We start from the raw sequence: 140569 nt of genomic DNA, 5'->3' as shown, positions 1-140569 counted from the left end.
GCGTGCGGAGGACTGCCTGGGCCGCAGTTTGACATCTTTGCAAAGTTTCGTGAGGTTAAGCTTTCCTCTGAGAGCCGGCAGGGACCAAGGATCTCCGAGGATCGGGGTGGGCGGCCGTCTCCCGTGAAGAGCCGCGCAGATCTGGGGTTCGGCGTGGTCTGAGGAGATGTGCTGGCCAGACGTTGGTGCAGCGGTGTAGATTTCCTCGCGTTGCTGTAGACAGGCTAAATCTAGACCTCGGGAGTGGTGAAAGCAGGGAGGCATCTGAGCAGGGCTGTAGCTCGAGGGGCTGGGAGAGCCGCTGACCCCGTGCCTGTCCTCCCCTCAGCTGGCTCGGTGCCCTTCTCCCCGGACCCCGAGGCTCTTCGCAGTATCCTGCGCAACGAGGGGCTGAAAGCCAGGGGGCCCCTGGGGGAGCAGAGCAGAGCCTCTGTCAGGGGCAGCTCCATCTGCATGGTGAGTCTGTGTGCCCCCTGCAGGGCGGGGCCCGTCTTGCTCTGGGAAGGGGGGGCGGGGCTCACTCTGGGAGGGGTGAGTCGCTCTGGGAGGGGAGGGGGGCGGGGCTCGCTCTGGGAAGGGTGAGTCGCTCTGGGAGGGGAGGGGGGCGGGGCTCGCTCTGGGAAGGGGAGGGTGGGGGTACTGGTTCTTGTCTGTTTGTTGGAGTCTTGTCTGGCCTGGTGCTACACTGTGTTTCTGTGTTTCAGCCCCGCAGGATCCCGAAGGCGAAGTCTCGGAAGGCAGCAGCGTTAGGCCCAGGTCCGTCTCGTCTCTGTCTCCCTGCCGCTGTTCTGCTTCAGCCTAGTTCTGGGTCTGTGCCTGACTGTCCCCTGGTCTGTCCCCACAGGCGATGAGCAGGTTGTGACCACAGCTCAGCTGTCGATGCCCCGCAGAGTCCCCAACACACGGCCGAGCTCCATGGTCAGTGCACAGGGGTTCAGGGGTCCACAGTTTTCTTGTAGCACCAGAGCTGTAGCTGGGAACTGGACCTTAAGGCAGTAGTTGGTTCCAGATTAAGAAGCACCGATAATGATGAAAGCCGACTCTCTTTATGAATTTCTAACTTGATGTTAACTCATAGAACAGAGCCAGTTACAGACATAACATGACCCCTCTGAAATCTAGCCCCTGTGAAGCCCAGCCTGGACTGAGGAATTTTCTTCTAGGGAGTTGCGGTATGTGCTCGGAGCCCGGGATCGAATCCTGGCAGGGGCAGGCGGAGCTTCTCTTGTCACGTTTGCGTGTGTTAAAAACAAGTTTTCTAGACACTGTGGGGGAGCAAAAAAATAAGGCAAAATTTTTTTGTGTGTAAGGTGTTCCATGTAAGCCATTTTAGAATTGTATTGTACGATATTAAGTCCTCATATAGCTCTGTGATCCATGTAGGTGTTCATTTAGTTCCTACAAACAGTACAAAGTAACTCACCGCATTCCTTATTGCTCGGTTTGTGCTGTTGAAAGTAGTGTTTGTACTACTTTCGTTCCTGAGATATAGCACCTTTTTTTGGGGTGTAAGGTCACTTAGCCCCCCCTAAAACAGCATAGGAGAACCACACTGGTCTTATTCATTACTGCCAGTTTACACTGTTCAAAGTATTGTCTAAGCTGCTTTTGTTCCCGAGATACTTGAGTCTTGGTCTGGAGAGAATATCCTGCACTGACAGGCTGAGGGAATTGAATCTCTTTAGTCTGAAGGGAGTGTCCTGCACTGACAGGCTGAAGGAGCAGAGTCTCTTTACTCTTGAAGAGAGGACTTTGAAAGAACCTAATAAAAGTATTTAGAGTCACAAAAGCACTGCACTGAGGGCCAGTCTGTGTGTCTGTTCCAGAAAAAATTGGGACAGTCCGTCTTCCGGACTCCTGTCTTCAGGACCACCCCCAGAATTGAGGGTTACACCAAAGACCCTGGACTGCACAAAGAGGTGAGGGGAAGGGCGTGTCTGGGCACAGGTGTGTGTGTGTTTGTGTTTGTATGAAGGTACTGCTGTGTTTGTGAAGGCTGGGTGGGAGGAAGAGTCTTTGCAAGGACTTGAACTCCTGAGACACGGGCACTGTGGAGGTTCTCGCATGGCAAAGCACAGTCTTTTTAAACCAGTCTTCCAGCTCCTGGTTTCCTGTGGGCGGAGCAGAGAACAGGAAGTAGAAAGGGCACGAGAGCCAAAGGGACGTCTTCACGAGTACAGACTTGCATCCGAGTGTCGGCGCACACCTGTTCTTCCTGCCCTTTCACGTCCCGATTACAGAACCACACAAACGTCTCTGCTCCTCTGTAAACGATAATGGCAGGAGTTCTTGAGTCAAAGGGTTTCAAATTGCCGACTTTTTTGAGGTCAGGCAAGTCCTAGTAGCTCCTATTTCTGTGCTGTAATCTGGCTCTGCCAGCGCCGACTGTGGATTCCTCTCTTAACCCTGAGGAAGGCTAATTGGGCTTTAGAGGCTTAACGGGGGTAGGGTTGGGGGAAGCGATTACTGCAATCACCTGAACCAGTCGTCCATTCCCACAACCCCACGGGGTCTAGTACGAAGCACTTCGGGCCGATGCTGGCAAAGAGCGGAAAGTGTCGAGGTCCTCCTCTGTCTGATGGAGGAACAGGGTAAATGTCACCCCCACCAAGTCTGAATTTCTGTGTTCTGTCCCCCCCTCCCTCCCCGTGGCAGCAGGACAGCGTGGTCCAGGAGCTCCGGTTCGAGGAGCAGGAGCAGCGTGCCGCGGACGGGAGCGGGACGGGCTCGCGGTCTGACGCGCGGTCCGAGGTGAGTCCGACGAGTCCTGCGCTGCTCCGGTCCTCCCTGATCCCCGTCGTGGGTCCGTCAGGGGAGTGACACTGGGTTTTCACAAGCAGGGTTACCCAGCGGGTTCTGGGGGACCCCCCTGCTGCACCGCTTATCAAGGGGGTTGATTGGAGCTCTTCCGTGTGTTCGCTCCCTTGACCTGTTCTGCAGGTTGCTGTGCTGGTGCCCTTTCAGCGGGGAGGGGAAACTTTGTCAAGCGACTTGTTCAATTAAACAACTGGTGCAGAATGCCCGCAGGTGTGGGGGTCCCCGGGACCAGGCTTGGGGACCCCTGCTCTACTGGACACCAGTTTGATTTTCTGACTGGGAACACTGGGACTGGGGCATGAGGCTCCAGCTTCAGCAGGTTAGAAGACGGCTGACGTTTGCCCCAGTTAAGCTGGTAATCGGCTCCATTTGGCCGTCAAGAGCAGGATGGCGGCTCTGACAGAGTGGCCCACAGGCCTGGAGCTGAGAGTTGCTGTGCAATTGTCTGGAGAGTAGTCCGCCCCCTGGTGTCCTACCTGTGGCAGATGTCTAACAAGCTGGGGAAACACATGAGGCATCTCGAAATCCAAATTTCCCTTCCAGTTAGCAGGGAGGCAAAAATAGTTCTGTAAGCAAGCCTTAGCTGCCACCTACAGCCTTACATGATTGTGGAGAATTTTCAGAAATGTATTGCCTGTAAACGGACTCCTTAGTGCAGTCTCTTTCAGCCCTTTCACTACATGCTTTCCTTTTCACTAGAGCCAATTTAACAATCCCAAAGTTTACAGGGCTTACAGACCTCAAAGGCACCAGCTCATCCCTGACAGCATTCTGGAGAATGCGGTTCAGGCATAAGATCTGCCCTCCCGCCATGCTGTCTAAAGATAATTCATTTAGAAGGCAAGAAGGATGGCTTCTTTCTACCTCCCTCGACAGCACAGGGCTGGGCCTTTGATTCTGCGAGTCAGGCTTTCCTGCTAATTAGCCAATTTTTGGAACGCGTAACAGAGGGAGTGGGTTGGATGAGTAAGAAAGCTGTAGTCAAGAATAGGCTGTATAGACTCGCGTCCTCTAAATGTCGGCAAAAACCAAACGTCGCAGTTAGCAGTCCCCCAGGGGTATGGGGGCTCGGTGGTATTAGTTTGCTCTGTGTTGAGTGTCCTCCTGCTGTGACGGGTGGCGCTGGGAGTTTTATCAGTGTGCTGCTGCGTGTCTCATGTTCGCAGATTGCTGCCCCCTCTCCTGTCCTGGAGAGAGAAGATCAGGGGCCCAGGGAGGAGGAGACGGGGTGTCGGCGGCTGCTGGAACGTGATGGGGCCGGGGTCCCCCAGCCCTTCCTGCAGGCCCCCCACCGGGCGTCTGTTATAGTGTTCTCCCAGGGTTCCAGGGTGTATAGAGACGACACTGCTCAGGAGAGTGTCCTGGCTCCACGGGCTGGGCCCGGGAGCGGGCGAGAGGTGCGGGTCCAGGCCGGGCATCCAGGCCTCCTCCTCTCCGGAGGGCCTCCCGACGTGGAGCAGAGCATTCCGGAGACGGGGGCATGTCCCCAAGGGAAAGTGCCACCTACGGCGCCCACCCTTGCAGGTACAGTACGCAGTGTGATGCCACTAGGGGTGAGGCATTAGACCCTTTCCTTTCCCTCTCTCCTGTGACTGCTGTCGAGAAATGTAGAGCGTGCTCCAGCAGGCAGCCCAGGTGACTCCGAGGCTCGCAGTTAGGCGGGTACCAACGAGCCACCCCTTTACTATTAATTAATAATAATTCCTTACACTTACATAGCACTTTTCTGGACCCTCCACTCAAAGTGCTTTACAGGTAATGGGGACTCCCCTCCACCACCACTACTAATTGAAGAGCACACGGTGTATGTATAAACCATGCTCAGAAGGTTTTAGCCTTTTTTTCTTTCACTTTACAATCGGCACCTTTCAGAGGTATTTACATTGTGCCAGCAGAGAGAGGGCAATAAATACAGAAATACACTTTTTCAAAACTACATAAGTTTGGGCATTACAGGTTTAGGACTTTGTTTCATTCCCAAATTAGAGGATTCTGGTCTTAATGGGGGGGCATAAACACTTCCCAGGTTAGCCAGTATTTACTAAACCTTTCTGACAGTAGAGTGTTCTCCTGTTGATTATATGAATCAGTCCGCTGTTCAGCCTGGAGGTTCTTCAGTTAGCCCTTGCCCTGTCTCTTACTGGCAGCTAGTTCGTAGTACAGATCCGTCTCTGGGTTCAACGTGAAGTGACCCTTTTAAAGGGACTTGCAGACAACTCCTGCAGCAGCTTCCGGGGAGGAATTCCCTGGTGTCGGCAAACCTCACCGGTGAGCCTGCATTTCTGATTTTGGTCCGGTCTGCTCCGCAGGCAGCACGCCGGCGCCTCCTACAGGCACCAGACCGCGATGGCGCCGCCCCCTAGTCCCGTCTCTCCAGGAGGCCCTGCTGGACGAGGAGTGCGCCTTCTACACTTCCTGCGGCCCCGCCCTGCCGCACCCCGCCCCCATCCGCCGCTGCGCCAACCCGCTGGCTCGCACCTTCGACTTCGAGGACTCGCTCGTGAGTGGCAGTGTGGGGGAAGGGGGGCGGTTTGTCTTCCCATTTAAACCCATTGTTAGTGACTGGCTCACAGCATGGCTGCACCTTCAAGGTATTCAGTTCACCGATGCTCTTGCACTTTTATTGGCCCACCCCTCTCTCCATCTGGAGCTCTGTGTGCTCCAGAGGCCTCAGAGCTGATGGTTATCTACCCCTGACATCCCTCTAGCAGTGCGTACTGGGAGAGGCTTTCTGAGCGTAGCCTGCCTTACTGGTGATCGACCACTAGGGGTCCCCAGTCACCCTGCGTACTGTGCATGGCATACTGTGTGACTCTGGCTTGCTGCTCCAATTGGATCTGCAGGAGCATGGAGGCTGTGCTGGGAACCCCTGGCCTGTAAGACCTGCAGATCCACAGTCCTAATGGCAGTGATGAGTTAACACCCCTCTCTTTCTCTCCTCAGCAGTTCGAGCCAATCTCCCTGCCCTCATCGGCTGAAGAGCGGAGTTTTATGTAAATTATTCTATGTTGATGAATAAAAAGAAGCTGTATCATGTCGACGTTGGTGTGTCATGAATTGTGTACATGTGCTGTGCAGTCCTGTGTGAGACCAGGGTGTGTGTTTTGACTTGTCTGCAGGGTGTAGGCCAGTCCTGGTCCTGGGGGGATCAGTGTGTCTGCAGGGTGTCCAGTCCTGGGGGGATCAGTGTGTCTGCAGGGTGTCCAGTCCTGGTCCTGGTCCTGGGGGGTCAGTGTGTCTGCAGGGTGTCCAGTCCTGGTCCTGGTCCTGGGGGGGGTCAGTGTGTCTGCAGGGTGTCCAGTCCTGGTCCTGGTCCTGGGGGGGTCAGCGTGTCTGCAGGGTGTCCAGTCCTGGGGGGGGTCAGTGTGTCCTCTAGGGTGTCGTCCAGTCCTGGTCCTGGGGGGGTCAGTGTGTCTGCAGGGTGTCGTCCAGTCCTGGTCCTGGGGGGGTCAGTGTGTCTGCAGGGTGTCGTCCAGTCCTGGTCCTGGGGTGGTCAGTGTGTCTGCAGGGTGTCCAGTCTTGGTCCTGGGGGGGTCAGTGTGTCTGCAGGGTGTCCAGTCCTGGTCCTGGGGGGGTCAGTGTGTCTGCAGGGTGTCGTCCAGTCCTGGTTCTGGGGGGGTCAGTGTGTCTTATGTGCATGTATCTGTGGGGTCCTGCTCCTCTCCCTCTCTGAGAAGTCTGTCTGCTGCACATGGCTGCAGCTGTCTGTCCTGTCACTCGCACCTGAGTGGGACCCTGCTGGGCAGGAGAGGGGAGGGGTGGTTAATACCAGCCCAGCCCTCCAACAGACAGCAGGACTCCGAGAGCTTCCCCAGGGCTGATGGGACACTGCACCTCTCTTCCCCTCTCACCTTGACCCTCTCCTGTCTCCCTCCTATCACCCTGTCCCTCTCTCGCCCTGTCCCTCTCCTCTTTCCTCTCCCCTCGCCCTATCCCTCTCTTGCTCTGTCCCTCTCTCCTCTTTCCTCTCCCCTTGCCCTGTCCTCTCTCCTCTCTTCTCCCTCGCCCTGTCTTTCTCCTCTCCCCTTGCTCTGTCTCTCTCTTGCCCTGTCCTTCTCCTCTCTCTCCTCGTCCTGTCCCTCTCCTCTCTGCTGTCTCTCTTCCTGCTTCTGTTTTGTTTCCCTCCCACACCCAGGCAGCTGTTGTTGTCGGATGGCCTGAGTTAGCGCTTCAGGGGAGGCGTGAGGCCAGGCCCTGCTGGGGTGGGAGGCTGTGTTGTCCTGCCGTCAGCAGTCCGGCCGCCGGGGTGGGGGGCGGGAAAGTGCCCACACAGCGGGTTTGAACAGAGCCTGTGCCCGGGAGCGTGGGGCACTGCCTTCCAGAGAGGCCTCGCTGCCACAAAAGAGGGGTTTAGGGGTCCCAGGGCAGCAGCAGGAGGGGACTAATCCCCTCGGACAATGGGGCACAAAGCACTCGTTCTGGACTCATCCTGGAGCTGCCTGGGCTGTTCTCCACAGTGAGTCCCCTCTGCTTGTTCCTGTCCCAGCACTTACTCTGCTGCTGCCCTGATTTCACTGGCTTTTACTGTGCTTTTACCCCAACCCCACTGGGTATGACTACTCCATACTGGACATTAGCCATAATTTCTCTGGTCCTTGCTGTACTCTTCACATTATTTCATGGGTTTATACTATATTGTAATTTTATCACAGTTTCACTGGGCATGACTACTCTTTTCTGTGTTTTACCATGATTCCACTTATCTTTATTGTGCTTTTACCATGGTTTTACTGTGCTTTAGTGCACTTTGACACCAGTTTCACAGTTTTGGCCCTGGTCTCTTGCTTGTGCTGTTTAAATAAGCTGCTCCTGTCGGAGTGTGGGGTGTGAGTATTTTAGGATATGGAGTACTGGACAGAGCGTCGGAACTGGCCAATTCCAGATGTGTCGGCAGTATCCTGTTACTGCAGAGGTGTAAGATGGGGGTGAGCCAGCTCTTGGGTACGTGCACTGTTACTGGTGGGCTGCTGTCCACTCCAGGCGGAGACTGACGTCGGCAGAAGCAGTGAATCTGTCGGGACAGCTCAGCCGTGCTCTCGGTCCTAGGTGTCTGCTGTTACTTGTGCTCTTTCATCTGGGGGCCTCTCTCTGGGATGAAGGACATCACAATTGTCCCCATGGCAACGGCGATGCAGGAGGGGCTCTCTAGTTCAGAGGGAGGCTGTTCCCGTGGCAACTCACACTGCACTGCACAAGGAGGGTGAAGGGGGGGGGCTCGGGGAGTGCGAGTGCAGGGACTTGTTATAGAAGAATCTGATGCAAAAAAGAGCTTTTGGCTTCTTTTACTGCCTAAAGGCGTCGATTGGTGAATCGATCTGTTGTGAGCTTGTTATCTCACACAGGCTGCATACGTGGATTTAAAATTCAGTCCCAGCTTCCCTTTCTCTTTTCCCTTGTTAGAAGTCTGAATATTCCGGTTGTTTTCCTGTCTTTTGATCCAAAAGGAAAGAGGCTCTGGATAATGGGGAAAGCACACGGGCTGCACACCTCGAGACCAGTGTTGACACTCGGGAGCACACGCACACGCGTGTATGCGGACACGCAGACCTGCCAGGCGCGCTCTGTGCAGTGCTCACAGCCCTGTCTGTACACGTGACAGGAATTCAGAGTCCGCTGGCCCGCAGACGGTGCACCACACAGCCCTCCACGGATCCTGGAGAAGCTCATCCGGGAATCGTTTCCCTTCCCTGTGACAGGCTGCCCGGGACTCTGTCCCTGTGGCATTCCTGAAGGAGCTCTGCGGGACGGTGGTGTCGGGACTTTGAGTTCAAGAAGCCGAACAAGGTGCTAGTCCGGGATTCAGAAGGCAAGTGTGCCCCCACCCCCTGCGCAGCTCCGCCTGGGGTGCCCCCCCACACACACACACACACACACATATATATATATAAAATAACATTACTGGTTTAAAGTGGTCTCCTGCAATTAAGAATTGCTATGATCTCACAGGGCAGTTTTGCTGCTGCATTACCACCACCTGGCTTGAGGGGAGACCTCTAAGGAAAATCATGTTGCTGCTGTAACTGGGGATGGTGGACCAGTAGGTGGCACTCTTCCCTCTTGACTGGGACTGGCAAGTGGAAGCACCGCGCTGTCTTTCAGACCAGGCACCCAGCTGAGTCAAGCTCACCGAGGAAAAGGGAGGAGCCGGGGCCAGCAGGGTTATTAGCTGGACACCCTGGTCTTGTGCCAGAAAAGGTGTTGAAGTGAGATGGACCCATTTTCCTGGAGAAAAAGAAGCCTGGCCTTGTCTTTTTTAACCTATGTTTCAAGTGGTGCTATATGGCTGGTGTGGACTACCTTGTCTCTTCTACTTCAGTGGGGAGAGAAGTCTGGGATCTCCCCAGGAGGCACTGGATGGAGAAGCGTACTCAAGGAGAGAGATCACTGGGATCTCCTTGGGGGAGAGTCTGGATGAAGAAGCGTACTTACGGAGAGAGATCTCGGGGATCTCCCCAGGAGCACTGAATGGAGACGCTTACAGAAGGAGAGTGATCTCCCCAAGAGGCCCTCTGCTGCATGCAGAGGACTTGAGAGGAGTGATTCGCACTCTGTGGAAGATTCCTCACAGCCTGAGTCCGGTCAGACCGCCGTCCTGTTTTGTACCATTATTGCTGAGAAATGGCTGTGAGCCGAGAGGGGAGGGGAGGAGGTTAAGTGGAGGATCGGTTCAGGTCTGGAGTGGGAGGGTGGGCTTTTATCTTTGAAGACTGAAAGGCGGGAGGGGAGTCTGGGGGGGGTTGCTATGGGTAGTAGGACCTCCTAGAAGCTCTTGAAATGAGAGCGGAGAGCTCTGTGTTCCTCTGTACCCAGCGCCGCAGAGGCACGGACGCGGACAGGGAGAGACACTCTGGACAGATCATGGCTCTGCGAGAGGTAGGACCGGACTCGGAGAACTGAACCCAATTTGCAAAACTAGATGAATGAGACAGGTCGGATTGTGTCAGGGCTCCTTTGTTCAGTTATCCTGCTTCAGGCGAGTTTAATCTGATGTTGTGAGCAACTGTCTATCATGGGATTAAACAGATTGAAACACACAAGATTTACATTAAGGGTGGTGGGAGCAGGGAACAAGCTACACAGCCATGTTGTTGAATACGATGCTCTGGATTCTTTCAAGGAAATGGCTAGATGACATCCTGGACTCAGTTACTTCTTTGTGATTGATTCTTCAGATAACTGTGATTGAGATTTTCTAGAACAGGGATTCCTAAATTACTTGGGGATAGGAGCCCCTCACTCCTGCTTGTGTCTATTTCTATTTAGCTGTCAGTTACATAACTGAACCATAATCTCTCTGATTAAATTACGTTCAGATGTTATGCCTGTTGGAGGTCTCCTGGTAACTGTCCTTCCATTCATTTTCTAAACACTTTATCCAGTTCAAGGTTCCAGAAACATCAGAGCCTATCCTGGCAAGCAACGGGTACAAGGCAGGGTACACCCTGGTCAGGGCGCCAGTCCATCTCGGAGCACACACCACACAAATACAGGGAGAACATGCAAACTCCACACAGATAGGACCCCAGGTCCAGAATCGAAACAGGGGTCACAGTGATACAAGGCAGCAATGCTAACTGCTGCACCATGTGAAACTGTCAATACATGCAATTCAAGCAAAAAAAAAAGTTTTTTGTTCTAGTTTGCTGAATGTTTGGGTAGTTTGGTACAAAACAAATGAGGTTCAGTTACCAGAAAATGCAGCTGCAATTCAGCAGAAAGAAAGACAATGTCTGTACATCTTCTCTGATCCCTGTGCTTTGGAGAGGTGGAGAGAGCACTTATGTGTCTCAGCATATTAATTTAGTCAAAGAGATGGTGTTGACTTAATTAGCCCTCTATTGATAATGACAGCTGGCCCATAGAAACAGCTCCACCTGGTCTTGTGTGCAACAAAGTACTTCATTCGGCTCGCCAGGCCTGGAAACAGTGAGGTCACTTCCTTAGTGACAAGCAGGACTACAGCTGTGTCCAGTGCTGTCTGCTCATGTTTCAGATTCATTTATAAACTCACAAACTGCAAAACAGCCCGCGAGTCCTGGGTGATTCTAGGTTATATTTCAAAACTCAAAGCCATTGAACAGAGAGACAATAACAATACTCTCCATTTGCATAGCTGATGTTAGCTCACAGTGTTCTGCAGGTGAGAGGGGAGTCGTTTCATCCTCCTCTGAAGCGCAGCATCCTTTAATCTCTCCTTGTTCAATAGATTTGCTCTCATTCTTCCTCCGTCCCAACCTCTCTTCCTATAATATTTTCCCCCTCCCTTGCTCTCTCCCTATTGCTCTCTGCTCTCCCTCTCTCCTCTCTCTCCTTCCCTCTCTCTCTTTCCATGTCTCCCTCTACCTCTGTCAATTCAATTCAATTCAAGGTGCTTTATTAGCATGACCGATGGGTACAATCAGTGTTGCCAAAGCAAATAAAAATAATGAAATTCACATGAAACAAAACAAAAAATAAAAGTAATATAAAATCTACAGACATTTACAACAAAGACATATTATAAAATATTGACATATACTGTAGACAGAAGGAGCATTGTTGGGAGACAGACTCACTGTTCCTCAGGCTGTGACAGGAGATCACATACTGGGCTGCCAGTTCCACTGAGTTCCCTCCTCCCTCTGCCAGTAGGATTGGGACCCGTTGTGATTCTGGCAGATGTGGGAATTCTGGGATTAGATTTCTGAATTTCGGGAAGAATGTTTCTCTAATCCCAGAGTATCTGTCACAGTACAGTAGGAAGTGCACTGTGACAGATACTCTGGGATTAGAGAAACATTCTGTCTCCCTTCCTCAATTCAGTTCAAATTAATCTAGCTATACTGGCATGACCAATGAGTTACAGTCTTGCCAAAGCAATAGAATCAACACGGCATTTACAGTATTAATATATCATTGGATATTTTCCACACACCACATAATACATAAAACAGTATTGTGAGACATGTTTGCGCTCTGTTCCTCAGGCTGTGACAGGAGATCACACTATGAGCTGCAGCTCTGTTGAGTTTCTTCCACATGAATTGGATTGGAAGCTGTTCTGATACTGGAAAGATAAAGAATTCTGGGTTTATATTTAATTTTAGAGAAGAATGTTTGTCTAATCCTAGAATGTTTCTTACACCACAACAGAAAGAGCATCTCTGTCTCTGCTTTTCCCTACTGTCAGTGGTCACTGAGCCTGTCCTCTCTGGACAGCCAGGTCTGTCTGTGTCCAGTTTCTATGTCTAGGCTGTGGTCACTGAGCCTGCCCTCTGTTGTGTAAGATAGTGTTGTTCAGTGTGCATTGTGTTTGTGTGTGGGTCCCAGTGGGTGAGATAGTGTTGCTCAATGTGTGTGTGTGGGTCCCAGTGGGTGAGATAGTGTTGTTCAGTGTATGTGTCCCAGTGCATGAGATAGTGTTGTTCAGTATGTGTTGTGTTGTGTGTGAGACAGTGTTGTTCAGTATGTGTTGTGTTGTGTGTGAGACAGTGTTGTTCAGTGTGTGTTATGTTTTGTGTGTGTGTCCCAGTGGGTGAAATAGTGTTGTTCAGTGTGTGTTGTGTCTGTGTGTGTCCCAGTGGGTGAGATAGTGTTGTTCAGTGTGTGTTGTGTGTGTGTGTCCCAGTGGGTGAGATAGTGTTGCTCTGTGTGTGTCCCAGTGGGTGAGATGGTGTTGTTCAGTATGTGTTGTGTTGTGTGTGAGACAGTGTTGTTCAGTGTGTGTGTGTCCCAGTGTGTGAGACAGTGTTGCTCAGTGTGTGTTGTGTCTGTGTGTGTCCCTGTGGGTGAGATGGTGTTGTTCAGTATGTGTTGTGTTGTGTGTGAGACAGTGTTGTTCAGTGTGTGTTGTGTTGCGTGTGTGTGTCCCAGTGTGTGAGACAGTGTTGCTCAGTGTGTGTTGTGTCTGTGTGTGTCGCAGTGGGTGAGACAGTGTTGTTCAGTGTGTTGTGTTGTGGGTGAGATCTTGCTGTGTGATCTGTTCACTCTGATGGGTGTTGCTCTAGCAGTGCTGTCCTGAGGCTGGCTGCTGTCAGTGAGCTTCAGGACCAGCTGGCTGAGGGGCTCTTCTCTCTCTGCCTGCTTCTCTCCGAGGAGCTGCGGAGCCGGCAGTTCTGGCGCGCGGTGCTGGCGGAGGTCCTGGGGTCCCTGATCTTCGTGTCGGCCGTGCTGGGCTCCTCGGTGCCGGGCCCCGGCGAGGTGGGGCCCATCCAGCCGGCCCTCGCGGCCGGGTTTGTGGCCATGGGGCTGGGCCAGTGTTTCGGGGACATCAGCGGGGCTCAGGTGAACCCTGCCGTCACGCTGGCCTTCCTGGCCACCCGCAAGCTCGACCTGCTGAGAGCGGCTGGCTACGTCCTGGGCCAGTGTCTGGGGGCCACGCTGGGGGCCGGCGTCCTCTTCCTGGCCCTTCCTGTGAAGTCTGCAGCGGAGTGCTACGTCAGCAAGGTCAGGGAGAAAGAGGTGTGAAAGGAGGCAGGGTGGGAGTAGGAGAGGTGAATGGAGGCAGAGGACTCAGAAGAGGCCAGAAGCTTTACTTCTGTACACAGAGAGTGGTGGGTGTATGGAAGAAAATGCCTGTCAAACCTGTGTCAAGCGATTCCCTGGGATCTCTGTGTCACTGGCTAGGTGTGCTCTGGCGCGCTCACAAGTAAGAACAGCAGATCAGAGGTCATTAACCCCGGCCATACAGAGCTAAGAGGTCATGACCCGAGCACACTAACCCCAGCACACTGACCACAGCACACTGCTGATCAGGTGAGTTAGGAGAGAGGGCCTCTTCTGCTCTGCCCCTGTGTGCTCATGAGTGAGAACAGCACACTGGTCCCCCGCACAGTGACTACAGCACACTGACCCCAGCACACTGCTGATCAGGTGAGTTAGGAGAAAGGGCCTCTTCTGCTCTGTCCCTTTGTGCTCATGAGTGACAACAGCACACTGACCCCAGCACACTGCTGATCAGGTGAGTTAGGAGAGAGGGTCTCCTCTGCTCTGTCCCTGTGTGCTCGTGAGTGAGAGCAGCACACTGACCCCAGCACACTGCTGATCAGGTGAGTTAAGAGAGAGGGTCTCCTCTGCTCTGTCCCTGTGTGCTCACTAGTGGGTCCTGTGCTCTCCAGGTGTCCACTGAGGCCAACGCAGGCCAGGCACTGGCCATGGAGGTCCTGGCCACCTTCCAGCTGGTCTTCACCATCTTCTCAGCCGAGGAGCGGCGGCAGCGGGATGGGGGCGACCCGGGCGGCTGGGCCGTGGGGTTCTCGCTGAGCGCCGGCGTGCTGACCGCGGTGAGGAGCGGAGAGACGCACGGCGACACACCACACTTAACACACGCATGTTCTAGCACTGCTGACATCTTCATCAACAGCAGCCCGGGGCCACAGGAGAGTGAGCACAGGCGCCATTCCAGAACAGACCATGTACATGTGTTCCGGAGGTGCACCGTGGGCATTACAGTGTTTAAGGAAAACTAAATGAGCACATACAGAGATGTACAGAGCAGACAGGTCATGAGGAGATCAGAGATCACTACCCCAGACATACAGAGCTGACAGGTCATGAGGAGATCAGAGATCACTACCCCAGACATACTGTACAGAGCTGACAGGTCATGAGGAGATCAGAGGTCACTACCCCAGACATACAGAGCTGACAGGCCATGAGGAGATCGGAGGTCATTAACCCCAGACATACAGAACTGTCAGGCCATGAGGAGATCAGAGGTCATTAACCCCAGACATACAGAGCTCACAGGTCATGAGCAGATCGGAGGTCATTAACTCTAGACATACAGAGCTGACAGGTCATGAGGAGATCAGAGGTCATTAACCCCAGACATACAGAGCTGACAGGTCATTAGGAGATCGGAGGTCATTAACCCCAGACATACAGAGCTGACAGGTCATGAGGAGATCGGAGGTCATTAACCCCAGACATACAGAGCTGACAGGTCATGAGGAGATCAGAGGTCATTAACCCCAGACATACAGAGCTGACAGGTCATGAGGAGATCAGATGCCACTACCCCAGACATACAGAGCTGAAAGGTCATGAGGCGATCAGATGCCACTACCCCAGACATACAGAGCTGACAGGTCATGAGGAGATCAGATGCCACTACCCCAGACATACAGAGCTGACAGGTCGCCACAGCGTGTGACCTCAGAGTGTGTCTCTCTGTCCTCTAAGGCCCGTTTCTCTGGTGGCAGTATGAACCCCGCTCGTTCCCTGGGGCCAGCAATCATCACCGGGATCTGGGAGCATCACTGGGTGAGTCGCATTGGGAACACTGGGGAAGTGAGGGGTCTGAGCTCATCTCAATATTATTTCAGACCGAGCACCAGTTCATCAACTTCTCTGTTGCAGTCTGTTGATGAGGTGTACTGATTGGATATACTCCCCTCTCCAGGTGTACTGATCGGATATACTCTCCTATCCAGGTGTACTGATAGGGTGTACTCTCCTCTCCAATTGTATGGATCGGATATACTCTCCAGGTGAACTGATCAGATATACTCTCCTCTCCTCTCCAGGTGTACTGATCAGGTGTACTCTCCTCTCCAGGTGTACTGATCAGATATACTCTCCTCTCCAGGTGAACTGATCAGATATACTCTCCTCTCCAGGTATACTGATCAGGTGTACTCTCCTCTCCAGGTGTACTTATCAGATATACTCCCCTCTCCAGGTGAACTGATCAGATATACTCTCCTCTCCTCTCCAGGTGTACTGATCAGGTGTACTCTCCTCTCCAGGTGAACTGATCAGATATACTCTCCTCTCCAGGTATACTGATCAGGTGTACTCTCCTCTCCAGGTGTACTGATCAGATATACTCCCCTCTCCAGGTGAACTGATCAGGTGTAATCTCCTCTCCAGGTGTACTGATCAGATATATTCCCCTCTCCAGGTGTATTGATCAGATATACTCTCCTCTCCAGGTGAACTGATCAGGTGTACTCTCCTCTCCAGGTGTATTGATCAGATATACTCTCCTCTCCAGGTGAACTGATCAGGTGTACTCTCCTCTCCAGGTGAACTGATCAGATATACTCCCCTCTCCAGGTGAACTGATCAGGTGTACTCTCCTCTCCAGGTGTACTTATCGGATATACTCCCCTCTCCAGGTGTACTGATCAGATATACTCTCCTCCCCTCTCCAGGTGAACTGATCAGGTGTACTCTCCTCTCCAGGTGTACTGATCAGATATACTGTCTTCTCCAGGTGAAATGATCAGGTGTACTCTCCTCTCCAGGTGTACTGGATTGGGCCGATGATGGGTTCGGTTCTGGCAGGGGTGTCCCATGAGTTCTTCTTTGCAGCCAGCGCCTCTCGACAGAAGCTGATCGCTTGCCTGACTTGCAAGGACATCGAGATCGTGGAAACGGCCAGCCTGTCGCGCTCTTCGCTGTCCACCGTCACCCAGAACGCCATGAGGGCCAAACAGGCCAACAAGCATGACCACAACTGACCGCTGGGACTGCCCGTCCGTGTGCTGCCCTGCTACACTCAGCACGTGGGACTCAGAATGACAGCGGGAGGCCTGACGCAGACTGCCCACGAGCTCTCAGTGACGGCAAGCGCTTAGAACATAGCTTCTCAATCAGTCCACTGCAGGGTTTTAGCAAAGCCAGCTCTTCAGTTGTTGTATTGGTTGATAATGAATGAAATGTTGTCGTATAGGGATGGCTGAACCAAAGACCTGCACTGGATCGAGTGGAAGGTGTGTTATTTGGTTACTTCTTCCTTGCCCAAAGACCCAGGGTCTCAGTTCCTGGGGAGACCTGTCTCACTGGGGTTTTGTTCCAACCGCATTCTCAAGTTCTTTTTCTGCTCTAACCGTTTAATTAGCTGCATGATTGTAATACTTCTACCCAGTCTCTGACTTTTAGTCCAGTGACTTTCATGTGTAATCGACAGTAAAAGACTGTGAAAAAAATCCTATGTCTAATTTAAAAAAAATAATCTTCATTGTTTCACTATTCAGGTTGTATCAAAAACCAGAAGACTCATTGACTTCCAGGAATGGAGTCTGAGAGTCCTGGCTGCAAACACACGCGGACTGTCTAGATGACCACAGGCTGACACATGACCACTCGCAGCCCAACTTGGGTCTGATTTTCTTTAGTGATGTCAGTGAGAGCCCAGTGACTCACCTGTCAGGCGCTGTGGAGCTCAAAGATGGCCGGCACCCTTTTTCATTCAGGGGCCGTTGCTGTTAGCGCAGACATGAAGAATGGAGTGTGTGGGTATAAAATGAAAGAGATTAACTGTTGAGAGCATTTTTGTTTTCACAGCTGCACATTTCTTTTCATCAGATGTTCATGGTTGCATAATGGCAAATATTCCTTCCAACAGAATGGAGGTGTTTGCCATGTAGAACAACCCACAAGTGCAATATTTCTAAGTATTATACATTATGTGATCTGGTTATATTAAATAATATTATAATTATATTATATATTATTATACAGCAGCATCTTATAAGATTGAATAGTAAATTGGTATGGAAGATTTTTCATGAATCTAGCAAAGACTGATGAACGAATGATCAATTTATTCACATTCTTACTGACCAGTCCTGTCCTGTTCTTTACTGACCTCTCTAGTTACACCCTGACAATCAACCAGTCCTGTTCTTTACTGACCAGCACAGTCCTGTCCCTTACTGACCAGTCCAGTCTCATATTGATACGAACACTGACCAGATTGCTATTTTGGTGCCATTCAACCCCTCCAGCCCATTAACTAGTTATCAATCAATAGTTAGTAGACCAGTTAGCAGTTATTAGATGAGAGGATCACATCCTCTTCTTTCAAGAAGCCAGGGTATAAGCTTCAGTTCCACTACTTGTTCCACATTCTGGGAACTACAAGGAAATAGTTTACACCTGTGACATTTGTTTTTAATTCAGGGTGAAACTACAACCGAGAAATGACTGCACTCTTCTCCATTTTCAAATAATTCAGGATGGGCTCTGTGTAGCTTTGTTCTTAGTCTTAGTTTTTCTACTTTGTACACATTAATGTACGCTCAGCTAATATATTGGCAAGAATGTCATGCCTGAATCCATCGAGGACCTTGTTGTTGTATTTGGTCTGAAGAACTTACAGTAAAATAAAAATAAACAAATACCTTATTACTGTATTTCCATTTCTTGTGCCGTACGGGCTGACCCACATTAAAGTCAGTCCCAGCTAGCTTGATTTCCTGCGTCTTTCCGAATGCATAGTAAATACACAGCATTTATACTGCACTTGGTTTAGCTGCATCTCTGCCAGATTTTGAGTTCATCTTGAGGAGGCAAGCCTGTTCTTCCAGCACCGAACGATCTGAATACTGAAGGAAGTGCATTAAGAATAAGTCCGCAGGAAGCAGGTCAAGAGCGAACATAGGAGACGATGCTAAACGGCGACATCTGCTGGTGGATATGGGGAAAGTCGAAACGTTTTTTAAGCCTAAGGAGGCAAATTTGGGCGGCACGGTGGTGCAGTTGTTAGATTTGCTGCCTCAAAGCGCTGGTGCCCCGGGTTTGATTCTGAACCCGGGGTGCTGTCTGTGTGGAGTTTGCATGTTCACCCCGTGTTTGTGCTTGTTTTCTCCCACAGTCCAGAGGCATGCTGGTGGGTGAACTGTCTTCTGGGAAAACTGGCCCTGGTGTGAGTGAGAGTGTGCACCGCGCCTTGTGCTGGGATAGGCTCCGACTCCTCAACGACCCTGCTTGGGAAGAAGTGGATTCGGAAATGGATGGATGGATGAATGAAGGTCAATTCTTTCCATGTCCTCCAGTCTTCCGTCCTTCTGTAGACGTCTTACAGTAAGAGTCGCCCCGGGCTTGCTGAGGCAGATGTGCTGAACACCCTCTGCTTGGTCACACCAGAGTATGGCCACTGCAGCTGAGCTTAACTGCCTAACTGAAGCCTTAATTGAACTCGCAGTTTGCTTGATTGGTAAGTTTTTTATTACTCTAAAGTTTGGAATTTTATGTTACATATTAAGATGCAATTGCTGGAAAGCGACTTTGAACACGTTCCACGTGTCCAAGAGCTGTACACAGCCAGACGCTTTCAACACATCCTACTCATGAGTCAATTAAGTCTTCGGCCAGGCAGCGGAGCTCCGCCGCGATGAAGCCCGGCAGGAGTGGGACTCTTGCTGTGAGCGCGTGTGCAGGACCCCGCGAGTCTCTCCAGCCCTCCAAACACATCGCCACAGGGGAGGACGGAGGAGAGACTGGATACTGATCACTTCTCCGCCGCCGTGTGTTGAAAATCAGTGGGTTTTAAGCACCCCGGGAAAGATATACACGCTGCAGAACTGTTGACAGTTCCCCTGTAGAGGACAAGGCTTTTCGCGTTGGGTAATGGACATTGTGGAACCTGCTCGGGTGGGTTAAGGATCGGCGCGCTGTTTTCCTCCTCCTTCGCGTCTCGGGGGGGGGACCACGCAATTAAAATCTGCCCCGGACCTCATAAACCCCGCTTCATCACTAGGACCCTTCCCGTTAACGAGGGGCGCTGTTCCCTCCCCTCTCCCCCCCCCACCCCCCGGCAGTCCGGCCGTTACCTCCGCCACCCCCCGCTTCACAACGCCGCACGCGCAAGCAAAACCGCAGAACAATGCCGAAGCACAAAAGCCCGCGCTGCCAGCGGCCGTGTTGTTCGGCGCTTTGCAAAAAGAAATCCAGGACGCAGCAGTATCCTTTGAGCGACCGCGAGGCCCCGGTGACACAGCCTGTTAGTCAGGTGGCCACCGTGCCCCCCCGGTATCGCCGCAAACAGGGATTTTCGAGGGCTTTATCTAGGCTCGAGCTGCGCGGCAGAAACAACGGAACACAAAGCAAACCTCTGGCTAATCAGTTCTGGGCAGAAGCAGCGCGCCCCCCCGCAGCAGGGCCGAGGACGCCGGAGAGAAAGAGCGCGAGGTGCGCTCTGGATTACTGGGGCTTAAAACCCGGGGGCGCGAGGGAGGGGTGCGCGCCTAGCGAGAAAGAGATCTCATCCTGCCTGAGGGCAATCCAACGTCACTCGCTAGTAAGGATCGCCGAGTGCGTGTGACGGTAAATTTAACCGGATTAAGTATTACGCAGGGAATTTAAGACACGTTTCCCACAAATACAACCGCAGAGCCCGCGGGTAATTCATTCACGCTGTCATTTGGCTTTGTTGACAAGCTGCTCGAAGGTGCACGCTGGTTCGCCTCTGCTCGGGTACCGACGTCATCAGAGCCAGCCCGCCTGGCCAGCAGCGTTAACCTGCAGCTCACTGGCTCATCTCCTGAACCCACGCGCCACTGCTGGAGCCACTGGACTGTCCTCCCCTGGGCACCCCTGACTGGGAACTGCTGGTGCCACTGGTCTCCCCTGGGCACCCCTGACTGTGGGCACTGCTGGTGCCACTGTACTGTTCTCCCCTGGGCACCCCTGACTGGGAACTGCTGGTGCCACTGGTCTCCCCTGGACACCCCTGACTGTGGGCACTGCTGATGCCACTGTCCTCCCCTGGACACCCCTGACTGTGGGCACTGCTGATGCCACTGTCCTCCCCTGGACACCCCTGACTGTGGGCACTGCTGGTGCCACTGGTCTCCCCTGGGCAACCCTGACTGTGGGCACTGCTGGTGCCACTGGTCTCCCCTGGGCACCCCTGACTGTGGGCACTGCTGATGCCACTGTCCTCCCCTGGGCACCCCTGACTGGGAACTGCTGGTGCCACTGGTCTCCCCTGGGCAACCCTGACTGTGGGCACTGCTGGTGCCACTGGTCTCCCCTGGGCACCCCTGACTGTGGGCACTGCTGATGCCACTGTCCTCCCCTGGACACCCCTGACTGTGGGCACTGCTAGTGTCACTGCAGTATCTGACTGTACCTCATTTTCAGCTTTTGAAACAACGTGGCGTGCCTCCATACTGTTGAAAATGACCATCAGTGCATTGTGAAAGCTCTGGCACCCCAGCCAGCCCCTTCGCGATCTGAGAGGGTGTTTCCAGAGGTTTGTGCGGGTCTGTTAGCCGGTCTTCTCCGTTCATCAAGTAGAGGGCTGTTAGTTCCATCCTGCAGCACTGTGCACATGGCACGGCGGTCTAATCATGTTTCTGTCACGCCCCGAGTCCACTTCACCTGCCTCTCTGACACTGGCCTCCATAAAATGCTTAAGGAAATAAAACTGGGCAGAAATTTAAATTTGGAATTTGCCTTTTCTTACTGTGTTATTTGAGAATTAGAAATTAGAACATAACTTTTAAATTGTGAGCTCTTAAATCAAGGTTAAACAAAAGGCAGTGGAGTAGGATTTGTGCAGCGCAGTTAACACTCCCGTTCATTAATGATGTGTCCTGGCTAAATTCCAGTCCTGACTGCACGTTCTGGACTCCCTATAGTTCCCCCCAATTCAGTTCTGGACTGCTGGATTGAGCGAGAAGTTGCGTTGTGCTGAGTGCAGACAGTACCTCTCTCATTATAACAGCTCAGCTCAGTGAGTGTCTGTGTTTCAGCCAGATCAGGTGAAGTAATTTTCCCTCCTGCCCCTGGTCTGCTGTGCAGTGGGCCCCCACCTGTATGTAAACCACTTTAAGATCAATTAAACTTGAACTTAAACTCTATCCATTTTCGAACCGCTTCTTTCAGTTGGGGGTCTCAGGGGAGCCTATCTCAGCAATCCCAGCAAGCAACGGACTGACTGCAGGATAAGCCAGGAATGGGACATCAGTCCATCATAGGGCACACAGACACACACACAGTGCTAATTTTCCCAGAAGCCCATTAACCTACCAGCATGTCTTTGCATTGTGGGAGGAAACTGGAGCACCCAGCAGAAACGCACACGAACACAAGGTGAACATACAAACTCCACACAGACAGCACCCCAGGAGGAGGCAGCAACGCTAACCACTGGTCTGCTCCACCATGCCATCATCCCTCAGTTGAGCTTGTAACTGGTTCAATTAGGTAACTGACTGCTCAGGACTGAAAACCAGCAACCCTGTGACTCTCCTTGTCTTGGATCTGGAACACACTACATACTGAGCAGGGCACTTGAACTCTAAAGCTACTCCCCCCCCCACAGGCTGGAGTCCATTCCCTGCCCCAGAACCAATCAAAACATCAGCCTATCTGCCCATGGAAAACCACAAACCCAGAGCATTTCTTTTCTTGTTCACCAGGGGCTCCTGAAACACTGGCAGTACATGAGCTCCTCTGAGCTCCTCATGAATAATTTTGGTTACACAAACTATAAAAGATACTGCTGTTTCATTACTGAAGTAGTTCAATTCGCCAAGCAAGAGCCTTCCACCTGAGGCACGATGAGACTGAACACAGGGTGTTGAGATGCAGATTGCACACACACTGTATACTGGAAATATATTGGCCATTTAGAACTGAGAACATAGATATGGAAGATACGGAGCCATGTTTTTGACAGACTTCTTGCACGAGAGCTTCAGATCAATTAGCTACTATCAGACTAGCTAGATGGCATGAAGGATCTCCACTCCTTTCTGATGTTCTTATGTGCAGTGATCTTCCCACCAGCTGGGTCAGTACCTGGGTACTGCAGGTCTTAGTCTCCAGTAGGGATAAAGCCCCAGACTGTTATTTAGGTTAATTAAGTGAATAACAGATTCAGTTAAGCCATTAGGTGCTCTGTTATAATGGCAAGAGGAGGAGGAGTTGTTGTGCAAATCATGGGAGCTTCATAGTTTCGGACATTATACACTGGACTGGCTAAGTTTGGAGAATGTTCCATGAGTGTGAGCTGTCCTATTTATGTCGTGTAATGACCAGCTACAGCTCAGGTCTGTTCCTCAGCTGTGCTGTGGGAAAGTGGGACAATATAAAGTATGTGATCTCACAGGACCTGTGATTGTTTGGGCACGCGGTGTCTCTGGTACATTGCTGAAGGCAGCATCAGACCTGGCTAATGTGCCAAATTTAGACTCTCCTCCAAGGTTTTCAGGAAAAAGATGGGGGTGAAAACCCATCAACAGTAAGCACATATCCAGCTGCCTGAGGCTATTGAACGCATACTCAACATCTCAAGAAAGCTGAGTAGTGACACTGTGTGAATGTCACAGCAGCATGCAGGCGATGGGCATGGATTAGGCTGTAGTTAGGCATGTTCTATTATACATGGTGGGCATTACATAGCAATGTGAGCCCTGCATGTCACCTGCCTTTTAAAACTCTCACCTGCGGGTATCCACAGCAGTGTTCTAAGCATTGGAATGTATGTTTCTGGACGATCCCAGTATGTGGTGTTTAATTTATACAACACTATTAAATGTGTTCCTTCGTTCTCTTTGTTTGTTTTAATTGCAGTAAGAAATTACACATGCCTTAGTCTGAGATTATAGCATCCCAACCCAGTGAATCCCCAGCTCGGCTCCCTGCTTAATTCATGAAGTGACGGATGAAATTTGGGATTTTAAAGGCAACCTGCCATGTGATTAGGGACTGAAAGCAACCACAGAGCTCCAATGCATCTTATTACAAAGTCCATTATGGATGAAATGAAGTAATGCGCTGAGCTGGAATGAAAAGTGGTCCCCAGAACCCCCGACTTCACTCTGAGCTTGTGAAAAGCTGTCATCAGTAGAACTCGGAGGTGTGAGACAGCAGCTGCTCCAGTCAGTTTTATTGGGGTGCCGGGGGAGTGAGGTTCAGAAAGTCACAGGGCCAGATCTTGCCCCCTGTGTCCCTCTGTGTGGGTGAGAGTTCAGGGATGGTGGGTGGTTGTGGGGGGCAGGGGGGCATTGACATTTTGGGCCGGCGAGGTGCCGAGGAGGGTGAAGGAAAGGGTTAAGTTTTTTTTTCATTATTTTGGAGGTTGTCGAGCCCCCTCCCACTAACCCCCTCACCCCCGCCCCCTGATGTGGAGGGGGGCGATCGCGTCGGTTTTCACCCGGGGCCGTTATAAATCCCCCTCTGGCCCTGCTCCGCTCTGACAGAGAGGCTGACGGTCTGCAGGGCTCAGCGATTGTCCACTTGCCGGGTTATTTTCTAGCAACAACTTAGACACACTTAGATGCACAGATCCTGGTGACACAACACGTCCTCTGTGTCTCTATGACAAGACCTGGACGCAGCTGACAGCCGCACATCAGTCCATCTGTCCAGTCCCGGTCCTCGGCACGGGCAGCTACTCGAACTGGCCCCATCGTCCGCTTAGGCTCAGATCCCGACGGCGTTCCTGTGCTTTTTCAGAACTCATTTTTTCCGGTGTTTTTCCCAAACACGCCGAGCGGAAAAGAAAGCTCTCCGACAGCCAAAGCAAGCTGGATTTGAGGACGAAGCTCTAGCCGTGAGAAAATCCTCTTTCGGGGTCTGACTGTTCCCTAGTTTTCGCCTACCGAGGGATCCCCGTCCCCCCTCCTGCCAAGCACGTGCGCCCACAGATTGGCTCCTTCCTCTTTCCTGCCCTGAATATCCTCCCCGCGGCTGTGCCTGCGTGCTGACCTCCGACCGACCATGTGGGAGTTCCGGTCCATGTTGTTCTGGCGGGCGGTGTTCGCCGAGTTCTTCGGCACCATGTTCTTCGTGTTCTTCGGGCTGGGCGCCACCCTGCGCTGGACCTCCGGCCCCTACAACGTGCTGCACATCGCCTTCTGCTTCGGGCTGGCGGCCGCCACGCTCATCCAGTCCATCGGCCACATCAGCGGCGGCCACATCAACCCGGCCGTCACCTTCGCCTACCTGATCGGCTCCCAGATGTCCCTGTTTCGCGCCGTCTTCTACATCGCCGCGCAGCTGCTGGGTGCCGTGTCCGGAGCCGCCGTGCTCTATGGGGTCACGCCCACCAACGTGCGGGGAAATCTGGCGCTCAACACGGTAAGTCCTCTGGCGTCCTACAGCAGGGTAATACCTGGCGTCCTACCTGGCTGTGATGTGGTGTTGCGGTCTCCATGTCATTTTCTTGATATTAGATCTAGATCTCAAATTTGGTCCTGCTCTCACCCCTGTGATGCCTTCCTAGCCCATAATCCATCATCTGGCTGCTTGGGCAAAAATGCTACATATGTCAGTAATCAGTAATTATGAGAGCACTCTGTGGCAGTGGGGGCAATTGTGCAGTGACAGTAGAGCTGTCCTGCTCTAATGTGTGGTACGGGGTCTTGGTTATTGGTCGTAGATGTGTTCTTATTTCCCATCAGAATAAACTTTTATTAAGAGGGATACTAAGTCTTTTTTTAATACCAGGGATTACCATGCCATGAGCAACAGTGGAATAGGGGTGGGTAATGTTCTACATTGTCATCGTATATGAGCAATACAGTACATTCACATCGCTTCACGTGTCTGATGGCTAGAATATGCGTGCGTACAGCAACACTAAAAACACCCTCGGTTCTTGGACACATTTCCGCCTGTTCTTCAAACATTTGGCACGCGCGCGCTGTATTGCTCTCTCTGAAACGCCACGAGGACCGCGGGCGGTTTTTGGCGATCCCCCGCCCCTGGGCCTTTCGCAGGAAGAAAGGACTCCAGCTCTAAACTATTCAGATGAACAAATACGGAACACCATTCCCTGCTGACGGAGACAAACTGGATCAGCCACAGGCGTCAGCACCCTCTGCCTTCTAGGGCAGTATTTTAGAGTGCAGTCGTGACCGCCCACCGACAGGGTCTGGGGCGACTTGGCCGTTTGACTGGGCTAACGGATAGTGTCTTCCCATGGGAGAATGTGGCGGGAGTTTAACTTCCAGTTACGTGAACTTCTCGAGGAGGAGAGCGTGCAGAAAGAGACCACCCCCGGGTCTCCAGCAGCCTCCTCCTCGACTGTTGCACATCCAGATAATGGCTAAGCCCAGGGCACACTGCTGCTTAGTTTGTCGAATCGATCTGTCACCCAGTCAGCGTGAGAGCGCAGGCCCTGCCTGGATCACAGCCCCACAGTGGGGTGCGACTCGGGCAGTGAATCCAAAGGGAAAACTAACTGTACCTCTGAACGTGTTGCTCCTGCTCAGCCACAGGCTCCTGGGACTGCTCTAGTCCCCGAGACCCCCCCCCCACACACCTGCTCATCTTCATGACTGCTAAGCTCTTCACTGAAATGGCATTGATTTTAAAGTGAGTCACTTGTCTGGAGTTTTTGTTCAACTCAAAGGCACAAATGAAACGTTCTGGTTGTGCTCAATCTCTCAGACAACTGATTCTTCTGATTCTGGGTCTACAAACCCCCTTTCTTCTCCTGATTAGAAAATTCAGGGATGGCCAAGACAGGTCTAGTGGCAGAAATCAATATTCGTGCACTAAGTGTGAAACTGTCAATCCATCTGTTTTCTAACCACTTCATCCAATACAGGGTTTCAGGGGAGCCGGAGCCTATCCCAGCAAGCAGCGTTTGCAAGGCAGGGTACACCCTGGACAGGACACACACACACCAATTTTCCCAGAAGCCAGCATATCTTCAGACTCCTCCAGAGCCCTGGAGGAAACTCACACGAACATGGGAAGAACATGCAAACTCCACACAGACAGCAGCCCAGGAACTGCACCCAGGGTCCCGGAGCTGTGAGGCAGCAATGCTGTCCACTGCGCCACCATGCCGCCCACTTGAGAAACATCTGACAATTAATTCTTGGCTCTGCTCCCAGCTTTATTAATCAAGTGTCATTGGCAACTGGTAAATAGGCAAGGGAATTCAAAAAGCGAGACACAGTTTTGACACTTTTTAATGAATATTTAAGGTTCTACAACCATAATGATTTTGTGTCTGTGAAGACGTGCTCTCCAAGGAGGAGAGAGTAGCCCATCGCGTCTCCCTCTCGTCCTCGTTAGCGGGTACAGACAGATCAGGTGACGAGGGCTTCAGCCCTTCAGCATTTAATTTCAGGAAAGGGTGGCCAGAGAGTGGGAGGGAGTGTGTGGTATGAAATTTATATTATTGGCTATTTCTGTGTTGGAAGCCTCCATGGATCATTAAGGCGTGTTTATTTCTTAATTCAGTTATTGATGAATTGATTAATTGAATTCAGGAACTGCCGAGTCTGAAATGCTTTTGACCCCAAGAACTGCTTTGCCAGCAGTGGGCACAGCTCCCGCAGGGCTTGTCTGTCCTCCGATTTTTAGGAATAGGCCATTTATTTTTTTTCTTAAAAAGTAATTCAGTTTATATATCTATGTAATTTATTGCTAGTTGTATATGGACGACTCAGCTTTTAAGACAGCAGCTCCTGGGAGAGGATTCACGAGGACACGCCCACCTGACACACCCCCACCGAGCTGTCACCTCATGATGCAATGAGCGCTCCGCAGCGCCTGATTGGTGAAGGGCAATGTCTCTTGCCGGCATCACCTGCAAGGCTACGGTGCCTTAGTAGGGCCGAGGCAGAAGATCCATGTTTTAAAAAACAAAAGTGCAATAACTGCACAGGTAGTGATGCCCTTACAAGCATGATGTTTAGCACAGTAGCAGCCGATGGCCCTGTTAGCAGGGACCTGATCCGTAGGAGACCTGTCTAAGCGGAAATCCCAGGAGGGGGAAACGGAGTTAAGCGATGAAGCTCCTCAAGGACGATCCCGCCTCTCCCACCTCTCTGTGTTCCCACAGCTCCACCCTGGCGTGAGTCTGGGCATGGCCACCACAGTGGAGATCTTCCTCACCGTGCAGCTGGTCGTGTGCGTCTTCGCCGTGACGGACGATCGCCGCAATGGCCGCCTGGGGTCCGCCGCCCTTGCCATCGGCTTCTCCGTCACCCTGGGGCACCTGCTGGGGGTGAGGAGGGGGGGTCTCTGTGGGGCTCACACACTGGCCTTGAACAACCTCCCCTGGAGCATATTGCCCCTGCTGATTCCGATTGGGAAAAGAAGGATGGAATTGCCCAGGGAATGCAGGGCGCAATGTTACCCCTTCTCCATTCCTCAGATATCACTACTACCCCCGGGAATCAGGGTCCAGTCCTGGTCCTGAGGGGGTCAGTGTGTCTGCAGGGTGTCCAGTCCTGGTCCTGGGGGGGTCAGTGTGTCTGCAGGGTGTCCAGTCCTGGTCCTGGGGGGTCAGTGTGTCTGCAGGGTGTCCAGTCCTGGTCCTGGGGGGTCTGTGTGTCTGCAGGGTGTTCAGTCCTGTTCCTGGGGGGGTCAGTGTGTCTGCAGGGTGTCCAGTCCTGGGGGGTCAGTGTGTCTGCTATCTATACCTGACATTTTACCATGTATGTGATGCAAAGGAGAATTTAGTAAGGATCAATAATTTTGCTGATTTTACAAAATGTGGTCAAGTTAACAATGTTCTCGTTCCATAACCTAACCTGAAATGTAAGCGATTTCAAGAGCTGAACAGGACAAGTGTTTTTTTATTATCTTTGTAAAAAACAAAAAGTCAAGTCAGTAGATTTACTTACAGTAAGTTGCCCAGAGCCCATTAGGAAGACCTGGTGTGAGCGTGAGGTCTGGGCTCTAGGTTATTGACCGGGTCTAATATGTGTCCTTAAGGTAAGGGTGACCTCACCTCGTGATCCAGTCCAGTCCACTGCAGAACTTTCCTGCCGCCTGCTCCTTGATTAAGTAATTAAAAATTAGTGGGATGTACCTGATAATTAATTAAGGCGCTGGTTGGGCAATGCAATGGGGTGGCATAGCGAATGGGTTCGACAAGTCTCGGGGTGACTGCCTCTGGGCCCACGGCCCACTGTAACTCCTCCTGTGTGTTGTAGATGTACTACACTGGGGCTGGAATGAACCCGGCGCGCTCCTTCGCTCCGGCTGTGCTGGTCCGGAACTTCGTCAACCACTGGGTAAGCGACCAGCAGCCCGCGCCGCACCGCTGCAGTCCCGCAGCACAAGACAGGTCACAACCAAGAGGAAGCCATCCTGGCCTGTTCGGCAGGCGAGATCCTCGGATCAATAAGCTCCCGTTTCCTGAAAGAGTCCCTGCCTGGTATCAGCTTCAACAACATGCCTGGGCAGCTTGTTCCACACTCCCACCACCCTTTGTGTAAAGAATGACATAACTGAAAACAACGTGGAAGTGTATTTAAAACCAAGGGGGGAGGGGAGGGGTGTCCATTACACAAAGGGTGGTGGGAGTGTGGAACAAGCTGCGCAGCCATGTGATTGAAGATGATACCCTGGAGTCTTTCAAGAAACAGTTGCTTGAGATCCTCTGATCAGGTTCAGTTCCAAAGTACAACTGCTTAGAAGATGTACACTGTAACCAATGGGGTCTCCTGAAGTGATCTGGACATTTCACAATTCCTGTACCTTTGGAAACAGAGGACAACATTTTCCCTCGGTGTGTCGAGTACAGCTTCCTGGGTCATTGCCTGCGTCTCTGTCTCTGCAGGTGTACTGGGTCGGCCCCATGATAGGGGGCGCCATCGGGGCACTGGTGTACGACTTCCTGCTCTTCCCCCGGATGAGGGGTCTTTCTGAGAGACTGGCCACGCTGAAGGGCAGCCGCCCCTCGGAGGCTGATGGTCAGCAGGACTCGCGCGCGGAGCCCATAGAGCTGAAGACACAGGCGCTATAAAGACACGGAGGACAGGCGCCGCACTGACCCCCCTCCCCTTTCTCCTTCCCTCCTCCTCCTCCTCCTCCTCCTCCCAACAAACACACATTCGCACAATGACCTCTCGCTCACCCCTGACCTTTAACCTTCCCCGCACACACTCGCCAGACAAGCCCGCAGCCGCACTGCCGCCTCCCTGACCTCGGCGCTCGAGAGCCTGGACTGACCCTGGAACCCCCCCCACCACCCCCCAACCCTGGTCTCCTCCTGGCCTGGAGGGCAGGAGCTGCCGCGAGGAAGAAGAGGCACCAGCGCGCCCCGCTCCTCCGGCCGGGGGCGCGCCTCCCGGTCCCGAGATCTCCAGCGCCGAGGACCGCGCGGGCGTCCCTCCCCCTCATTCGGGTTTCATTGTGGTTTTCTGAAACTGGTCTTCCGATGCAGTGCACGACGAGGGATGTACGCTGCCATGAGCCGGATTTCCGAGGGTTTCCTTTTCTTGTTTTGTGGTGCGTTTTTCTCCTGGCGCTTCGCTCTCGCCGGTCTCTCCTGTGCCGTGTTAGCACGCTTTGTTTTAAAGCAGAAAAACAAAACCCGCCTCTCCGTGATTGCGCTGAACTGCAGTTTTGAAGCTCTTTTTTTTTAAATGAAATGACACACGACTGACTTTTTCTCTTCGTTGTAGACTCTAATTAACCAATTTTCTACATTGCGCCTTTTCACTGTGAGCACCTATCAGGCTTTCAGGATTCACTCGGTTTGAGCCGAGTTTCCCACTCGAGATTACCTCAAGTGAGAGCAAATCCCCTTCCCGCGGTAACAGAAGCCACGGAAAAACCAGAAAAGCCCAAACGGTCTTTTAACTGAGGCTGTCCTATGTCCTGATACTGAAATGGATTTCCAAATACCCCTCTTGGCGCTTGGGCAGAATTGTGGGTGCTGTTCCTTTTCTTGAAATTTCCCTCGTATTTGTGCTATTTTTTTTATTTTTCCTTTTGCCCCAGGGGACACGAACTTCAAGTTTCGTCTTTATAGCGTGTGAGCAGGCGGATTGATTTGCCTTTGTGTTTCCCGTAGCAACAGGTTGGCTGGAAAAGTAGATCCGGCTTTTCGGGGCGACAGAACTAGGCTCCTCTGTTGCTGTCGGCCTTGTGTGTGTGTGTGGGTGCTTGATGGTGCAGTGGTTTCACGCTTCGGAGTTTCAGTAGGGATCTGGGGAACAGGAGAAGGAGAGGGGGTCGTGTGTTTTTTTGGGGGGGTTGTTTCGGAGGTTTTTTTTCCTCCCTTTTCACTTCTTGTTTGTCCCCTTGGCTCAGGTTCCTGAACGTTTTTTTAAAGCAGGAGTGAATCCTGACGTCATTTCTGGAGCGACGGAGTTCCTAATCAGGTGTTCTGTGTGCGTATGAGTACGTTGTGTTGATTTATGAACAGGGTGAGTTTCACACCTGTGACTCGACCCCCTCCCTCCTCTCCCTGCCCTGCCCTTCATCCCCTCTACCCCCCTCCCCTCCTCTTCCTCCACCTGTGTCGCAGACACTGCTGATGTGTCCTGTGCTTGGGCTGGTGTACAGGATTCGAACCCGGGACCTCCATCACCTATTAACAGTAGGTTGGCTGACCCCCCTCCTGCCTGCTGGGGCTTGGCGATTGTGAAGGGCAGAGGCCCAGACAGGCCCAGGGGAACGTGCTCCCCATCTGAGTTGCCACCCAGACCCCCGAATCCTAGAATCCCGTGCCAACGACTGGACTTCCCATCCCTGTGCCCTGCATGGCCTTAATCACTGCTTCAGGTGCTAACTCGTCGATCATCTAATTAAGCAGCATCTAATTAACCCACGCCAGCCTGGTACAGTGCGCACGTGGTGGGGCTGCTGGGCTCATTAAGGTGATCGGAGCCGATACCTGGGATCTGCATGCCACCTGTTTGTGGAAACGAGTCTCCCCAACAGTCTGTGGCCATGTTTCCCTAAAAGGGGGGGCGAGGCCTGAGGGGGGAGGGGGGAGGGTCGCTATACACTGGAACAGAGTTTCTGATTTCATGTTTTCCTATTTCAGACCTGTACCCCAAGAGCACCCCTCTTTATTTGGGGGGTCGTTTTGGAGAATTTCCGTTTGTTTCTGCATTTTTTTTTATTTTTACAGTTTCTTTGGTAGGTTTTTGCAAAGCAGAACAGAAATACACGTTTACATGCTTGTGTTTGCTGTCAGTAATTATTGCAGGTACTGAGAGTATTATACTAGGACAGTTACTAGTACTATTATATATTTATAATCTTCTTGTTTGTTTTCTTTAACATCTTTTCAAAAGTTGTTTTTTTAAGATCCTCTTCTAGCCTTGCTTTAAAAGATGATGTTTACTTGCTGCTTAGGTTCTTGGTGAAACTGCTGACATTGCTGCTTTTCCCTTTTAAATCTGTTTTAAAAGCTTTTGCGATAGCTGTGATCATTAGTAAACACGTCAGGGTCCGAGCAGACTTGTAACGTTTTGAGAACCTCTCCACGTGCATTGGCTGTGAAACAGTGCCACCTGCCGTCTGCACTCGCCACTGCAGCTGGCTGGCACTGTCTAACGCAGTTTGGAAGCGTTGATACTTTGGAGTTGTATTTCGGGAAATTCACAGGAAAGAGATATTGTACTCAGTTTGTATTTGGCTAGTTGATTCCTTCCTTACACCACCCCTCGTACCCGTACCCCGTAGAAAAATAAAATGCTTTTATATATAAATATGTACCAATGAACAATAAAAAGTTAAAACCCTTTTAAGACATTCGTGCTCTCATCCATTGCAACCCAACAGTCCATAATGAAGTGTAAGAAACCACCACTAACGTCACACCCCCCCTCTGACGTTAGAGCAAGATGTGAATTTGTTCCAACTCCCCAGGAGAACAGGAGGTTTGTCAGGGAGAATCTAACTCAAGGGTGTCCAGTCCTGGTCCTGGGGGGGTCAGTGTGTCTGCAGGGTGTCGTCCAGTCCTGGTCCTGGGGGGTCAGTGTGTCTGCAGGGTGTCCAGTCCTGGTCCTGGGGGGGTCGGTGTGTCTGCAGGGTGTCCAGTCCTGGTTCTGGGGGGGTCGGTGTGTCTGCAGGGTGTCCAGTCCTGGTCCTGGGGGGGTCAGTGTGTCTGCAGGGTGTCCAGTCCTGGTCCTGGGGGGGTCAGTGTGTCTGCAGGGTGTCCAGTCCTGGTCCTGGGGGGGTCGGTGTGTCTGCAGGGTGTCGTCCAGTCCTGGTCCTGGGGGGTCAGTGTGTCTGCAGGGTGTCCAGTCCTGGTCCGGGGGGGGGGGGGGGGGTCAGTGTGTCTGCAGGGTGTCCAGTCCTGGTCCTGGGGGGGGGGGGGTCAGTGTGTCTGCAGGGTGTCCAGTCCTGGTCCTGGGGGGGTCAGTGTGTCTGCAGGGTGTCGTCCAGTCCTGGTCCTGGGGGGTCAGTGTGTCTGCAGGGTGTCCAGTCCCGGTCCTGGGGGGTCAGTGTCTGCAGGGTGTCCAGTCCTGGTCCTGGGGGGGTCAGTGTGTCTACAGGGTGTCCTACTGGTCCTGGGGGAGGGGTCAGTGTGTCCAAAGAGGACGCCCCCCCCCCCGCCCCCCCAAAATCACTCCCTCCACAACCTCATCAGGAATCAACATATCTGCTGGAGCTCAGGACGACAGCATGAAAGGCATGTGCAAGCATTTTTAATTTACCTTCGTCAGCCACCTCATTACGACCACGAGATGGACAACACATTCAGCTGCCGTTGTCACTTGTGTGCAGCTCTTATTGTGCTGATCGCCGACATTCATGCTCCAGGCCTGCACACTTCTCTCTCATATGCAAACAGATGGTCTGCCTACTGTAGCACTGAAACTTTTTTTTTAAAAAACAAGTTTTAAGATTGTTCAACTTCAGGTTCAGATTAACATCACAAATACATTTTATTGGGTCCATTTTTATGAGTCACCTGTAAATACAATGCTTCCAAATAAAAACAACAAATACCACTGGAATGGTTTCTTTACGTCAGCGAAAAAAGATTGGCTGCAAACAGGCCTAGAGGAGGATGAGTGTGGTGTATGTGCTTTTCTGGGGAAGAATTTGTGCCACTGGGCAGTTTGGAGAGTAAAGAAACATTTGTGCTGATAGGGCTTCAAAGGGATGAGAGAAACAGAGATAAGAGATGGGAATGGCTGATGGATAAAAATCATTTCAAACTCTTAATATTGGAGATGGACAAGAAGGAGGGAGAGGGAAAGAGCAGGGCTGAACCAAGTGTTATTTACCCAACATTTCTTATGAATTTAAGACTCGAGTTGATTCTGCACAGGAAGGCAAAGTTCAGTTGTTGAAGGAGACAGCAGCATAATGCACAGTTTGCCCACCTACCTATCCCCAACACAGGATAAATAAGCACATGAGTCTGGTACACAGAGGGAAATCTGATGCCAGCACATCAGCCCAGTCCACAGAGGGGTCTGACACCAGCTCATCAGCCCAGTCCACAGAGGGGTCTGACACCAGCTCATCAGCCCAGTCCACAGAGGGGGGGGTCTGACGCCAGCACATCAGTTCAGTCCACAGAGGGGGGGGTCTGACGCCAGCACATCAGTTCAGTCCACAGAGGGGGGGTCTGATGCCAGCAGATCAGTTCAGTCCATGGAGGGGGGTCTGACGCCAGCACATCAGCCAGATCCACAGAGGGGTCTGACACCAGTAAATCGGCCTGGTCCACATAGGATCTGACACCAGAACATCAGCGTGGTCCACAGAGGGGTCTGACGCCAACACATCAGCCTGGTCCACAGAGGGGTCTGCCGCCAGCACATCAGCCTGGTCTACAGAGGGGTCTGACGCCAGCACATCAGCCTGGCCCACAGAGGGGTCTGACGCCAGCACATCAGCGTGATCCACAGAGGGGTCTGCCGCCAGCACATCAGCCTGGTCCACAGAGGGGTCTGACGCCAGCACATCAGCCTGGCCCACAGAGGGGTCTGCCGCCAGCACATCAGCCTGGTCCACAGAGGGGTCTGACGCCAGCACATCAGCCTGGCCCACAGAGGGGTCTGCCGCCAGCACATCAGCCTGGCCCACAGAGGGGTCTGCCGCCAGCACATCAGCGTGATCCACAGAGGGGTCTGACACCAGCACATCAGTCTGGTCCACAGAGGGGTCTGACGCCAGTACATCAGTCTGGTCCACAGAGGGGTCTGACGCCAGTACATCGGTCTGGTCCACAGAGGGGTCTGACGCCAGTACATCGGCCTGGTCCACAGAGGGGTCTGACGCCAGCACATCGGCCTGGTCCACAGAGGGGTCTGACGCCAGCACAACCTACTTCTTCTTGACCAGAAGAAAAGCCTCTGGTGAGAAATTTCCATGGTGATTTCCTGTGGTGCCCACTTCGCAGGATACAGAATTAAACCATTCCAGTTCTATATGTTTTTTATTAGACTATTTCTAGAACTGGGTGTATTACTGCTGTGCCAGAGAGCCTCTGGACACCTCAATGCCACCCCTGCAATGTTCCTGTGAGGAAACCCTCACTTTCCATCTCCAGGCAGAGGCTAGTTTGAGATGCAGTGCAGACATGACATAGGCTGGCCCAAAGTAGAGTGGATAAACATCATTCCCCATCAAATCGTAATCATACAGAACAAGAACAAGTACATGACACAAAAGAACATGCAGAAACACTTTAGCAGGTCCTTGCCCTCCATGCCAGCAGTTTCCAGACACACTGTCTCTGGATTTTTACTCACTGATCATCTCAGTTCATTTCAATGGCTCTTTTCCACCGTGTCCCCTGAGCACATTATAGCGCATCTTCTCAACACCTTCCAGCAGGGGGCGCTGTCGGTTAAAAAACCATACACAGGTTGCAATACATAAATCAAAGTGTCAAAATGGGGGCACTCCTTTAAGATCGGCTCCAGATCCGAGGTTCCCCATAAAGCATTCGGCTATAGTGCATTAGAAAAGAGAGGCTGGGGAACCCCGTTGTCAAAAGAGAGATGGTAACCCCAAAACATCTCTGACTGCTGCTATGGACACAGTTCAATTACGGATGAGCTATTGACACCAAATATAAACAAAGTGGTGGCGGGTAGGGGGTTGGGATTGGAGTCGACTGGGAGGGGGGGGGGGTCCTTTTTCTGTAGCCCTCTTGTGTGGTCCTCTGCCCCACGCCGAAGTTTTTGTCCATAGTGTATCTATCACTAGTAGAGTTGTGTTAGGAAGGAAGGACAGGATCATCACGTATCCAGTGCGGATTCCTCTTCGGAGAAAAAAGGCACAGTGTTAGGATTACTTTTCTGAAGAACTGAAACCGGCAAAAGAAAACAAAACCACCCAGAAGAGCCGGGGCAGCTGGCGGCCCGTGACTGCCGCCGCCCGGCCAGGGCTCGGGGCGCCTGGGATGGGTCGGCGGGCCGCGGCGTCACTGCGTGAACGTGCTCAGGAGGCTCTCCAGCTCCATGTCGGCCGGGGGGGACGGGTTCTGACTGGACAGCCTGCGGAGACAGAGAGACTGGTCACTCCCTCGCTGCGCTGCGCCCTGCGGGCGAGAGTCCAGAACACCGCCAGTGCAGCACGAGCCGGAGGACAAGTGCACACTGACTGGAAGTGCAGGAAAAAAAACTGAGAACAAGAGGCACTTCTCTACACAAAGAGTGGTGGGGGCCTGGAACAGCTTGAACAGCTTGAAGACTGAATATGTTCATATTCTTATTTCAACTACCTCCTAGTAGCAGCTCGTAACTGAACAAACTAGAAGGATAGAATGGCCTCTTTCCTGTAACCTTTCTTATGTTCTGCTGTTCTTAAAACAAGCCTGCAGGTGAGAGAGAGCACTAGTATTCTTGGATTTCAGAGCTTCGGCTGCACACGCTGGTCAAGATTACTGATGCCTTGCAGAAGCAGAACTCGTATTCAACCTGCAATACAGCCTGCAGATTTTCATACTGACAGATTACGATGTGTGCATTTTCGGGGGGCTCTTCAGTGAGAATTTTGCTGTCATATTTTGCATTTTCTTGATACTTGCGTTCAATAAAGCACTTGGTAAATCGGACATCTCCCGCCCCATCTGTAAAGAACTCCATCCCTCACAATTTCTCCAAGCTCAGTACTGTTGGCTCTGCTCAGAAGACACTCTGGCCTTATGAAGCCAGAGGTGGAGACAACAAAGTCAAGGAGAGCGTTATTGCTGAATTGGGATCCTGGAGAACACAACTGCACAACTATGTACTGTAAATCAACAAACTTGGGCCAAAATGCTCAGGAAACAAAGAGCAGAGTGGACACAGATGTCATGGCCAGGGGTCATGAAACTGCTCTGGGTTCGACATGAAAAAGCAGTAAGGTGCAGTGAGACTCTGAGAACCACATAAAACCAAAAAGAAACACAGACAGCAACTGAGAGGTTGGCAGAGCGAGAGCACAGTACAACACAGTGAAATGAGGTGCTGGGGAACCGCAGGTGAGGGTACAGTCAGGTGGTGTGTGGACTCACGGGCTGACTGTCAGGGGGTCGGGGCTGGAGAAGAGTCCCATTCCCTGGGGGAGCTGCACAGCACCAAGGTCAGAGTATGACATCATCATGGCATCTGAGGCAGCGCCATAGGAAGGCTGGAACTGTTGGCTGGGGAGACACAGGGACATGTCACTGCACACAGCACACAGCACACACACATCACTGCACACAGCACACACTACTATACACACACACACACACTACTATACACACACACACACTACTATACACACACACACACACATCACTGTACACAGCACATACCACTACACACACACACCACTGCACACAGCACACACCACTACACACACACACACACACACCACTGCACACAGCTACACACAGCACACAACAATACACACACATCACTGCACACAGCCCACACCACGACACACAGCCCACACCACGACACACAGCCCACACCACTACATCACTGCACACACCACTACACACATCAATGCACTCCAGACCAGGGTTAAATTAATGAGAATTTAAGTATTTGTATTTGAAAACTGCAATGTCCATTGTACTGTATAAAATAAGATCAGATCACTTTATTACCCATATACAATTTCTTGCATTAGGAATTTGTCTTTTCGGATACCCCACCTTGCTCTCCATGAGACACACAGACAGGGAGAGAAGCTTGGGGTCAGAGCGCAGGGTCAGCCATTGTACAGCACCCCTAGAGCAGTTGGGGTTAAGGGTCTTGCTCAGGGGCCCAACGGAGTAGGATTCCTCTGCCGGCATGGGATATGAATTGGCAACCTTCCGGCCACAGGCGCAGATCCTGAGGCACAGAGCCACCGCGCCGCCCCCAAAATATGGAACGCTTCACGAATTTGCGTGTCATCTGATCAATCAAAATGTAAGTATACAATTCTGTAAACTGACTTCATAAAGTATTTTCACTTACAGTTTTTCTCATTTGGATACACACTGTGACTGAATAAAAAACACCATGTATCAATCGCTCATGCTAACATCCCAAAACAAAACACCGTTTCTTCAAAACTATAAACACCTTCTCACTGCGTCAACACAATGTTCAATTCTGATGCACTCCCTTTTCAAACCTCTCCACACAACTCCCAGTGCACTAGCACAGTTCTCACTGTGACCACACCTGTCCCATTTGTGTGACCATGAGTCACCAATGAAAATTCGATGAGCTAATGCACAAAAACATACCTCACCTGTGGACCCACAATTAGCTACAATTATACACCCAGTTCTCCTCATTCTCTCAGGTATAAAAATATACCCAACACCATGGCTCAGGGAAATCCAAAAAAAGAAAAAAAAATGGAAGAACAAAGAGCACAGAGAGGTAGAGGCAGAGGAAGACAACGATACATTTCAAATGAAATAAGAGCGCCTCGGGTCGACAGTGTTATCAACCATGGCTTGAGCATGTGACGAGCTGGCCAACGAGTGCAGCCAATTTAGAGTCGTCACACCGTGGCTGGAATCACGAGGACATGTCAAACTGAGAACAGGCAAGTGTTTACGGTAAAGCTGCACAATATGTGTCTTTCCTATGTCCGGAAGACACAGTGCGCCCAAATTCTCCTTGCAGAATTCAGAGAAGACCATCTAATGGTGGGAGAAATCGCCTCTTCAATCAAGAACAAGAGGCTGAAATTGGTGTTGGTAAATAATGGCATGAGAGAAATCCAAACACGCATCATAGAGGACAAAGGCATATTCCGTAACAAAACGTTTCGGCCGTGGAGCCTTCTTCTGGTGTCACCCGAAGAAGGCTCCACGGCCGAAACGTTGTGTTCTCTTTCTTCTTTTTCTCAGCATGGAATAAACCTATTACTTGTTCCTTTGCAGCCTACGCATGCTGACGCAGCTCCCCACCTGAACTTCCATAACATAAGGAATGTTGCCATATCCACTACTGGTCGTGTGCTGAGAAGACACAGGGTGAGCGCGAAGCCAATATATCGAGTTCCGTTTGAGAGGAACTCTGATCGTGTGAAAGAGATGCGCTACGCGTGTGTACGAGTGAGTATATAATTTCACAATACTTTACTTATTCACTATGCTGTGGTCACTGTTCTCTCATGGTCACGTGTTCATCCAGAGAATACTTGAGCTTGACGCAAACGCTGACCCGGTCGGATATGTCTATGCTGACGAGGCCGGATTCAATGTGGCCAAAAGGCGTCGCAGAGGAAGGAACATCATAGGACACAGAGCAACGGCTGAGGCCCTGGCCAAAGGGGGGTGGGCGTAACCTTGTGTGCTGCTATCAGACTTCAAGGGGTCAGCCATCGCCATGTCACGGTTGGCCCATACGCCACAGCACTTCTTCGGGAATTCCTCAGTGCACTGCATGATCTTTCATTCCCGCCCCCAGTGAGACAGCACGGGACCACGGCCCACACTACCTGTGCTGTAATATGGGATTAATGTCAGCTTCCACAGTGCAGGGGTCGTTCAAGAATGGTTCACCACCCACCCACACATACAAATGATCTTCCTTCCACCCTACTCCCCATTCCTCAATCCAGTTGAAGAATGTTTTTCCAGTTGGCGATGGAAGGTATATGATGGGAACCCGTACCAGGTGACCCTTCTTGAGGCAGTGCGTGCAGCCTGTGAGGATATCACTTAAGAGGCTTGTCAAGGATGGATCCCTCCTTCTAGGCGCTACTTTCCTCGCTGTTTGGCCAGAGAAAACATCAGTTCCAATGTTGATGCATTTTGTTGTTGTTTCCTTTGTGATGATTACACAGTGTTTGAGAAATGTGTTTTTTACAGTACATAGAGAATGTGGTTCTTTTGGGGTTTCTTGGGGGGGCTGGTGATCAAACTGTGATTATGTGATTTTGAAAAGTAAATAAACAGGTTATTCTGTAGGGGCTGGTTTTGTGGTTTTTTTTCATTCATATTTCATTTTGATGAGAGAATTTTGTGTTTTGCAGCACAGTGTCAGTGCTCAGTGTGATCTACAAATATGCTGTATGTGGGTGTGATTCTCACTGAATTATTTGGTTTTGAGGGCTGTGTGTAGAGTTTTACAGCTAGTAGTGAGTTTTTCCTTGTGTGTTTAAGGATTTGAGAATGTGGTATTTGATAATCAGCTTTGTGCATATAGTTGTGGAAAACTGGATACAAACATTTCTCAGATAGAACACCAATCGGGAAAAACGGTAATTCAAGACATTACATGACAAATAACTAATTTCCTAAGAATTAAATCATGAGAGTATACACTGTGTCCTTTAAAGGCTAGCAGTGAAAGTGTGCTGGTGTTTGCCTGCTTTCTAATGGACAAAGCAGGACAGCAGTACGTAGGTGGGGCGGTACATGTTTAAGTGATTGCTCCAATCACGTTCCAGCAGAGACAGAGCCTGGCTGCTGAGCCCTGTTGAATGTCCCCTGATTAAGAGAGAGAATACCCGATTTCCCTGATCACTTGCTCATGAGCTTCTAGTAACATCTTACCTCCAGGGTTGTGACCACAGCAAAGCGAACTCCTGACAGCCAGGAGATCTTTGAGGAAGAGAATAATGAGGAGGAAGGTCTGGATCCTGTGAAGGCACTTTGCTCACACACTACAGCTCCCTATTAGAGATGGCCTGGAATCCGCAGGGAACCTCAAAGCTTATTGTTGCTCCAAACGAAGCTACCGCGTATACGAAAAACTACTTTCAAACACCTCCGGAAATCCAAACCAACAGCTGAAAACACTGGTTTCATATCTCTCGAAAAACATGAAACTGAAGTAGTTGCAAACATATGGCAATAGAGTTCTAAATACATTCCAAGATTCAACACTGCAAGTGCTATTAAAATGCCGACTTCAGGAGTGCTTTTGTGGAAGTATATTTCTAAGTACTGCAAATGCGCGTTTAACCCAGGTCCACACACACAGACACCTTTCTGCGCGACGGTACAATCCAACAGCCAGCCGGGTGGCAGGACTCACTGGGGGTAGAAGATCGGCTGACTCGCGTCCATGCTGGTGTCGGAGTGGTGGGGTGAGGGGACCATGCCCCCGTTTCCCAGAGAGGAGTCCCTGCGGCACACAAGACAGCTGTCAGTCATGGGCCGTTACCGTAGTGACACACACACGCACACACACACACACAGCTACCACAGAGACGCAGACTCACATCAAGCTGCTGAAGGAGTGGGACCCAGGGAACGGGTGCTGCATTCCCATAGCATCCTGGGGGGTGTCGCTGCGCACGGGAGACAAGGCTGGGTGGCCGCCCCCGTTCCCCATGTTTGTGGGGGGGGATTCGTCCCCTCTGAAAGACACGGGCAGTGGTTAACTGCAGTACCTGCACGCTGTAGAGCCTCCCTGTCAACACTGTTGATTTAACTGCGGAGTCTTGGCACGTGGCGGCTGAGCTCACCCTGCTACTTTGGTCTGAATGGAGACGCCGATGTATCCGTTGTGCCTGCTGGGCTGTTCATCTGGCCGAACGGAGAGAGGAGGGAGAACAGGGAGACAGAAAGGGAGAGTTATCGCTGCCCAACCCGTGCGCACACCCCCCCCCCCCCCTCCTGGCCACGATGGCGGCGCCTCTCCGCCCACCTGTGTAGTACTTCTTGAACACGTCGTCCTTCGGGAAGTCGGGGTAGATGTGGGTGATGAACTTGATGTCTCGGATGCGGTCGCCCAGGCAACGGATCTCCAGGTCCTTCTTGGTGAAGGGCTGGATGTTGAGGATGGTGCGGCCCACTGCGGGGTGAGAGCGAAAGAGGGCGTGAGAGAGGAGCTTGCTGGGAGAAGCATGAGGAGGTCTGGGGTGTGTGGGGGGGGGGGGAATTTCATGGAGGCTGCATTCGGCAAGGAGAGAAGACACTACACTGTTGAACACACTACACTGCAGGCCCTGGCACTACATCTCATGGAGCCTTTATAATCTTGGGGGCCGGGGTCCCCGCTGACCCTCTCCCACTGAGGGTGCTGTTTGAAGATACCCCGGTGTGGGTGAGGCGCTCGCCTTGGAAGTGGGACAGACACCTGGTAACCCAGGGGGATTCTGGGTTAGGTCCCGGAAGAAAGCAGTCATTCTGTCAGGGCCCCTAAATTCTTGTGAGGGCCCTGAGCTCCTGGCTCCTGCTGGCACACAAAGCTCTCGGGCCCAGCTCTGTATGGGTTAGACCTGGGCATCGATGAACTGCTAGAAATCCAGCAGTCCGCTCTCACGACGGGATGGGCGGGACAGGCTCCCGGTTCCTCTCCACGGCGGTTCAGAAGGAGCGGGCGGGCGGGGAAGGGCAGCAGACTCACCGTCGGTGGGCGTGACATAGGCGATGGTGATGCCCCCTATCTCTGAGTCGCTGAAGCGCAGGAGGAAGGTGCCGTTGGGCCTGTCCTGCAGGATCAGGTGCAGGTGCTGCTTTCCAATGAAGCCAAATATCAGCCTGGGAGAGAGCGATGGGGAGAGGAGGAGTCAGGCCGATGGACAGTGACGGAGATGGGCACTACTGTGGTCAGTTAGGAAGATGGACAGTGATACAGTCAGTGATGGAGACAGACAGTACTGTGGTCAGTTAGGAAGATGGACAGTACTGTGGTCAGTTAGGAAGATGGACAGTGATACAGTCAGTGACGGAGACAGACAGTACTGTGGTCAGTTAGGCTGATGGACTGTGATACAGTCAGTGATGCAGATGGACAGTACCGTGGTCAGTTAGGCTGATGGACAGTGATACAGTCAGTGATGGAGACAGACAGTACTGTGTTCAGTTAGGCTGATGGACAGTGATACAGTCAGTGACGGAGGCAGACAGTACTGTGGTCAGTCTGTCAGGCCGATGGACAGCAGTGCGCTCAGACAGGAAGATGGACAGTGATGGAGATCAGTCAGGCAGGCAGGCCGATGGACGGACAGCGGTACGGTACCCATCACTCCAGTAGCTCTTGAGGTGCTTCTTGGTGAGCTCCATCACTCCGTCAAACCACTGCCAGAAGGTGAAGGCCCGACCCGGCAGAACCTCCTGCGGCACAGCCCCCAGGCAGAGAGAGAGGACATGAGTGCGCACTCACACAGACAGCGCCAGCGCTCCGGCCTGTGCCAGCGTGTGCCAGCGCGCGCGGAGGTACCTTGTTGAACTGCGCCCAGGACACCAGCTGGTTGCTGAAGTCCCCGTTGATGTCGTGTTTGTCGAAGATCTTCTGTGCCAGGAAGTGCAGGTTGTACGAGTCGAGCCCCCGCTGCGTCTGCACCTCTGACATGAACTTGCTGTTCAGGGTCATGCACATCTGCTTCCAGGGCACGCGCTCGGGCACCACGAAGGGCACGCGGTCCTGCGCAGGCACAGACATGAACACGGGCTGTTACTGAGGCAGAGGCGCCGACGCCCAGGCGGGCATGCAGAGGGGGTTTGAGGTGGCGGGAAGGCGGCGGACAGACGGAGGACGCAGGGGGCACTAGGACGGGTGCTCAGACTCACAGGCTCCGAGAAGGCACAGTCCCAGATGATGGTGGCCAGGGCGTTGTTGTCCTGGCTGCCGTGGACGATCACCACGATGGGCAGTGAAATCACCTGTATCGACACATACACTGTGACTACGCACTGGGGAAGAGGGGAGCGAGGGGACTGCTGTCTGACTTGGCCCTGTGTTGCACTAAGACCTGTTGTGCTGTATTGTGTATCCTGTACTGCCCTGGACTGTGCTGTGTTGTCCTGTACTGTACTGGACTGGGCTGTGTTGTCCTGTACTGCACTGGACTGGGTTGGGCTGTGCTGTCCTGTACTGCACTGGATTGGACTGGGCTGTCTTGCACTGCACTGGGCTGGGTTGGGCTGGGTTGTCTTGTACTGCACTGGACTGGGTTGGACTGTCCTGTACTGCACTGGACTGGGTTGGGCTGTGCTGTCCTGTACTGCACTGGATTGGGTTAGGCTGTGCTGTCCTGTACTGCACTGGATTGGACTGGGGTGTCCTCTACTGGACTGGGCTGGGCTGGGCTATGCTGTCCTGTACTGCACTGGACTGCGTTGGGCTGTGCTGTCCTGTACTGCAGTGGACTGGGCTGGGCTGACCTGTCCCAAACAGCACTGGACTGCGTTGGGCTGTGCTGTCCTGTACTGCACTGCACTGGACTGGACTGGACTGGTCTGTTGTGTTGTCCTGTACTGCACTGGACTAGGTTGGATTGGGCTGTGCTGTCCTGTACTGCATTGGACTGGGTTGGGCTTTGCTGTCCTGTCCTGTACTGTACTGCAGTGGACTGCAGTGGACTGCGTTGGCCTGTGCTGTCCTGCACTGCAGTGGACTGGACTGCGTTGGGCTGTGCTGTCCTGTACTGGACTGGGCTGGGCTGAGCTGTCCTGTGCTGTACTGGACTGGGCTGCACTGCACTGTCCTCCACTGTCCTGTCCTGAGCTGGGCTGTGCTGCACTGTAATCCTGCTCCATGTTTCACACATGCTGACGGGGTCCCTGCAGCTGGCTGTGAGTTCCGAATCGACGGAGGGAAGGACAGGGAGGCGACGAGGGGCGGCCGTGGGGTACCTGTACACTGTAGGGGGTGTCGCAGCCCGTGATGCTGATCTCGCAGGAGAAGAGCAGAGCGAACTTCTCTTCCGTGACCGACTCCGAGCCCTTCCTGTCGGCACGCTTTATCTTCTTTATGGACTGGAGGGAGGGGAGGAATGGCAGCTGGTTAAGGACCGAGTGAGGCCCAAGGGAGCCAGGAGCGGATCTGTGGGAAGTGCTGGGATGGCAGACAGCATGCCAATGGACACTGTCCACCGGGCAGGAGCTCGGCACTGCGGTTCAGACAGGGGAGAGGGGGTCTGACGGGCAGAATCTCCCACGTGATGCTTCATCACCCTGGGGATTCAGGGGCTCCCCAGTCCTATTCTTGGGGAGCCCCACACACATGGCTGTTCCCTCACTGAGCTTCATAATAGGATTAATGTGAATTTTGAAGGTGGTTTTTTATGTTAGTAACTTAAAAGGTCTGGCTTTCTAAGAGAAGCTCGTGAATTCAATTAAGAGCCCAGTGGCAACCAGATCCAGGGGTGTGGGGGTCCCCAGGACTAGGTCTGGAACCCCTGGTCTAAGGCCTGTGCAGTTGTGTGGCACTCTGTGCCTCTGCAGTACCCACCATGTTCCTGAAGGTGGCGCAAGTACTCTTGGTGGAGGCGTTGTGATCCAGGATGGCCGAGTTGTTGATGAGTTCCCCCACATTCTCCCTGTAACAAGAGGGGTCCCCCAGAATTCACACGCCAGAATTAAACACGAATTATCCAGTAATGGAGCCCCACCTTAGCACCACCTTCTCATAAAAAAAATGAACTATGATGTTCAGTAACACATCTGCTGCTATCAGAGCAGGGGGAACTTAACATCCTGTCGAATGGTGTGGGGGTGACAGCGGGGTCAGTGTGGGGATGACAGCGGGGTCGGTGTGGTCAGTGTGGGGGTGACAGTGGGGTCGGTGTGGGGGGGACAGCGGGGTCAGTGTGGGGGGGACAGTGGGGTCGGTGTGGGGGGACAGCGGGGTCAGTGTGGGGGTGACAGCGGGGTCGGTGTGGGGGTGACAGCGGGGTCGGTGTGGGGGGACAGCAGGGTCGGTGTGGGGGTGACAGTGGGGTCGGTGTGGGGGGGACAGCGGGGTCAGTGTGGGGGGACAGCGGGGTTGGTGTGGTCAGTGTGGGGGTGACAGTGGGGTCGGTGTGGGGGTGACAGCGGGGTCGGTGTGGTCAGTGTGGGGGGACAGTGGGGACAGTGGGGTCAGTGTGGGGGGACAGCGGGGTCAGTGTGGTCAGAGTGGGGGGACAGCGGGGTCAGTCTGGGTGTGACAGCGGGGTCAGTGTGGGGGTGACAGCGGGGTCAGTGTGGTCAGTGTGGGGGGACAGCGGGGTCGGTGTGGGGGGACAGTGGGGTCGGTGTGGGGTCAGTGCAGGGGGAAGGAAGGCGATCCTCACTGCAGCAGGGATCCTGGCTGCCCCAGATTCCTGGCCTGAGCCTCGGTGATGATCTGCGCTTTGACGACAGCAGGCTTCCCTGAGGACACCTTCTCCCCCAGCAGGTAGCGCACCGTGGTGGAAAACTTGCTCTGCGTCTTGATCACCTGGTGGGGCTGCTTGTCCACCAGCATAGAGCTGCGAGAGAGGAGTGGGGGGGAGCGGAGGATTACTCGGATGTTCTGGCCTCAGACACCACTGCCCATGAGCATGAGCCACCACACCCCCCCACTGGCAGGGACATGGTGTCCGTGTGAGTGGAGTGGGTAGTGGGCTCTGTTGCAGCATGTCTGTTTTCCAAAAAAACAGTCCTTTCATCTCTTCTCTCTGTGTGTCCACACCCTCTCTCCCTCCGACTGGTCCCCTCCTCACTTTCCCTTCCTCTGACTGTACCCCCTCTTTCTCCTTCTCTCCCTCTCTCTGACTGTACCCCCTCTTTCTCCTCCCTTTCCTCCTTTCCCTCTCTCTGACTGTACCCCTCCTCACTCTCCCTCCCTCTGACTGTACCCCCTCTCCCCTCCTCTCCCTCCCTCTGCCAGTCCCCCAGTCTCACCCTGCCCGTACCCCCGTCTCCCTCTGCTGTAATCCCGTCTCCCCCTGCCCGTACCAGTCTCCCCCTGCCCGTACCCTCCTGTCTCCCCCTGCCCGTACCCTCCTGTCTCCCCTGCCCATACCCCTGTCTCCCCCTGCCCGTACCCCCCTGTCTCCCCTGCCCATACCCGTCTCCCCCTGCCCGTACCCCCGTCTCCCCTGCCCATACCCCTGTCTCCCCCTGCCCGTACCCTCCTGTCTCCCCTGCCCATACCCGTCTCCCCCTGCCCATACCCCTGTCTCCCCCTGCCCGTACCCCCCTGTCTCCCCTGCCCATACCCCTGTCTCCCCCTGCCCGTACCCTCCTGTCTCCCCCTGCCCGTACCCCCGTCTCCCCTGCCCATACCCCTGTCTCCCCCTGCCCGTACCCTCCTGTCTCCCCCTGCCCGTACCCTCCTGTCTCCCCTGCCCATACCCCTGTCTCCCCCTGCCCGTACCCCCCTGTCTCCCCTGCCCATACCCCTGTCTCCCCCTGCCCGTACCCCCCTGTCTCCCCTGCCCGTACCCTCCTGTCTCCCCCTGCCCGTACCCCCCTGTCTCCCCTGCCCGTACCCTCCTGTCTCCCCTGCCCGTACCCCCCTGTCTCCCCTGCCCATACCCCTGTCTCCCCTGCCCGTACCCTCCTGTCTCCCCTGCCCGTACCCCCCTGTCTCCCCTGCCCATACCCCTGTCTCCCCCTGCCCGTACCCCCGTCTCCCCTGCCCATACCCCTGTCTCCCCCTGCCCGTACCCCCCTGTCTCCCCTGCCCATACCCCTGTCTCCCCCTGCCCGTACCCCCCTGTCTCCCCTGCCCATACCCCTGTCTCCCCCTGCCCGTACCCCCCTGTCTCCCCTGCCCATACCCCTGTCTCCCCCTGCCCGTACCCCCCTGTCTCCCCTGCCCATACCCCTGTCTCCCCCTGCCCGTACCCCCCTGTCTCCCCTGCCCATACCCCTGTCTCCCCCTGCCCGTACCCCCCTGTCTCCCCTGCCGTACCTCTGGATGAGCGTCTTGAGCAGCAGGCTCAGCCTCTCCTGCAGCTCCCTGAAGGGCTCGGGCCCGGAGTCCCGGCTGGCGATGATCACCTCCTGACTGAGCTGCATATTCACTCCCAGCAGCTGCTCGCACCTGGACAGGGGAGCAGGAGGGGTGATGGGAGAAGTCCAGTGCTGGCCCATTAGCAGAGGGGAAGTGTGTGCTGGGAGCTGGGAGAGCGAACGAGCGCAGGGGGTCTCTACGTGAACATTTGTTAAAATAATTCACCATCTCAACTGCTGGTCTGCCACAGTGCCAGAGACAATGGGTCTCCAGATGGGATCTCCAGTTTTATCGCAGTTTAAAATAAGCAGATGAAAAGTTTTTTTTTTCATTTAATGTGTGACTTCCTGGTTAGAAAACACAGATAAACACAGATATCAGCAGAACTTGGCAAAAAACAAAACAAAACAGGAGCTCCTCTATTCTGAAGCCACTGCAGTGCCAGCTGTGCCTGGCTTTGAACCGCTCCACTGAACCAATTACTCTCGTCGACCCTGGAAGATTGGGGCTCTCCGGGATCAGGGCGAGGAATTTGGATGAAACTGAGGAGTTTGGATGCATTCTTTAATTGCGGCTGCGTTCAGCCTGACTCAATCAGGTAAATCATCCAAACAGTCAGACATTTTAAAACCCCTCTCAGTTACTAAAAAAGTCCTATTCTGTAGTCCGGGGAATTATCTTTCCCCTGTTCTTACTGTTCTTCTTCCTTAATGCATCTGACGCCGTTATCCAAGGTAAGTTTCGAGGGGCTGGAATTATTTTTACAACATGACCCACCGCGTACTTCATGGGCTCACCAAGTATTTAGAAGATGATCAAACCTGAAACAGCCCCAGATCAGGCCTGCTGATGGAGGGACAGAGCTGGAGAGAGCTGATAATCGTTCCACTTCACAGAACACTTACTGGCGCAGATCACCAGATAACCCCATCACCGTTATCAGGACAGAAGCAAATCATATGCAAATGTCCCGTCCCTAGCCGAGCTGCTCTCTGCAGGGCAGGCTTAGGGGGGCATTCCCTGCTCCACAGGCGAGGAGAGGAGTGCCAGTGAGGCAGAGCGCCTCTGCACTATTCCAGGAATGTGTGCATGTCTCAGGGTCGTTTGCTGTATGTGTCACTGCAGGAAAACCTGGGAGTGTCTTTGTGTACTGCTGGCCAGGTGAGCGTGACGGGGTTCTCACCATGTCTGCAGGGGCGCCAGGTTGTCGTCGAAGGGAGCCCCGATGGTAGCCAGGTGCTGCTCGCGGCGCCAGGCTCGCAGCCACAGCAGCAGGTGGGCCTGGCACTGGTCCAGGCTGGACACGCCCTCCTGCAGGAACTGGAGCCGCTGCTGCAGAGCCCAAGAGCAGAGAGTCGGTGAGGTGAGGCAGATCTCCCACCTCCCAGACACTGGCCCCGTGTGCACCTGCCCCACTGCCACTGTGTCTGTGCACAGCCTGCTCCTGCGGGAGTGTGTCCGTGCACGTGGCCTGCTCCTCCGGGAGTGTGTCCGTGCACGTGGCCTGCTCCTTAGGGACTGTGTCCGTGCACGTGGCCTGCTCCTTAGGGACTGTGTCCGTGCACGTGGCCTGCTCCTTAGGGAGTGTGTCCGTGCAAGTGGCCTGCTCCTACGGGAGTGTGTCCGTGCACGTGGCCTGCTCCTACGGGAGTGTGTCCGTGCACGTGGCCTGCTCCTACGGGAGTGTGTCCGTGCACGTGGCCTGCTCCTACGGGAGTGTGTCCGTGCACGTGGCCTGCTCCTACGGGGGAGTGTGTCTGTGCACGTGGCCTGCTCCTCCGGGGGAGTGTGTCTGTGTATGTACAGCCATATGTTACCTTGGCGAGTCCCTGGCAGTTGAACTCCAGTTGCTGAATGCGATTCTGCAGGTTGGTGCAGCTCTCTGCCAGCTTTGGATCTGACCCACTCTTCTTGTTCTGTTGGACCTGGGCTGCAGAGGGACACAAGGCAGCTTTTAAATACAGATCCTGTGTCCGTAACGAGGGTACAGACTGTAGTATTAAATACAGATCCTGTGTTCTTAACAAGGGTACAGACTGCAGTATTAAATACAGATCCTGTGGCCTTAACGAGGGTACAGACTGCAGTATTAAATACAGATCTTGTGCCCTTAACAGGGGTACAGACTGCTGTATTAAATACAGATCCTGTGGCCTTAACGGGAGTACAGACTGCAGTATTAAATACAGATCCTGTGGCCTTAACGAGGGTACAGACTGCAGTATTAAATACAGATCCTGTGGCCTTAATGAGGGTACAGACTGCAGTATTAAATATGGGAACTTGTCTCCTCAGCGTGCACAGCAGTGTCTCCTGTGTGTGGGAGCTGCTGTAGATATCCAAGATCAGGTGTTATAACCCCCCACACCACCCACCCTGCATGGACTCGCAGTTCTGTCTGTCCCAGTTCAGCTCCTCCTGCAGCTGGTGGATCTTCTGACGGCATTTCTGGATGTCCAGAACCCGGACCACCAGCTGGTCCAGCTCCCTCCTCCTCTCCTCTCGCAGGGCGCCCTTGCTGCCCTGGGCTGCGGACGCGGACACCGGGGCCCCCCCTGGCAGAGAAGAGGCAGCTGGAGGGCACTGTGGGTTCCTAGGGGACGGGGGGAACACCTGGCAGGAGTAGGAGAGAAAGGGAGAGAGGAGGGGGTGTGCTGTTATAACTGATATAGTGAGAGCTGCAGCTGCTGCTGGTTCTTGTGTTCTTACTCCACTGCTACACGTATACCTGCACCTGCTGATACTGTAAGTACTAATGTTCTTACTCACACCTCCTACTGCTCTTACTGTGAGTACCAATGCTCTTACTCCACTGCTACACTCACACCTCCTACTGCTCTTACTGTGAGTACTAATGCTCTTACTTATTAGAGATGCTACACTCATCCTGCTTCTGTTGTGATCAAGGGCATTAAATTGACTGCTCCTACTGGTATGTGCTACTGTTGCTCCTGTGTCTGCTATTACTGTCGCTACTGATGTTAAAAGCCATGCTGCTATTTGGTGGGAGACGTCAGAAGGCGTGAGCAGTGCTGTGTGTTGGGTAAGAGGCAGGGGTGTTTACCAACTGGTTGAGCAGGGCTCTCTCCTTCTTCAGGATGTCCTGCACCGTGGCGACCAGCTGGAGGGGCTGAGAGCGGAACGCGCTCTGGAAGAGCAGAGACAGTCAGCAGCCAGCGCAGCCAATGTCATAGAAACAGGCAGACTGCAGGTTTACACATGTACCCTGTGTACTTAACAAGGGTACAGACTGCAGTATTAAATACAGATCGTGTGTACTTAACAAGGGTACAGACTGCAGTATTAAATACAGATCGTGTGTACTTAACAAGGGTACAGACTGCAGTATTAAATACAGATTGTGTGTACTTAACAAGGGTACAGACTGCGGTATTAAATACAGATCCTGTGGCCTTAACAAAGGTACAGACTGCAGTATTAAATACAGATCCTGTGGCCTTAACAGGGGTATAGACTGCAGTATTAAATACAGATCCTGCGGTCTTAACGAGGGTACAGACTGCAGTATTAAATACAGATCCTGTGTACTTAACGAGGGTACAGACTGCGGTATTAAATACAGATCCTGCGGTCTTAACGAGGGTACAGATTGCAGTATTAAATACAGATCCTGTGTACTTAACGAGGGTACAGACATAAGGATTAAATCTCCCCTTTAACTAGATGAATGTAGTCTTGTTGATGTGGCCCCTGGATGGACTAGAGGAAATTACCATGTTCCTGACGACCTGCTGCAGCCTCATCTTTTCCACCACATCTGGGTTGTGCTGGGCCAGACTGGTCAGGTAGGCCGTGATCTTTTCCAGCAGGTCCAGGGCAGCCGGCTCGCCGCTGGGGTCCTCCAGGTCAAACTCCTCCCTGCCAGGACACAGTGATAACAGCATGTGACTGTGCACATGCCAGTCTGTGCCCCTGTCTCTGGCTGACAACAGGCCTGTTGATCACTCTGTGTCTGTACCCGTTTCTGTTCACGCCTGTCAATCAATCTGTGTCTGTGCCCGTCTCTGTTCACGCCTGTCAATCAATCTGTGTCTGTGCACCTGTCTCTGTTCACGCCTGTCAATCAATCTGTGTCTGTGCCCGTCTCTGTTCACGCCTGTCAATCAATCTGTGTCTGTGCCCGTCTCTGTTCACGCCTGTCAATCAATCTGTGTCTGTGCACCTGTCTCTGTTCACGCCTGTCAATCAATCTGTGTCTGTGCACCTGTCTCTGTTCACGCCTGTCGATCACTCTGTGTCTGTGCACCTGTCTCTGTTCACGCCTGTCGATCACTCTGTGTCTGTGCACATGTCTCTGTTCACGCACGTCAATCACTCTGTGTCTGTGCCCTTCGCTGTTCACGCCTGTCGATCAATCTGTGTCTGTGCACCTGTCTCTGTTCACGCCTGTCGATCACTCTGTGTCTGTGCCCGTCTCTGTTCACGCCTGTCAATCAATCTGTGTCTGTGCACCTGTCTCTGTTCACGCCTGTCGATCACTCTGTGTCTGTGCACCTGTCTCTGTTCACGCCTGTCGATCACTCTGTGTCTGTGCACCTGTCTCTGTTCACGCATGTCAATCACTCTGTGTCTGTGCCCTTCGCTGTTCACGCCTGTCAATCAATCTGTGTCTGTGCCCGTCTCTGTTCACGCCTGTCAATCAATCTGTGTCTGTGCACCTGTCTCTGTTCACGCCTGTCAATCAATCTGTGTCTGTGCACCTGTCTCTGTTCACGCCTGTCGATCACTCTGTGTCTGTGCACATGTCTCTGTTCACGCACGTCAATCACTCTGTGTCTGTGCCCTTCGCTGTTCACGCCTGTCGATCAATCTGTGTCTGTGCACCTGTCTCTGTTCACGCCTGTCGATCACTCTGTGTCTGTGCCCGTCTCTGTTCACGCCTGTCAATCAATCTGTGTCTGTGCACCTGTCTCTGTTCACGCCTGTCGATCACTCTGTGTCTGTGCACCTGTCTCTGTTCACGCCTGTCGATCACTCTGTGTCTGTGCACCTGTCTCTGTTCACGCATGTCAATCACTCTGTGTCTGTGCCCTTCGCTGTTCACGCCTGTCGATCAATCTGTGTCTGTGCACCTGTCTCTGTTCACGCCTGTCGATCACTCTGTGTCTGTGCACGTCTCTGTTCACGCATGTCGATCACTCTGTGTCTGTGCACCTGTCTCTGTTCACGCCTGTCGATCACTCTGTGTCTGTGCACGTCTCTGTTCACGCCTGTCAATCAATCTGTGTCTGTGCACCTGTCTCTGTTCACGCCTGTCGATCAATCTGTGTCTATGCCCGTCTCTGTTCACGCCTGTCAATCAATCTGTGTCTGTGCACCTGTCTCTGTTCACGCCTGTTGATCACTCTGTGTCTGTGCCCGTCGCTGTTCACACCTGTCGATCAATCTGTGTCTGTGCACCTGTCTCTGTTCACACCTGTCGATCACTGTGTCTGTGCACCTGTCTCTGTTCACGCCTGTCGATCACTCTGTCTGTGCTCGTTGCTGTTTACGCCTGTCGATCACCCTGCGTCTGTGCCCGTCTCCGTTCACGCCTGTTGATCAATCTGTCTGTGCCCGTCGATCAATCTGTGTCTGTGCACCTCTCTGTTCACACCCGTCGATCAATCTGTGTCTGTGCCCATCTCCATTCATGCCTGTCGATCAATCTGTGTCTGTGCCGCAGTCTGTTCACGCCTGTTGATCACTGTGTCCGTGCCCGTCTCTGTTCACGCCTGTCAATCAATCTGTATCTGTGCCCGTCTCTGTTCACGCCTGTCGATCACTCTCTGTCTGTGCCTGTCTCTGTTCACGCCTGTCGATCAATCTGTGTCTGTGCCCGTCTCTGTTCATGCCTGTCAATCAATCTGTATCTGTGCCCCTGTCTCTGTTCACGCCTGTCGATCACTCTCTGTCTGTGCCTGTCTCTGTTCACGCCTGTCGATCAATCTGTGTCTGTGCACCTGTCTCTGTTCACGCCTGTCGATCAATCTGTGTCTGTGAACCTGTCTCTGTTCACGCCTGTCGATCGATCTGTGTCTGTGCATCACTCTGTCCACCAGTTTGTCTCTGTTTGTGCTTGTCGATCAACCACAAACTCTCCCAGTGTCTCAGCTCATCAGTCTGTCGGATGTTCAGGTGCGCTTGTCCACATACTGTGCATCAGCCTCTGTCTGTCTCTGTATCTGTCTGTCCGAGCTACCAATCAGCCCGTCTCCCTCTCTGTCCGTCCTTCCCCTGGTTCGGTGTGTGCGCCCCTCAGACTGTCTGTCTGTGTGTGTGTCTGCATGTTGGCCTGTCTCTCTGCTCCAGACCGGCCCGTGGTGCCATACCAGCGCTGCTCCTCGATCCAGCTGGCGAGGTAGTGCCGCACATCGATGGGGAAGCTGCTGGGGTACAGCTCACTCAGGGTCTGCGTGGGCAGGAGCTGCACCTGCTTCCACAGCGCCATCGTCAGGCCTGGGGGGAGAGGAAGAGGAAAGAGACAGAGTGAGGGCGGGCGGGGGCAGAGAGGAAGAGCTGTGCTGGTTTCAAGCAGACGCGTCTCTACAGATTTCCTGTGGGAATCCACGTTCTCTTGCCGTCTGCTGTTTCTGTTGGCAGCCCAGCACAGTCATGACTGCGCTGGAAACATGGAAAATGCGAGTCACAGGGGGACAAGCCGCGTGGAGATACACGACCTCCTGAGGCAGGGCGGAGTTTGGCAGGAGAGCCGGCACTGAGAAGCTCAGCCAGTCGCAGTCACGCTGAGTGTGTGTCAGTGCGTGTCGCTCCAGAGGCGTGGCGCCGCCTGCCTCCCTCTGATTGGCTGGCCCGCTCCTGTGTGCGGACGGGGGCCGAGGGCCCGTTTCGAAAGCAGCTTCCTGGAGTCCTTATCTGAGGGAGGCACATGGAGGGGCTCAGGAAGCCCACGGGCCAGCCTGCACTGAAACACCAGCCATGTCCACTGATACAGCGCTCCCCTCGCCAGATAAGGGGACGGGGACCCGCCGAGAGCTCGGAACCCGGGTCGTGGTGAGAAAGGGATGATTGTGTTTCTCCCGGGGGCAGAGGGACCTTGAGGATGCTCCTGGGTGTTCATGGTGCCGCACATTCCCCCCCCCCAGCTTTGTGCCACAGTTGTACTGTCACAGCTCGTTTGCTTTGTCAAGCTTTGATCGTGGTTTCAACAGGATGTCCTCCCCTAGCAGTAACCCCTGATAGCGTCAGGGGCAGGTCGGGCTGTTTACAAACCCTGTGTGCACACCTTCCCAAAGGGTCTGTCCTGTCGTGGGATCATTTTGGGTTTTAAATGATCCCCTTCTTGTCCTTTTTTTTGCCCGTATAGACTGCCGACACTATTCACTTTTTCCCGTGCGGAATCTGCAGGCTGTGTCCTGTGGTTATACCGCTGCTTTGCCGAAGGAACCAGGCAGGATGAGGCCCGCAGGCGTACAGTATGCTGGGGCCACCGCGAACCGCGAACGGGACCTTCTGGGTGTGCAGCAGCTGAGCCTGCAGCTTCCGTTCATGCAACTCGCTCCCAGCTTCCTGTTCTGAGCTGCGTACAGACTGCCTGACTTCCTGTTTCGCTCTGATTGCACACAGACAAGTAAACGTGAGCAGACTGATAGGCAGCAGGGAGGTCAGCAGGGTAACAGGCAGGTAAATGAACAGACAGACAGACAGACAGACAGACAGACAGACAGACAGACAGACAGACAGACAGACAGACAGACAGACAGACAGACAGACAGACAGACAGACAGGTGAGCAGGCTGTCAGTATGTGTGTGAAAATACACACATGTACAGTATGTATGCTTCCTTGGACGAGGCGAGGTGCTGCCAACAGTAACTGCTTTTTCCTCAATTCCTCACAACTCAGTTTTCTCAAGCAGTGGCGATAAATAAGAATGCATAGCAGGGCAGGGGGGCATGCCTCCCTGTGTCCACCAGCGTTTCCTTCAGGAGCTCCAGTCTCCCCCCACAGTCCAGAGACATGCTGGAGGGGTAACTGGCTTCTGGGAAAACTGGCCCTGGTGTGAGTGTGAGTCCCTGTGTGCCATGTGATGGACTGGTGTTTTATCAGTGCTTACTGGGATAGTCTCCAGCTCCCCTGGATCCCTAAACTGAAAGCCATTAGAAGATTTCTGGAATTCTTCTCCCTTCCTTAGCTCCTGTGTCGCGAGAGACCGACAGGAGCTGCTCCCAACCACCTGCAGCAACTCCAGCAAGTCTTTTTTACTGGAGTCAGCGAGTCTCCAGTAAAATTGTTGGGCCAAGGAGCTGTTTCGGGAGTTTAAACAATTACGCAAGTATGGTAATATTAAAAAAGGGAACTTTGAAAAAGAAAAAAAAACTATTCCAGCGCATGACATAACTCAACAGAAGTTTACTGGCAGAGTAACACCTTCCACTTGACGCAAAACTAATCCGCCGAGTCTGAAACTACACACTGTCTCAGGAGAAGCGTGCCACTGAGAAACTACTGTATGACATTTTTTATTCGGGAATGTCAGTTTCAGCCAGAGACACGAACAGACAGCTCCGCATGCCTGCTCCTGGTCCTTCCAGAGCTTTCGAGTCATGGAAAAGGGCATCGGGAATTCTTGGAAAACAGCCAACTGGTCTAGCACCCAACATCAGTACAGCCTCCAGTACAACTACTCCCCACCATACAGCTACAGCCCCCAAGTACAGCTACAGCCCCAGTAGTTACAGTCCCCAGTACAGCTACAGCCCCCCAGTACAGCTACAGTCCCCAAGTACAGCTACAGCCCTCCAGTACAGCTACAGCCCCCAAGTACAGCTACAGCCCTCCAGTACAGCTACAGTCTCCAAGTATAGCTACAGCCCTCCAGTACAGCTACAGTCCCCAAGTACAGCTACAGTCCCCATTACAGCTACAGTCCCCAAGTACAGCTACAGCCCCCACTACTATTACAGCCCCCAAGTACAGCTACAGTCCCCAGTACAGCTACAGCCCTCCAGTACAGCTACAGTCTCCAAGTACAGCTACAGCCCTCCAGTACAGCTACAGCCCTCAAGTACAGCTACAGTCCCCAAGTACAGCTACAGCCCTCCAGTACAGCTACAGTCCCCAAGTACAGCTACGGCCCTCCAGTACAGCTACGGCCCCCACTACTATTACAGCCCCCAAGTACAGCTACAGTCCCCAAGTACAGCTACAGCCCTCCAGTACAGCTACAGTCTCCAAGTACAGCTACAGCCCTCCAGTACAGCTACAGTCCCCAAGTACAGCTACAGCCCCCACTACTATTACAGCCCCCAAGTACAGCTACAGCCCCCAAGTACAGCTACAGTCCCCCAGTACAGCTACAGCCCCCCAGTACAGCTACAGTCCCCAAGTACAGCTACAGCCCCCCAGTACAGCTACAGTCCCCAGTACAGCTACAGCCCTCCAGTACAGCTACAGTCCCCAAGTACAGCTACAGCCTCCACTACTATTACAGTTTATCGGCACAGTACACAAAACATGCTAGTAAACCAAAGGTATGAAATTCAATACTACCATGCAATTCAACTGCTCTTCACAGAAGTGAGCACAGCTGTTGTGGCCCAGAGTAACTCTAAACCACAGGCACAACTCCTGCGTAACTGTGGACTTGAAGACACCTCCTGACTGGTCCTCATTTATACAGAATGCACTGTGTTCCTGCAATGTCTCTCCCTTATCAGGTCTACTCAAACTGGAACGCTGGAAGCAGGCAACAGCTGGAGTGGACTGAACTGAATCGAACTGGTTTGAGTCCAGCTTGCAGCACCTGTCTGTGTGGAGTCTGCACGCTCTCCCCACACCGGAGTGCGTTTTCTCCAGGTGCTGCAGCCCCTCCTGCTCCCTGGAGAGCTCTGCTGCCGTACAATTGTGTTTTCCCTACTGTGCTTTTACTGCGGTGAAACGCCATCGTTCCGATCATGCCGAGGAGCTCGTGAAGCGTCTAGCCCTGCACCCGTAAAGAACCGACCGCGCTGGCCAGCCACGTCCCGCCACGTCCCGCCCTTGGACTTCTCTGGCACGGATCGCTTCACCCTTCACGACTCGCCATGCCCGCAGGCGGAACGCCCCAGCCGGCGCGCCAATCTCGCACGCCAACCAGCGGGGACTGGTGCCTCTCGCCTTTCAGGCCCGTCCTCAACTCCCAGGCTCCGAGGAAAACAAACTTCCCCACTGCATCCCCTGCCTTTCGCAATCTGACCTCTCGGAAGATGGGAGGGATTCTGTTCTTGGAGGGGTTCCATCTGAGCATCGGGAACACCGTTGGTACAACCTTTCAAAGGCGAAAACAATACAGTCCCTTTTCTTCTGCTGGAATCCTATACAAGACCGCTACTTGATTTCCCATTTAAAAAACACTGCTTTTATTCTGTGGTTACATTCTAGCAGGTGAAAATATTTACATTTGTTCTCAGTTTTCTTTTTGCTTGGTGTTCCAGGCTTCAGAATATTTTTTTCGTCTTATCCTGCCCCCTCATACACACACACACATTCTTAGCACAGTGGTGTATTTGGCCACCATCGGAAGAGTGTGTGTATGAGGCAGTAAAAGCATATTCTCACGGAAATCATAGCTCTCTGTACAGGAATGAGGGAAGTCTGGGCCTGTAGCTCTGGAGCTGACCTGTAGCTCTCTGTACACGAATGAGGGAAGTCTGGGCCTGTAGCTCTGGAGCTGACCTGTAGCTCTCTGTACAGGAATGAGGGAAGTCTGGGCCTCTAGCTCTGGAGCTGACCAGTAGCTCTCATTACAGGAATGAGGGAAGTCTGGGCCTGTAGCTCTGGAGCTGACCTGTAGCTCTCTGTACAGGAATGAGGGAAGTCTGGGCCTCTAGCTCTGGAGCTGACCAGTAGCTCTCATTACAGGAATGAGGGAAGTCTGGGCCTGTAGCTCTGGAGCTGACCTGTAGCTCTCTGTACAGGAATGAGGGAAGTCTGGGCCTGTAGCTCTGGAGCTGACCTGTAGCTCTCTGTACAGGAATGAGGGAAGTCTGGGCCTGTAGCTCTGGAGCTGACCTGTAGCTCTCTGTACACGAATGAGGGAAGTCTGGGCCTGTAGCTCTGGAGCTGACCTGTAGCTCTCTGTACAGGAATGAGGGAAGTCTGGGCCTGTAGCTCTGGAGCTGACCTGTAGCTCTCTGTACAGGAATGAGGGAAGTCTGGGCCTGTAGCTCTGGAGCTGACCAGTAGCTCTCTGTACAGGAATGAGGGAAGTCTGGGCCTGTGGCTCTGGAGCTGACCAGTAGCTCTCTGTACAGGAATGAGGGAAGTCTGGGCCTGTAGCTCTGGAGCTGACCAGTAGCTCTCTGTACAGGAATGAGGGAAGTCTGGGCCTGTGGCTCTGGAGCTGACCAGTAGCTCTCTGTACAGAAGTCCAGTGTTTGTGCTTACAGTACATAAATACAGCTGGACTATGAAAGAGTCTTAGCTGGCATGCGCCTAACATCATCAATCTTCGTGCCGGGAGAGGAAATTCACTGCTGTAAACATTGGATCTGGGAACAAGGACACACAGAGAGAAGTGGAATCTTGGCATAAAACGAAAAACCACCCCTTTGCTTTGCAAACGTAACGCGAACCGGGCCAAGGTTAGTGGGCTGGTTTCAAAAAAGAAAAACTCCACCCCAGACAGCCTGTAGTCCATACGATACAGTGGTCAGGATGAGGTCATGCAGTGGACTTCCCCCCCACCCCTTACGAGTCATATCAGGCCACTGCACTCATATCACCTCCTTAATTGCTTAATTGAAAATTGACAGCATCAATGCAAAGACGGCACTGCCAGCTGTCGGAAAGCGCCCTGCCGCAATGTGCAAGGAGTAGAAAAGGCAGCCTGCTGAGGAAGCCTGCTGTAGAAGGACATGTTTCCTCAGAGCATGACGCTTCACTGTGAAGAGCGAGTCACACGCGTGCAGAATTCCCCTGGCCTTGTGAAGGCCGCGGCAAACGGATCACGACAGCTGTGAGTCATTCAAGGGGGGATTCAAGCTTGTGGGCACTCCTCTGGCGCGGAGTGCCCCTGCCTCACCTTTGACCTGCCCGACTCACTGGTTTGACGAGCACAGGAAATGCCCCATTGTCATTGGATGGGTGATCACTGAATGGGCCAATTGCGTGTTCTGTGGAGATAATCAGCCAATCAGGTGGTGCGGAGGAGGGGCTTCCTGGTGTATAAAAGTCTTTCTGGCTGCCTTGTGCACACTCAGGTTTGGGCCCCGCATGAAGGAGCTGAGGAAAGGCTGCGCTGTCTGTGGGGTTTGAAACACCCCTGAAGAAGAAGTACGTACTGGTTTCCAGAAGGCACTACAAAACAATGAAGTATTCAAATCCACTAACCAGTTACACCGACCCGTGGCTCACTGTTTTGCAATAGCAGTTGTTGCCGCGCCGCAGCTCCTGTGGGTGCTCACAGAGCCAGGGTGCTACACCCTGATCCCAGGAAGAGCATCACACCCGATTCACGCGCTACTGACGCCAACACTGGCCCGGGCCCAGGCCCAGGCCCAGCAGGTGAAACAGAAATCTTTTAAACGGGCAACTGGGGCAATCATCAATTTCCCTTTGGGATCAATAAAGTCTTATCTATCTATCTAGTTGGCTACTCAGCTATTTAAGATCATCAGAAGTGAAGATTGTGATGCCCGTGAGCGAGAAGGGGCTGTTCGGACAGTCTGGCTCGCCTGGTAGTTACTAGCAAAGTGAACCAAGGATCTGCTCTGCTGGTAGCTTGTTCCACACTCCCGTGAATCTTTTGTGTAAAGAAGCACTTCCTGCTCTCAGCCTTATTTATCTTTACAAGAACAAATGTAGCAGGGTGCAGAAAAATGAGTAATCGCTGATGACATCAGGTTTTCTAGTTTTCTTTAACACCTTCAAAGACATCTAAAGATGTTGCTCAGATAAGCCTCCAAGTGGGGAGTTTTGGAGCTCTGTGCCTGTCTGGTCAGCCATGAGTCACTCCTGCTAGGCTGAGCCAAGCACTCCTCTGTGCTCATCTTCATTCAACAAATCTCTTCATCACCCGATTCTCGTGTTTTTCTCTAAAAACTTGAATAAACTGCAGGAGCTTAAAAGACCAAGACAACCTCGCGGGGCTTGTGGGTGGCCAGACATTGCCGCTGCTGTAACCCCTGATGGCTAGCCTCTCCAGATCTCCACAGGGGCGGCGCTAGCATGCCGAACAAAGTCTTGTGGGATCTGATGCGCTCTGGACTCGCCTGTTTGTCAACCCATTCACATCCTCAGGTGGTTCTGATAACAAGGACTCTTGCACTGGGTATCCCGGCCCTTCGTTGCAACCTGTTCTCTTCAGTAGTTAATTGGATTGATGGGAAACTTCATTGCAATTACGGTCTTTTACAGCCCAGGACCGAAGCCTCAGGAGGACCTGAAGCAGAGCACTGATGTAATCCAACACCAGCAGTGTACGGCACCTCGAGCCTGTAAACTCATCCTGGGAAGATCTGGCTCATCTTGCACACCATTAACTTTTAAACCTTATCTGCGCAATCTGCACGGCAACACCAACACTAATGCAGGTCACTGCTCGCCTCTACAACAGGAATCTTCCCTGTGATTCCACACACTCACCTCAGTCTCAACTCATCACTGTCCTTACAGAGTGTGCCCTAGAAAACAGGGTCTGGACAGAGTGTGCCCTAGAAGACAGCACCTCGACAGTGTACCCTCGAAGACAGCACCTTGACACAGTGCGCCCTAGAAGACAGCACCTCGACACAGTGCGCCCTAGAAGACAGCCTCTTAAAAGATGGTGCCCTAGAAGCTGGTGCCCTTACAGAAGGTGCCCTTACAGAGGATGTCCTAGAAGCTGGTGCCCTTACAGAGGATGTCCTAGAAGCTGGTGTTTTACAGAGGATGTCCTAGAAGCTGGTGCCCTTACAGAGGATGTCCTAGAAGCTGGTGTTTTACAGAGGATGTCCTAGAAGCTGGTGTTTTACAGAGGATGTCCTAGAAGCTGGTGCCCTTACAGAGGATGTCCTAGAAGTTGGTGTTTTACAGAGGATGTCCTAGAAGTTGGTGTTTTACAGAGGATGTCCTAGAAGCTGGTGCCCTTACAGAGGATGTCCTAGAAGTTGGTGTTTTACAGAGGATGTCCTAGAAGTTGGTGTTTTACAGAGGATGTCCTAGAAGCTGGTGCCCTTACAGAGGATGTCCTAGAAGTTGGTGTTTTACAGAGGATGTCCTAGAAGTTGGTGTTTTACAGAGGATGTCCTAGAAGCTGGTGCCCTTCAGAGGGTGAACTAGAAGCTTTTGCCAGAGGAGTTTGGTGCCCTGGGAGACGGTGTCTTTACAGATGGTGCCCTTGAGCATGGTGCCCTAGTGGAACAGGTATGGCAGCCATAACATAAGGACAGAAGCCTGTGTCCTGCGCCAAAGCCATCTGTTAATGAGCTTCACCCTGAACTGTGGAGCCACCCTGCTCCCGACCTGCGCTACTCCACCTGAAGACAGGAGCTGTCGTGGGTGTGTGAGCCAAAGGGTGAGACTGATTTTACAGAATCTGCTGCCCTCCCCAGTTTCAGCATCACCAGATGCTGTGGAATGAAAGCGCCTTGTCAGCACGAGTCTCAGAGCCGATCTGTCACAGTTCACGAGGAAAGAACACCTGCAAGATCTCAAGCAGACAGAGATTTATTTAACAGTGCCTTGGCAAGGGTCACAACGAAGAAGCTGTCCTTGCTCTTCACGCTAAAGGACCTCAAAGCACTTCACCAGTAGGAGGAGACCCACTTCCTCCCCCGGCGAAGAGCAGCCCCTCCTGGGAGACGCACAGCAGCCCCACTGCGGGCAGCTCAGGGCAGGAGAGAGACACTGCTGCCCCAAGGGGTGAAGGGGGAGCTGGAGGGAGGACAGACGCTCCTATTCTTCCGAATGTTTCCTGGGATTTTTCATGATCAAGCAAATCAGGTTTAACGCCTCATCCTAAGCACCGCACCTCCTATATCCCAGTGTCCCCAGTGACGAAATCACAGTCCATTACAGCAGAGCGCACAGCTCCAAGTGCCGACAAACCACATGGAATAAGAGCTGCTCCTGTTCCCAGTTGGGAGCTAAGCTGTCACTGAGCTCTTTGACACAAGGCAGCAGCTGTCCGCGGGGCCCCTGAGCTCGTTCAATCCCATCGTGCTCTGCTGGGGGGGGCTCCAGAGGGCCTGCCCTGAGGCCGCAGATATCAGGAGGCCTTCGGGTGGCCTCCGTGGTTAGAAACGGCCTGCGCTCACAGGAAGGACTTCCTTGTAGATCAGGCGCCACTCATATTAACCCCATTCTGCTAAAACACCTGCAAGTGGTTTTCCTTTAATAAGGAGAAGATACCGGGGGTTAATTTGGTCGTATCCTTAGGAGCAGCTGTGATCATTCACCAGACACAGCCGTCTCCTGTCGGCACAGAGCCGCCAGGCTGTGCACTAATTAAGGAAGGGACTGTCTCTACCGCTTCTACACTGATTGCGAGTGCAGACTGTCACACTGCTGATAAAATAAACACTGTCGGCTGGCACTGCGTGGCACACAGCCACTTGACTGGCGTCTGGCTCCACCCGCAGGGCTCTTCACTGCTCTGCTGCCGCTCCCTGGAAACCTATTCTGCGTGCTGTCGGCGTGCACACACCCGCACCAGACCAGGAGCAGGGTCCCGCCGCGCCGTCCCCCTGACCTCACGATCCCCCCAACCCCGCCCAGCACACACCCTCAGCCATGACACTGGCCTCAACTCGTCAGGCGGGTTTCCAGTCTGTCTTTAGGAAGGAAGGTAGGAATTCAGCAGGCAGGGCGTCTGCCCAGGCTTGCCACACAGCATAGGGGAGTTTGAGGGAGGGAGCTGGGGCTGGTATGGTGTGGGTATGGGACAACAGGTATGGCACTGGTATGGTGTGGGTATGGGACAACAGGTATGGCACTGGTATGGTGTGGGTATGGGGCAGGCATGGGGCAGACATGGCACTGGTATGGTGTGGGTATGGGACAGGTACGGCACTGGTATGGTGTGGGTATGGGACAGGTACGGCACTGGTATGGTGTGGGTATGGGGCAGTTACGGCACTGGTATGGTGTGGGTATGGGGCAGACATGGGGCTGGTATGGCACTGGTATGGTGCGGGTATGGGGCAGGCATGGGGCAGACATGGGGCTGGTATGGCACTGGTATGGTGTGGGTATGGGGCAGGTACGGCACTGGTATGGTGTGGGTATGGGGCAGACATGGGGCTGGTATGGCACTGGTATGGTGCGGGTATGGGGCAGGAAAGGCACTGGTATGGTGTGGGTATGGGGCAGGTAAGGCACTGGTATGGTGCGGGTATGGGGCAGGTAAGGCACTGGTATGGTGCGGGTATGGGGCAGGTAAGGCACTGGTATGGTGTCGGTGTGGGGCAGGCATGGGGCTGGTATGGCACTGGTATGGCACTGGTATGGTGCGGGTATGGGGCAGATATGGCACTGGTATGGTGTCGGTGTGGGGCAGGTATGGGGCTGGTATGGCACTGGTATGGTGTCGGTGTGGGGCAGGCATGGGGCAGACATGGGGATGGTATGGCACTGGTATGGTGTGGGTATTGGACAGGTACGGCACTGGTGTGTGTGTGTGGCAGTTATTGCACTGGTATGGTGTGGGTGTGGGGCAGGTATGGCACTGGTGTGTGTGTGGGTGTGTGTGTGTGTGGCAGTTATTGCACTGGTATGGTGTGGGTATGGGGCAGGCATGGGGCAGACATGGGGCTGGTATGGCACTGGTATGGTGTGGGTATGGGGCAGGAAAGGCACTGGTATGGTGCGGGTATGGGGCAGGTATGGCACTGGTATGGTGTCGGTGTGGGGCAGACATGGGGCTGGTATGGCACTGGTATGGTGTGGGTATGGGGCAGGTACGGCACTGGTATAGTATGGTTATGGGGCAGTTATTGCACTGGTATGGTGTGGGTGTGGGGCAGGTACGGCACTGGTGTGTGTGTGTGGCAGTTATTGCACTGGTATGGTGTGGGTGTGGGGCAGGTATGGCACTGGTGTGTGTGTGTGGGTGTTTGTGTGTGTGGCAGTTATTGCACTGGTATGGTGTGGGTGTGGGGCAGGTACGGCACTGGTATGTGTGTGGGTGTGTGTGTGTGGCAGTTATTGCACTGGTATGGTGTGGGTGTGGGGCAGGTATGGCACTTGGTATGGCACAGGCATGAGGCAGGCATGGCACAGTGCTGCACCTCTCGCCTGCTGACTCACTGAAATGAAGCACAGTGCTTGGATCATGGTAATAAAGCAGCCCATCTAGTCCAGACAACATTTTCGTTTGATGCGTCAGCTTCACAACCAGTAACAATATCAGCCAGCTGTGATGCAGCTGCTTCAATCCAGCGCACTTCCAGAATAAGGAGAACGCAGAGGAGTCACAGACCAGAGCAGGCCATACGGCACACATGGCCCTTTTGGAATTAGATTGGTAATTAATCCAGGGATCTCATCCTGCCATTTCTTGAAAGAAGCCTGGGTATCGACTTCAACAACATGGCTGAGTAGCTCTCTCCACCTTCCTTTACAGTAATGCCTCCTCTTCTTGGTTTTAAATGCATTTCTCCATAGTTTCAAGTTGCGTCTTCTGTTTTGCGTTTCACTGTCTGAATAAGCCCACTCAGCTGCCTCGGTCAGTATCTTTGAGGGTTTCCAATACTTTACTTGAATCAGGTCCCCTCGTAGTCCTCTGTGTTCAAGACTAAAGAGCTACATCAGCATGTCAGCGTGGGACACTCCCTTCAGACTAAAGAGACTCAGTTCCCTCAGCCTGTCAGTTTAGGACACTCCCTTCAGACTATAGAGACTCAGTTCATCCAGCCTGTCAGTGCAGGACACTCTCTTCAGACTGAAAAGACTCAGTTCCTTCAGTCTCTCAGTGCAGGACACTCCCTTCAGACTAAAGAGACTCAGTTCCTCCAGCCTGTCAGTGCGGGACACTCCCTTCAAACTATAGAGACACAGTTCATCCAGCCTGTCAGTGCAGGACACTCTCTTCAGACTGAAAAGACTCAGTTCCTTCAGTCTCTCAGTGCAGGACACTCCCTTCAGACTAAAGAGACTCAGTTCCTCCAGCCTGTCAGTGCGGGACACTCCCTTCAGACTAAAGAGACTCAGTTCATCCAGCCTGTCAGTGCAGGACACTCTCTTCAGACTGAAAAGACTCAGTTCCTTCAGCCTGTCAGTTTAGGACACTCCCTTCAGACTATAGAGACTCAGTTCATCCAGCCTGTCAGTGCAGGACACTCTCTTCAGACTGAAAAGACTCAGTTCCTTCAGTCTCTCAGTGCAGGACACTCCCTTCAGACTAAAGAGACTCAGTTCCTCCAGCCTGTCAGTGCGGGACACTCCCTTCAGACTAAAGAGACTCAGTTCCTCCAGCCTGTCAGTGCAGGACACTCCCTTCAGACTGAAAAGACTCAGTTCCTTCAGTCTCTCAGTGCAGGACACTCCCTTCAGACTAAAGAGACTCAGTTCCTCCAGCCTGTCAGTGCAGGACACTCCCTTCAGACTAAAGAGACTCAGTTCCTCCAGCCTGTCAGTGCAGGACACTCCCTTCAGACTAAAGAGACTCAGTTCCTTCAGCCTGTCAGTGTAGGACACTCCCTTTAGACTAAAGAGACTCAGTCCCTCCAGCCTGTCAGTGCAGGACACTCCCTTCAGACTGAAAAGACTCAGTTCCTTCAGCCTGCCAGTGCAGTGCAGGATATTCTCTTCAGCCCCAGAATGTATCTGGTTGTTCTTCTCCGAACTGATTCCAGAGCAGCAGTATCTTTTCACAAAGAAGGCTCACAGGGAGAAACACACAGGCACAGGCAATGCTGGTCGTGGAGTCTCCTGTTCCCACTGACCCAGAGGCCTCCTTTACCCCCCGGCAGGTCAACTCCGGGGCCGACACTCCGGGCCGTCAGTGACCTTTGGGTTGATCAGAGTCCGAGCCAACGGGAAAGTCCCCAGTGATTCATGCTGTTCGCAATGACAGATCCCAGGAAAAAGCAGCCGATATCTCTTTCCCATATCTCTTTCACGCTTCCCAGAGCGCCCACACCACTGCGATAAGGACCTGGCACAGGGAGAGCTCAGGCCACTGTGGTAAAGTAAAGATCAACAAATCCGCCCTGGTTTACCGCTCTCCAAACAGAACTGAGAGCATCCCACCAGACTGCTGGTAAACCGACCTGGCTCAGGCCTGTGGGCAGGGGTTCGAAAGCTGGAGCGCAGCCCCTCTCTCTGCAGGACCCCCAGAATCTATCAGGAGGGGCTCTGATTTCACTGGTGCACAGGGGCCACGTCCAGGAGAGGACAGTCTGTAAGAACAGCTGAGTAGCAGATTCTCTGCACATATGACACAGCTGGTGGTGCCGCACCCTCAGCACGCTGGAACACACCACAGTCAGGACAGCTTTCTCAGGAGCCAGGTCAAAGTCTGTGCAAGCGTAGCTCTGTTTGTTTTCCTGAACACGTGGGAGTGCTGCAGCTGTGAGTCTTTGTGTTTATACCCTATAGACACACTGACCCCCCAGGACTGGTCACCCTATAGACACACTGACCCCCCAGGACTGGTCACCCTATAGACACACTGACTCCCCCAGGACCAGGACTGGACACCCTGCAGACACACTGACCCCCCAGGACCAGGACTGGTCACCCTATAGACACACTGACTCCCACAGGACCAGGACTGGACACCCTGCAGACACACTGACCCCCCAGGACCAGGACTGGTCACCCGGCAGACACACTGACCCCCCAGGACCAGGACTGGACACCCTGCAGACACACTGACCCCCCCAGGACCAGGACTGGACACCCTGCAGACACACTGACCCCCCAGGACCAGGACTGGACACCCTGACCATCCTCTTGACTAGACATCCTGCGGACACCTAAGAAATCACTGTAAACCTCCTGTCAGCATCTACCAGGGCTACTGAGATACCGCAACCTGCTTCCTCCTGGGTTCAGAGTAACGTCACCTGTAACGTCACCGGCAGCACACAGCCATTGGGTCAACTGCTGGGGTGACGTTCCTGCTCGATGAGTCAAAAGCTGAGGTTTTTTAGCTCAAGATGGCACAGCCTGCCTGAACCTGCAGCATTCCTGCGTTTCCCACACTCCCCGTGCAGCGAGTCGGGTCTAACGATGTTTTCCAACACACCCACACCCAAAATTTCCAATTATCAGCATCAGATTGCAATATTCATATTCACCAAGAAGCTATACTGATAATGCCACTGAGCTGGACCAGGGCACAGCTCCCTCTCAGGTCCTCCTTATCCACGAACTGCTTTCGCTCAGCGGACTGTAACGATGCAGTCCTAGTGTTCCCTAGTTCGGCACCGCGGAGGTCCTGCTTACAATCCAGAAGTAAGAAGTCTACTTATTACTTATTAATGAGGACTGGCTGGCTGGCCGGCTGGTCGGTCAGTTGGTCGGTCAATCAGTCAATTGATCTTTCCAGTACTGCCTTGTGTTCTGAGTTTGCAATCTCATGTGAGACACTACACCATGCTGGATATAAGCCAAGCCTTCCCTGTTGTACCTGACACAGTGAACTAGCACTTCTAACCCAGGCCAGGCATATGTGTCCCCCCAGTTGGACATCAGTGCCCAGTCCGGAAAGCCCACCTTAGGGACGTCTCTCTTGGTGCCCAGAGGAAAGGCAGACCATCGGTCTTCAGACCCCAGAGGGGTCTTACCTTCCCCTGCAGGAGTATGTTTTTTTCTTCCTCTTTGTTCAGAGAACATTCTTAAGAACAGAAGCCTGGTTTCAAATGAGAGAACCCATTCTGCCCATCTGGCTCATTTGGTAGTTAGTAGTTAAGTGATCCCAGGACCTCATCCAGCTGTTTCAACATCACGGCTGGGTCGTTTGTTCCATGCCACCACAACCCTTTGCGTAAAGTACTGCCCTGTTCTGACTGGAGGATCTCTTACACCCATTGTCTAAAAGATGCCAGGATATCAGCTTCAACGATGTAACGGGGCAGCTTGTTCCACACTCCCACCGCTCTTTGGGTAAAGAAGTGCCTCCTGTTGTCGGTTTTAAAGGCACTTCCGCCTACAGCCTACGTGCGACCTCTAGCCTGTGTTTTACTGTTCAATTCACTGGTTTTACTCTTACGTATTGTAAAAATAAATAATCTTACTTATCCTACTTATAAGACTAAATAATTCTTACTGTAAGAATAAATAATAATAAAAAATTGTCATTTGAATTCTGTTTTTTACTTCATCTTACACTACCGAATACATGATCTACCCCAGGGCTGTCAAACTCAGCTCTAGTATCTCCTGGTTTTTAGTCCAACCTTAGTAGTCAATTAAGTCAATTAAACATTTATCCTAAGCAGTGTCTAAATTAGACATGCACAGAATTCTTCTGAAGGTCTCCTACGGTTTCTTACTGAAAAAACACACTTCAGTAAAAGTACAGGTCCCTGTGAAAGCCCTTTAAGACTGAATAGACACAGTAATAATCCTGCTCTGCCGGGACGCCAGTCAATCGCTGCATGTAAGTGCACACACAGGCAGACAGTCGAACCCCTGGCTTCTCTCGGGAAGCAACTGGATGAGATCCTGAAGCCGCCTCCTCCCGTCTGTGACTGCTCCCGAGTTCTCACCCACACGCTGGGGCAGAAGTCCCCCTGGCTCTAGACACAGGCCCTCTTCCTCCCGTAAGTGCTGATCGCGTACGTGCGACCACACAAGAACTGATAGTTCAGGTGGGCAGCTGCGTCAGCACGCGCAGGCTGCAAGGGAACAAGTCATAGGTCTATCCCATGCTGAAAAGAGAGGAATGAAAACACAACGTTTCGGCCGTGGGGCCTTCTTCAGGTGTGAGAAAGACAGGGCAATAAGGACTCGTTGAACAGTTCATTTTCCGAAAGCTGCTTTCGTCATTTTCCCTCCGGATCTCGCGCTGCTTGGAAAGAGCTGGACGAGATCCTCGGATTAACTGACAGCTAATTCTCAAGCGGGCTGGCTGGGCTGGACAGCCTCCTTTCATCTGTAGCCTTTCCTATGTTGTTAACTTTTGAGCTGTGAACAATTCCAACGACCCAATTAAGACCACTCTTGCTTCAATTAAGGGGCTCGATTCAGCACGTACTGTAGGAGCTCAGAACTCAGCCTGGTGGGAATAATAATTAAGAAAACAATCCAGGCTGGAAAGTCCCAAATTTCCAGGGAGCTCATAACGAAAGTCCGGGAGGAAGGCGCTGTCCTGTGCCCAGGCGAGCACCTGCTCACTGGAGTTTAAACAAGGGGCCTCATCCCTCCTTCCCAGCACCCTCCCCTCTGCAGACCCTTCCCGCCCTCCCCAGCCAGAGCAGAGGCCTTGCTCAGGCTCGTGGTGGTGGCGGGGGGGGGCAGACAGCGCGCAAGGTGCTGGACTCCTGCATCCAGATGGCCAGCCTGTCGCCCCTCATGGGGGGGCACAAGCAGATGCTGCATGTACGTGCACTTAAAAACCGAGAACGGGAGGTATGGTATGTACACAAAGGGTGGTGGGAGGGTGGAGCGCTCCCTCTCTCATGACTGTGGTGGCAGTCATGTGGTTGAAGCCGATAACCTGGCTCCTTTAATTTCTTGACAACTGGATGAGCTCCTCCGATCAGGACAGATGCTACTTTACACAAAGGGTGGCAGAAGAGGGCAACAAGCTGCCCGGCCGTGCGGTCGAAACGGATACTTTGCCTTCCTTCAAGGAACAACTGGATGAGATCCCGGGGTCTTTCAGTGAGCGACAGCCAAACGAGCCAGATGGTCCGTTTGCCTCCTCTTGTCCGTGACCTTTCCTGTGTTAGGATGGGCAACTCCTGACCTCACAGGCTGGAATATGTGCGTGCGTGTGTGTGTGTTGAGCAGGGGGATTATTTACTCCACATCTCCGCACAGTCCCTCTCTGACTGCAACCGCACCTCCAAACCTCTGCGATTCACACCAGCAGGCAGACGGCTCACACGTTTATAAAGAGAGCCCCCCACACACACACTGGCACCAAGGACAAGCAGTATGGCAGACCCAAGACCAGGGCAGGTTCTGTTGTGTCTGCGTGAGCACGCCGCCCAAAAACACACTGTATGAGGGTGTGTGTGTGTGTGTGAGGATCTCTCACTCTCAAGCAGAGTCATCTAAACTGTGCTTCACAGCCACAGCGCCCAGAGCGAAATGATCTCGGTTGTTATTTGTACAGGTGACACAACATGTCGGGGGGGGGGGAGTCTTCTGTTCTGTCGGGGTCACTGTAACCCTTCGGCGACAGCTCGACATAACTCCCCGAGCGGCTAGAATCGTCAATACAATATGTCTCCGCCGAGCGAGTTGGCAGCTGAGACGGGGGATTCGCAGGGGACAGAGCCTGGCACTGTGACCCTCCAACCCGTGTGCGCGCCGACGCCAGCTTCCGCGCACCTCGTGCCCGTCAGCCCATATACCCGCTCGGACAACAGATCCAGAAAAGACCCGGGACAGGGCGGGTGGCTCGGCTTCGGACCGCGCTTCGCACAAGCGCGTCGGCCACCCTGCCGTTGAAACGGCATCACGAGTTTCTGCAACTGTAAGAAACTCTGCGCTGTAATCGACTCGCGTCCCTCCAGAACAGCGTCCATGTTCGGCGCTACGGTTTCTCTGGGGTTGTCGAAGCCGCAGCGCTGAGAACCGCACGCCCGGCGGTTAGTCAGTCGCCCCGGGGGTGAGACCTTGTCCCCTTGCTCTGCTTGTAAACAAGAGCAAGGGGAAGTGTAAGCACCCGCCCAGTGTCCCGCTCCGGGGAAAAACGTCCATCTTCGGCGGAACTGGAGGAGCACGCCGCGGCGCTCGTGCCCCCGCCCTTCCAGCTGCTGGTGTTCGGTCTTTACAAACACCCCCCACCCCCTTCTCTGGAGCCCCCAACTCCAGCTGCTACCTGTGAGCGTTGACCCCCTTTAATAAAAAAACACCCCTCTCTGTGAGGGCTGTGGTAGAACTTTTTGGAACTCGCACGCACAAAAAAAACAACTATTAAAAAACAGACAGACGTGGATCTGTTTCTTACCTTTTTGTGTCGCCAGAAGGGAAACTAAACGCCTTCCTCGTTTAAGTCCTTAGCATCTGAAAATTGTTTCTCAAGACGGGCTTCGGCCTTCGGTATGCTTCTTCTGTCCCTCCCTCCGTCTCTCTCTCTCTCGGTCTGTCTTTCTCGCTCGCCCTCGGCGCAGTAACTTCGGTATCTACCCTCAAGCTCGTCCCGTGTGAAGTAAGAGTGTCATGACTTTTCCCCGCACGGTACCGGAAAGCGAGCCCGACTCGGCTGTTACTCAGCCAGCGGGTACCGTCAGACGACACACGCACAGCGGGCTCGAACCTCAGCGCCTCTCCCGAACTGGGACTTGCACAACTCGAAGTGACAAGACTCTCTCTCGCTCTCTCGTCTTCTCTCTCTCTCTCTTTCTGAGGGAAATAAACACATTTCCTGTGTTTTCTCTCGATTGCGTTTTGTTTCTGATTGGATGGAAGGCGCAGCTGAGACCTGCTGAGGATTTTCTGTTCAGACCGAAGTGAAAGCGAGGAGAGTAGGCGGCGGCCGAACCCGGACACGGGGATCGGATTTTGTCTCTCTTCTGGTGTCGCGAAGTCTTCTGTTACTGGAGGGGAGGGGGGGAACTGTGATGTTAAGAAGATGAAAATTCGTTTCCTCTTCTTCTTTCGGATACAAGTGGAGCCCTGGAGTTTGTCAGACCTGTTTTCGAACTCCCCACCCCCCTCGCCTGTTGGTTATATAAGATAATGAATGCAGAACCAACTCGGGCGTTGAACGGGGAGATAGATTTCCTCTAGGGATCCATACCGGCAGACTCGAACCCTTTTACAACAGGACTCCCCAGTCCCGGTCCTAGGGGGGTCAATGTGTCTGCGGGGTGTCCAGTCCTGGTCCTGGGGGGGTCAGTGTGTCTGCAGGGTGTCCAGTCCTGGTCCTGGGGGGGTCAGTGTGTCTATAGGGTGACCAGTCCTGGTCCTGGGGTGGTCAGTGTGTCTGCAGGGTGTCCAGTCCTGGTCCTGGGGGGATCAGTGTGTCTGCAGGGTGTCCAGTCCTGGTCCTGGGGGGGTCAGTGTGTCTATAGGGTGACCAGTCCTGGTCCTGGGGTGGTCAGTGTGTCTGCAGGGTGTCCAGTCCTGGTCCTGGGGGGAGTCAGTGTGTCTGCAGGGTGTCCAGTCTTGGTCCTGGGGGGGTCAGTGTGTCTGCAGGGTGTCCAGTCCTGGTCCTGGGGGGGTCAGTGTGTCTGCAGGGTGTCCAATCCTGGTCCTGGGGGGGTCAGTGTGTCTGCAGGGTGTCCAGTCCTGGTCCTGGGGGGGTCAGTGTGTCTGCAGGGTGTCCAATCCTGGTCCTGGGGGGGTCAGTGTGTCTGCAGGGTGTCCAGTCCTGGGGATCAGTGGGGGGTCAGTGTGGAAGATGTCCAGGTCTCTTTAAAGCAGTGGCACAGTAGCAGCACCTGAAGAGCTGGGAGAAGCTGTCCAGCTGGCCCGGACGAGCTGAGCCAGAGCCAGAACCAGTAGACACACTGACCCCCCTCAGGACCAGGATTGGGGATCCCTGCTTTACACGACTAGGGGTTTGATCCCCCCGAGACCGGGAATCTGGGGTCCCGCAGGCCAGCGAGGGGTTGGCGTCTGTGCCACTGGCGCGTGGAACCGGAGCGAACCGGTTGAGTGTGGGAGGGAGGGGTGTGATGGACCATGTTTTCCCATGTTCATGCTGGATTCCCAGCAGGAGCTCCATTTCCCTCCCACAGTCAGTCCAGAGACATGCTGGCAAGTTAATGGGCTTCTGGGAAAACTGGCCCTGGTGTGAGTGTGTGAATTCCCTGTGATGGACTGGCATCCTGTCCAGTGTGTACCCCACCTTGCGCCCAGTTCACCCAGTTGGGAACGGCGGTGCAGTGGTCACCGTTGATGCCGCGCTGCACCGCGGCCCTGGGTTCAACTCTGGCCCTGGGGTGCTGTCTGTGTGGTGTTGGTATGTTCTCCCCATGTTTGCATAGGTCTCCTCTGGGAGCCCCAGTTTCCTCCCCCAGCCCAGAGATACACAGGTATGTCAACTGGCTTCCGGGAAAACTGGCCCTGGTGTGAGTGTGTGTGTGACCTGTGATAGACGGGCCCTGGTGTGAGTGTGTGTGTGTGTGACCTGTGATGGACGGGCCCTGGTGTGAGTGTGTGTGTGTGACCTGTGATAGACGGGCCCTGGTGTGAGTGTGTGTGTGTGTGACCTGTGATGGATGGGCCCTGGTGTGAGTGTGTGTGTGTGTGTGTGACCTGTGATGGACGGGCCCTGGTGTGAGTGTGTGTGTGTGTGTGTGTGTGTGTGTGTGACCTGTGATGGACGGGCCCTGGTGTGTGTGTGTGTGTGTGACCTGTGATGGACGGGCCCTGGTGTGAGTGTGTGACCTGTGATGGACGGGCCCTGGTGTGAGTGTGTGACCTGTGATGGACGGGCCCTGGTGTGAGTGTGTGTGTGTGTGACCTGTGATGGACGGGCCCTGGTGTGAGTGTGTGTGTGTGTGTGTGTGTGTGTGTGACCTGTGATGGACGGGCCCTGGTGTGAGTGTGTGACCTGTGATGGACGGGCCCTGGTGTGAGTGTGTGTGTGTGTGACCTGTGATGGACGGGCCCTGGTGTGAGTGTGTGTGTGTGTGACCTGTGATGGACAGGCCCTGGTGTGTGTGTGTGTGTGTGTGTGTGTGTGTGTGTGTGTGTGTGTGTGTGTGTGTGTGACCTGTGATGGACGGGCCCTGGTGTGTGTGTGTGTGTGTGTGTGTGTGACCTGTGACCTTGTTTCTCCGCACGGCTGTGGAAGGCCTAGAGCAGACTGGGCCCAGGCTCTCCTGGCCTCCCTGAGGTTCTGTAGTCACTGGCCTTAAAGACCACCCTGCCCAGCCACTCCTGATTTCTACACTTTCCTTTTTCCATTCGATCCTTTAGCACAAGGGCTGTGGCTCTTTCTAATCACCCGGAGAGAAATCACTGTCTGGCCACCCTCTCTGTGGTGCAGCGTATGCAAATACCACAGGCTGACTGGCCTGGGCTGCGCTGCAGGCGGTAGCGGTGCTGTGGCCTTGTCTTATCGCAGTCTGTGCCTGGCATCGCAGACTCTTCATGGGAGAAGATTATGATGTTTAAGGGGCTTAAAGCTGAAATATTTTCTGCCAGGATCTGTGTGCATGTGTGCGGCTGCTGTGTAATTAATTCGATTGGCTGGTGACTGTGTGGGGCTTCACATATAGGAGGGGACTCACTGATCCGTTACTGGCCAGCCCCACCTGGAGACACATAGAGGCCATTCTGTACCAGAAACCCCACCTGGGAGACACATAGAGGCCATTCTGCACCAGGAACCCCACCTGGGAGACACATAGAGGCCATTCTGCACCAGTAACCCCACTGCACAGCAGCTCAGGGGAGGAGACACTGCTGCACCAGGTGAATGAAGGGGAGCTGTAGGGAGGACAGACTGTACAGCTCAGGGAGGAGTTTAGCCAGGATACTGGGGCAGACAAACAGTTCCCTGGGATTGCTAATGACCAAGTTATAAGCAGAACCTCAGTAGAGCATCTCATCTTAAGGACGAGACACGGGGTCCCCCATTACAGAGGCACTGGTGTGGAAATTCCTGTGCGGGAGGAAGTGCACCCCCAAACCGGCCCACCAGCACAGCTCACAGCAGTACCAAGCAGGCCCAGCCCCGCTCAGTTTCCGAGACCAGATTAGATCAGACTTCAAGGTGGGGACTCTGCTGAACTCTGCTGCATGTGTGTGGTGTATCGGCACGCACACAGCGCGCCGATACACTGACTCGGCAGCCGCCCAACACCGTGGAGTTTTAGCTCCTTGTTGTACCGACAGTGGAAATGTGACTTTTTTTTATTTCACTCATTGAATTCATTTCTTTTTCTCCTGCAAAATAAGCAAGATGCCCACCTAAAGCAACCCATCGATTAAACGGAGAGGGGCGGAGCGGTGGCTCTGTGGCTAAGGGTCTGTGCCTGTAGCTGGAAGGTTGCTGGCTCAAATCCCGCAGCCGGCAGAGGAATCCTACTCCGTTGGGCCCCTCAGCAAGGCCCTTAACCCCAACTGCTCCAGGGGTGATGTATAAATAGCTGAACCTGCGCTCTGACCCCAAGCTTCTCTCCCTGTCTGTGTGACTCATGGAGAGCAAGCTGGGGTATGCGAAAAGACAAATTCCTAATGCAAGAAATTGTATAGGGCTGATAAAGTGACATTAACACACATTCTGGTAATTAACCAGCTGCTTACTGTATGTTATTACCCCTGCTTGCGTTCCAGCCTCGCTCGCTCCCTTGAGGAGCAGCAGTACAGTAGCCGATTTCTATACATTACTGTACGTCGCAGTACACGGACAGAGCAGGAGCAGCTGGGGGGCATGCAGAGACACTGACTCAGCGCGTCTCCGGCTCTCTGTTCTCGTTCTCTGCTCAGCAGATTCCTGTAAGTCACGTTACTTTTCCCTCACTCGCTCGTGCAGCGCTGCCGTTTGCACAGGACGATAAAAACAGGGTTTTTTTTGTTCTCTTCTGAAAAAAAAAAGATCGCCGACATGACAACGGTACCGCAACGGGCGGTCCGGGCTGCGGTTGTTGTCAGCCGTAGAGAGGAGCCACGGGCGAGCGAACGCGCACCCCCGTGGACCGAAACCGAACGGGACATTTCGCGGCGTGGAGTTTCCCCACCCGTGTTTCGCCAGGTGTAGTAATTTACGAGTCCGGCGTCGACCCATGCGTTCACGTTTGCTGACCACGGTCTTGCTCACCTACAGTACCACAGGAAAAAAAAGCTAGTTTTGAATCTGACAAATACCCACACCAGCTCGAGGAAATGAAAACGCTGAACAAAAACATAACAAAAAGAACCACGCTCACTCCTAAAACACTTCTAAAACAAAAAAAAAACTTTCCAACTTTTTGTCAGCAAAGGTTTATTTTTCCCGTGACTAAAATCAAAAAGAGTACGAGAATACATCTCTGTTCATAGACTATCACACATACAGGCATTTGTGTCGAATTAGCAGAACTGCAAACACGGTTTGTTTTAACACCTTTTTTAACAGCACGGCGACAGTATGTTTTTAACAAGACATTTAAAAAACACGTCCATAAATCGGACGCTGCGCCTCTCAGTTCCATAAATGTAGGAAAGGTGACACTGTAACCGGGTTTCAGGTCTTCTTTCGGGGGGTGTACAGTAAGTGCGCCTCACCGGTTTCGTTTTTTCACCTAAAACTCCACTCCGGAGCTGCGTTTCCCCTGCACGCCACAACCCACGCAAGGCGGCACGCTTCTGAGGAACCAGGAGGCGTAGCGCGCGCCACTGTACAGCGGACTGTAAACAAACCCCGCAGTGTCGCTCAAGATGACGGACAGCCGACGGACTCCAATGAGCTGCGAAGACTGTGCTGGAGGCGGGATATCCTGGCGCAGCTGGTCAATCAATGGTCCAGATGGGCGGGAATGCTGACGTGTTTTCTGATCAATTACAGTTCTCCACCAACTGATTTCCAGTAAACCTGAATTTCCGGGGTGGCCACGAACGCCTTATCATCAACATAATAAAATATTCTTGCCCTCTCTCACCTCTAACTCACCTTAAATTTTAGCTTAAAAGTGCTGTCTGTAGTAAAGAGTCGCGCATTAGTGCAACTGCAAAAGCATTTACCTGTAAACCTACAGCCTACACATTCGTCGGTATATGAAACACTTCACGGGTGTTTGTGTGTTAATAATGACAATAGATTTAGCAAAAAACAAACTTCACTGTTTGGAAACAACCTGTTAAAATAGCACTTGTTATAACACTGTCCAGTCCTGGTCTTGGTGGGCCAGTGTGTCTGCCTCACCACCTCTCCACACTGCTGCCTCACCACCCCTCCAAACTGCCTCACCATCCCTCCTCACTGCTGCCTCACTACCCCTCCACACTGCTGCCTCACCACCCCTCCTCACTGCTGCCTCACCACCCCTCCACACTGCCTCACCACACCTCCATAACCCCCCCTGCAGTACAGAAACTTATTCAGCAAAAAAGAAGACATATTAGAAACAAGAAGCCATCAGTTTAGGTTCAGAGATAAGGCTGTCTGTCAGCCCTGGAGTCTGCTGAGACTAAACATTGAAACAGAAGGGAAACATTTCACCCCTGGACCTGTCGTCAGTTAAATCAACACCTCCGTGCAGTGTATCACCCACCAGTGGATCTGACTGACCGTGTGCGGATACACCCTTTCCTGGTCAAAGAACAGCTCTTCCTGCTCTAGCCAGCTAATTCTCCCTGGCCTGGAATCCTTCAAAAAATGTCTGGACGAGATCCTCCGAGCGAGAGCACTGGGCTGGATACTCTCCTTTCCTTTGTAAACAATACAGAAACTTTATTTTTCAGTTTGCCCGAGTGAGGTAATATTCATGAGGAATTTGACCTTGAATCAGACTTAACTAGTCTATACAATAATACACTTGTGCACAAAACATTGTGTTACTCTTCATGCTCAGACCTGCATTCATTCCTGTGCTCCTAGCAGCTGCAGTAGGGATAGCAGGGCCTGCTGGAGAGACCCTGTGTAAACTTGAGTGGATATATTGGCAAACATCAGCTGTACAGCTTACTGTGACAGAGGTGTTTTAATGTGCAATGCAGCCCAATGTTTTGCACAGTTAGCCAGCAGAAGTCATGAGATCTGTGCAGGAATGTTTTTAAGTACACCCAGTTGTGCAATGAAGGTCTGTAGGCAGGCTGTGCTGTGATTGTCCACTTTTCTGACCGAACTCTGAAAGCTGGTGAGGAGGTGAGTATTTCCTTGGGTGAAATTCCCATTGTGGAGCAGTGTGTGCTGTGTAATAGTAAAAATTATCGCTTTGATTTACATCAAGGAGTCCAAAAGCTATATGGGAGGGGACACAGTTCACCCACCACTGAAGTACAGCCCCCGCTGGGTGACACACAGAAGGTTAGGTGGTGGAGAGAGAAACTTCTTTCCTATCTGAATTAAGGAGGAGGCCAGTTTGCACAAGACTGGAATTTAGCCAGGAACATCCAGATTCACAACAACACTGGCCTTCCAATCCACTCCATTGCAGTGCAAATATTTCCCCAGTTCTTTAGCGGATAAGAACAGTATCCAGCAGAGCATCTGAGGTGCTGTTTTCACTAAACTCATGCAGTGGAGCTGATACCAAGGGCCTAATGTTGAGAAGCCCTGCCTCAAGTATTAGGCATGTAGTGACAAAGGATATTATTTCACTTAGAATTAAATATTATTAAAGACTTCTAATAATCTTTGCACACCTTGACCAAGCAGCCTGATGCACCTCTGTGTAAGGGCACAGGAATGTGCTAATAGGCTCCTCTGATAAAAGACATTGTAAAGCTGAATCAAAGGTGAACAGTGTAATTGTGTATAGCGCAGATGGGCTCCATCAAGTCTGCAGCTCATTTCCCCACCTGCTTGGAAGAAAAGATGAAAATATCTTTTGTTCCAAGACCACAGGTCCAAGGTCACTATCCATTACCCAAAGGAAGGTCCACCAACAGGAATCTGCAAGTTGGACACTGACCCAGCCAGTCACCAACTTGTGATGTCATACCTTTAAAAGCAAGAACCCAACTCGTTTTCATTTTTTTTGACTCACTGGCTCCTCATCATCTCTCCAACTAAACTGTCAATCAGACTTCTTACCCATGTGACTGCAAGCTGTCCAAGTCAGGACTTAAAGTTTGTCGAAAACACCAGGCCAAGAGAGTGAGTCAGTAAATTACAGAATTCCATCAAAGATACAAGATATTTTCTTGGGAACTGAAGAAATTTTGTATTTGCAAACCCACTGTTATTTTCACCTGATCAAAGAAATTAGGCTGTCGGACCCTTTTTATTTTGACATGCTGGACACTGAGTATACTTAGAACCAGGCTATAACCGGTATGAACTGAGCTCTTCCCCCTATCAAGAAGACAAACTGTTTTTAAACAGGACGCTAGCTTTGACAGAGTTGCCTGAGAGCAGTGTGGGCTGTGAGCCCCAGCAATGCCAGGCAAGACTCTCTCTCCTCTCTGCAAGCGGGAAACACCACCAGCACAGATCCAGCAGCTACAAGTCTATGGTGGAATATAGACTTCGAATGTCTGAAAACACTTTGTGCACCACTCATACTAAGGCAAAATAAAATCTAAAATCAACTAGAACTCATAACTGAAGGCAGGCCATGCAGCCAGACCTGCACTTGAGTTGGTGCTGGAGTCTTTCGACAGACCATTGAATTCAATGTCACTTATGGGGGAAAGAATAAGGAATTTTAACTTTTTATTTAAACTGGACACTAGACCTTACAGTACATGTCAGTAGTGTCGGCAGGTATTTGTGAAACAGTGAAAACCTCAAGTGCACCAATCATTTGCTGAATTTTCCAGGTCTCACCTCTTATTCACAAGCCTATCCTCTTATTCATAACATAACATCACTTTATTAACCCTATACAATTCCTTGCATTAGGAATTCGTCTTTTCACATACCCCAGCTTGCTCTCCATGAGACACACAGAGAGGGAGAGAAGCTTGGGGTCAGAGCGCAGGGTCAGCCATTGTACAGCGCCCCTGGAGCAGTTGGGGTTAAGGGCTTCGCTCAGGGGCCCAACAGAGTAGGATTCCTCTGTCAGCTGCAGGATTTGAACCAGCAACCTTCCAGCCACAGGCACAGATCCTGAGCCACAGACCCACCTCCTAGCCTTCACAAGCCTATCCTCTTACTCCAGGACCTACCCCTTATTCACAAGCCTATCCTCTTATTCACAAGACCTGCAGGTTTCCTTTGCTTGGCAGGAGCCGGCCTGCACCTCTTGGGGACTTGTATAGTGGACTTGGCCCAAACTGGCCCAGGGCACACCCAGGCTCTCCACAGCAGTCTTGCCTTTACCTCCCCACGGGATCCTCTCAGCTTCCTGCTCCACTTGTCCCAGAACACGACAGAACAGCTAAAATCAGCTTTCCACTAAAAACACTGTTGGCGAAATACCGAGGATTTGAGCAAAAATAGCTGCAGCTTTACAAAAAGCCTGAGACACTCTGGTCTCTCTCTGGTGTAATTAGTTCTGAAACTTGCTGATCGCCAGATTTTCACATTTTTGTGACTTGCCTTTGCAAAGTCTTGCACATCTAGTAAGGAGCAAGGCAGCTTCAGCGCTGACTGCACACTGCAGTTCAGGGACTGACAATACACTGGGCTTTGATTATCTGATCAGCTCTTAATTGCTTCATTGATCCCAGCTGCTGCTGCTTCAGATCAGTGGATGAAGATAAATGATGGATGACCGCCTTGCATGTTGAAAGAAATGGACTCCCCACGCACTGCTGCTGCTCTGGGGGCATGGTGAGGATTAGTGTAGGAGCATGGCTGTCCGCTCTGTGGCAGTACTGCCGCAGTCCTGGAGGGGGCGCTGTGTCTGCTCTTTCTCCGGGTCTCCTTCCAGCAGCAGCATCCAAGCAGCTGGGAGAAGCTGTTCAACCGGACCAATTTATGTCACTAACGAGCTGATGCAGGTCGTTAAGACCTGAGCTGGGATGAACACTTGTAGACACACCAGCCTCTTCGGGCAAAGACTGCAAAGCCCTGGGTAAGAGATGGTTTTGCACTCGGGTTCCAGTTACTGTGGCTGTTAATGAAGAAGCCTTCAGTTCCTGGAGAAATGCAGTCTTCCAGTTGTAAGCACGTAAAAACATGAGAAAGGTTACAATTGGGTTCAGCCATTCCGACCATCTTGCCCGTGGTAGCCTGTTCCTCGCTCCCGCCACCCATTGTGTAACTGAGTGCCTCCACGAGAATTTGACGTCACATTCTGGCAGTGGGGTCAGCTGTGAACCTGTCCAGGTGTTCACTGTTCTTTCTGTCAATTAGCTCGGACAGGCTCAGGTCTCGGGGTTGTTGCCTCATTAGGTCCCCTGGTGTCAGTGCGGCTTTTGTCCTCTGGAGCTCTCAGCTGAGTGTGAGGAAGCACCTGGCTTCAATTACCAGGGAGAGTCATTACTTGGAAGAACGATCGATTTCTCCTCCTCGTATTCCTAACGCCAAGTAGAAGAATCACTAAGGAAGAATGTGGCTGGTGTTTTCGTGCATTTGGTTGTGATTGCGTGCCTATTTTTCATATTTCTCTGCTATTGGGGAAGGTGGCTATTGAATTTCAGATTTAGTCTTTCATTCCACTTCTGGTACGTCAATGAGTGTAGCATTTTACATCGTCATTATACGCGTGTATACAGTTTATACAGTATGCACGGTCTGGAGTTTCCACTGTGGGCCGCCTTTGTGATTTAGTGCGAAAAACACCGAACAAACGCCTGCACACACCCACAGAAGCTCGGAGATCTCTACAGCGCGGATGACAAGGTGTCGTTATTTCCGCTGGCGGCGAAGTGTTTCGCATGTGTCTTTATTGCTGAACGTTCGTGGGTTTCGTTTAGGCCTTGCGTGTGCGTGTGTGAAGCACCTTCTGTCCCAAAACGCCGCGGCAACTGAATCTTTCAGGGCTGCATTTTCTCACGTCGGTGTAGAAAGACGCCCTCCTCTGGCCGCCATCACGAGTGACGGAGAAGACTTGTTTTTTCTCTGTTTCACCGCACGGGGGAGCTCTCTCCCCGCGATAAAACATGGCGAAGAAAGGCTCTTTCCCGGCGCTGCGGCTCGCCGGGAAGCTGTCGTTGTGTCCGGCGACCCCAGCCGCGAGCCGGCAGGTACTGTAGGCATGGGAAGGGTGTCGAGTTTCTCTCTAGTATTTTCCGAGCGGTCTTGGAGCTGGCTGTTGTGTTCACCCAGTGAGGACATTAATGTCCCTGTTTTAAATACGGCTCTGGCTGATACAGTCTAAAGCCACAAAGAAAAACGTTTCTGATTCAATTCTGGGATCGGGCGAGGGATTTAGGTTTCGTGATTACTCCTGAGGGCGGTACTGTGGCGCAGTGGTCAGCATTACTGCCTCGTAGCGCTGGGGCCCTGGGTTCAATTCCAGACCTGGGGTGCTGTCTGTGTGGAGTCTGCATGTTTTCTTCGTGTTCCTGTAGGTTTCCTCCAGGTGCTCCAGTTTCCTCCCACAGTCCAAAGGCATGCTGGTGGGTTAATTGGCTTCTGAGAAGACTGCCCTGGTGTGAGTGTGTGTGTGTCCTGTGATGGGCTGACCCTGTTGTGAGTGTGTGTGTGTCCTGTGATGGGCTGACCCTGGTGTGAGTGTCTGTGTGTGCCCTGTGATGGGCTGACCCTGGTGTGAGTGTGTGTCTGTGTGTGTCTGTGTGTGTCTGTGTGTGCCCTGTGATGGGCTGACCCTTGTGTGTGTGTGTGTGTGTGTCTGAGTCTGTGTGTGCCCTGTGATGGGCTGATGTCCTGTACAGGGTGTACCCTGTCGTGCGCCTGTTGCTTGTCGGGATAGACAACCCGGAATGGGATAAAGCTGATAGAAGACGAGTGGACGGTTACTCCTGGGAATGTCTGATTGAAGTCTAGGTTAGGAATGGGCTACATGCTGGAATTCCAACTGAGTTGTTGGATGGACAGATTGAAAGGGCAGGGGGTCTGTGGAGCCCTGTTCCAGCATGTTTTATAGGGAGCCATTTCAATCTCTGCAGAGCTGGGTGGAACAAGTCACTATTCAATTGAGATCGATGTGTTCAAATACGTCCTGCATCGTTTAGAGCAAAACTGTGCAAAAAACCTGCTCTCTCAACCGGGGTTGTACCCCCCCAGCCCCAGTCCAGAAGATTCCCAGCCTCCCTGCAGCTGAGCCCTTAATTACTTAATGGAACTTGTCAATTGCTTAATTGCAAAGGAACAAGTGAAGGTTTATTCCGTGCTGAAAGAGAAGAAGAGAAACAAGAAGAAACTTGACTCCTTCCCCTGCTGCCCCCGCAGGCTGACGCAGCTCCCCACTCGGATCGCTTCACTGGACAGCCTGCAGCCTGTCCTTGATCTGCAGGGGAGGCGTGACCCGTGAGCCCTGCTGGTTCGCGTGAAGACTGGTGTGGGCTGTGTCAGGACCCGGGTTCATGGCCTCAGCTGGCTGCAGGGCGCCGGGGGTCCGGTCTGCCCCGGATCTCCATTGCTTCACTGGCGGGATGACGGGCATGACAGGGCCACCTCTCCTGTGATGGCAGGTCTGGGTCCTGCAGGACTGGCGCTGCCCGTCTCTGGCTGAGGGGGCAGGCCCGCGGGTCTGAGCTCCGGGTTAGAGAGCCGGTTCTGGGTCTGGCCTGCGGGTCAGCCTGGACTGCTGGTAGTTAGATTAGTCCCCAGGTTAGCCCTGTGGTATCGATAGTCACATAAGAATTCGGGGTCCTGTTAGGGATGTTAGGGGTGACAGCGAGACAAAGCTGTAAATAAGAAATTAAGGGGATTAAAGAGATGCATAACATTTTTGATTTTATAAAGCGTCATTAGATAATTTATTGTTTTTCACCTAAGAGCAGTCCTCGCCCAGTCACTTGTGGACAAAGTGACCACACAGTGTCTCAGATATCTTGAGAGAGTAAACGCTTCTTTTACAGCGCTGCTAAAAGAGACACCTACATCTACCGAGGTACGGTTTTAGCTTCAGCGCACCAATATTTAAGAATCCTATGAAGGAAATATAAAAAGCGTTAATTTGGGCTGTTAGCCTGGAAGAAAATAAATCACAATTGCGCAGGACGCTGTCCCCCTCAGTGTCTCCTCACTTTAGCAACAGCGATGCTGCGCGAGAGCGGATCCCTGCGCTCCCATTGGCTGGCGGCGCCGTGATGCTCGGGCAGCCGCCCCGGCTCGAGCCTCGGAGGGATGGAGCGCAGCGCGCGCACACACCGGAGAGAGAGGGAGCGAGCGAGGCAGGGAGCGGGCGCGGGCGACTGGATGCGTTCTGGCCGCAGCGCTGTTTTAACCCACCCCGCCGCCGATAGATGCCGGATAACGACCGACAAGCTCTTCTGCGTTTCACGTCCTCGACAGGTTAAAGCGCCTTCGACAGCGGTCCGGAGAAGCCGGGAGACATGCCTGCGGGAAGCACCGACCCCGAGTGCATCTTGAGCTACCAGGTAAAGCGCGATCCAGCAGGGCAGTTGGGGGCGTCGGGACTGCGCGACCACAGACCTGCGGCGCTGGACAGGCTGTCTGTCCTCCCCTCCCTGCCTGTAGCGGACGGGCTCCGAGGCGCCGCCTGTGGAGTCTGTCCGCACGGACAGGGGGCAGGCGCTGTCCTGCGGCGCGCGTTTGGCAAGCCGCCTGACGGGCACTCATAGTAGCACTTTCCCGTTTGGAAAGGAATAAGATTTGTTTGTACTGGAGAGGCACGTACGTTGCTCATACGCACGACCTCCTTCGCCTTTCGCCGGTGAAGACAATTGCGCGAGAGCGACAGATTTGCATACATGCTGTTTGTATGTGTGTGTGTGTCTGCGTGCGTGCGTGCGCGCGTGCGGTGTTATTTATTTGCCGGCGCGCGCTGACAAGCGGCACGTGCAGCAGCGGCTCTGTAGACCTTGCCCCCCTCGCGCTGAGGGGAAAGGTGACTGCGGTGGGGATCGATACCGGGGTTGGGGTGTTCCGGCAGTTTGTCTGTTTTTCGTTCTGCCCCGCGTCGGTTCTCTGTAAAGATCGTTTCTCTTTTTCATCAGGCCTACCGCATTCAGTGGGAACGTACGCATTACTGTGGGTCATTATCGGTGTGCCGAGACAAAACTCGGAATGTGAGGAATTAAGGTGAAAAGAACTCCGAAAGCCGACCCTCTGGGTTATCTCGGCTTAGAATTCGGACACGTTGCTGTTCCAGTCGGCCCAGTCCCCCGACTGGAGCCGGTAGCCGGTCTCCCCCTCAGTCGTCTTCCTCGGTGACCTTGAAGAGACATCGCTCAACCTCAAGCTCAAACCTCGGGGACGGCTTGTCTCCCGCCGGCCTGGCCGGGCAGGGTGCGAAGTCGGGGCAGGCAGACCAGTTCCGGTGATCAGTAACGGGTCATTACCGATTACATAACCGATCCCACCGGGGTGCGCAGGGGGAGAGAGGAGTTGGTCGATGTCTTCCTCGGTGAGGGAAGGACAGCACGCGCAGCCCCTCGCGCAGGAAAGCCCTGCGAGCGAGCCGTGCTGGCACCCGACACGGAGATCCGTTACTTTTCAAACCTGCGCGAGCTGCCCCGGGCGATTTCTAATGATTAGCATTGTTATGAATATACAGAGAACTGTTTTCTCGTGTTTTTTTATTCTGATCCATTTGTTGTTGGGAATATGGTGATTTTTAAATTATTATTACGGCTTCATAACATTATTCAATTCAATTCAATTTATTTTTATATAGCGCCTTTCACAACATGGTTGCCCCAAGGCGCTTAACAATGCCAGTGACCATACATTTTGTCAAGACATTCTGACCATACATTAGACATTTTCTTGTCTGAACTGCGTTAATTCAGCAGAACGTCTGTACTTTACTTTGAAGAGGTCAATAACAGCTCAGCAGACAGAGCAGATGTCTCCGGCAGAGTACAGTATGTGTAGTTTAATGTATGGTACTGTACTTATCACACGTAAATCAATTATATCGCAGGAGATGGGCGGCTGAGAGTACAGGTGTGGCCCTGGGTTCGAGCAGCTGGATTGTGGTACTTTCAGGTTTTTAAACGACTGTTAGATGAGAAAAGAAGTATTCTGGACAAGGGGGCAGCGAATAATATAAATCAAGGGTTGTCCTGTCTGGATGTCTGGACTGGAGTGTTGACCAGGTTTACAGCTCAGCTGGGTTTACAGTGACCTCAATCAGCTCATTATTGGCTTAACTAACCCCCCCCAGGACCAGGACTGGACACCCTGCAGACACACTGACCCCCCCCAGGACCAGGACTGGACACCCTGCAGACACACTGACCCCCCGGGACCAGGACTGGACACCCTGCAGACACACTGACCCCCCGGGACCAGGACTGGACAACACCCTGCAGAGACACTGACCCCCCAGGACCAGGACTGGACAACACCCTGCAGACACACTGACCCCCCCCAGGACCAGGACTGGACACCCTGCAGACACACTGACCCCCCCAGGACCAGGACTGGACACCCTGCAGACACACTGACCCCCCAGGACCAGGACTGGACACCCTGCAGACACACTGACCCCCAGGACCAGGACTGAACACCCTGCAGACACACTGACCCCCCCAGGACCAGGACAGGACACCCTGCAGACACACTGACCCCCCCAGGACCAGGACTGAACACCCTGCAGACACACTGACCCCCCCAGGACCAGGACAGGACACCCTGCAGACACACTGACCCCCCAGGACCAGGACTGGACACCCTGCAGACACACTGACCCCCCCAGGACCAGGACAGGACACCCTGCAGACACACTGACCCCCCAGGACCAGGACTGGACACCCTGCAGACACACTGACCCCCCCCAGGACCAGGACTGGACACCCTGCAGACACACTGACCCCTCACTCGGATAGCTCACTGGTGTCCCTGTCCAGGGGTCCCCCCCCACTCTGACAGCTCAATGGTGTCCCCACCAGGGGTGCCCCCCCATCAGGTGATGCACGGATGTCCCCTCTGCCAGCACACGTCTACCAGGAACTCCCAGGCAGTCAGTCAGGGAAGCTGACTGAAGGGCTGAGGGTCCGAAATCCTAATTGAGCCCAAAGGAGTGTGAGCCACAGGACACCCGTGGAGGCTAAGGGGTGAGCATTTAAGACTGAGGATGGGGGGTACAGTACCTCTTTACACACAGGGCCGGTCCAGGCTCCCGTGAAGCGTAGTTCAGGACCCTATGCAGACGGTATAATCCGGAAGTTAGTGGAGAAGGACATCAGGGAAAGGTACAACAGGATCAGGACGGGTTGACAGACAGGGGGGTGTGATGACAGTGATCCGGTGCTCGGGGGGGGGCCTGGCGAAGGCAAACGAGTCCAAACAGTCCTAGGGGGAATCTGGGGTGCAGTCCAGAGTCCAGGAACCGGGAGCTCCATCCGAGACGAGACAAACAAGGTTAAAATCTGGAGCGGGATCCGGAACAGGGACAGGGAATAAAACCAGGGTAACAAGGCCAGGCGCTCCTGTGGGTGATGGCCCATGATCCTTCAGGACAGGGGTGCGCAACAGTCTCGGCTCGCCTCGCTGCTGGCAGCCTGTGGATAGGAGCGCCAGCTGGCCCCTCGTTCGTGACCTCTGCTCTGCTCTTCGCAGCGTGGGGCAGTAAGAGTGTGGTGTAAGCAGGGCATGTGGGGAGCCTGAGAAAGACCAGTGCAGACAGGTGAGAAACCGACCCCCCCTGACCACTGGCCCTGTCCCTCTGGGGTAAGGGCTGTGGCAGCGGGCACTAATCTCTGGAGTCTGTGAGCGGGCCCGTGGGCGTAGCACTGCCCTGCACAGCGACAGCCTGCCCTTTGCAGGATGTGGAGCAACATCAGGGGCACTGAACACAAGAGATGCTCAGGGCTGTGGTGTGCACTCAGGCTGCCCCGAAAACAGACTCTCTGTGGTGTCCAAGTGGCACGTACAGCCTCTCCCTCTCTCCCACCTGTCTCTCCTTGAAGCTCAGGCCTACAAACGACTTTGCTGCCGTGGCACAGTCACATCGGCTTGGCCAAAATATTATCCGATAGCACTGAGCTTAAATTCAGAAGATCAGAGCTCTCTTTCTCCCTAATCCTTCTCTCTCACCCTCTCTCTTTCTGTGCTCTGCCCCTCACCTCTCACCACCTCTTCTCGCTCCCCCTTCTCAGCAAGATATCCCATTACTCTCACTGCTTTTGTCTGCTTTTCCTGTGTCTCCCGTCCCTCTCACCACCTGTCTGCTCTTCCTGTGTCTCCCATCCTTCTCACCACCTGTCTGCTCTCTGTGTCTCCCATTACTGTCACTGCTTCTGTCTGCTCTTCCTGTGTCTCCCATCCTTCTCACCTCCTGTCTCTTCTCTCTGTGTCCCATTACTCTCACTGCTTCTGTCTGCTCCCTCTGTGTCTCCCATCCCTCTCACCTCCTGTCTGCTCTCTCTGTGTCTCCCATTAATCTCACTGCTTCTGTCTGCTCTCTCTGTGTCTCCTATCACTCTTACTGCTTGTCTACTCCCTCTGTGTCTCCCATCCCCTTTCACTGCTTCTGTCTGCTCCTTCTGTGTTTCCCGTCCCTCTCACTGCCTGTCTGCGTCAGATAGTGTCTGTGTCTTTGAAGTTTAATACTGGAGAGCACAGCTGGTCATGTGATGGGATGGAAACTATTCTGGGGTGGGATTAGCATATTTAAATGTGCTGGTTCTCCAGGGCTGTCTGTATTCAAATTCAAGGAGGGGGCTCTCTCAGTTTTCTAGTGATTGTGTGTGTCTGTTGTGCCCGTGGGATGCCTATCTGCAGTGCCAGTGTGTTCTTGTGTAGCTCTATGTGCATTTGTAACGGGTACATACATCTGTTTTTCTGCGCGTGTGTTTGTCTGCGGTGCCAGTGTGCACCTGTGCAGTGCACAAGTACAGTATGTGGACTTGTGTCTGTGTGCCTGTCATATGCTTCTCAGTTCTTGTGTAACTTTGTGTGCGTGTGTAAGAGGTGTAGATGTCTGTCTACCTGCGCATGTGTGCAATGTGTAGAGCTGCAGATCTCTATTCTCACAGTGCTTGTGCAGTACACACATACACACGCTTTTGTCTTCCTGTCTTTGGGAAAACAAATTCCCATGGACTCTCATAATGTCAGTACTCACCGCTCCAGACTCTCTGAAATGTTCAGCATCTGAATGTCAGGAGCTGTGGTCTCTGTGGGATTTTATCAGATTGTATCCCTATATTAATTATAATTCACACACTCAGATTCGAACACACAGACACACACGATCACACTGACACAGACTCACACTAATCACACTAACACACTTTCACATACCCAGAAAAACACGATCACACTAACACAGATTCACACACCCAGACACACACAATCACACTAACGCAGACTCACACACCCAGACACACACAATCACACTAACGCAGACTCACACACACAATCACACTAACACAGACTCACACACCCAGACACACACAATCACACTAACGCAGACTCACACACCCAGACACACAATCACACCAACACACACTCTCACACACACAATCACACTAACACAGACTCACACACCCAGACACACTAGTGCAGACTCACACACCCAGACACACAATCACACTAACGCAGACTCACACACCCAGACACACACAATCACACTAACACAGACTCACACACCCAGACACACTAGTGCAGACTCACACACCCAGACACACACAATCACACTAACACACACTCACACGCCCAGACACAAACACATTAACACACACTCTCACACTCACACAGCGATACACAGGCACTCCCACGTTCAGAGATGTGCACAGTAATTAGTGCTGCGTAGCTGCTGTTTCTGCCTGACCTGTGCACAAGTTCCATGACATCACGTGACTGTAGTATTACTTATTCATGCACTTAGCACGTGCAGCTCGTCTGCTTTCCCCTTTTCTGGAGGTGAACAAGCGTCGTGTCTCCTTGCGATAGAAGCCCTCTGCTGCCACAGCTGCCACTCCTGGCACAGGCGCAGTCCCGTCGTCGGCCTGGAAGACACGGGCGAGATCTCGGCCGCGGTAACCGCACTGGCGCGGCGCGGAGGCCTCTCCAGTTACCGCGGGCGGGGGACCTCGGCCGGGGCCGTGAATTATTGATCAGATGAGTGAGGAGGGAGTGCGCAGCAGGAGTGAGTCAGGCTCCCTGGAGCAGAGTCTTCTCCGGGCTGTCGGAGAGGCAGCAGGGACTCCTCTCTCCCCCACTCTCCCTCCTCTCCCTCCTCTCTCTGCTCCCCTGTCCAATCGAAATTTCTCTTCAGGTTCACGGGGCTTCGTGGGCATGACTGAAGAATTACAGTGCTTCCAAAGCAGAAACAATCAACATGACATTTAGAGACATCACAGAAACCATTACCGTTCCTCAGACTGAGAGTCTGCCTCTGTCTGCTCCTCTCCCTCTCATCTCTCTACACCTCTCCACATCCCTCTGTCTCTGCTCCTCTCACTCTCTCCTCTCTCTGCTTCTCTCTCTCCTCTCTCTACTCTTCTACCCCAACGTCTCTCTGCCCTTCTCCCCTTACCTCTCCGCTCCTCTCCCCCTTCTCCCTGCTCCTCTCCCTCTCCTCTCTCTCTGCTCCTCTCCCCTTTCTCTCTCTGCTCCTCTCCCTCTGCATCCTCTCCCTGTCTCTCTCAGCTTGTCGGCGGGCTGGACTGGGAGCTGCAGATGCCACAGGTAGCGCCAGGTGTGATGCCCACACGTGGCACCACAGCCAGACGCCTGAGCGGCACGTTGCGAAATTCACCACGGTAAACCGGCTGAGGCAGTTTTCCCATCCCTCTGCCCTGCCCTTCCCCTGCCGCGGGTTCTTTACCATGCTTTTACCATGGAACTGCGCGGATGGCTGAGAGCCTTAGTCTGGCGCCCCACAGCACTGGCAATGGCAGCGCGGGCACTGTCACTGTACTGTAACTATCTGCACCGTTCCGCGCGCTGTCAGAGATAGTGGCACGAGCAGCGTGCCAGCCGCCCCCCTGGCGAGGTCTGCCCATGACAGGACTCCTTTATTCCAAGAGCGGCCGGCAGAGCAGGCTGTCAGGAGCATGTGGCAGGTGACGCTGAGCGCACGGTCGGTGGTGGTGGTGGGGGGAGCTCTCAGAGCTGAAAAAGACAGGAGGGAAGAGAATCAGTGACCTCAGGCTGGGGGATTTCAGTGCTGGAGGAATGAGGAAAGATTCATGGTTAAAGCAACATAAAGAGGTACTGTAAATACTGAGCCGGTAAACTGCATCTGAAAAGTGCCTTTCATTCCAAATCACAAAAGGATCTCTGAGCTCTTTGCACCAAAGCCTCAGTGCACAGCAGCGCAGGAGAGAGAAACTGCTGCTCCTGGTGGATTAAGGGGGAACGTTAGGAAAGGGTGTCTACGGCAGTCAGGTGTGTACAGAGTGTGTGTGTGTAAATTCAGCACTGATAGTGACAGGAGAGAGACAGCAGTGACACTGACAGTGTCTACAGCAGTCAGGTGTGTGTGTGTGAATTCAGCACTGATAGTGACAGGAGAGAGACAGCAGTGACACTGACAGTGTCTACAGCAGTCAGGTGTGTACAGAGTATCTGTGTGTGAATTCGCACTGATAGTGACTGGAGAGAGACAGCAGTGACACTGACAGTGTCTACAGCAGTCAGGTGTGTGTGTGTGAATTCAGCACTGATAGTGACAGGAGAGAGACAGCAGTGACACTGACAGTGTCTACAGCAGTCAGGTGTGTGTGTGTGAATTCAGCACTGATAGTGACAGGAGAGAGACAGCAGTGACACTGACAGTGTCTACAGCAGTCAGGTGTGTGTGTGTGAATTCAGCACTGATAGTGACTGGAGAGAGACAGCAGTGACACTGACAGTGTCTACAGCAGTCAGTCAGGTGTGTGTGTGTGAATTCAGCACTGATAGTGACAGGAGAGAGACAGCAGTGACACTGACAGTGCCTACAGCAGTCAGGTGTGTGTGTGTGAATTCAGCACTGATAGTGACTGGAGAGAGACAGCAGTGACACTGACAGTGTCTACAGCAGTCAGGTGTGTGTGTGTGAATTCAGCACTGATAGTGACAGGAGAGAGACAGCAGTGACACTGACAGTGTCTACAGCAGTCAGGTGTGTGTGTGTGAATTCAGCACTGATAGTGACAGGAGAGAGGCAGCAGTGACACTGACAGCGTCTACAGCAGTCAGGTGTGTGTGTGTGAATTCAGCACTGATAGTGACTGGAGAGAGACAGCAGTGACACTGACAGCGTCTACAGCAGTCAGGTGTGTGTGTGTGAATTCAGCACTGATAGTGACAGGAGAAAGACAGCAGTGACACTGACAGCGTCTACAGCAGTCAAGTGTGTACAGACTATGTGTGTGTGAATTCAGTTATTACTGTCTATGATAGTGACAGGAGAGAGGCAGTTGTGCTTTGGAGCGTCACTGTGTTAGTGTGACTGAAATGAGACATGTAATTAATTAATTATATCCAGATTCCAAGTGTAAAGATTTCAGTTTTTACAGAGAACGGCAGGAGTTTTAAGTCTTACATGACGACCCCATATAAACCAGTGTGTTTCTCCTGAGCCAAGGCCTTGCTGTGAAGTTGCTAGGCAAGCGCTGCAGGCAGACAGATGTTACCTCTCAGCAGGAAATGGAAAATCGATTCTCCCGACGCACTCTGATGAATCAGTAGCTAAGTGATGTTAGGGCTCCCTGGCAGCACAAGTGCACTTTGTGCGTTTTTAATTAGAGAAAATGTTTTAAACTAGTGTAGGATGGAGAGCATGGTGGTGGTGATGGTGGGGGGGGGTTAAAGAATCATTACTCTCATACAATTATGAGGCATGCAGTCGCGTTCCTGAGTGAGCTGTCAGATCGAGAGCACAGTAAGTGTCCAGCAGAGGTGACCAAACCAGGGAGAGACATTGTTGAGGAAGAGAGAGGGGGAGGTGGGTGCTGAACTACATCGGCCTCTGCACCCTGTCTCCTGAAGATGCCAGTCTCTCTCATTGCATCCTTCTCAAGCGCCCATAAGAAAGAAAAACCCACAACATATACAGCTTAGATCTTAAAAATTGGGCTGAAAGTAGGATTACAGTTGAGAATGAAGGTAGAGGTAGATGCTCCACTTGGTGCACTGGACAGCCAGAAGGACATAGTTAGCTCCAGTCTGGGCTGGGCCACTTGACTGCTTGTGGCCAGGAACTCCCAGGAGGGAAGTATCTGTTTGGCTGATCACTAACAGAGAGGGGGATTGGTTGGAATCATGTAGAGGTGTAGCCAATGGAAGAGATCCTAATGCATGGGTGGGGTCTATATGGGCTTATATCAGCAGGAGGTGGGGTTGATGGAGGGTGGAGTCAGAGGAGGTGGGGCTGATAAAGGGTGAAGTCAGAGGGGGTGGGGCTGATAAAAGGTGGAATCAGAGGGGGTGGGGCTGATGAAGGGTGGAGTCAGAGGGGGTGGGGTTGATAAAGGGTGGAGTCAGAGGGGGTGGGGCTGATAAAGGTTGGAGTCAGTGGGGGTGGGGCTGATAAAAGGTGGAATCAGAGGGGGTGGGGCTGATGAAGGGTGGAGTCAGAGGGGGTGGGGCTGATAAAGGTTGGAGTCAGTGGGGGTGGGGCTGATAAAGGGTGGAATTAGAGGGGGTGTGGCTGATGAAAGGTGGAATCAGAGGGGGTGGGGCTGATTAAGGTGGAGTCAGAGGGGGTGGGGCTGATGAAGGGTGGAGTCAGAGGGAGGTGAGGTTGATGAAGGGTGAAGTCAGAGGGGGTGGGGTTGATGAAGATGATAAAAGGTGGAGACAGCAGGAGGTAGAGTCGATATAGGGTGAAGTCTGTAAGGTTACAAACAAGAAGAGCCCTACTGCCCCATCTAGATGGTCTTGGGGTGGAGCCTATAAGGATGGAGGCAATGGAAGGTTGAGTAAATCATCTGTGTTTTCGTAGTCTGTTAATTTATAAGTATTGGATGGAAAATATAAGTCACAAATCCAAAAAAAGCAGTAACTAAACTAGTGACTTCATCATGACTCCTGCTTGACAGAAGCCAAATGGAGGAACTAAAATGCTTCTTAAACTGCCCCTTAGGAATGAATAAAGTATTTGGAATTGAATTAAAGGTGCCTGTTTCCCTGAGTGCGCAGTGCACGGGTGGATTACATCACATCAGCTGTTCGAAGCCTGTCAGAGAGCACTCCGCTCTCCAGCGGGTCCTCTGTGCTCAGTCTGGCTGGAGAGATTAGAGAACCGCTGTCTGGTTAGAGGCAGAATACAGGGAGCTGCTGATCTGCAGCACAGAGCTCATACAGTGACTCTGCAAGAGTTGAGAACAGAATAGAGAATTTCTGTACTAGTTTTCCTTGGAAAAGTTGATTTCTGGCGTTGATAAAGGGTGTGACGGATGTGCTCCCATGTTTTGGCACGTGTGAAAAGCTTGCAGCTAGATTCTGGGGACGTGCACTATTGAAACGTATCACCCATTGGCCTCAGATCACTGAGGATCTACCTACAGTAGTACAGCAGCACATACAGTATTTTTCTTTAAACACATTCTATATATCTCATATTCTTTAAAGGGTGAGCTGGAGGCGGCACAGTGGGGTGGAACACAGCCTGGGTCATGCGTTCGATTCCATCCCGGGGCACTTGTCTGTGTGGAGCTTGCATGTTCCTCCCCATCCATTCTCAGCTGGTGAAAAGCGTGACGGCAGGAGGGAGACAGAGAGGACAACAGGAAGAGCCCAGCGAATTAGCGAGAGAGAGACTCCGAGCTCCGCGCTCACAGCTAAGGCGACAGGTTGATGGACTCCCCAGGGGGTGAACAGGAGGAGAGAGGGAAGAGGCAGAAGGAGGAAGGGAAGTTGTTTATTGAGAGCAGAGAGTTGAGATTTTCCAGTCTCCCCTCCTGGCCGTGTCCTGTTAGACAGGGCTGGAGTGTCTCCAGACACTGGTTCGCCTCTCAGTAAGGTAAGACACAGGTTTTGCATGTATGATTGAGTAACTGTCCAGCTGTGGGCTTCTGCATTGGCAGCCTTCAGACCTGAAGTGTGGCCGTTGTCCATTTCCTAAGTACGGCTGACCTTGGTTCCTGACTTGAGCTTTTTTAACCACCCCTTCTGTACGAGCTGTAATCTGGGCACTGGAGTGATCCGGCTCACTGGGGGGGGGGGTCAGTTTCGGTGCTCAGGTTTGTCACAGTACTAATGGTTCAGCCTGGACTGCGTCCGCCAGAAACCCAGTCTTTCCCGTGGTGTGGCTCCTGGATTTTCTGGGGAAGAGGATAAACCGCAATCTGAGCTCAGGAGAAGCTCGGATTCTCTGTGATGTACTGTAGGACCAGAGCAGCTGCACCTGCCCGGCTGTGGGCTTCACGGTGACAGGCAGGCAGACTGACAGGCATGTGGAGAGAATCAGAGACGGATGAATAGGCAGACAGACAGGCAGACAGACAGGCAGATGGAGAGAATCAGAGACGGATGAATAGGCAGGCAGACAGGCAGACAGACAGGCAGAGAAATACAGATGCAGAACACTTTTAGAAACTGGGTGTCACTCTACTCTGTTCAGCTTGGGTTTTCTTGCAGTGCATTTTTCTGGAAGAGCAGAAATCTCCGCAGCAGCCCTGACCCCCAGAGAGCTCTGACACCGCGGGTCGAGACCAGGGCTCCAGACTCCAGCTGCTTCACTTCACCACCTCCAAACTGTCAGCCTTTTATTAGTGTTACACAAAATGGTTTTGAGGAAATTCTAAAAATATTCCTCCCGGCCTCCCGGCTTCGTTTCCACTCCGAAACTCTTTCCGATGACGTTCCGTCAGCAGGGTGGCTGTGGAAGGCGGTCCGTGCGGATCTGTACTGCAGCCCCAGAGGGAAGGCAGTGTGTGCGCAGGCATGTGGAGGTGTTGTCATGCCAGAGAGACTGCTCCACTGATCTCACTCCCCTGCCTGCAGCAGGACCACACTGCTCTCCAACTGTGTGTGTGTGCCCCTGTGTGCCCCTGTGTGTGTGCCCCTGTGTCCGTGTGTTTACCTCTGTGTGAGTGTGCGCCCCTGTGTGTGTGTGTCCGTGTGTCTGTGTGTGTGTGTCCGTACCCCTGTATGTGTCTGTGTGTGTACCCATGTGTGTGTGTGCCCCTGTGTGAGTCTGTGTGTCTGTGTGTGTACCCCTGTGTGTGTGGCCCTGTGTGTGAGTCTGTGTGTGTGTGTGTCTGTGTGTGTGTGTGCCCCTGTGTGTGTCAGTGTGTGTACCCGTGTGTGTGTACCCGTGTGTGTGTGCCCCTGTGTGTCCGTGTGTGTCCGTGTGTGTGTGTGTGTGTGTGTGTCTGTGTGTGTACCCGTGTGTGTGTGTGCCCCTATGTGAGTCTGTGTGTGTGTGCCCCTGTGTGTGTCTATGTGTGAGGATGTGAGTATGGATGTGTGTGTCCATGTGTGTAGTTATGTGTGAATGGGTGTGAGTCAACATGAGTGCGTCTGTGTGTGTGTCCATGTGTGTGGATATGTGTGCACCCATGTGTATGGATGTGTATGCACACCCGTGTGTGTGCAGTACATTGTGTGTCAGTGCATCCTTATGCCCGTGTGTGTGTATGTTGTGTGCCTGTGTGTGTGACTTGTGATCACACGAGTGTATGTTGTGGGCTAGTGTGTGTGTATGTTGTTTGGCTGTGTGTGTGTGAGTTGTGTGACTGTGTGTATGTTGTGTGCTTGTGTGTGTGGCTGTGGCGTAAAGGCAGTCAATCCCAGATCGATTACTTTAATGTAGGACAGTGAGTTGCCAAGCTGTTTTAGCTGATGCAGAGCCAGAACCAGCTCAATTTAATGCATTACCCTACTTAGAAAAAACCCAACCACTCCCTCATTCATTCACTCAATTCAATTAAATGTAAGGTGCTTTATGAGCATGACCGATGGGTACAATCAGTGTCGCCAAAGCAAATAAAAATAATGATATTCATGTTAAACAAAACAAAACATAAAAGTAACTCTCACTCTCTCACTTATTCACCCACTCCCGCATTCATTCACCTACTCACTCACACATTCGCTCTCTCACTCATTCACCCACTCATTGACCCACTCATTCACTCACCCATTCATTCACCCACTCCCCCACTCATTCACTCACCCACTCATTGACCCACTCATTCACTCACCCACCCATTCCCCCACTCATTCACTCACCCACTCATTGACCCACTCATTCACTCACCCACTCATTCACCCACTCCCCCACTCATTCACTCACCCACTCTCTCACTCACTCATTCACTCACTCTCACACTTCCTGGCTTATTCATTTTCATCTACTCCCTCACTCAGCCACTCCCCCACTCATTTACTCCCCCACTCCCTCCCTCCCTCACTCCCCCACTCACTCCCTCCCCCACTCTCTCCCTCCCTCCCTCACTCACTCCCTCACTCCCTCCCTCACTCAGCCACTCCCCCACTCATTTACTCCCCCACTCACTCCCTCCCTCCCTCACTCTCTCCCTCCCTCCCCCACTCCCTCCCTTCCCCACTCACTCATTCTCTCCCTCCCTCCCTCACTCCCTCCCTCACTCAGCCACTCCCCCACTCATTTACTCCCCCACTCCCTCCCTCCCTCACTCCCCCACTCACTCCCTCACTCAGCCACTCCCCCACTCATTTACTCCCCCACTCACTCCCTCCCCCACTCTCTCCCTCCCTCCCTCACTCACTCCCTCACTCCCTCCCTCACTCAGCCACTCCCCCACTCATTTACTCCCCCACTCACTCCCTCCCTCCCTCACTCACTCTCTCCCTCCCTCCCTCACTCTCTCTCACTCACTCCCCCACTCCCTCCCTTCCCCACTCACTCATTCTCTCCTTCCCTCCCTCACTCCCTCCCTCCCTCACTCAGCCACTCCCCCACTCATTTACTCCCCCACTCACTCCCTCCCTCACTCACTCCCCCACTCCCTCACTCCCCCACTCACTCCCCCACTCACTCACTCTCCCACTCACTCCCTCCCCCACTCTCTCCCTCCCTCCCTCACTCACTCCCTCACTCCCTTCCTCCCTCACTCCCTCCCTCACTCACTCTCTCCCTCCCTCACTCATGCACTCCCTCTCTCCCTCACTCCCTCACTCACCCCCTCCCTCCCTCACTCATGCACTCCCTCTCTCCCTCTCTCCTTCACTCCCTCACCCCCTCCCTCCCTCACTCATGCACTCCCTGTCTCCCTCTCTCCCTCTCTCCCTCTCTCCTTCACTCCCTCACCCCCTCCCTCCCTCCCTCACTCATGCACTCCCTCTCTCTCTCACTCCCTCACTCACCCCCTCCTCCCTCCCTCACTCATGCACTCCCTGTCTCCCAGTCATCGTCTCTCTCCTCTTACAGACCACTGTAGCAGGAATATTGACACTGAGAAGGAGCTGTAAACCCTAATCAGCCTTGAATGTCCTGATCATGGTGTTGGATAGCTGGTTTCATATTCAGAGTTCATATTAGAGTCTGCTCCGTGAACAGACTGGGGAAAGGGGATAATTAAGTCGATTCCAATCTTTTTTCTTGGTTTGAAAATGACCTCCTTGCCTGAAGCACTGTGCTGCACGGTGACCTCTCTCTGTGCCCGGGCTGCTGAGACCAGAGGCATCGGCCCTCTCTAGACCCACACAGAGCACAAGAACAGGACACCAGACCGGCACAGGCCAGCAAGTCAAGTGAAAAACATTAAAGACGTCTGTCTATTCCAGGGTTGATCAGTGCAGTACAGGCACCTGCAGCAGATAAACCCTGGACTGGATCAAACTGCCATGCAATAGGAGCCCGATTCGTATTCGTGTATTTGTCGCAGAGGGATAGCCTTGGTTAGGACCCTGTGCGGAGTCTTGAAGAGTGAGTAAAATTGTTTAGACAGCAAAATAGTCCAGGGTACTCATCCAAGAAAAAGGTCCACACGCCAGGGAGGTGCCAGAGACGAAATCCAGAAGCCGTAGTCTAAAGGGAAGCCTTGTCCGATCACCGGGAAGTAATATACGCGGAGCAGGAAGTGTCGCTCAACAGGTAGAGTCAACACTGGGCGAAATGGCTACAGCGAGCCGCACTGAAGAATGCCTGGCTGGGGATGATCTGGCAGACGAGTACTATGACTGGTTATCGATGGTTCACGCCTTCCCATAATGACTGAGGCTGAGGCTTGCGATCGGGGTGCCCTCTGGTGACAGGAAGCCGATCTCGTAACAGTACTGTATTCTTTAGTCACTAGAGGTGCAAGTGTTTTTGATGCAGTTCTGTGCCATGTGGCTGCCCCCATGAGAATTTAGTGCAGTCATTCTGCAGGAGCTCCTTTTGGTCTGTTCATGGTTTTGCCATGTTTTAATTGCTCAGCATGGTGTCCACAATAGAGGTACAGTAAGCTGTACCCCAGTGATGGACTGGGCTGACCCGACCACCCCCTGTAACGCCTTCCAGTCAGACGACAAGCTGCTGCCAAACCACACTGCAATGCCGCATGTGAGCACACTCTCAATAGAGCACCTGTAGAACGTACTAAGTTGTATTGTAAATTGCAATGAGGTAGTTTATTGTTTCCTAATGTGAATCTAATCCCTATAAATTCCTGTCCTTCTACTCTTCTATCCCTCTTAACGAGCTCGCGGACAAAGCATTTCATTGCCGACAACACCGCTGTATGCTGGACTGTTCGTACATTGATAAATAAACCCTGATTGATTGATTGATAGAAAGGAAGTCTGAGGATGTAAAGGCACTGTAGTGCCTCCTTTGTAGCTCCAGTTACTCACTGGGACCACGTTAAATCATCAGTGATGAAGGTACCCAGGAACTAACCGTCTCTACAGCCACCCCGTTGATGTGAACAGGGGTGTGGCCCCCACCTTGCTTTCTAAAGTCGACGGCCAGCTCTTTGGTTTTGCTGACGTTGAGGGAGAGATTATTCCCAAGGCACCACTCCACCAGGTTCCTGACCTCATCCCTGTTCCTGCTGATTCGGCCAATGATGGCCGCGTCTTCGGCAGATTTGCAGATGGAGTCAGAGCTGTGTCTGGCCACACAGTCGTGGGTAAGGCACGCAGCCCTGAGCGGCACCTGTATTGACGGTCAGCAAGGAACAAAGCTTTCCATTGACCCTCACAGTCCGTGGTCTGCCAGTCAAGAAATCCAGAATCCAGCTGTTGACCCCCAGGTCATTAAGCTTCCTCCCTAACCCCACCCCATTGAGCGGCATGAAGGTGGAAGGTTTAGGGCCACAGGCCCCGTGACCAGATGGCTCTGCTGCATGCAGTGAACTGCAGTACACCGCAAGGGCTGTCCGCAGCAAGGAAGATGGCTCTACCTCTGTTGCATTGCGAGAGGCAGGGGAAAATCTGTGGTCGAGCCATGAGGAGTGGCTGGCTGGCCAGGGAGACACGGCCGGACCTCTACAGCACGTCTCTCTCTCTTGCTCTTGTGTTTTGGTTTTCATGCAGCTGGAGCACTTGTCTCTGTCGATCTACTGGATTTCTGTACTGTCACACTATTTACAACATGACATTGTTTCGCTTCATGTACGCACACAAATTTCGCTTTACTGACTGAAAACTGTCAGGACCCTGTTCCTGAGAATATTGTACGTGGGAAAGTCCTTATTTACAGCAACAATGTTGATACAGTAATTGCTGGAGAGACTGGAGTGAAATAGTTTGCTCAAAAGTACAACAGCTTTGTCTCTTCTGAGATTTGAACCTGCAGCGCACCAGTCACTATTACTCTGTAAGCTAGAGGAACACGCGTTGATGTTGATAGCTTGGTATTTTGTGTGGTGCTTTCTACGCGGTGAGAAAGAGAGCTTCCTCTTTAACCACACTGTTGTGCTGTTCAGTACACTGCCTTGATTTCGAGCCCTGTGGTAAATGTTTTGAGCTTCTAAGGGCGTTGGAAATGGAGTGTGGGGACGTGTCTTCGCTGTTTCGACACTGTCAGTTCTGCGGGGAGGCCAGCCCCAGGCCCCAGGCCCCAGGCCTCAGCACGTCTGCTGTCTGTCTTGTCCCACAGGGACCGAATGAGGAGGCGGTGGTGGACCAGGGGGGAACCAGCTCGGTCTTCAACATCCACTATGAGAAGGAGGAGCTAGAAGGTGAGTGAGCTGCCTGCGTGCTACACTGCTCTTCTCACCCTCATGCTCGCCCCCTGCCCCCAGCCAGCAGACACCCTTGGTACACTGCCCCCTGCTGGTGGGGGGGGGGGGGGTACACATGCCTCTGCACATCAGACGCTGACCGCGGTGTCACAGGCTGCGCTGCCAGATGCACTGGGGCTCCCGGGGAAAAAGAAGCAGGTCGGAGTGCCCTCTGCCATTTCTGAAGGCCCCTCCCGCGACGCCACCAGGCCTGCAGCAGCAATCCGGGCAGATGCCCCCTGGTTCTGCCCCTGTCCCGGCGCTGGGGCGCTGGCTGGAGCCATGGCCCAGCAGGAACTGGGGGAGAGAGGGACACGCGGTGCCCATCTGGCACGGCAGGCTCCCAGCCGTGGGCACACCCGGTGTTACCCCCCCCGGGGCAGAAGGCAGAGTGGGGGGCGGTAAAGCACGGGGGTTTCTGAAGTCGAGCAGGAAGACAACACAGAACCTGGGGCGCCACTTGGCGAATGATGTGTGCAAAAGTTCGACAAGCTGGGGAAAACCCTGCGGAAGTTTAAAACCGGCCATCACCACCCAGCGACTTCTTCCTCCCTGATTTACCCTGATTTACCTGTTCTGATCAATGCCAGACCGTGGTGGCAGTGCGGGGGACCACGGCAGTGACCATGAAGGCTGTGCAGTCGCGCCGGTCTGCCACAGTGCAGGGGGACACTGTGGAAGAGCTGTCACACAGCCTGGAGCAGTCCAGCGATCTGCTGTATTGACAGGCTGTTATCAGTAGGCAATCGCTCAGCCCCCTCCATCTCCATTCACAGTGCGAGCCTGTTTCTACTCAGGTCACTGAGAGAGCGATCTCTCTCCGTCTCATCCTCCTCCTCTCTCCTCTCCTCTTTTCTCTTTCTCCCTGCCTCCTCTTCCCTCATTCCTCCTCCTCTCCTCTCCCCCGTCTCCTCTCCCCTCATTCCTCCTCCCATCTCATTCCCCTCTCCTCTCCCCATATTCCTCCTACCCTTTCCTCTCCCCCGTCTCCTCTCCCCTCATTCCCCTCTCTCTCTCAGGTCACAGGACTCTGTATGTGGGGGTGCGGATGCCCCTGGGGAGACAGAGTCACCGACACCACCGACCCCATGGGCAGAGGCACCGCAAGCGGGAGAGAATGAGGGGCACAGCGCCAGAGGAGGGTCCCTCTCACGGTAAGAGGCACACAGGACAGGCAGGGGCACTACGGACACACAGACACTGACACACACAGGACAGGCAGGGGCACTACAGACACACAGACACTGACACACACAGGACAGGCAGGGGCACTACGGACACACAGACACTGACACACACAGGACAGGCAGGGGCACTACAGACACACAGACACTGACACACACAGGACAGGCAGGGGCACTACAGACACACAGACACTGACACACACAGGACAGGCAGGGGCACTATGGACACACAAACACTGACACACACAGGACAGGCAGGGGCACTATGGACACACAGACACTGAGACACACAGGACAGGCAGGGGCACTACGGACACACAGACACTGACACACACAGGACAGGCAGGGGCACTACAGACACACAGACACTGACACACACAGGACAGGCAGGGGCACTACGGACACACAGACACTGACACACACAGGACAGGCAGGGGCACTACGGACACACAGACACTGACACACACAGGACAGGCAGGGGCACTACAGACACACAGACACTGACACACACAGGACAGGCAGGGACACTACAGACACACAGACACTGACACACACACAGACACTGACACACACAGGACAGGCAGGGGCACTACGGACACACAGACACTGACACACACAGGACAGGCAGGGGCACTACAGACACACAGACACTGACACACACAGGACAGGCAGGGGCACTACAGACACACAGACACTGACACACACAGGACAGGCAGGGGCACTATGGACACACAGACACTGACACACACAGGACAGGCAGGGGCACTATGGACACACAGACACTGACACACACAGGACAGGCAGGGGCACTACGGACACACAGACACTGACACACACAGGACAGGCAGGGGCACTATGGACACACAGACACTGACACACACAGGACAGGCAGGGGCACTTCAGACACACAGACACTGACACACACAGGACAGGCAGGGGCACTACAGACACACAGACACTGACACACACAGGACAGGCAGGGGCACTACAGACACACAGACACTGACACACACAGGACAGGCAGGGACACTACAGACACACAGACACTGACACACACAGGACAGGCAGGGGCACTACAGACACACAGACACTGATACACACAGGACAGGCAGGGACACTACAGACACACAGACACTGACACACACAGGACAGGCAGGGGCACTACAGACACACAGACACTGACACACAGACACTGACACACACAGGACAGGCAGGGGCACTACAGACACACAGATACTGACACACACAGGACAGGCACGGGCACTACGGACACACAGACACTGACACACACAGGACAGGCAGGGGCACTATGGACACACAGACACTGACACACAGACACTGACACACACAGGACAGGCAGGGGCACTACAGACACACAGATACTGACACACACAGGACAGGCAGGGGCACTACAGACACACAGACACTGACACACAGGACAGGCAGGGGCACTACAGACACACAGACACTGACACACACAGGACAGGCAGGGGCACTACAGACACACAGACACTGACACACACAGGACAGGCAGGGGCACTACAGACACACAGACACTGACACACACAGGACAGGCAGGGGCACTATGGACACACAGACACTGACACACACAGGACAGGCAGGGGCACTATGGACACACAGACAGGTCACATCAAGCTGAGAATGTACGCTACAGTAAAGATGAAACACTAAAAGGAGGAGGCAGAAGGCAATCAAAATGCCTGTTTTATTTTTCTGGGTGCAGGAGTCTGTGTGAGTCAGTGATTTGCGTGGATGTTGTAGTTTTGAAAGGGCTGGTTGATTTAAAAAGTGTGGAAGAGCGAAGGAAAGGGAGCTGTCCTTGTATCCCAGCGGGGAGGGGGGGGGGGGGCTGGAACAGAGTGTAATGCAGTTGCCCTGGAGCACAGATTGACACTGTGGCTAATTAAAGCAATGCAGCAATTAATTGAGTTGGCTCTGCGACTGTGAAAACAGATTTGCTCAATGGACAGATCACTTGGCAAAAGCAATTTTCTTCACACCTGCATTGCATTTGTTAGAGGTGCTGTAAGATTGTAACCATTTTATTAGGACTGTCAATCAGAGTTCAGACAGGTCACAGTCCACAATTACACATTCCAGCCTGTTTGTCTCTCTCTCCCCCACCTCTCCTCTTCTCCTTTCTTTCTACCCTCCCCTCTGTCCTTCCTCTGTCCCCTCTTCCTATAACCCCACTCCTCTCCCCTGTCTCTCGTTCCCCCCCTTTCCCACCATCTCCAGACACCCCATCCCAGAGAGTCCAGTTCATCCTGGGCACGGAGGAGGATGAGGAGCACGTTCCCCATGACCTGTTCACCGAGCTGGACGAGATCTGTGTCCGTGGGGGCAAGGACGCTGAGTGGAAGGAAACAGCCAGGTGAGAGAGAGGGCGGAGGGCGGAGAGGGTAGTGGAGAGAGAGGCAGGGAGGAGTCAGAGGGAGAGGGAGGAGAGGCAAGGAGGTCAGATTGTGACGGTATGTGGTTATTGTTGTCAGGGTGTGACAGCAGGGTGACGGGGAGTGACTGCAGTAACAGTGAGTAGTCAGGGTGTGATGGTGGGTAGTCGGGGTGGGACAGCAGTGATAGTGGTCAGGGTGTGACGGTGGGTAGTCAGGGTGTGACAGCAGTGATGGTGGGTAGTCAGGGTGTGACGGTGGGTATTCTGGGTGTAACAGCAGTAATAGTGGGTAGTCAGGGTGTGACAGCAGTGACAGTGGGTAGTCAAGGTGTGACAGTGGGTAGTCAGGGTGTGACAGCAGTGATGGTGAGTGGTCAGGGTGTGACAGCAGTGACAGTGGGTAGTCAGGGTGTGACAGTGGGTAGTCAGGGTGTGACAGCAGTGATAGTGGGTAGTCAGGGTGTGACGGTGGGTAGTCAGGGTGTGACAGCAGTGACAGTGGGTAGTCAAGGTGTGACAGTGGGTAGTCAGGGTGTGACAGCAGTGATAGTGGGTAGTCAGGGTGTGACGGTGGGTATTCTGGGTGTGACAGCAGTGATGGTGAGTGGTCAGGGTGTGACAGTGGGTAGTCGGTATGACAGCAGTGATGGTGGGTAGTCCGTGTGTGACAGTGGATAGTCAGGTTGTGACAGCAGTGACAGTGGGTAGTCAGGGTGTGATAGTGACAGTGGGTAGTCGGTATGACAGCAGTGATAGTGGGTAGTCAGGGTGTGACAGCAGTGATAGTGGGTAGTCAGGGTGTGATGATGGGTATTCAGGGTGTGACAGCAGTGATAGTGGGTAGTCAGGGTGTGACAGCAGTGATGGTGGGTGGTCAGGGTGTGACAGCAGTGACAGTGAGTAGTCAGAGTGTGACAGTGGGTAGTCAGGGTGTGACAGCAGTGATAGTGGGTAGTCAGGGTGTGACGGTGGGTAGTCGGTATGACAGCAGTGATAGTGGGTAGTCAGGGTGTGACGGTGGGTAGTCGGTATGACAGCAGTGATAGTGGGTAGTCAGGGTGTGACAGCAGTGATAGTGGGTAGTCAGGGTGTGATGATGGGTATTCAGGGTGTGACAGCAGTGATAGTGGGTAGTCAGGGTGTGATGGTGGGTATTCAGGGTGTGACAGCAGTGACAGTGAGTAGTCAGAGTGTGACAGCAGTGACAGTGAGCAGTCAGGGTGTGACAGCAGTGACAGTGGGTAGTCAGGGTGTGATAGTGACAGTGGGTAGTCGGTATGACAGCAGTGATGGTGGGTAGTCAGGGTGTGATGATGGGTATTCTGGGTGTGACAGCAGTGATGGTGGGTGGTCAGGGTGTGACAGCAGTGACAGTGAGTAGTCAGAGTGTGACAGTGGGTAGTCAGGGTGTGACAGGAGTGATAGTGGGTAGTCAGGGTGTGACGGTGGGTATTCTGGGTGTGACAGCAGTGATGGTGGGTGGTCAGGGTGTGACAGCAGTGACAGTGGGTAGTCAGGGTGTGATAGTGACAGTGGGTAGTCGGTATGACAGCAGTGATAGTGGGTAGTCAGGGTGTGATGGTGGGTATTCTGGGTGTGACAGCAGTGATGATGGGTGGTCAGGGTGTGACAGCAGTGACAGTGGGTAGTCAGGGTGTGATAGTGACAGTGGGTAGTCGGTGTGACAGCAGTGACAGTGAGCAGTCAGGGTGTGACAGCAGTGACAGTGGGTAGTCAGGGTGTGACAGTAATGACTGTAGGTAGTCAGGGTGTGACAGCAGTGACAGTGAGCAGTCAGGGTGTGACAGCAGTGACAGTGGGTAGTCAGGGTGTGACAGTAATGACTGTAGGTAGTCAGGGTGTGACAGCAGTGACAGTGAGTAGTCAGGGTGTGACAGCAGTGACAGTGGGTAGTCAGGGTGTGACAGCAGTGACAGTGAGTAGTCAGGGTGTGACAGCGGCGGTGCTGTGGTTCCAGGTGGCTGAAGTTCGAGGAGGACGTGGAGGACGGTGGAGAGCGCTGGAGCAAGCCCTACGTAGCCACGCTCTCGCTGCACAGCCTCTTCGAGCTACGCAGCTGCATCATCAACGGCAGCGTCCTGCTGGACATGCACGCTGGGAGCATCGAGGAGATAGCAGGTCAGGCCCACGGCGCACGCCGGTGCACGTCCAAGAATGCACTGTCACACAACTCCCATCACGCTCCAGAGGTGTTGCCCAAAATTGCCCATTTCCTGATGCGTGGAGGGGAGCAGAGCTGCTACACGAGTTCTGTATCGTCACAGCAGCTTCTATACACTGCATTTAACAAAGGTCAGACATCTATACCAGCCAGCCCTGGTTCTTGATGATCACACACACACGTTCTGGATATGAGATCTGGATCTGTTTTCTCCAGAGAGCCGTTCATGCCGCCCGCTCAGGAAGACAGCAGCACGAGTAAATTACAGTGGGGGTGGGGGGAGGGGGGAGTGGCGCCCTGCCGACACAAAGCTGGAGTCATGAGGGATCCTGAGGACGACGGGAAGATGTGCAGGAATATGGCGCCCCAGAAGCATGGACGCTGATCGCGCTGATCGATCTGCCCAAGTTGACATCAGAGCTAGGGGTGTATATCCAGACCCAGGGGAGAAAGCGTGTTTACAGGAACATTCACAGGGATGAGATTCATGACAGCGTAAGAAAGGTTGCTAATGAGAAGAGGCCGCTCAGCCTGTCTAGCTCGCTGGGCTGTTAATAGTTTATTGACCTGAGGAAATTGTCCAGTTGTTTCTTGACCGATCCTGGGGAACCTGCTTCAGCAGCTTGGCTGATAGTGCACTACTGCTGCATGCCTGGATACTCCAGCTCTATATTCCTGATGCTAGATCCCGTTCTAGTCTGTATTCCCAAGTACAAATCGTACTCTGAACCAGGAATCCCTGTCCATGTGTTAGCAATCCAATTTTGGGTCAGAGGGGAACCGGATCCTATCCCAGCAACCAACGGGCGCAAGGCAGGGTGCCCATCACTGGGCACACACACTCAGACACAGCCACACTCTCTCCAGGGCCAGTCTTCCCAGAAGCCAATTAACCTGCCTACATCTCTTTCAACAGTGGGAGGACACTGGAGCACCAGGGACAAACTCACATGAACGGGGGGGGAACACGCACACTCCATGCAAATAGCACCCCAGGTCTGGAACTGAGCCCAGCGCTGTGAGGCTGCTAGCGAACAGTTCTCCTCAAGTCACTCCCTAGAGGGCGCCATTGCTCGCAGTGCTGCAGGGTTCTAGCACAGCGTGGGGGTCTCGTTCTGGAATTGTAAATCCCATCATGCATCACTGCAGCCCTGTCTGGTAGAATCTGCCTTTGCCTGTCAGTAACAGGGAGTCCCTTTGGCTCAAAGAACTGAGTGCTTTAGGTCATAGAACTGTGCGGGTTTGAAATTTCTATCTATAAGAGCAATGCTTTTTAAAGGGCTGTCAGCTGTTTCTCTTGCCGTGTGCAGACATGATCCTGGACCAGCAGGAGGGCTCGCTGGACGAGAGCGTGCGGGTGAAGGTGCGAGAGGCCCTGCTGAAGAGGCACCACCACCAGATCGAGAAGAAGAGGAACAACCTGCTGCCCATGGTCCGCTCCTTCGCTGAGGCCGGCAGGAAGCAGTCGGAGCCCCACTCCCTGGACAAGAGTGGTGAGGGGGGCAGAGGGGAGAGAGAGGGAGTGATTCCACCACATCGCAGCACAGATCAGACAGCAGCATCTCACTCACTGGGACACACACACAACACAACACACACTGAGCAACACTGTCTCACTCACTGGGACACACACACCACACAACACAACACACACTGAGCAACACTGTCTCACCCACTGGGACACACACACCACACAACACAACACACACTGAGCAACACTGTCTCACTCACTGGGACACACACACCACACAACACAACACACACTGAGCAACACTGTCTCACTCACTGGGACACACACACCACACAACACAACACACACTGAGCAACACTGTCTCACTCACTGGGACACACACACCACACAACACAACACACACTGAGCAACACTGTCTCACCCACTGGGACACACACACACACACAACACAACACACACTGAGCAACACTGTCTCACCCACTGGGACACACACACACAACACACACTGAGCAACACTGTCTCACCCACTGGGACACACACACACACACAACACACACTGAGCAACACTGTCTCACCCACTGGGACACACACACACACACAACACACACTGAGCAACACTGTCTCACTCACTGGGACACACACACCACACAACACAACACACACTGAGCAACACTGTCTCACCCACTGGGACACACACACACAACACACACTGAGCAACACTGTCTCACCCACTGGGACACACACACACACACAACACACACTGAGCAACACTGTCTCACCCACTGGGACACACACACCACACAACACAACACACACTGAGCAACACTGTCTCACTCACTGGGACACACACACCACACAACACACACTGAGCAACACTGTCTCACCCACTGGGACACACACACACAACACACACTGAGCAACACTGTCTCACCCACTGGGACACACACACACAACACACACTGAGCAACACTGTCTCACACACTGGGACACACACACACACACAACACACACTGAGCAACACTGTCTCACCCACTGGGACACACACACACACACAACACACACTGAGCAACACTGTCTCACTCACTGGGACACACACACCACACAACACACACTGAGCAACACTGTCTCACTCACTGGGACACACACACCACACAACACAACACACACTGAGCAACACTGTCTCACTCACTGGGACACACACACCACACAACACAACACACACTGAGCAACACTGTCTCACCCACTGGGACACACACACACACAACACACACTGAGCAACACTGTCTCACACACTGGGACACACACACACACACAACACACACTGAGCAACACTGTCTCACCCACTGGGACACACACACACACACAACACACACTGAGCAACACTGTCTCACCCACTGGGACACACACACTGAGCAACACTGTCTCACCCACTGGGACACACACACACACACAACACACACTGAGCAACACTGTCTCACTCACTGGGACACACACACACAACACAACACACACTGAGCAACACTGTCTCACCCACTGGGACACACACACAACACAACACAACACACACTGAGCAACACTGTCTCACCCACTGGGACACACACACTGAGCAACACTGTCTCACACACTGGGACACACACAAAACAACACAATACACACTGAGCAACACTGTCTCACCCACTGGGACACACAACACAACACACACTGAGCAACACTGTCTCACCCACTGGGACACACACAGGCACAACACACACTGAGCGACACTGTCTCACCCACTGGGACACACACACAAACACAACATAAAGTGGAATGCTACAGTAGTCTACAGACAACACACACAAGCCGAATATTTGACCAACATAAATAACAGCAAACGGAAACAGACCCTGACGAAGTACAGGCTCAGTGACCACAGCCTGGCCATAGAAACTGGGCGACACAGGCAGACCTGGCTGCCCAGAGAGGACAGGCTGTGCTCCCACTGCCAGCGGGGAGAAATAGAGACAGAGGTGCACTTCCTACTGCACCGTGACAGATACTCTGGGATTAGAGAAACATTCTTCCCCAAATTTACAAATCTAATCCCAGAATATCCACACCTGCAAGAATCACAACGGGTCCCAATCCTACTGGGAGAGGGAGGAGGGAACTCAGTTGAACTGGCAGCCCAGTATGTGATCTCCTGTCTCCTGTCAGGAGCAGTGAGCCTGTCTCCCAATAATGCTCCATATGTCTGTATGTAAATATCTTATGATGTGTCTGTATTGTTAATGTCTGTAGATTGTTTTATGTTAATTGTATTTGTTTTGCTTTTGCAAAACTTATTTATTCAATGGTCATGCCAATTAAGCACCTGGAATTGAACTGACAAAGAGAGGGGTAGACAGGAGAGAGGAGAGAGACAGAGAGAGGGAGCAGAGAGACAGGAGAGAGGGGAGAGAGACAGAGAGGAGGAGCAGAGAGACAGGAGAGAGGGAGCAGAGAGACAGGAGAGAGGGGAGAGAGACAGAGAGGAGGAGCAGAGAGACAGGAGAGAGGGAGCAGAGAGACAGGAGAGAGGGGAGAGAGACAGAGAGGAGGAGCAGAGAGACAGGAGAGAGGGAGCAGAGAGACAGGAGAGAGGAGAGAGAGACAGGAGAGAGGAGAGAGAGACAGAGAGAGGGACCAGACAGACAGGGGAGAGGGGAGAGAGACAGGGAGGGGGAGCAGACAGACAGGAGAGAGGGAGGAGAGAAACAGGAAAGAGGGACCAGACAGACAGGGGAGAGGGGAGAGAGACAGGGAGGGGGAGCAGACAGACAGGAGAGAGGGAGCAGACAGAAGAGAGGGAGGAGAGAGACAGGAGAGAGGAGAGAGAGAGGGGGGGAGCCCTGTACGTGACCTCCTGTCAAAGCCTGAGGAGCAGTGAGCCCAATAATGCTCTATATGTTTGAATATAAATGTATTATGATGTGTCTCTAATGTAAAATTCTGTAGATTTTATGTTAATTGTATTTTTATTTGCTTTGGCAACACTGATTGTACCCATCGGTCATGCTAATAAAGCACCTTGATTTGAAAAAAAAATTTGAGAGGGAGAGGAGAGATGGGAGAGGGGAGATACACAGAGAGAGAGGGAGAGGAGAGAGACGGGAGAGGGGAGATACACAGAGAGAGGGAGAGGAGAGAGACGGGAGAGGGGAGATACACAGAGAGAGGGAGAGGAGAGAGACGGGAGAGGGGAGATACACAGAGAGAGAGGGAGAGGAGAGAGACGGGAGAGGGGAGATACACAGAGAGAGAGGGAGAGGAGAGAGACGGGAGAGGGGAGATACACAGAGAGAGAGGGAGAGGAGAGAGACGGGAGAGGGGAGATACACAGAGAGAGAGGGAGAGGAGAGAGACGGGAGAGGGGAGATACACAGAGAGAGAGGGAGAGGAGAGAGACGGGAGAGGGGAGATAGAGAGAGAGGGAGAGGAGAGAGAAAGAGAGAGAGGGGGAGACAGGACAGAAGGCAAATGGAAGAGAGGAGAGAGACAGGAGAGAGGAAGTGATACACAGAGGGTGAGAAGAGAGAAGAAAGGAGAACAGACAGAGAGGAGGAGACAGGAGATAGGGGGAGGAGAGAAAGGGTGAGGGGAGAAGGGAGAGGGGTTGAAGGTGAGGAGAGGGAGAGTGGAGGGGGGTAAATGGGCAGGGAGGAGAGGGAGAGAGTGATAGAAAGATAGATTCTCTGTCCTGTTCTCTGTCAACAGATACTGATGACCTCTGACCTCTGACCTCTTCCCCAGGTCAGACTTTGTCCCCTCAGGCGCCCCCAGCCACCTTAGAGGTAAAGAACGGGGTCAACCAGGAGAGCAGCCAAGTGGACCTCAGCAAGGTATGGTACCCCAGCTACCATCTCATGCCAAGATGGTTAGAGCTGGGATTAAGGTTAGGACTGGGGTTAAGGTTAAGGTTAGGACTAAGGGTAAAGATTCATATTAAGGTTAGGGCTGGAGCTGGAGTTAGTTTAAGGTTTGGGCTGGGATTAATGTTAAGGTTTGGGCTGGGGTTAGTTGAAGGTTTGGGCTGGAGAAAGGTTAGGGTTGGGGTTAAAGATTAAGGTTAGGGCTGGGGATAAGGTTAGGGTTTGGGCTGGTGAAAAATTAAGTTTTGGGCTGAGATTAATGTTAAGGTTAGGGCTGCAGCTGGGGTTAAGGTTAAGCTGTTAAATAGACTTTAACAAAGGTCAAGTTCCAGGCAATGCACACACTGGGAACTATGGAAAATTAAAGGAATCACTCCTGTATGATATTCCTTGCCCCAAATCTACACTCACAATCTCTTTAGGGATACTATGACACTGATAGTGAGAGGATTTTAAATGTTATTTTGGCTGGCGTTTGATTTTTTTTAGTTTTTTTTTTATTTTTCTAATCAAGGTCACGCTTCAACGCCTCCAAGAAGCTTAAATAACAGACACACACCCACATACTTGATGAGCACACAGAGCATGGTCCCTCTTACACACACCGATGCCAGGCAATGTGTGGGTCCGTTTGTGTCAGTGTTTTATCAGGGCGACTAGATGCTTATGTGTGTGTTTCCAGGCTGGGTGCTGTGTGTGTGTGTTTCCAGGCTGGGTGCTGTGTATGTGTGTGTGTGTGTGTGTGTTTCCACGCTGAGTGCTGTGTGTGTGTGTTTCAAGACTGGGCGCTGTGTGTGTGTGTGTTTCCAGGCTGGGTGCTGTGTGTGTGTGTGTGTGTGTGTGTGTGTGTGTGTGTGTGTGTGTGTGTATTTCCAGGCTGGGCGCTGTGTGTGTGTGTTTCCAGGTTGGGTGCTGTGTGTGTGTGTGTGTGTGTGTGTGTGTGTGTGTGTGTGTGTGTGTGTGTTCCACGCTGGGTGCTGTGTGTGTGTGTTTCCAGACTGGACACTGTGTGTGTGTGTTTCCAGGCTGGGTGCTGTGTGTGTGTTTCCAGGCTGGGCGCTGTGTGTGTGTGTTTCCAGGCTGGGTGCTGTGTGTGTGTGTTTCCAGACTGGACACTGTGTATGTGTGTTTCCAGGCTGGGCGCTGTGTGTGTGTGTTTCCAGGCTGGGTGCTGTATGTGTGTTTCCAGGCTGGGTGCTGTGTGTGTGTGTGTGTGTGTGTGTGTGTGTGTGTGTGTGTGTGTTTCCAGGCTGGGCGCTGTGTGTGTGTGTGTGTGTGTGTGTGTGTGTTTCCAGGCTGGGTGCTGTGTGTGTGTGTGGCACAGAGCTTGGTGCTGTGTGTGTGTGTTTCCAGGTTGGGTGCTGTGTGTGTGTGTGTGTGTGTGTGTGTGTGTGTGTGTGTGTTCCAGGCTAGGCGCTGTGTGTGTGTGTTTCCAGGCTGGGTGCTGTGTGTGTGTGTGGCACAGAGCTTGGTGCTGTGTGTGTGTGTGGCACAGAGCTTGGTGCAGTGGTGACTCACTCTCTTGGAATCGCAGTTCATTGTCTGGGGGCACGAAGCCGTGAAGTTCATCCAGAAGGATAGAGGCAACGAGGAGAAAGACAGAGGGAGGGAGGGCGAGGACGAAGACTGAGAGCAGAGACAGAGAGAGGGAGGGCGAGGATGAAGACTGAGAGCAGAGACAGAGGGAGGGAGAGTGAGGATGAAGACTGAGAGCAGAGACAGAGGGAGGGAGGGTGAGGACGAAGACTGAGAGCAGAGACAGAGGGAGGGAGGGACAGAGAGGAGAAAGATGGAGAGGGTGTGAGAAAGAGATAGGGGGGAGCAGAGATGTAGAGGGCGAGGGACAGGCACCCACTGGGACACACACACAAACATAACACAAACTCACATTTGCTACCAGATCCTAAAAAGAACACACACTAGCAGAGTATCTGGCTGGGGTAAGAGAAAGATCCTGATGAAGGACAGGCTCAGTGACCACAGCCTGGACATAGACACTGGACACAGGCAGACCTGGCTGTCCAGAGAGGACAGGCTCAGTGACCACACCGTGGACATAGAAACTGGACACAGACAGACCTGGCTGTCCAGAGAGGGCAGGCTCAGTGACCACAGCCTGGACATAGACACTGGACACAGGCAGACCTGGCTGTCCAGAGAGGGCAGGCTCAGTGACCACAGCCTGGACATAGAAACTGGACACAGACAGACCTGGCTGTCCAGAGAGGGCAGGCTCAGTGACCACAGCCTGGACATAGACACTGGACACAGAGTGACCTGGCTGTACAGAGAGGACAGGCTCAGTGAATAGAAACAGGCTGTGGTCTCCACTGATAAAGACCTGGATTGATTTTGCAGATTGTGGAACAGCACAGTGAAAGGCAGAGACACCAAGCTCCCCTCTGTGTGGTACAAGCAAGGCAAGACCGTGCACAAGCACAGCAGGGTTAAAACTCACAAACTGCCCACTAACTCCAGAGGAGCTGCTGATTGCGGATAGATGTGCTTCTCCGTCATCCCTTCACGTCTCTGTCAAGTCGTTTATGGTGCCACTGCAGGCAGATCACTGCAGTGGTGCTGAAGAGTGGTACACAGTGCCCCCTTGTGGGGACATCCAGCACTCTTCTGCTTCTGAGCCTGTGCACATCCACATCTGCACGGGTGCCACACTTCAAGAATAATTTGACAGGTGGATGGATGATGCTACAGGTCTGCTGTGTTGTTCTCAGTCTTCTCCTCCATCACTCAATTCAATTTTCAATTCAAGGTGCTTTATTAGCATGACCGATGGGTACAATCAGTGTTGCCAAAGCAAATAAAATAATGAAATTCACGTTAAACAAAACAAAACATAAAAGTAAAATAAAATCTACAGACATATTACAGACATTTACAACAAAGACATATCATAAAATATTGACATATACTGTAGACAGAAGGAGCATTATTGTGAGACAGGCTCACTGTTCCTCAGGCTGTGACAGGAGATCACATACTGGGCTGCCAGTTCCACTGAGTTCCCTCCTCCCTCTCCCAGTAGGATTGGGACCCGTTGTGGTTCTGGCAGGAGTGGGAACTCTGGGATTAGATTTCTGAATTTGGGGAAGAATGTTTCTCTAATCCCAGAGTATCTGTCACAGTGCACTCTCTCACGCACCTTATTTCAGGTCGACCTTCACTTCATGAAGAAGATCCCCAGTGGAGCTGAGGCCTCTAACGTCCTGGTGGGCGAGCTGGACTTCCTGGAGCGCCCCATTGTGGCCTTCGTCCGCCTGTCCCCCGCCGTGCTACTGACCGGGCTGACCGAGGTCCCGATCCCCACCAGGTCAGTCTGACTGCCGATCTCTCTCACCCCACTGCTCTACCTCCCTCTCTCTGTCTCTCAGTGTCTCTTACTGTGTCCCTCTCTCAGTCTGTCTCTGTCCTCTCTCCCTCTGTCTCTGTCTCTCAGTGTCTCTTATTGTGTTCCTCTCTCAGTCTGTCTCTCTGTCTCTGTCTCTCAGTGTCTCTTACTGTGTCCCTCTCTCAGTCTGTCTCTGTCCTCTCTCCCTCTGTCTCTGTCTCTGAGTGTCTCTTATTGTGTCCCTCTCTCAGTCTGTCTCTGTCCTCTCTCCCTCTGTCTCTGTCTCTGAGTGTCTCTTATTGTGTCCCTCTCTCAGTCTGTCTCTGTCCTCTCTCCCTCTGTCTCTGTCTCTGAGTGTCTCTTATTGTGTCCCTCTCTCAGTCTGTCTCCGTCCTCTCTCCCTCTGTCTCTGTCTCTCAGTGTCTCTTATTGTGTTCCTCTCTCAGTCTGTCTCTCTGTCTCTGTCTCTCAGTGTCTCTTACTGTGTCCCTCTCTCAGTCTGTCTCTGTCCTCTCTCCCTCTGTCTCTGTCTCTGAGTGTCTCTTATTGTGTTCCTCTCTCAGTCTGTCTCTCTGTCTCTGTCTCTCAGTGTCTCTTACTGTGTCCCTCTCTCAGTCTGTCTCTGTCCTCTCTCCCTCTGTCTCTGTCTCTGAGTGTCTCTTATTGTGTTCCTCTCTCAGTCTGTCTCTCTGTCTCTGTCTCTCAGTGTCTCTTACTGTGTCCCTCTCTCAGTCTGTCTCTGTCCTCTCTCCCTCTGTCTCTGTCTCTCAGTGTCTCTTATTGTGTTCCTCTCTCAGTCTGTCTGTCCTCTCTCCCTCTCCCAGTCTGTCTCTCTGTCTCTGTCTCTCAGTGTCTCTTACTGTGTCCTTCTCTCAGTCTGTCTCTCCTCTCTCCCTCTATCAGTCTGTGTCTCCTCTCTCTGTCTCCCTCTCTCAGTCTGTGTCTCCTCTCTCTGTCTCTGTCTGTCTCTCAGTGAAGCCTGTCTCTGTCTCTCCTCTCTGAAATTCAAAGAGCTTCATTGGTGAATTACTGTGTCAGCAAAGCAATAAGAATGAACAGCACATTCATTCACAGACATTCCTCTCTGACACGCAGGTGTGTGGAGGTGTTTCACAAGTGAAAATTCACACACAGAGCTGTGTGATGTTTGAATTTTGGCAGTTTTTGCTGTTAATTGCTCTTCATTGGTGTTAATCGTCCTTGACTGTGGCAGGTTCCTGTTCATCTTGCTGGGACCAGATGGGAAAGCACAGCAGTATCATGAAATTGGGAGATCCATGGCAACCATAATGACTGACGAGGTAACGTGGCCACTGAGTCACACACACACTGAGTCACACACACACATCCACCCTCACACTAACACAATGTCATACACACATACTGTACACACTAACTCAGATTGACATACAGTACCTAGAAACTGTCAGGCCCTCCACAGCCAGAAGGCACTCACACTCTGTCCTGTCCCCAGTTTCCTGTGCTTTGCTGTCCTTCCGGTGTCTCTCTCTCTGGGGCTATATATTTAGGGTCACTCACTCCCCTTCGTTTGGCATTGACGTTCGGATGTCCCGAGACCCGCCTAGCACCAGGTCGCCCCACGTCCGCTACCCAAGGGCATTGGTTTCTATACGACACCTGAACTGCTGAGCCCGGGCTAACCCCCGTCCCGCTGCTACGCATAGGGTCTTTTCCGCTCTCCTGCCATTCCACGGTTCGTCCCTTCTGACATCCGTGACAGAATGCTGAGCCTCCTACTGACCCCGCGAACGGCGCTTTTTGTTGTTTCCGCAGTTTTTTTTTCTCTGTCTGGGCTTTTTTTTCTCTCAGCTCTTCTATTCTAAGAAGAGTTTTTGTGTTTTTATTTTTAGTTTTTTGCTTGGTATTTTGATTTTTTCACTTCCTGGTTTCCCCTTCTCTCTGGTTCCCCTGTCCCATGTGTCTCAGAACTTTTGGTTCCTATCTGTTTTTTTGTGGTTTATTTCCCCGGTTTCCCAGGTTTATTGTTGTTGTGGTTTGTGCTTGTGTACATGTCTTTTTTGTTTTAAGTCTCCGAAGCTCTACCCGACCCCTCCTTCCTCTACCCAAAAAAGGGTTTATACCCTGGAGGAGGGGGCAGCTCTCAGCCGTGGACTCCCGGAGGTTTCCTTTCTGTTAAATGAGGTTTTTCCTCCCCCCAGTGCTGTGCAGCTCTTTTATTTGTATGGGCGTCAGGAGCCGCCCATGAAGGGGGGGTACTGTCACACCCTCTGCAGCCAGAGGGCGCTCCCACTCTGTCCTGTCCCTAGTTTCCTGTGCTTTGCTCTCCTACACACTCACAGACACACTAACACAGACTGACACGCCGAGATACACACTAACACAGACTGGCACACCCAGACTGACACTCATAGACAAGTGTGACACTCAGGCGTCACTTACTGATCTGTGTTGCTGTTAATCTTATCTTCTTAGATCTTCCACGATGTGGCGTACAAGGCGAAAGACCGTAGTGACCTGCTGGCGGGTATCGATGAGTTTCTGGACCAGGTGACAGTGCTGCCCCCGGGAGAGTGGGACCCCTCCATCCGCATTGAGCCCCCCAAGAATGTCCCCTCACAGGTACTCACCCGAGACCGCCGAAGGGAGCGTATTGTTGTACAGTCTGCTGCTGGATGGGGGTGTGATGTACTGTGTGTTGCTTTGTTTTATATCTGCTTTAGCAATGCTGGTAATACAGTATATAGTCCTGCCAGGTAAGCACCTTTGAAGTGCTTCAGTGCTCCAGTGCTGGAGGTGTCTAGTGTTTCAGTGCTCCAGTGCTGGAGGAGTCTAGTGTTTCAGTGCTCCAGTGCTGGAGGAGTCTAGTGTTTCAGTGCTCCAGTGCTGGAGGAGTCTAGTGTTTCAATGCTCCAGTGCTGGAGGTGTCTAGTGTTTCAGTGCTCCAGTGCTGGAGGAGTCTAGTGTTTCAGTGCTCCAGTGCTGGAGGAGTCTAGTGTTTCACTGCTCCAGTGCTGAAGGAGTCTAGTGTTTCAGTGCTCCAGTGCTGGAGGACTCTAGTGTTTCAGTGCTCCAGTGCTGGAGGAGTCTAGTGTTTCAGTGCTCCAGTGCTGGAGGAGTCTAGTGTTTCAGTGCTCCAGTGCCGGAGGAGTCTAGTGTTTCAGTGTTCCAGTGCTGGAGGAGTCTAGTGTTTCACTGCTCCAGTGCTGGAAGTGTCTAGTGTTTCACTGCTCCAGTGCTGAAGGAGTCTAGTGTTTCAGTGCTCCAGTGCTGGAGGACTCTAGTGTTTCAGTGCTCCAGTGCTGGAGGAGTCTAGTGTTTCACTGCTCCAGTGCTGGAGGAGTCTAGTGTTTCAGTGCTCCAGTGCTGGAGGTGTCTAGTGTTTCAGTGCTCCAGTGCTGGAGGAGTCTAGTGTTTCAGTGCTCCAGTGCTGGAGGAGTCTAGTGTTTCAGTGTTCCAGTGCTGGAGGAGTTCTGTGCTCCAATGCTCCAGTGCTGGAGGAGTCCAGTGCTCCAGTGCAGGAGGAGTCCAGTGCTCCAGTGCTGAAGGAGTCTCGTGCTCCAGTGCAGTAGGAGTCCAATTCTGCCTAGCCTCACTTGACCTCAGCTCTCTCCCTGCAGGAGAAGAGGAAGATGCCGGGGATGCCAAATGGAATGGCGTGCCAGGTGGAAGTGGAGCCCCACGGAGAGCACCATGGCCCTGAGCTGCAGAGGACTGGAAGGTGAGCTCGCCCAAGCAAACCCCCGTCACCCTCATTTACTCTCATCTTTCTCTGTTCACCTCTCTGCTTTTCTGTCACTTTCACCCTCCCTTTCTGCATTATCCTGTCTTTTTCCATGCCTTCCAACTCTTCCTCCCCTCATCCAAACTCCTATCCCTCTGTTGAGTTGGCTCATCCTGCTCATGGGAAGCTGCAGACCTCAGACTCCAGGATGGCTTTTTCTGGTAAATTGGCATCTCTGCCAGTGCCAGATCTGAAAGAGATGAATAAACGATCTAATAAAACCAAATGACTGTTGGATTGATGAAGCCATGCTGGACTGTGAAAAGGAAGATAGTAGGGTAGGTTTGTGATACACAAAGTCAATAAACCAATTAACAAACAATCAATTATGGGCCAATTAGCCCATAGATAGGTTTTAGATAGGTATTTAGTCAATTCAGTGGTTAAGGTTTAATTGATTGATTGAGCATTAATTAATTAAGTAATCAGGGGTAAACTGGATGAATTTACCCAGAATAGAATGCCATGCGAGAGGCACGGTGTTGTCCCCGGGTTCGAGTGGCAGCAAGATGCTGATGGTAATCCACGTGTTGGCAGGCTGTTCGGGGGGCTGATCCTGGACGTCAAGAGAAAGGTCCCCTTCTACCTGAGTGACTACCGGGACGGGCTGAACCTGCAGTGCGTGGCCTCTTTCCTGTTCCTGTACTGCGCCTGCATGTCCCCTGTCATCACCTTCGGGGGGCTGCTGGGAGAAGCAACCGAGGGCCAAATTGTAAGGATGCACGCACACCTTCACACACGCACACACACACACGGACACGCAGCACTCACACAGCCAGTCTCAGGGAGGCATGATGGCAGAGCTCGTTTCCAGCACTAATACAGGCGACGTGCTATGGGATTTTAATCTGGGATGTCCCATTTCACCAGACAGGCACAACTCATTTCCTCCACAAGCTGCGCCTTTCTTAGTCTGGAGTCAGACTTAGTCTTAGTCATGAAAACTATGACAGCAGCAATGACTTTGCCCAGAAGCGCCTTCTGAGAAGAGGTTGAGTTCTGCAGTCCAGACGTGGTGGGGTCGATCCTGGGGTGAGAGGAGCCCTTCTGCCCTTCTGCACCCTCCCTGCGTGGGTATAGGGGCTGCTGCACTGAGCACAGACATAAAGATACAGTTGGCAATGCCAAATTGAATGGATTGATAAAAATGGATTATGGTTCTTAGATTTCTTTGTCAAAATAAGAGCATGAAACATGCATAATAAGATGCAAAGATAGAAGAAAGGGCTTTATTCTTAATTTTGTAACTGCTGGAACACCGTGGCCTGAAGGGTAAATTTGTTTCACTTTATATTACATTGCGTATCTACTCCCCATGGGGGCCTTTCCACTGCCTTTCTAATACAGCCACATCTCTAATTGCTAGATTAATCCTGCTGCTTATCAATTAAACAATTAGGGAGCTGGAAGTGTGTGTAGTGTAGCTGACTGGAAGGTAGTCCAGGTGTATCTGTGGTGCTGTGGTTGAGTAGTCCAGGTGTATCTGTGGTGCTGTGGTTGAGTAGTCCAGGTGTATCTGTGGTGCTGTGGTTGAGTAGTCCAGGTGTATCTGTGGTGCTGTGGTTGAGTAGTTCAGGTGTATCTGTGGTGCTGTGGTTGAGTAGTCCAGGTGTATCTGTGGTGCTGTGGTTGAGTAGTCCAGGAGTATCTGTGGTGCTGTGGTGTAGCTGGGCTGCAGGCAGAGTAATCCAGGTGTATCTGTGGTGCTGTGGTTGAGTAGTCCAGGAGTATCTGTGGTGCTGTGGTGTAGCTGGGCTGCAGGCAGAGTAGTCCAGGTGTATCTGTGGTGCTGTGGTTGAGTAGTCCAGGTGTATCTGTGGTGCTGTGGTTGAGTAGTCCGGGAGTATCTGTGGTGCTGAAGTGCTACTGTGGGTAGCTGGCCACATGTCTTCCATGTTGGATTGCCTTTTGTCTTTCCCAGAGTGCCATCGAGTCCCTGCTGGGCGCCTCCATGACAGGCATCGCTTATTCCCTGTTTGCTGGGCAGCCACTCACCATCCTGGGCAGCACAGGTCCGGTCCTGGTCTTCGAGAAGATCCTCTTCAAGTTCTGCAAGTCAGTGTCTGGCCGTCGGGCTCAGGACTGCGTTGTGTACTGGAGTGTCCAGCATGGTCCTGGAGAGCCTTAGTGTACCTGCTTCTTGTTCCAGCAGATCCGGGAGCGGCTTATTTGGATCAATCCATTCCTTAATTAGGAGGAGTTAACACTCTTTCCAGGTCTCTGTTCAGTGACCCTTTCAGCCTGTTTAAAAAACCTGCAGGTCTGTGGCTCTTCAGGACCAGTTTAGACACAAATTAGGAGACTACCTCCTACTGTGTTTAAACACACGACTACCTGGTCTCTCTCCACTGTCCTAATCCACTCTCCCTGTCTCTCTGCTGCACAGAGACTATGACCTCTCCTACCTGTCACTGCGCACCTGCATCGGGCTCTGGACTGCCTTCCTCTGCCTCATGCTGGTTGCCACGGACGCCAGCTCACTGGTCTGCTACATCACGCGCTTCACGGAGGAGGCCTTCGCTGCCCTCATCTGCCTCATCTTCATCTATGAGTCCCTGGAGAAGCTGCTGCACCTGGGGGAACTCTACCCCATCAACATGCACTCCGACCTGGACAAGCTCACCCTCTACTAGTGAGGACGGCTCTAATCTCGCTGTTCTACCTGTTTCTCTATGTCTCACAGTCCAGCTGTCCTATGTCTGTGTCTGTCTCACAGTCCAGCTGTGCTCTGTCCCTCTGTCTCACAGTCCAGCTGTCTTCTGTCTCACAGTCCAGCTGTGCGTTGTCTCTTTCTCACAGTCCAGATGTCCTCTGTCTGTGTCTGTCTCACAGTTAGTTGTGCTGTCTGTGTCTGTCTCACAGTCCAGCTGTGCTCTGTCTGTGTCTGTCTCACAGTTAGTTGTGCTTTGTCTGTGTCTCTCACAGTCCAGCTATGCTCTGTCCCTCTGTCTCACAGTCCAGCTGTGCTCTGATCCTCTGTCTCAAAGTCCAGCTATCCTCTGTCTCACAGTCCAGCTGTCCTCTGTCTGTCTCCTCTGGATTGCTGTATCTGATAGAATCTCGTCCTGTGCCTGATGTCTTGCAGCTGTAAATGCACAGAGCCTGACAACCCCAGTAACCGAACTCTTCAGTACTGGAGCGAGAGGAACATCTCGGCCTCCTCTGTGCCCTGGGCAAACCTCACTGTCACGGTATGGCACAGAGCTCTAACATCACTAATGCTAACGCTAAGGACATTGAAATCCTAAAGAATTGATTGATTGACAATATCTGCAGGAGTGTCTGAAGCTCCAGGGAGAGTTCGTGGGGACAGCCTGTGGACACCACGGTCCCTACACCCCGGATGTCCTCTTCTGGTCTGCCATCCTCTTCTTCTCTACCTTTGCCCTGTCCACCTTCCTCAAGCAGTTCAAGACCAGTCGCTACTTCCCCACCCGGGTAAGACCTCTCGGGGCTCGTCTCAGACGGTGCTGGGAGTTCAGGCGTGACCTCCAGAGGTCTGAGCCTTAACTGGGAATGACTTTTGCTGTTAATGACTTGCAGAAGTGTTCAAATCCTGCTGCAGAGAGGCTCTGAAGGGTCCAAATGTGAGCTCTAAAGAGCAGATAGGGATTACTCACAATGCACATTAAATGCACAGCCAGCTCCTTGACCTCTGACCTCTGTATTGACCCCCCACAACCATCACTACTGTCGGGGTGCTGTCAGATTTCACGACCCTTGTGTGTTTAAGGACGTTTCCTCTGCAGAAATGTGGCATGGGTTCATCATCCCTGACTTGGACTAAGGGCATTTTAAACAGACATCACTTGTACTCGACAATTTAGAAATAACAAAAAAGGCAAGAATAATGTTAACAGATATGGCCATTGTGCTGTGCGTGGAAGTAGTTTCTATGCAGTGGCCAGTACTGAACACCCATTCATGGTAATAACACAGGGTTACCAGAGCTGTACTCAGACTACAAAACTCCCTGTAAAACTGCTTGAATTCAGAGCGCTGTGTCAGGTGCACCTTGTATGTGTCTTCTTTGGTTTTCTCTGGAAATGTCCTTTTTCCTCTCAAATTGAAACCCATTTCAAACCTTTCTTGCATCTCCACACAACATCCTGATGCCCTCCGCCCTCCCCCCAGGTGCGGTCCATGATCAGCGACTTCGCCGTCTTCCTCACCATCGTCATCATGGTGGGCATCGACTACGCCATCGGGATCCCCTCCCAGAAGCTGCAGGTGCCCAGCAAGTTCAAGGTGAGGCACAGCCGCGCTCCAGGAGCCCATCTGCCACCAGAGCACCAGAGAGCCTACCGGCTTAGTAGAATACTAATTGATCCGTAGCTAAGCCCAATTAATCAATTAAGACCCTGAGCAACTAACCCAGCGCTCTGTCTCTGCACATGGTGGGAGGCTGTGTGTGAGGTTCACTCCTCCAGCTGGATCAGAGGCTGTGTCCGCCAGCCAGTGTTCTTTGGAACAGAGCGGGAAATTTCCCAGGTGAGATGGGACCAATCTGCTTCTCTGTTTGGCTTCCGGTAGTTTCAGAAACAGTCCCTCTATGCAAGGAGGTGTCTACGATTTTCGTCCATCTGTGTCCCTGGGTTGTTGTGTTGCTGCTGAGCTGGAGTGCCCTGAGGATGTGCGCTTCAGGATTTTAATGATATAATTAAGTTCCCATGGAATCTTCTTGGATTCAAGCCAAGTAGATTCAGTTCTCCTAGTCTGTCCCACTCTGCTTTGTACTGCAGTGCTTTCTTGCAGCACAAAGAGCAGAACTGAACACCATATTCTTAGCGAGGTCCAAGCAATGGACTGAATCACAGTACCATTGGCTTCCTGATGAGCAGTTGGCGATCCCAAACTGGGAGAGAACGAACCAGAAAAATCATTGACATCTCCAAATTATGCCCTGTGATGGACTGGCATCCCACCCAGGGTGTATCCCGCCCCATGCCCGTTGCTTGCCAGGATAGGCTCTGGCTTCCCCATGACCCTGAATTGGATGATGGATTGTCCTGCAAATGGATGGATGGATTTTAAATTAAAGAACAAAGTAAAATCTCAAAACCTCTATTGCCTTCATAGGGCTGGATTGGTCCATGCTTGGACTATCCCAGCTAGTTCCATCCCCCTGACTGTAGAGGTTTCGCAGCAGCCAGGGCTATGGGTTTACCAGATGGCCTTTTCTTGGCAACTCTTGAGCAGTAACACCAGCGGTGCCCTCTTCCCCCCTCCTTGCTCCCCCACAGCCGACCCGGGACGACCGTGGCTGGATCATGAATCCCATCGGCCGCAATCCCTGGTGGACAGTGATGGTGGCACCGATCCCTGCGCTGCTCTGCACCATCCTGATCTTCATGGACCAGCAGATCACTGCCGTCATCATCAACCGCAAGGAGCACAAGCTGCTGGTAGGGTGGATGGTCTGTGCCGGGGTGATGGGTGGGATCATATCTGTAACTGATCTGACCTGAAAGAGTTGAGAAGACAGAATGATGGGGATCCCAGCTGCATCAACCAGTATGAGCATCCATTCAAAAACCCATCTCAAATATACACCATGTGCCTGTCCGACTGGCAGTGTGCGGGTGGTGCCACGCCAGTGGTAGGAGTTGCCCGGCCAGGATTGACAGATCAGGGATCTCTATGACATGCCTGATACCTGAAGGCCTAGAGTGACTTCTGTTCCATTTGTAATGTTTTCTAAGAGGTGCACTTTCTTCTGCATGAGGGCTTCCCTCCCACCTGCTGCACGTGTCTACATGGTGGGCAGTACCAGCCTGTACCCGTGAGCTGGAGCTCTGTCTCTCTCCTCCCTGTTCCTGCAGAAGGGCTGCGGTTATCATCTGGACCTGCTGATGGTGGGGTTCATGCTGGGCATCTGCTCCATCATGGGTCTGCCCTGGTTTGTGGCGGCCACCGTCCTGTCCATCTCCCACGTCAACAGCCTGAAGCTGGAGTCGGAGTGCTCGGCGCCGGGAGAGCAGCCCAAGTTTTTGGGCATCCGGGAGCAGCGGCTCACTGGGCTGCTGATCTTTGTGCTGATGGGCTGTTCTGTCTTCATGACCGGGGCTCTGCAGGTGGGGCCCCACACTGCCTTCTCCTCTCCCTGCTCCCCCTGGTCTCCTCCTCTCTCCCAGCTCCCCTGGTCTCTACCTCTCTCTGCTCCCCTCCTCTCTCCCTGCTCTCCACCTCTCTCTGCTCCCCTCCTCTCTCCCTGCTCCCCCTGGTCTCCTCTCCTCTCTCTGCTCCCCCTGGCTGTTAGGTACTCTAACATGTCCAGCATTTGTTCCTTACAACTGTAACTCCCAGTCTAGGTTTTCAAAGAGTGCACACAGACATGCACACACAGGTGCTAATTTGATGTGCTCCAGTCCTAACCAGCCTCTTTTGTCTTTCTGTGTGTCTATGTGTCTGCAGTTCATCCCCATGCCGGTGTTGTATGGAGTGTTCCTCTACATGGGCGCCTCATCTCTAAAGGGAATTCAGGTATGGTGTGGACAGCAGGACTGGACTGATGTGGCGACTGCAGTTACCTGGAGGACAGAGCCTGCTGGGGTGTCTTACAGTCACAGCTTTGGGCACAGTGACACAGGGCATGCTGTCCTGTTGAAGCTAGCCAGGGAGATGTGCTGCTTCCCAACTTATTCTTGGAAAGAAAATAGGTTTTGTTTAACCCGACCAAACTGGAACAGTTAAATGTGTGTTCTTCAAGTCTCACAGCTGCAAACCCCGTTACCGCACACAGGAGAGTGAGGAACTGAAGGCCCACCCTCCAGTCACATGTCACAGATAGCCCTGTCCCATTCATAGATAATCGTCACTGATTGGAGAAGGTACATGTCCCTCACAGGCAGCACTGCCCTGTACTAGAGGATGAGTCATGATTGGAGGAGAGACATGTCCCTCACAGGCAGCACTACCCTCTACTGGAGGATGAGTGATGATTGGAGGAGAGACATGTCCCTCACAGGCAGCACTGCCCCGTACTGTAGGATGAGTGATGATTGGAGGAGAAGCACACCCCTCATAGGCAGCACTACATGCCTGCAGAGGGTCGCTGAGTGCTGAGAGAGCTCTGGCTGACTAACAACACCGTACCCACTAAACCAAACCCCTGAAACAATGTAACCACAACTCAAACCAGTGACCTTTGCCCTGGTGCTGGGGAATCCCTGTCCTTTTGGTTATTGTTGGTGTCCTAAATCAGCAGAGAAACCCCTACTGGTGAATCCTACTAAGGTGAACCACACAGGGGAACCCTACTTCAGTCTTTAGATTACAGGGGTCTATGTCTATTCATTGTGCAACACATGGACACATTCTTCAGAGGTGTCTATTAGGAACATCCAGGGTAGTAGTAGTAATAATAAAAGTGGAGATGAGCTTGAGGGATGAAGAGGAGACCACTATGACAAACAAAGGTTGCCAGGTGGGGAGTAGGAAGATAGTAAGTCAGACAGGTACTGAGGTGCCAAGCCGTGTAGAGCCTTATAGGTGATCATAAGAACATGAGAAGTCTTTTACAAATGAGGGGAAGCTGTTTGACCTATCTGGATCTTTTAGTATTCTGCTATTTCTTAAAAGAAAGCAGGGTATCGGCTTAAACCACATGACTGGATACAGTAGCTTGTTCCACACTCCTACTGCTCTTGCTTCACTGCTCATTCTGAAGAGCTGAGTTGGCTCTGTTAATCCTTTGAGGATTTTCACTACTTGGATCAGGTCCCCTCATCTTCTTTTCTGCTCAGGGCTAAAAAGGCTTGGTTCTTTCTGCCTGCCAGGGTCAGTTGTCCCGGGTCCGAGCTCGGGAAGCTCCAGGCTCTGGGAAGGTGCTTGCCATTTTTTTAAGGCCTGGGAATGTTTTCTTGTATTTCGCGCGCCTCTAAAATTGCCCTCGGCTTCGAACTCCGGGAAGCCGGTCGCACTGATCTCTCTTCTCTCGCAGTTCTTCGACCGCCTGAAGCTCTTCGGCATGCCGCCAAAGCACCAGCCGGACTTCATCTACCTGCGCCACGTGCCCCTGAGGAAGGTGCACCTGTTCACCCTGATCCAGCTCACCTGCCTGGTCCTCCTGTGGGTCATCAAGACCTCGCCGGCCGCCATCGTCTTCCCCATGATGGTGCTGGCCCTGGTGTTCATCCGCAAGCTCATGGACCTGTGCTTCTCCAAGCGCGAGCTCAGCTGGCTGGACGACCTGATGCCCGAGAGCAAGAAGAAGAAGCTGGACGACGCCACCAAGAAGGCGAAAGCCGAGGAGGTGCCGACCTTTCAAGTCCTGCCATTTCAAAGCATCTCGTGAGCGTAGCGGCTAATGAGCGCATCCAAACGAGAGGAGGCCGCTCTGCCCCCCTAGCTCTTTTGGTTGCTATTAGTCAACTGGTCCCAGGATGTCACCCCCCGGTTCCTCTGAAGGAAGCCAGGGTGATGGTTGGGCAGTTTGTTCCAGGCTCCCACCACTCTTTGTGTAAAGGCTCCTGAATTTGTCTATGAGCCACAGCACGTCGCTGGAGAGAACTGAATGGTGGAATGGGGTTGGTTGAGGTTCCTTATTGTATAAGGAATGAAGAATGTCTACAATGCTTGTAAATAGATAGAGCAGTGATGTACAACTTCTACTGTCAAAAAGCTTTTACTGGCCCCTCTAATTCCCTAGCAGCTGGTAAGCACACTAATGAGTTTAATTGTCTAAATTAAGCTGATAAGGCATTAGTTCAGTCATGTAATTAACAGATAAGATGGAATTAAAAACAGAAGACAAGGCAGACCTGGAAGACAGGGGGTCTGTCACACTGACACAGCGAGAGTAACAGCCTTTACACCAAAAGAAGGCTTCACAGCTGAAATGTGTTTCTTTTCTTCTCTTTTCAGCATGGAATAAACCTCTACTTGTTCCTGGGTCGTATTGCCTATTTCAATATAGGGAGGGAAACGTGTAATTTGCTGCCACCTAGTGGACAGAGAACCAACCTACATGTTCTGTTTTCAGTTATAATCAAGCTAAAAAACCCCAAGAACAGAGACAATGAGGCACTTTTCAGTAAAAACTGGATTTTAAAATTGCCCTTAAATGGGAAGGCTGAGACCTGTTGCTTATTTACTCTGTGGAGACATAGCAATGATTAAAACATATCACAAATTTATAACATTTATACTATAAACATCATTTTATGGGTGGTTGTTTTTTTGCATTTGTTAATGATTAAATGATGAAGCAGCTTTTGCTTCTATAAAATATTAACATGACCATTAACCATCAACAATCAGCTCAATAAAGGTGAAATGCATAATTTCATTTGCTCTAAAGGCACAGTTATGCCCTGTTCATCTCCGGTGAATATGGAGAGACCCTATCCTTATATTGTACAATGGCAGAAAGCATTCTGTAGTTTCGTATGGATGATGCCTGATGAGACTGATGAGTCTGCTAACCCGTGTGACACACATTTGGAGTTACTCTCACTGTCGGGGTGTCTCCCTCAGGAGTCCGAGAAGATGCTGGATCACGGGGAGGATAAGGTGGTGCAGATCCCCATGGAGAGCAGCCAGCTCCTGCACAGCCCCCAGAAGAAGAGCAACAGCTCCAGGTGAGCAGGGATCGAAGTGGGAGGGGGCTGCACTGACTGCCCCCCTCTGACCCCCCACTGATACACACCAGCATAATGCCCCCGCTCCCTGCCCCTCCCCTCCAAAGTCACCATTAATATAAACAGATCTGGGATTCTGAGCTCACCAAGTTTCTGTCCACCACCTAATTTATTGAGAAATTTACAATTTAAGAGAAGGTAGTCTGATTCACACCAGATTGCACAGCCTTTTAATCCAATCGAGGGTATAGCTAACTCTGATGTCCTTGGGGATGGAAGACCAGAGTCAGGTGAATGAAGGTTGTGAGGTGGGGAGTAAACAGATAATAAGTCAGTCAGGAACCGAGGTGCCAAGCCATGTAGAGCCTTATAGGTGAGCATGAGGATTTTGAAGTCAACTAGAAAGCTGACAGGAAGCCAGTGCGAGGGCTCCAGGACAGGAGTGATGTGATCATCTGCAAGCAACCTGGTCAGGATTCTGGCTGCTGAATTCTGAAAATAATGGAGTTTGTTCAGTGTGGATTTAGATCAGCTTTTCATGACCAGCTTTTCAGCTTCAGTCAGAGACAACATAATATCACCAGATTACATCCTATGTACTGTACGTGATGGGAGGTGCTGAGCAGCCTGAGCTCAGTCTTATTGCAGTTCAAGTGAAGGAATTTTTTGAGTCATCCAGGTTTATATATAAGAGAATCACAAAAACAGCCTGAAAGCAATCCAGCAAGTCAACTATACTGGCAGAATGTCCACAAACTCCTTTATCAGTGAGTGCTCTTGTGCTCCCTAATTACATATTGTTGGTGATCACTAACATTTTAGTTTATAATTCATATAAAAAAGAAAATATTAAGACCACTGAGACCTCAGTATAAGAATGCAGTGCTAAAGAGAGAACGCGGCTGATCGTAATTAATGCTGATGATTTTAATTGTAGCAGGTCTTCACAGTATAGTTCAATAACAGCCGTTGTCAGTAAAGGCAGAGAAACTCTGGGCTAAGTAACAACTAGTGCAGGACGAAACTGTACCAGAGACAAACACTCTCACAGAAACTCCACACACACAAACACAAATTAAAATCATGCACAAAAGCACACATAAATCATGCACATATACACAATCACACACAAAAACTACACACATACAGACATATACATAGACAAACACACAGAAAACTGTGCACATAAGCACAACCTCCCCTCCACACACAAAATCATGCCCATCACCACACACGTAACACACACACAGGTACAGTATACACATAAATCAGGGCAGGCAGTAAGTATAGAAAGGTGAAAGAGTTGTGGAGGTGAGTCCTTCAGCACAGAACTAACGTACCGCCCATCCCTGCATGAACAGAGGGGGTCAGGGGTGCAGCCCTGTCCCCGTGCTCTGTTTGTGGACTTCAGCCCCCGGCAGACCTGCCCCTGTGCCTGTCCTGCTCTGCATGGCCCGCTCTCCCTGGTGTTACAATGTGACGTTCTGTTCTAGGTGTGACCCATCAGACATTAATATCTCTGACGAAATGTCTAAAACAACAGTGTGGAAAGCTCTCAGTATGACCCCTGACAGCTCAGATCTCAAGGACAACCCCGTTTCCACCAAAAAGGCAAGGGCACCTCCTCCTCACCACTCACCCTGCAAGAAACCCAAACCCTCACAGAGGCCAAGTTTCTCTTCTTCAACTCTCTCCTCCCGATTCCTGCCTCTCTCACACTCTGCATCCCTAAGCTTCATTCCCTTTATCCTTTACTCCCGTTTTTTTCTTTGGACTTATTTCTACTCTGGGACCTGCAGTCTCCCCCCAAAACCAGGCTGTGAGGTCCTGACTTTCTAATATGGCAAATGAATACAATGAGGGGGGCGTGTCACAGGGCGAAGGGCTCTGACCAGGGGGCGTGTCAGAGGGCGTGTCCCTCAGCTCTGTAACCCCTCCCACTCCAGTCCTACTGGAGTACTTAACCTTTGAGCCAAGTCTCAATTGGCCATTCCAGAGTTTTAAAGTCTAAAGATTTTCAACGCGTGTTGAAATAGCCTTTATTACAGAGCTCATCAGCCTTTAAAAAAAGCCTCCACACAGACAACTGACCCACAAGGAGCCTGCTTCTGGGGGAGAGTGTCACCTCGATTCTCAGCTGGACCCCCTCTGCTGTTGTGTGCTGGTGAAAGCGACAAACGCGACTCCGCTCTTCGCTGTCCAGTGGCCAAACACAGTGCCGAAGGGAGAAACGTTTGGAAACGATGGCTGTCGTTACTGATCCTTCTCGTACCGTGGGAACACTCACTGCAGTTTCCTGAACTTTGCATCATCGCCGTGCCCCGATCGCACGCTTGCGGACGCAGGGTTTGTAAAGCGGGCAGGAGGCGTCCATGTTACTGCAGAATAGTTCACAACTAAACGAAAGGAAAAAAATAAAAACTACCAATACACCGTACAGATCTTAGGGTACAAATACCGAGATTACAGACAGGTCTGAATGTGGACGAAATAAACAGCATTTTAACAGGTCGGGACAGCACAGTCAATGGTGTGCATCACTGGAAGGCGAGATACAGCTTGCTGGGAGCTGTACATAAAGCCATGATCACCATAAATTTATGGGGAATAATTCTGCAGCACAACACAAAGTTCATGCAGAACTTGTCTTGTTCAGTAGGCCGCCGCACTGCCCGCTTTAGAAATGGCGCTCCCTCGAGCACACCCATCCGCCACGCATTCTGTGGGGAAACCATCCGGCAGCGTCCCTCACCGCCTTCCGGCGGGGTTTCACAAGTCTCCCTGGGCGATCCCGATGCGCGCTCGCAATGACTCCTGCTTCCCGGATCAGAGCGGGAAGGAGCTCACAGCCTGCCCGCGTGCCTTGTCTAAAAATAACTCGATCTTTCATTCATGTGGTAGAAATATTTCTCATTGGTCTAACCCCTTGCAAACGATCTAAATATTTTGGGAGACAGATGTAAACACAAAAACAACGTGCTCCATTTTATTCTTGTCGTTATTAGCGAAGGCACAAACAAGCTCGTAGTCCCAGCCTACGTGTTTATGATACTGTACCTCTGTTATTGTCGGAGGTTAGTAAGCCAGCACCTCTTAATCATTTTAATAGTCACGTAAACCAAAATTACCGCCTTCGTGTCCAACAAGAGATAGTACCGAGCCTTTACACGAGAGGAGATTCGCCAGCGCATTAATATTTCCTGGGGGGCTAAATTTTACACACCTGTCTGAGCCCTTTAGCGCAAGCGAAGTTCCCCAAGAAGCGGTGCACGACTGGCTGCCTAAGGCGAGTGTCAGTCGGCGCTCTCTGCTGCCGGGCGCAGGAAAATGACGAAGGCTCTAACAGGTGGGCGTGGCTGTGGGGCGTGGCTGCAGGTTCTCGTTCTCTTCGTTCTCAGGAGTCTGAACCGAGACCTCAGAATCGGACTATTCCGAGTGGATTGGGATTAACAAAATTGTGTTCAATTAATGATTTAGAAAGCCAGATGACACGGTAGCCCTCAAGGACAGGAGCTGAGGGATGCTGCCCTAGGGAGAAACAACTGTCTTGACTCTTGTCTCCAGCAGATAAGAACAAAGTTGAAACTCTTGTCAGTTGTGCGGACTTCATTTCCCCAGAGTTCCACTCTGCACCTTGCTCCACACCTGTGTAGTGACTCTAGCTGTGTCTGTTTGTTTGTGTGTGTGTGTGTCTGTCTGTTCTCTGGTGTTTCTTTCCGCAGGAATGACAGTAACTGAAGTGCGGAGCTGTGTCGGGACCCCCCCCCCCCCGAGGCAGGGGGACTCAGGGACAAGAGGAGCTCGGCTCAGACAGTCTCAGCCAGGATGGTCAACAGCAGGGATGACCCCCCTCTCCCCCCCCTACCCAACCTCCACACCATGATCTTTGGATTAACATCTTAACTACTACCCTGCCCTTCCCCAACTGACCCCCCCCCCCCCCGCCTTATCTCTAAATTTATCCACTTTTCCTCTTCTGGGTGGGGGAGTGGGAGGTCCTCATCACCCCAGACAGAGTGGGACTGAGGCGAAGTTCTACACTCAGTCCTTCGAACCCGGAGCCAGGCGCATGCGGTCAGGCCATCACAGTGACATCCCATCGCTGATCAAATGGCAAAAAATATACTGGTAACATTAGGATTGTGTTTGTTCCATGAGAAACTGAACAGGAACACAATGGCACCCTTTTCCAGGTTATTATTTTTCTATGTATATATTTATACTTATTATTTATTCTTTTTCAAGATGTTTTAATTTCTTAACAATTGCTAGCAGTAGTCCAGCAGTTTTTTTCTTTATTATGTTGTTGTCAGCACAAGCGTGTTTATAGTATTTATATTTTTGTTTATTTTTTATTTATTTAAATGAACCCTAAATGGAATCAATAACTCATACAGTACGAAGGTGTCATCATATTTACCATGGGACTTTACAGTCACTGTTGTCTGTTTTGTGCAGTGTAAACTAGTAACGTATCCTAGACTGTATTTAAGCAAAATTCTGTAGATGGGGATGAAAGACTGTGAGGCAACAGGTTCAGGGAATCTCCAGTAATCTAACCCTAAAGCTGGACTGTCTCTGGAGCAGAAGACTTGGGGTAACCTGCCTTTGGAGCAGGTTATCTGTGGCCATGTCCATCACCACAAGTCTTTTTTTGCAGCTTTTCCTCTTTTTTTTTCAACAAATCAGTGGCAGGATCAATTAAGAAACTTGCAATTAAGCAATTAAGCATGCACACACACTTTGCAGATACAATACACATCCTGTACTGTAGTCTCGAGAAAGCAATATCTGCTGAGCAGATTTTATGTCCAATAGTCAGACCCGTAGTAGTGAGGTAGTGTGGAGGGGTGGTGAGGCAGCAGTGTGGAGGGGTGGTGAGGCAGCAATGAGGTTGGTGGTGAGGCAGCAGTTAGGGGGTGGTGAGGCAGCAGTGTGGAGGGGTGGTGAGGCAGTGAGGAGGGGTGGTGAGGCAGCAGTGTGCAGGGGTGATGAGGCAGCAGTGTGGAGGGGTGGTGAGGCAACAGTGTGGAGGGGTGGTGAGGCAGCAGTGAGAAAGGATGGTGAGGCAGTGTGGAGGGATGGCGAGGCAGTGAGGAGGGGTGGCGAGGCAGTGAGGAGGATTGGTGAGGCAGCAGTGAGGGGGGGTGGTTCGGCAGTGTGGAGGGGTGGTGAGGCAGCAGTGAGGAGGGATGGTGAGGCAGTGTGGAGGGGTGGTGAGGCAGCAGTGTGGAGGGGTGGTGAATTTCTCTACATTCCTAACTGAAAGGTTTTGGGTTCAAATATGAGTTGGGACACAGTATTTGTATTTTTGAGTAAGGTACTTCTTTACCCAAAGGGTTGTGGGAGTGTGGAACAAGTGGCCCAGTCATGTGGTTAAAGCTGATACTTTGGCTTCCTTCAAGAAACAGCTGGATGACATCCTGGGATCAATTAACTAGTAACTACCAAACAAGATAAATGGGCAGAATGTCTCCTCTTGTTTGTAACCTTAATTATCTTCTTATCCACTCATTAGCCATCAGGCATGTACTGCACATGCACACTGCCAGGTCACTAACAGTGCCTGTCTCTGACCCCAGGGCTGACAACATTGACTGAAAAAATAGCAACTAAGAATACAGCATGTATAAGCCAATCCCACCTCAAGTCCACTTGGTACAGAAAGAGGGAGATATGTCAGATTCAGTCTCTCCGTGCACTATAAGAAAGATTTGAAAACATTCTGATTGCTTCAGTCAGATGTTTAAAAAATATCTTATTACCCACTGGCAACAAGCAAAAGGGAAGAAATTTAGAAAATTCTGCAAGCGACATCAGACAGTAGCACAGTATACTGTAGCGCCTTGCTCAGGTCTGCAACAGCAGCGTCTGTCCTGGGAGCCTGAGCCCACGGAGCTGTAGCTCTGCTCCAGGACCTGTCAGACCCTTGTTCCTCCCTTCACTGACGAGTGAGCGGACAGACTCGGGCGTCTAAACGCAATGTTGTAGGGAACAGAGAAATGGGACGAGAAGGAAAAGCTCTGACCTGTTTTTCTGATCCGTAATCAATTCCACAGAATAGTCGTGCGGCTTGTAGAAATGGAGACTATTATTTTTATTCTGAGAGAATTAAAAAAATGACACTATACATAGAGACTATATCCGAGCAAATAGATCTTGATTTATTTTGTTGTAAAGAGTAAAAATAAATCATTCTGGGGCGCCTTCAGTTAAGCCAAATTTATTTGGGCAGATTCATGCGGTCGGAGAATGACTGGTGAAAACAGTGCGTCGGGCTTCTGGGAGGTTTTTTTTGACATGGACGTGTTGTTCCTGTAATTCTAATTATCTTTGATGTTGTTGTGCAGTGAAGTTCTTGCAACGGTGTGAAACACTACACATCTTCTGCGTGGTGAAGACACTCAGTGCTGTGCAGGTGTGTGTATTTCCAGTGCCTCTTCTGTCAGGTGAAAATCCTTTAGACTTTAGCAAAAGAAAAGGCCTCTAGAGACCATTATTTCTGTCTAGCTAGGGTAGCGTTTCACATTCCCGTAGTTATCATGGTAATGTTGATGGAAGAAGTTATTGCTGTTTTTTGGGGTTATCTAATCCACTCCTGGTATTGGGGAACCCCCAGACCTGCAGGTTTCTGTTCCACCTGAACGCTTAAACAACCAATCCCTCGACAGCACTGATAATGGGTCTCCTTTGAGCTGGTTCGCTGTTTTCAGTTGCTCAGCCCGTAGGAGTTGCTTTTTAAGTGTCGTCTTTCTTAAGTAACTTGAAATGTCAAAACGTCTTGAGTAGAAAAACAGCTGGTGAAGGTCCCAGTCGAGCAGCTTGCTGGTTCATGTGAGCCCAGAGCTCAGCTGCAGTGAAAAGCAGCAGGTATTGGGGACCCCTGCGGGTCACAGGGGCTGGTCTGTAGCGTGGGTGGGCGGGGCACCCCCCCCCGATCCGTGACAGCCAGTATAGACGCCTTTCAATCAACACCCAGTTAACATCTGGGTCACACAGGGGCTTCTCATCCGCCTCATTGGTTCGGTTCGGTCAAAGGGGTCTGATTTGTGCTGGAACGCAGAAATCAACACGATGCTCTAGGACACCCCTGCATCTGAACCATAAACACCGAATGATGCAACATGTTAGACGGGCTTACAGCTTCTCCCTGGTGTGAAGATGGTTAAAATTAGCACTCAAGGTGGGCTTTATGGCTCCATCATGGTGGTCATCTTCCTGAAATGAATAATTTGAAGATGCTCAAGTTGGGGAGGACAGCAGCACGATGGCTAGTGGTTCAGTGCTCAGCATTGCTGCCTCACAGTGCATGGTGCCCTGGGTTCAATTCTGGACCTGAGGTGCTGTCTGTGTGGAGTCTGCATGCTCTCCCTGGCTTCAGGTGGGTTTCCTCCAGGTGCTCCGGTTATCTCCCACAATCCAAAGACATGCTGGCAGGTTGATTGGCTTCTGGGAAAACTGATCATGCTGTGAGTGTGTGTGTGTGTGTGTATCTGTCTGTGCAGGGGGTTTATTACTGTAAAGGTGCTCTCGTGACACTGCAATAATGTGGCAGCAGATTTGATTAGATTGAAAATAGCGCGGTAGCTAGTGTTAATTAAAAATGAGTGAAGTTATAAGATTCCACTCTTCCTCCTCGGAGCGCCGTATGGATCTGACCTGATATGACCACTGCTACAGTGTAAACCAGAGGTTTCCAAACCTGGTCCTGGTGACCCACACCCCTGCTGGTTTTTCTGACTGCCAAGCCCTCAGCTGCACAATCAAGCCCTTCACTGACTTGATAATGATGATAGGAGTCACGTGAGCTGTTTGTTCTCGGCTCTTAAACATGTTGGAGCCCTAACCCTTTGCCCCCAGAGGGCCCCAATCTGGACGTGAATACAGGTCACCCCCAAATCTTCAACTTCCTAACTCTTGGAACAATTTCGCCTTGAGCTGCTAAGCAGAATCCCAAGCCCCTATAAGCTCTGTAGGACCACATCCGAGCCGTTCCTGACAAAATTGAACTAATTCACCTGCTAAAGGAGTAAAAACACACTTTCCAAGTTTTAACACATTGACTGCAGCCCTCCAGGGTTAGTATAAGGCCTGATTATACAAGCTTTGATTCCAGCTGAGCTCTTAATGATCAGAGTAAGCTCACTGTAGGCTTAATGGGCCCAATTTAACAGCGTCTCCCTGGTCTTCAGGTTCTGCAGCTCTGTGAGGCCCTGGAGACCCTGCAGAGACAGTGGTCCTCCTGAGGTCCCTATTGTAAGCACCCGCAGGCCCAAAGAGAAGTACCATGTTTATCCAATCAATCAATCAATGGAGTAATTGAGCTGAAGTACAATAAAGAGAGCATCACAGCACCTCCAGGATTTGTGTCTGACAGCCCCCCTACCAGTTTTGCTGTAGAATAAACCCACAGCGGGACAATTTCAGCTCTTCTCACGGAAGTTCACAGCAGGGGTCCCCACCCAGGTCCTGCGGCTCCCAGCCAGGCGGGTGTGATGGGATTTAATTCCTGCAAAGAAGCAAGTGATTTGTTAAATAACAAAAAATCAGAATACTCTACCGCCCTCAAGGACTGCAGTCCCCTTAAGTGAGCAAATGGCTTTCTTAGTTAATCAGTAATGTATAAGTGTTTTAGACATAGTAACCCTATGGTTTAACCCTGGGAGCAGGATGGGTGTGGGCAAACGTGCACCGGCGGAACATGCCACTGTACCGACTGATGCTGTACACACACTCTGAGAGAACGTTTTATAGAGGTGCACCAATACTTTATTCCAGTCGTGAGTCTTAAATGCGTTAGTTAACTAAATACCCTGAAGAAATAGTGTTCAACACATTTTAAGGCAGTATCATGGTCACAGACAGGTTTAAACAAACAAAATTCACTGCCCTTAATGCATACGTGAGCAGCGTTGATGGAGACAGAGTGAACCAATACATTTAATACTTTTAAACCTTGAACAAAGAGTCTTATGTTAATAAGGTCTATTTTATTTGCATATGACTCTTTGTTCAAGGTAAAACTATCCACTGTGAATCCAGAGGTCAGTAAAGCGATGCCTTGTTAGAGCTGTTGTATTATAAAGAGGTCCTGAAGACTGGCCCCTGGTTGTGCATTGTCCTGTTGAAAATGTAGATTGCAAAAAGGATAGCCAGAGACCCTACAACACAGCAAAGACATCTCTAACACACACAGACCCTACAACACAGCAAGGACATCTCTAACACACACAGACCCTACAACACAGCAAGGACATCTCTAACACACACAGACCCTACAACACAGCAAGGACATCTCTAACACACACAGACCCTACAACACAGCAAGGACATCTCTAACACACACAGACCCTACAACACAGCAGGGACATCTCTAACACACACAGACCCTACAACACAGCAAGGACATCTCTAACACACACAGACCCTACAACACAGCAAGGACATCTCTAACACACACAGACCCTACAACACAGCAGGGACATCTCTAACACACACAGACCCTACAACACAGCAAGGACATCTCTAACACACACAGACCCTACAACACAGCAAGGACATCTCTAACACACACAGACCCTACAACACAGCAAGGACATCTCTAACACACAGACCCTACAACACAGCAAGGACATCTCTAACACACACAGACCCTACAACACAGCAAGGACATCTCTAACACACACAGACCCTACAACACAGCAAGGACATCTCTAACACACACAGACCCTACAACACAGCAAGGACATCTCTAACACACAGACCCTACAACACAGCAAGGACATCTCTAACACACAGACCCTACAACACAGCAAGGACATCTCTAACACACACAGACCCTACAACACAGCAAGGACATCTCTAACACACAGACCCTACAACACAGCAAGGACATCTCTAACACACACAGACCCTACAACACAGCAAGGACATCTCTAACACACACAGACCCTACAACACAGCAGGGACATCTCTAACACACACAGACCCTACAACACAGCAGGGACATCTCTAACACACACAGACCCTACAACACAGCAAGGACATCTCTAACACACACAGACCCTACAACACAGCAGGGACATCTCTAACACACACAGACCCTACAACACAGCAAGGACATCTCTAACACACACAGACCCTACAACACAGCAAGGACATCTCTAACACACACAGACCCTACAACACAGCAAGGACATCTCTAACACACACAGACCCTACAACACAGCAAGGACATCTCTAACACACACAGACCCTACAACACAGAGAAGCTTAGAATATAGGAAGAATGTCTTTAAAGCCGAGATATTCATACATGAATGAATGAGGATACCTTTAATACAGAGAAGTTTAGAACAGAGGAAACAAATATTCTCCCTAAGGTTCTAACTGCGGTCCAGCACAAGGATGGGTTTCTATTCCTGGCTGCCAGATAGGGGCATTTCTGTGTCCTTTCCCAGCCCTGCTGGGTTCTGGGCTGTGTCTGCTGCCTGGCCTCAGGTCAAGTCAGAACAGGAGGGAGAGGGAGATGGGGGGCGCTATATTAATGGAATAAGATGGTAACTACAAACAGCAAATAAATCAAGAGAAAAATGACTGGTCTGTTCAAGATATGTACCGTTAATAGGCATATTGTATTTTTGATTATACAAATGTGAAAACAATAAAAAAAATAAAACCAAACTACCGTATTTCTGGCTTCATATCAAATTATGTTAGCTCATACAGGAGCCATCTGAATTGACGGTAAAGTGTTTCTGATTGTTCAGCCTGGAGCACATCATACTGCTGTAGACGTGATTGTCTGCGGAACGGGTCAGTCTACCACAACAGACTAAGTGATCTATCTAGAGCTGGTCTTCACACCGGTACCTCTTCAGTGACATCATGCGGTGACATCATCACGAGACCATGACATCACCACAATATCACGCACTGATCTGCTACACTGTGGTCACACACAGAAGGAGGACTTGGGTCTCGAAACAACCTGAAACAGATGTTTATTTTATCTTTTCAGACTTTTTGTACAAGCTTTTCTGTTTGTCTAGAACAGCTTCGTTTTTATTCTTCTAGAGACGAACATTCAGACGTAAAACATATATCAGGACAATCACTTTTGACTAGCCTCTGTTAGTGCTGCAGGATGAATGGGATGTAATACCATGAATATGTCCGGGTTGATGTACCACATTCTCACCACACGGTGGCAGCAGAGGACCAACAGTGAAGCACACCGGACTGCGCGGGTAGGTTTGAATTAAATTACATCCCGACGAAAACGGTGTGTTCGTGCGTTGAAGGAAACATTATGATGTGATTTCTCTTAAAAACGTTAACAATATTGTTTTAAATGACAGCGATTCGAGCTGGAGATTAGTGGGCAGTTAATAACTGAGCGGTTTGCCCCTTGGCTGGCGTGTAGTTTGAACAACGCCAGACCACTGCTCGAGTCCGCCTGCCTATGATGCCGTTTGTACGTTGGAGTCTTGTCCTGAAACAGCTCGGGGGTAAGACGGAGCATTCAGGTTCTTGTGGTGTATGAGGGAGACTCCTGTTTGGGTGTCAGATCCACGGGCCCGGAGGGGCGCGGACGGTTATGTGTCTGATCTGAGCTCCACTCACACCCGCGGCGGATCGGGGGGGCACTTTCTTCTCACGTGTGCCTAAAAAAAAAACCATGCAAATACCTCT

At 52.2% G+C, this 140569-nt stretch overlaps 5 protein-coding genes across 7 annotated transcripts in view; 4 read left to right on the top strand and 1 right to left on the bottom strand.

Annotated features, from left to right (window-relative positions):
* Window positions 1-5853, top strand: part of troap (trophinin associated protein) — a 12409-nt gene extending 6556 nt beyond the window's left edge. The window contains exons 7-14 of one of the 2 annotated variants that reach the window (XM_088933753.1): window positions 329-456; window positions 705-756; window positions 845-918; window positions 1827-1919; window positions 2656-2751; window positions 3984-4341; window positions 5127-5317; window positions 5764-5853. In XM_088933753.1, coding sequence (XP_088789879.1) covers window positions 329-456; window positions 705-756; window positions 845-918; window positions 1827-1919; window positions 2656-2751; window positions 3984-4341; window positions 5127-5317; window positions 5764-5814 — 1043 coding nt within the window. In that variant the 3' untranslated portion in view covers window positions 5815-5853. Of the gene's footprint in view, window positions 1-328; window positions 457-704; window positions 757-844; window positions 919-1826; window positions 1920-2655; window positions 2752-3983; window positions 4342-5126; window positions 5318-5760 lie in introns of both variants that reach the window. The other variant, XM_088933667.1, reaches the window with a different exon arrangement.
* Window positions 5854-10130: 4277 nt separating this feature from the next.
* On the top strand, window positions 10131-17928 carry LOC148841410 (aquaporin AQPAe.a). Its single transcript, XM_088921098.1, has 5 exons — window positions 10131-10156; window positions 12804-13257; window positions 13914-14078; window positions 14980-15060; window positions 16047-17928. Exons 1-5 carry the CDS (start codon window positions 10131-10133, stop codon window positions 16260-16262), a joined length of 942 nt encoding a protein of 313 aa, XP_088777224.1. The 3' UTR covers window positions 16263-17928.
* A 6330-nt stretch (window positions 17929-24258) lies between these two features.
* Window positions 24259-29254, top strand: mipa (major intrinsic protein of lens fiber a). Its single transcript, XM_088911135.1, has 4 exons — window positions 24259-24618; window positions 27341-27505; window positions 28440-28520; window positions 29069-29254. The coding sequence occupies exons 1-4, from the start codon at window positions 24259-24261 to the stop codon at window positions 29252-29254; spliced, it is 792 nt and encodes a 263-aa protein (XP_088767261.1).
* A 3867-nt stretch (window positions 29255-33121) lies between these two features.
* stat6 (signal transducer and activator of transcription 6, interleukin-4 induced) lies at window positions 33122-71847 on the bottom strand. Of its 2 annotated transcripts, XR_016090943.1 has the most exons (22): window positions 71344-71740; window positions 53624-53750; window positions 51026-51170; window positions 50356-50439; window positions 49667-49904; window positions 49109-49221; window positions 48475-48623; window positions 47250-47381; window positions 45643-45819; window positions 44820-44907; window positions 44222-44344; window positions 43157-43249; window positions 42807-43010; window positions 42606-42700; window positions 41991-42124; window positions 41289-41435; window positions 41107-41167; window positions 40861-40998; window positions 40674-40763; window positions 36710-36838; window positions 34959-35708; window positions 33122-34536 (listed from the first exon to the last, which is right to left on the bottom strand). XR_016090943.1 is itself a non-coding variant. In XM_088913433.1 (21 exons), exons 2-21 carry the CDS (start codon window positions 53740-53742, stop codon window positions 35636-35638), a joined length of 2532 nt encoding a protein of 843 aa, XP_088769559.1. In that variant the 5' UTR covers window positions 53743-53750; window positions 71344-71847; the 3' UTR covers window positions 33122-35635. The 2 variants fall into 2 exon arrangements, 1 of the variants encoding a protein (XP_088769559.1); XM_088913433.1 differs by having other exon boundaries at window positions 33122-35708; window positions 71344-71847.
* A 29072-nt stretch (window positions 71848-100919) lies between these two features.
* LOC148841407 (electroneutral sodium bicarbonate exchanger 1-like) lies at window positions 100920-137121 on the top strand. Its single transcript, XM_088921086.1, has 23 exons — window positions 100920-101006; window positions 102068-102202; window positions 104492-104627; window positions 106627-106787; window positions 108141-108323; window positions 112070-112158; window positions 115356-115513; window positions 116745-116832; window positions 117986-118132; window positions 119131-119231; window positions 119832-120006; window positions 121216-121349; window positions 121681-121926; window positions 122380-122485; window positions 122571-122732; window positions 123429-123542; window positions 124538-124699; window positions 125117-125368; window positions 125709-125777; window positions 127237-127548; window positions 128772-128875; window positions 130369-130486; window positions 137068-137121. Exons 2-23 carry the CDS (start codon window positions 102097-102099, stop codon window positions 137119-137121), a joined length of 3177 nt encoding a protein of 1058 aa, XP_088777212.1. The 5' UTR covers window positions 100920-101006; window positions 102068-102096.
* Window positions 137122-140569: the final 3448 nt, after the last annotated feature.

Source organism: Atractosteus spatula, chromosome 1 (genome assembly GCF_055471065.1).
Source record: "Atractosteus spatula isolate fAtrSpa1 chromosome 1, fAtrSpa1.hap1, whole genome shotgun sequence".
NCBI classification, from domain to species: domain Eukaryota; kingdom Metazoa; phylum Chordata; class Actinopteri; order Semionotiformes; family Lepisosteidae; genus Atractosteus; species Atractosteus spatula.
The sequence above is the reverse complement of the archived record's forward strand: the minus strand, read 5'-3'. Positions and strand labels throughout refer to the sequence as shown.

Excerpts from the sequence above, each read along its gene's own strand:
- LOC148841410 (XM_088921098.1), top strand. The coding sequence starts at position 10,131 with ATGTTATGCCTGTTGGAGGTCTCCTG. Across the intron at positions 13,258-13,913 it reads GCAAGGTCAGGGAGAAAGAG|GTGTCCACTGAGGCCAACGC; the intron begins GTGTGAAAGGAG and ends TGTGCTCTCCAG. Across the intron at positions 15,061-16,046 it reads GGATCTGGGAGCATCACTGG|GTGTACTGGATTGGGCCGAT; the intron begins GTGAGTCGCATT and ends TCTCCTCTCCAG.
- mipa (XM_088911135.1), top strand. The coding sequence starts at position 24,259 with ATGTGGGAGTTCCGGTCCATGTTGTTCTGGCGGGCGGTGTTCGCCGAG. Across the intron at positions 24,619-27,340 it reads GAAATCTGGCGCTCAACACG|CTCCACCCTGGCGTGAGTCT; the intron begins GTAAGTCCTCTG and ends GTGTTCCCACAG. Across the intron at positions 27,506-28,439 it reads CCCTGGGGCACCTGCTGGGG|ATGTACTACACTGGGGCTGG; the intron begins GTGAGGAGGGGG and ends TGTGTGTTGTAG.
- stat6 (XM_088913433.1), bottom strand. The coding sequence starts at position 53,742 with ATGGCGCTGTGGAAGCAGGTGCAGCTCCTGCCCACGCAGACCCTGAGT. Across the intron at positions 49,222-49,666 it reads GAACTGCGAGTCCATGCAGG|CCCAGGTCCAACAGAACAAG; the intron begins GTGGGTGGTGTG and ends GTCCCTCTGCAG. Across the intron at positions 45,820-47,249 it reads CTCAAGACGCTCATCCAGAG|CTCTATGCTGGTGGACAAGC; the intron begins GTACGGCAGGGG and ends CCTCTCTCGCAG.
- LOC148841407 (XM_088921086.1), top strand. The coding sequence starts at position 102,097 with ATGCCCCTGGGGAGACAGAGTCACCGACACCACCGACCCCATGGGCAG. Across the intron at positions 125,369-125,708 it reads TCATGACCGGGGCTCTGCAG|TTCATCCCCATGCCGGTGTT; the intron begins GTGGGGCCCCAC and ends ATGTGTCTGCAG. Across the intron at positions 128,876-130,368 it reads AAGAAGAGCAACAGCTCCAG|GTGTGACCCATCAGACATTA; the intron begins GTGAGCAGGGAT and ends GTTCTGTTCTAG.